Source organism: Triplophysa dalaica, chromosome 20 (genome assembly GCF_015846415.1).
Source record: "Triplophysa dalaica isolate WHDGS20190420 chromosome 20, ASM1584641v1, whole genome shotgun sequence".
In the NCBI taxonomy this organism is placed as follows: domain Eukaryota; kingdom Metazoa; phylum Chordata; class Actinopteri; order Cypriniformes; family Nemacheilidae; genus Triplophysa; species Triplophysa dalaica.
The window spans coordinates 9,414,660-9,558,252 of record NC_079561.1 but is presented as its reverse complement, the minus strand read 5'-3'; the positions used below and the strand labels follow the sequence as shown (position 1 = coordinate 9,558,252).

The window sequence follows — 143,593 nt, the reverse complement described above, 5'->3', positions numbered from 1 at the left end:
GTTGAATTCCTTTTATAAAAATGTGAGGAGCAAGCACAGAAAGACAAAATCGAGTTTTCGAAAACAAAAGGACTGTGCTTTGGATGTCAAAAGAAATGTGACAAGGTAATAAAGGCATATGCAAATTTTTGCGTTGAGGCAATAAAGAGAGATTTGAACTTGAAAGGCAGAAAGTGTCTTCTTTGTACTATGGAACAAGAAATACCTGTGCATAGTAACATTCTCTCAGACTTGGAAATATGTGGTTTAGAATGTAAAGGCTACATAGAACTTCGAGTGATCACCCAGAAAGAGATTCCAGTAAAACACGATGAACCCTTCCCTAGAAGGATCTGGAAAATTGGCCTTATGTGAATCTGGTAAAACTACCTCATCTCAATGCAGAGATAGGTGTGTTGAGCGGTACCAATATGCACAAAGCTATAGAACCCTGGCATGTGACAAATAGTGACAGAAACAGACTTTATGCTATCAGGACAGCATTGGGATGCATAGTTAATGGGCCTTTATGAACAGATGTGAGCACAGAATCAGACCAGGTGAGAACTTCAAGTTTCACTGTGAAGACGATTGCTGTTGCAGACCTTGAGACGTTGTTGGTAGAGCAATTCAATGCAGATTTCCCTTAGTGCACTATAGCGCTTGTGCAAATTCTTGCACTCCGTTGAGCAGTCAGTCCAGTATAAAGACGGACATTACTGTATTGGATTACCCTACACGAATGATCCTGCCAAATTTTTCCAACAAAAGATGCATAGCAGAGCAAAGAGCTTTTGTTCTTAAAAGAAAGCTCAGCAAGAACCCATCGCTGAGTACAGGATGATGGTGCACCTGTTCAGAGCAACTCATGGACGTTTGCTTGAAATCTGTAGCCTCCAAGGATGCAGCAATAATATGATCACAAAGTCTAATGTCAGTGTGTTTCATAGGCAGATTTCATTTGACAAAATGGGTCAGCAACAGCAGGGAAATCCTGTCATCATTGCCATAAGTGGAATGAACAAAGGAAGTCAAGGACTTAAATTTCAATAAAAGCAGTCTCCCAATCGAATGAGGTTTTGGAAAACGCTGGTGCACAAAAAAGGATGCATTCAGATTTGGCATAAATGTACAAGAGAGACCAACAAGAAGAGGAATTCTTTCAGTGGCAAGATCTATATACAATCTTCTTGGTCTTGTAGCACCCTGTATCATTCTAGCGAAGCTCCTTTTTAGACAGCTGTGCAAAGACAAGTTGGGCTGGGACCAGTATATACCTGAAAGACAAGTAAAAAAATGGCTCATGTGGCAAAAAGACAGAACAATTGTCCAGTTTCGGTGTAAGTAGATGCTTTAAGTCAGGCAACTTTGGACCTACCATGTCTGCTCAGTAGCATCATTTCACAGACGCAAGTAATTACGGCTATGGAATAGTCTCCTTCCTATTACTTATAAATGATCATGGAGATAAACACTATTCATTCGTAATGAGTAAATCCAGAATTGCATCACCGAAACAAATAATGATTCCTAGAATGGAGTTGACTGCAGAAAGCATTGCTGCAAAAATGGACAGAATGTTGATACAAGAGCTTTAGCTGCAACTTGAAGACTGTTCTGCACTGACAGCCTCACAGTACTGCAGTGCATTGAGAATAAAGCCTTTCGGTTTAAAACGTTTGTTGACAACATGGTTTCTTTTATCAGAGAAGCTTCTGAGCCCTCACAGTGGAAGTTTGTTGGCACTTCATTCACCCAGTGGATATGGCCTCCAGAGGCATTAAAGTGGAAACCTTCTTACAAAAGGAAAGTTGGTTAAAAGGTCCAGAATTCCTCCTCAAACACAAGAGTGCATCCAGGCCAGGCAGGTGAGGTGAAGGTTGAATTGAAGAAATTAGTTGTAGTAAATTGTGTCAACGCTACAGAAAAGTAGAAACCTCTGGATAAACTGATTAAGTTCTACTTCGATTGGTACAGACTAAAGAAACAATCGCTTGGATGTTCCCGCTCAAGGAAATAGTCTGGCACCTGTCAAACAAGAGACGAGAAATTCAAGCTACCGTAAGTCGAACGGAACACAACTCAAACCAACAGCAAGCTCAATTGCAAACTCAAATGATCAAGCTGAAACAGACACTGACAAAGAAACCTCATTCAGTTGAAGACATTAAAAGGGCTGAATTGAGTCCACTCCGCTAAAGCCAGAGACAAGCATTTCCTGTTGAGTTCAAGTCATTGCAAGAAAGAAATGTCAAAACCTCTGTAGAAACTAGACCCAGTAATCCAAGATGGCATACCATGAATAGGTGGTCCTTTAAATCCTTCTGCAATGCCAGGAACTACTAAACATCCTGCTATGCTTGATAAAAGCCAGCACATAACCGCTTTGATTCTGAAAGATAAACATGAAAACACAGGCCAAAGTGGAATAATCAAATTCTTGCAAAACTGTGATACATGTTCTGGGTTACAGCTGCCAATACAGTCATACAAAAGCTGATTTCTTAATGCACACTGTGTAGAATGTAACATACCAAAGTCACTAAACAGAAAATGGCTGAGCAACCAAGGGATCATCTTTTGCCTGATAGTCCCCACTCTACATATGCAGGTGTGGATTTCTTTGGTCCCTTCTTAATAAAATGAGGCATGGTGAAGAGGAATGACGTGTTGTTTCCATGCCTAACTATAAGAGCAGTCCAAATTGAAGTGGCTGACAGCCTTGACACCTTATCATGCAAAAATGTAATATGACGTTTCATCTGCAGAAGATGCCTGGTGTCTACGATTCGATCGGACAATGGCATGAACTACATTGGGGCTGAAAGAGCTAAGTGAAGCTATCCAATGCTAAGATCACTCTTAAAGTAGCTGGAGTTCTTGTCCAAAACAGAATTTAGTCCAGCAGCATCAAATCAATGTGGAATATGGAAACGATAAATTCGCACAGTACGAAGGGTTTTGAACTCACTGTTGAACCAACAAGTATTGGACGATGAAGGGCTTCGCACCATTTTCTGTGAAGTTGAAGCCATTATCAACGACAGACCGATTACAAAAGCATCTGATGACCCAAAACGACTTTGAGCCCTTGACGCCAAACCATCTCCTGCTCATGAAAAAACAACCAATCATACCACCAGGAGTTTTGTGAAAGAGGACTGTTATTCACGTAGAAGATGGAGACAAATTCAGTATATGGCAGACCTCTTCTGGTTTAGATGGACTAAGGAGTATCTGCCGCTACAGCAGGAACGATAAAAGAAGAAGAAGAGTAAGACTGAAGAGTTTATTTCCAAAATGAGAATTTTTTAAGTTTTTAAAAAATCATGTTTTTTATTGTGCATTCCAATTAATATCAATCAAACTGCAGTTGCTTTGTTTTTTTTAAGCCAAAATAACAAAAAAAAGCAAACAATAAAACACAATAAAAACATGATGATAACATAATAAAAAACATGATTCAAGAAGAAAAACTGAGTTTTAAGCAACAAACTCTTCAAATATAAATATAAATTGGGGACTTTCCGACTGTTAAAAGAAAGGAAAGTATTTGATTGCTCTATTCAACTATTTGAATAAGATAACTGTTACGCTTTAAGCATATACAATTACTGTTAGAGCCATAAATAACATCAAGAAATGTTTCATATTTTTCTACATTATTATATTCTTTATATTAAGATTGATTGTTATTTGATATGCAGTTTGTACAGTTTGTGATACTTGTATTGCATATCTGACTTTTCATAGGTCAATGTTCATTGCATACGAAATTTGTATGCATAAGTAGAAGAAGAAGGAAAGGGCTCGGTGTTAGACAATCTTTTGACCATTCTTTGAATCCATATTTACTTTTAAACTTGAATAAGCGTCAATAGTTCTTAAGTTTGAAATAGTTGTATCCTGACAAGCGAAAAGTAAACTGTTTCACTACAAGTTTATGGTTTTACGGATCAAATGAAGTATAGATTGCCATTACACATTGTGTATGCATATTTATTATAATTCAAGTATCACAGTTTATGATTTACAGAATTATGTCAGAGCTTGTATGTTTTTAAAAGTGGTAGTGTGGCATTTTTCAGATGTAACCGCAGTTGTATTTGGAACAGAGATTGTGGCACACTGCAGCTTTATGAGCAAAAAACACAAGCTTTGTCATGACTGATACCCTCAGTGTCACCAGGTGTTCTTCTCAGCAATGGTTCAATAATAAATGATATCTCTGCAGGATAAGTCAAACTTGTTGGAATTTTTCTTTACCACTCATCTTTAAATCATGGCACTCAATGACCTCTTGTCACCTCCAGTCTACTATTTCTACACCTGACTTGATACTTGCACATCCATGTGACATAATCTCATCCTGCTCATCGTGTTTTGCTGCCTTACTTTTGCTAAGGCTCCTCTGTTGAAATTGTGTGTAACTCCAATGGAGCATAAAGTCCTGACTAAATTATGCCTGCCCGCCCTGACCCACCTTAGAGTGGCATTAAAATTCTTTTCTAGATCTCATGGTTATTCCTGTCTATTAAGCAACGGTCTTGAAAATAAAGGTGCTTCACAATACCATAGAATAAACTTTTTTGTCTAAATCGTTCCTCAAAGAACCTTAAACATCTGAAGTACATTTCTGTTTCACAAACCGATATTTACCATTATTTGTGGGAAAAAGATTCTTCTGTTTATGAAAGAAAGAAATGGTTCTTTAAAAAAACTTTGACTGAATGATTCACTGTGTGGAAAAAAATGTGGTTCTTCTATGACTTTGCAGGTGGTGCAGTGTGTATTTTTACTGTATGCTGTTATTGATGAAACAAGGACATTACAATGTCATAATCATTTCAATGTTTTTTCTCTTAGCTATATTTGTAAATGGTCATTGACAAATTGTTCTTAACCTTCCTTAGTGTATTGGTTCCTTCTTCTTCCAAGAAGTCATTGGACTTTATTATTTCTATGTTTTCTAATCCTTGTCTGCGTGATTGGCGCATGGCGTTGATGTTCTACAGAGATGGCTGTTTATAGCTTTAATAAATAGCTGCTCTTCTCTGGTGGGAGATAAATGAAAAGGGGTTATTTCAGCAGCTATTCAGCAGCGCGAAGGAAAACAAATAAAGTCTGGCGTAAAAAATGTTACTTACAAGTGTCAAAACACCGGTGTGGACAAAAAGAGACTCATGTCTGCTTGTTCCTCCAGCCTGCATTAGTGGCATCTACATTTTCATTTCCTTTTTCTGTTTTATCAGTTAAACACACAGAGGCTTCTCTTTCTTATATCTGTTTGAGATGACATTGGAAGTCAGGCTTGGGTTACTAATGGGTTTTCTCTCTGTTCTTGCTTTGCTGTCGAATTTGTTGTCGATTTAGTTTGCGGTGAATATTTTTGTCTCTTCCAAACATCTGTCAAAACATCTGGGCAATTCCATGCAAATGTCAACCTGTAAGTTTAGATGTAAATATTTGGTTGTTTATTTGTTTGTGTTTGAAGTCAGGTAAGTAAATTGTCGTAACAGTCTATATTCCTCATAAATAGGCAAACGAAAAGAAAATAAATGGTTTCTGAAGAGGCATTCCTTCAACATTTGTCAGGTGTTATTGCTTCTGGTTTGTACATTTTAAGTAACAGAAATCCTATACAAAGAATATTGTGTCTTAAAAACGTGCGTCCTATTGTCACATACAGTACATAACGCATGGATTTTCTCTGTTTTAAAATAGAAAACACTTAAGGGATTGATTTTTTTCATATGTCTGGATTGTAACGCTGCAAAGTGTTTTGCCACAAACTCACAGTAATTGCACAAAAATTATAAACAGTGTAAATAAAAAAATAAATATCACAAACACCAGTAGTGCTATATTAAAACACAAAGGGCAAAGAAACGCTGAACATTTTTTCTTAAAGCATGAAAAAGAGCTTAAAGATGAACTACACCGTACGGCCTGAGATACGGTCATGTTCTTTTTTAATATTAGCGTGTCATATTCTGGCAGCAATTGTGAACTCTGGGCAGTAACTATGTCCCCTGCAGTTGAAAAGACATGCTCACTTGGAACAGATGTTGCTGGGATGGAAAGATATTGTTTGACAAGTGGGGACAGCAAAGGTTATTTGAAGCTGGTTTTTCTTCACCGCTTCAGGGCGCAGCAACTGAGTGGGATAGATGCCTCTCTTTTGTAAAGTTCAATTTCCCTCTCAATCCCTTTGCTGGACCGTTCTGTCTTCGAGAAAGAATCCCCTAGCAGATCCTCAAGCGTGGTCTTTTCGGAAGCAGGTTCTGTCTTTTCTGACTCAGCTCCAGGCAACCCATGCTTTATCCCTCCACTGGTTCCAGTGAGTGGATGAGTCACCAAAATCCCAGATTTTCCATATTCCTCATATCAGCGACAATGAAAACACAGACGTCTCTTGTTATTGCCGTGCCTCTTGCACTTGACGTTGGAAGTTTAGCTGCAATGGCATTTGTTATTGTTGTTTGCCCTTTCATGATAACTGAATTACTGTCCGCTTTCCGTAAAGAGCTTTGGTTATTTTCTATGTGCGTCTTCATTGTGCTCGTGTTAGCAGAGGTGTATGGCATTATTTTCTCACAATGTTTACATATTGTCTTATCTGTCATTCTTTTGCAATTTCTTATTTTCACCGGAAATCTCAAATGTTGCCACACAAAACTATTTAAATGTGGCGGGGGCATCTTTGAACGTCACTCCCCCCTTCACGGTGCATGGAGCAATCGGATCTCGTGAGATGTTGTGTCAAGAGATCTCATCACACCCCTAATAAACAGATGCCTAATCATTTTGGTAATAAAATCAGAGAATTTATGTTTCAAGTTTTGACTGAAAGTGTGACATCCATAACGTTGGAATGAATGACTGAAGTGCCTCACGTGATCCATGTAAGCAGTTACGCTTTCTCCGATTGTTAGTATTACAGACCCTGTAATAACGCAGTCTCTGGCGTTGCAATCATTTCCTATCTTGTTTTGCGCATTCGTTATAGAGCACAATTATTCTTTACCGTTTGCAGCTGGTTCTGTCATCATAGACGACGTATGGACCCAAATCCCCCAGGAAGAGTTTGTGACAAGAGAGATAAAACTAAGATCAATATCGGTGTGGCATTTCCCAAAGAGAGCTTCACAAAAATGTTTTACTAAACAGAGACGTCAATCTTGCATATGTTTTACTAGACAGGTGAGCAAAGGTTTAGATTCCTTTACTGACAGACCCTTATAATTATTACATCGATCAACAAGTCTTATTGTTTAAATGTCTTGTTCTTAAATGTACAGTATATGTTTATTAAACAAGCAGTAATCGCTTTCAGATCGTCTGACTGAATAGTAATAAGTTCATTTTATGAATAACGTCTAATGCGTCTAATTCATTATAATGAAATAAACTCATGTCATCAAACACAACATTTATACAACTTTATTACTTTATTTAAGGTTTCTCATTCAAAACGACTTTCTACTTCACAGCGTCATCGAGCTACGCTGTCGTTGTTGTTTTGAACATATCTGTGCGCCCTCTATTCTGTGCGCCCCTTAAATACTGTGCCTTTAAGCGGTATTTTCTAAATGTCGATTCAAAAATATTGTGGAATGACAGCGTTTCAATAACACGATGTTGTGTGACTGAAGTGTAATTCTTTTCCTCTTGGGATAAGTCATTCTGGCCATACTTCTTCTTTTTTAAGGTTGTATGACAGATTGTAAACCAACTTTATAAATTTCCTTACATATTTTCATATTACCTCACTTTTCCTAATAAATGTACATAATACGCTCATTCGTTTTCCTGCATTTGGGCAATCATATAAGAAATTACTTAATGTTCATCGATGTGTCAAAACTCTCTATTTTCTGAAAACATATTCAAGTAATAAACATTCTTCTTGCCAGCTGAGTAAGTTTCTCACAATCTGTGTTTTGCAGCAGTCGGGCATTCCGAAGGTGTTGGATGAATTACACGGATATCAAACCGGAGCAGTAGGCAGATGTCTTCATGGGAATGCAGCATTTTCCCTGTTTTTTTACACAGTTGCCTTGTGCTTCTTGAACAACAGCAATGTTCTTATAGCGGTTCTTGTATAAGTAACTACCACCTTCTCACACCCTCAGGAGACATTTCCTGGAGTTTCAGTCAAATTTGACTGTACCTCACTTCCTCTGACGTCTGTAGATTATAGGGACCTTCTTTCAGATGGTCTGTGATTTATGGATGTTAACATCACAGAGTACTTTAAAGGTCACATAATCCTTGCTTAGAAAAAACGCTGTTGTTTTTTTCTCTGCAAATCAAGGATGACTACTAGGTCATCTCATGTCTTCGCCAAATTCAACAAGTGGTTTTATCAAGCGATGCTTTAACATGGAATGCGAATGTTTGCTGCTAAATTTTGCAACGATTCCAGGCTCCCAAACACCGGGATGTCTTCTCATTCAGATGCGTTAAAAAGGCTAGTTCAATCCTTATGGACCCCAGTTATCCCCATCACAGACTCCTTTAATTTATACCATCTGGCAAACATTATTTAAACATCCAATCAAAAACCAACAGACGGCAAAACATCTTCTAAAGCAAGCGAGGCCAGGCAGTAGTCATCTGTTCATCTTTGTAACAGTCAAGTTGTATTTATTTGACTTTTATTCAACGTCTGCTTGTCTGTACACAAAGCTACAGCGAATTTATGGTTAGAAATAAACTTAATTGTAATATAATATTTGTCACATTGCTTGTATTCAATAGCTGACAATTATAATTGTAAAGAATTGTGTAACAGAGGCACGTTTTTGGAAGAGAAAGCCAAAACTCAGTTGGCCTTGTTCCAGAGTTCTCAGTGAAGAATAAATGTACCTTCCTTTTGCAAGATAATGACTCCATTAGAGTGTTTACAGATTAGCCGTGATGTTGTCTTTTGGTTGAGAACTCTTAACACACATCACATTTGCCTTAATAATGCATTCTTCAGCTTTGAGTTGGAAAATACTTTAGAAGAGACTTTAGCTCCATGCAGGGAAATGAAAAGTGTAAGTTTGGATTGGGTTGTGGATTGTTGTATTTCTATGCAATGTATTTACATTGCACGTGCAGGATTTGTCAAACGCAGTTGATCGAATGCCCTCTTCGGTGTTCCACAAAGGGAACAACTGCATTATTTGAGTACATGACAGGATTGTTATTTTTGGGTGAATTGTTCTCTAAGGAGCTGCTTAGAGCGGAAGTCTAGATGGTCGAGCTGATATTTGAGTGGCCACCATGGAGCCCCGACCTCCAGATCACTCAAGCTGTGTGAGATTACTTTGACAGAAGAAAAAAACATGTAAAAAAAAATGTAACCCAGTGTGGACTTAAATGCCTCTATTTTGAGACTTTGAACAGTGTGTCCTCCAAACCTTTTTGTGTTGAAGTACCTTCCATTCAGGACAACTGCAAAGAAATCCAAAGCCGATCATCAAAGTAAGTTGCTATTGTGTTACATGTAATACTGACTGGAACAATACTGAAATAAAAATGAATTATTGATTAGTAAACATTTTTTTTATATAGTCTAGTGCGTTCGTTCACCACTCAACAGAACAACCTGAATGAAAGCAACTTAAAAATGTCAATACAGCACAAAGATCGTTAAGATACATTCTGAAAAACCAAAAGTTTTCACTTATAGGTAAGATGTGAATATTTGATGGTATAAATACCCATGGCAAGTCTCACTTTTGACTACCATTGTATTTTTTCCTTCGATGATAGTCAATGGGGCTTATGTTTGGTTATACGTTTTCTTCCAAATATCTTTCTCTTCGTTCATCAGAAAAAATAAATTGAAACAGATTTGGAACAACTCGAGGATGAGTAATTATGACGGAATCTCCATATTTGGGTGAACTATCCCTTTAAGAGTCAGTGAAAAGGAAGAAATAGTTGATTTGTGAGAAGAGAAATCGCATCCAACTGACCATCTCAAAATTGCAACAAATCAAGGTTGACACCAAAGGCTGCATCTATTACAAACACCCAAGTCTCAGTAAGCTCAAGTGCTCGTAAGGAAACCAATATCCTTCAAAAACCTCTCTTCAGTAAAACGGATAAATAAAATAGCGTTAAGTAAAATGAGAAAAGTCTAAGCCTTTTTGCACTGGACATGCTGTTTTTTGCCTTATCTCCGGCCGAATTCATGTTCTCTTCCCACATAAAACACAAGCAAAAACTACCGGATATTGCACCCGCATTCATATTAAGAAGTTACGTTGACAAGTTTTAGTTAGTAAGGGCAAAATGCACAAGACATCGCACATTCAATGCCCTGTAAATGGCAATATTGCTTCTTCTGTAACAGAAATAAACTGCTGAAGAAAAAGTAAGTTGCCATTCAAAATGAAATGTGTAATTGCATAATTCATTACAATTTTAGTGAAATAAAGAGTACATATACTTATTAAAAAATGTCTTAAATATTCAGTAAACTACAAAGTTGCCAAAAAGATACTTAAGTACAGTAACTCATTACATTTACTCCAATACTCCATACATATGCTCTTCAGAAATCAGTTAAATGTACTTATTGGGCTCTATTTCAAGTATGTAAGTGCATGGTCTAAAGCACAAGGCACAAGTGCACTAAGGGCGTGTCCGAATCCACTTCTGCTAGTATAAGGTTGGGAAAAACGGTGAACGCCAGGCGTATGGTCTAAAAGGGTTGTCCCTTTTATCTTCACAGGTGTATTTTGGGCAAAACGTGCTGTAAACCAATCCGAGTCTCATCTCCCATTCCATGTAGGAGCCAGTTCCTTTCGCGCCATTGCGGATTCCCTATTACTCGGCGGAATTTCCAAGAGCTTTTTATCTTCATGTACACAATGATAATCTCTTATATTGTTATCCATATATATTTCATATTTGGCATGTTAATGTGCTGCTGCATGTGCCTCTGTGTGTAATAAGCAGAATGTACATACGCTGTGCACCCGCCTATTGGTGCATATTACTAACACACTCTTTAAATAACCACAAACATATTTAGACCAGGTTTCAGTTGGTCAGTGGCGCAGTCATTTCAGTTGCTTCAAAATAGCAACACGCCAACAATGCGCCTGAACACACCTCGTTTTCAGACCAATGGGCGCAAAAATGGGCGCAAAAATGGGCGCAAAAATGGGCACAAATGCATTTGTTATTTAAACAGCGTGGTGCAGGACGAGCAACTGCGTCGGCTGAAATTAGCAACAAAAAAACGTATTGCATGGCGCATTGCACCGAATGTACAATAAATCCCATTGTCCATATAAATATTCAGGACTGCCTATCATCAAATCAGATATGGTATTTAGGCCGAGGGCAGAGCTCAGTGGAGACAGGATTATTTAATTATGACATTTGGTATTCTGATCAGTACCATTTTTTCATGTTTCTCGCAAGCAGATTTTGACTTTATTGTGATGAGAGATTGAATTTGATTGGATGGAATAACACACAAATCATTGTGAAAGAAAAAGTACTGTGAGAGGTTGCTTTACCCTCTTAACACACACACCAGTTTTATTTCCCATCTGAACACCAACATTAGTTTCCATTTGAGACTGTGTGTATTGATTTTAGCTTACTCGGGCATTTGGTAAAACAAGGATTTTCAGATCCAATTAGAGGACTGACCTCAACATGATACTCTTTTCAATAGTAGAACACTATTTATTATGGTCTGGCATTGTTGAGGATTGAATATGTTACAGATGGACACTTTCTGATTGGTTTACCAATAAAAAGAAGTATAGATTTTTGTTATGTGCTTGAATCAGAAAGAACAGTCTTAAGTTGGCAATTTCTGCAACGATTGGTGCACCTCTAAAAACCTAGCTTACTCTCAACCCAGTGCTGGGTCACAAAGGGACAAACCCAGCCGTTGGGTTATACATTTCTTATCTTGCTGTGTTTTAACCCATTGTTGGATAAAAGATAAACCGTTTTTTGGGTTAGTTGGATCAGTTGGGTTTGTCTCTTTTTGACCCAACGCTGACCCAGGAAAAGACTTAAAATATCTTTTCTAAAAAGTATTGCTTCCTAAATGCATTTTTTCAGTTTCTTTATGCACACATAAATCAACATATCAACAAATCAACATCTGTAAAAACAAAAATAACCATATTTCCATCTACGCCCACAAAAGCACAGCTTGCACTAGAACGTTATGATGAAAAGATTGTGCTGTAGTTTCCTAATCTTTGTTTCGAATAGAAAATGCTTGCTAGAAAAATAATAAATGGATAAACACACACACACAAATGTCTGGTTTGTTATCTCCGTGAGGACCGTACTAGGCTTAATTATTTTTGTGCAGTATTTTATCCCCAACCCTAAAACCTAAAGATCATAGAAACTCATCAGCTTTTTTGCACATGGGGACCTCAATTTTGGTTCCCATGGTGATACGAGGTCCCGTGAGTTGGTGTGCATTCAGGTTTGTATATCCCCACCAGGAAATAAAAACAAGGCAGCACACACACACACGAATGAACACAATGGACATAATAAGAGCGAGTGAGTAAAGCATTGTGAGAGGCTCATTCATGTGTGTAATATCCCAACCCTGGCAGCTCTTTCTATATGACCTCACTATAAACCCCCGTAATGAGCCAAATATCACAGACAAACTGTTAATCATTGTCATGTTGAGCACACATGTTCAAGTCTATTCAATTAAAAGATATCTTTGTCCATATTGCTTTAATGGCTTTCACAAACATCATTCACCATTTTTTTCGTTCTGAAACAAAATGAAGTTATCTCTTTAGTGGACCACATACACAAAAGAATACATGTAATTTATAGAACCTTTACATACATTTTCCATCCATCCATCCATCCATCCATACAAACATTTTCTTCCGCTTATCCGGGGCCGGGTCGCGGGGGCAGCAGTCTAAGCAGGGATGCTCAGACTTCCCTCTCCCTAGACACTTCCTCCAGCTCTTCCGGGGGGACACCGAGGCGTTCCCAGGCCAGCCAGGAGACATCGTCCCTCCAGCGTGTCCTAGGTCTTCCCCGGGGTCTTCTCCCGGTAGGGCATGCCCGGAACACCTTCCCGGGAAGGCGTCCAGGGGGCATCAGGAAAAGATGCCCGAGCCACCTCAGCTGGCCCCTCTCGATGTGGAGGAGCAGCGGATCTACTCTGAGCTCCTCCCGAGTGACCGAGCTTCTCACCCTATCTCTAAGGGATCGCCCGGCCACCCTGCGGAGAAAGTTCATTTCGGCCGCCTGTATCCGGGATCTTGTCCTTTCGGTCATGACCCACAGCTCATGACCATAGGTGAGAGTAGGAACGTACATTGACCGGTAAACCGAGAGCTTCGCCTTAGCTGCTTCTTCACCACGACAGACCGGTACAGCGACCGCATTACTGCAGAAGCTGCACCGACCCGTCTGTCAATCTCCCGTTCCATCCTTCCCTCACTCGTGAACAAGACCCCCAGATACTTGAAGTCCTCCACTTGAGGCAGGAACTCTCCACCTACCTGAAGTGAGCAAGCCACCCTTTTCCGACTGAGAACCTTTACATACATTTTCCATACAAGGTAAATTTAGAACAACAACTCAAGGATGATGTAAACAACGCTGGTTCAACGCTGGTCCAGAAGAACTTCCTGTTTCATTTTTTTTAAAGAGATACTCCAAATGAATATTCACCCTCAAGTTCTTCCAAAACTGTATAAATCTCTTCGTTCTGATGAACACGAAGAAAAATATTTAGAAAAAGGTTAGCAACTGACATTTCGGGGAATGTCATTGACCACCATCGTTGAACTGTCAATTGCAAACATTTTTGCAAATATCTTTCCATGTGTTAGAATAAAATAGAATCCTTTATTTGTCACTGTACATATTGCAATGAAATTGGATGCAAAACCTTCGGTGAAAAACAGAACATTATAGATAAGTTGTAACGGGGTGTATTCAGTTAGACACTTTTTCACAAAATTGCACGATCCCCTAGAGGTTTTACATAAATAAGAACAAAGATTGCATCTGAAAGCTCATTTTATATGGCAGCATTCAAACCGATGGTAGCCTTGGGATAGAAACTGTTTATAAACCTATTTGTTCTTGTCATAATTGTTCTGTACCTCCTGCCCGAGGGCAATATCTCAAATAAAGAATGTTCTCCTGTAGTCCAGGATTAGCTTCTTGGTCTTTGTGATGTTGAGGAAAAGGTTTTTGTGTCTGCACCACACAGAGAGCCGCTCCATCTCTTTCCAATAGGACGATTCATTTCCCCCGGAGATGAGCTCCACCACCGTAGTGTCATCAGCTAATTTAATGATGGTGTTGCTGCAGTATATCGGTGTGCAATCATGAGTGTAAAGGGTGTAGAGGAGCGGACTCAGTACACATCCATGTGGGGAACCAGTGTTCAGGCTGAGGGATGAGGAGATATGGGAGCCCACTCTAACCTTATGGCACCGGTCAGTCAGGAAGTTCAGAATCGATAGGCAGATGGAGTTGGAAAGTCCAAGGCCCTCGAGTTTGTGCATCAGTCTGTGAGAAAGAATAGTATTGAAAGCAGAGCTGAAGTCTTTATCAGAACAAAGACATTAATACAGTTTGAAACAACTTGTTCAACAAAATAAATAACTTTAAGATTTTGTTATATATGTAAAAAAAAAAATGAGTAAAAGCTGAAACCGGAAATGCTTCTGGACCAGTTTTTACATCTTGTAAAGTGGTCTATAAAATAATTAGGCCTACAACCAACTTCTGAAGATATACAGACAAATGGAAATATAACTGTTCTGTTGGGGTTAATGTATTTTTCTGAGGTTATTCTTCTCAGTCCCTTCATGCTAAATCTAGTGTTTCTAAATTTGATGTCCATTTTGAGTAGTGGGAATGTGTAAATGTCACTTTAAATGTGTCAGTGACGTCCTGAATTCTGAAGAAATTTGAAGTATGGTGTCGAGAGCCCACGGACCAATGGTCTGTTATTATCTCACTTATTTTAGTCATGGAGTTGTTTGGATGGATTGAAACAGACACATGGCTGATTATTGCATTATGATACAGATGACTGTCAGGATTACTAAACCGTTCTAGTGTCAGATGTCAAGACAAACTATATTAATATAACATATAGCTCAGTGCTTCGAAAAATAGGAATTTGTATTATTTGCATAACATTGCCTGATCAAGAGAGAATGAAATGAGACCATATTAGATTGTAGGTTCAGTCATGAGATCATTGTTAAACACATCATTCAATAAACACATTTAGCACAAAGCTCTGTTAATGCTTTATCTTGTTTGTAAAAGACCCAGTGGCACTAGACTCAAGTGAGACTTAGATGGGCTTAAAATAACCTTTTTTTTGCTAGTTTGTGATGGAAAATATAAAGGATGCGAGTTGACACCTGCTATTGATAGATGCATTGTAATGCAGGTGAGAACATATATCGATCTGAGCTGACAGATTGCGTCCTTGCATCTGATGTGCATTCTGCCTACCTTAGAGAAAAATGTGTAAATTCATGCACACACGCACACACATACACAAACACAAGACACAGTAAAGATCATTCTTATGTCCCTTCAGATTGTTTTTATCACGTCTGTTACTTCATTTTGATGTTTTTAATACATTTTCCCATGTCCTTTTACATTTAATGTTTCATGCATGCCAGCTGGGGAGAGGTCGCTGTCAGGATTTACTTTCCCAATGCACATTTGTGTTCAGGATAATCTGTGTACACAGATTTGACTAATCCATTCCCAAAATGCCAAGGTTTATTTTGTGAACTTCAGCTCAAAGTGAGGTAAATAAAAGCTGTTAAACATTTACACTGCTATTGCCCAAGGGTGCGTTTCCCAAAAGCGTAGTTAGCTTACTTTGATCGTAGCTCCATTGGTGACAATACGATCAACCTAAGGTTACGATGCTTTTAGAAAACGCAGCCCTGTACACAAATATACAGCTGCAGAAAAAATAAAGAGACCGTTTCAAAGAAAAATGTACTATATAAAAAATAAAAAGGTAGTGTTTAGGTAAAATTATACATTTTATTTCATTCTGTGAGCTTCTAACACTATTTTTGGCAAAATAGAAACAACAATATTGTTTCTATCAGCATTTATTTGCAGAAAATGAAAACTGGAGAAACAGGTGAAAATAACATGATAAGATGCTCTGTATTTTTTCAGACCTCAAATTAATACTGCAAAAACATTTCATATTAACTTTTAAGCAATAAATCATTTATATTTTATTCAGGAAAAGTTCCCAAATAATATCAAGTTATTACCTATATTTTTATCACCGTTTTAATGTGTCTTGTCATTCTGTCAGTCTTTCACATTGCCGTTGGATGACTTTGATACTCCTGAGGTTTGATTTTGTTGAAATTCAAAAGACAATGGAACTAAAATTACCACAATACATCTAGAAATGCTGATTACAAATGAAAATTTGGAATGGTCTTTAAATGTTTTTCCACGGCTGTCTATACGGTTCATTAAACAAACACTGATCTTGCATAGCTAGCCTATGATGTGTCATACACATTTGAGAAGAATACAAGTTTGTTGAAATTTCTATGTCAAGGACTATTTAGTCAACCTTCATTATAGTTAATTCTTCTTTAAACGTGTGTTGTTTTATTGTGTTCACTTGTTGCCAAACAGCTACGGCAAAAACGTCATATTGGAATTTTGGTTTGGAGGACATAAAGCTACAATAACCTCTGCTTGAGAAAGCCTTACAGAGATCAATAAGCCCTTATGAAAGCTTCTCTTAGTGACAACCTGCCCCGGTCTCCCTTTAATGTGTTTGCAGACATTGCATAAAACTAAATTTGTATTTGCACATTTGCCTTCTGAAAACTCATTAGAGGATTTGCAATTTGCATGGTTATTGCAAATCTCAGCCTCCGTCTATAGAGCAGCTCATTGCCACCTTGCCGTCATGAAGCTGGAAGAGTCACGAGCTCATTGGCCTTACAGAATGAGTAATTAAGCACAAGTGCAAGAGTAAAGAAATGATGATAATGTTCTGTCGGAATGTGAACGCAGAAGGGAATTACTGTGGGCTGTGAATTATTGGCTGCTTACTCTCCTGAAACTACTCGGGAGATTAAAGAATCACAGCAGTCTTCTCAGATGTACATGTACTTGGTATTTATGCAGAGTGAAGCTTTGTGCTGTTATTCTTTCTATTCAGAGTTATATTTTGCAATTAAAGTATGTGGTTGTAGGTGGGCCATTACAGTGATCAACATGATTCGTGAATGTGCCAGTGTAAACTTTAAATTATGATAAGATGTCTTAAGAACACAAAGAGGGAAAGATGTGTAAGGACGAGTGGGTGTGCTGCATGGAATTTAAAAACAGGCCTCTGAAAGTGATGATCTGTGGAGTCCAGAGTTTTTTCTATATAATCATCTACTTCGAAACAAACCTATAACTATAGTAACTATAGTTTATTTATATTGTTCATTCACAAATGTCTATTAAATATGTATGCAACACAACAGATATCTGCCATTTCCACCTCATGGGAAATTGGAAAATATACAGGCTTGAAATTACATTAGATTTTTTTTTATTTAAGAAGAGAAGCAGGTTCTTTTGTTTTGCTTCTTTAAACATTTTTATCCTTAATTCATTTTTGTTTCCTAAAAACATATCTTTACACAGACTATATAATTTTTTTTAGATTATCAGTTATAAAAATCTTTTTGGACTGATTTCGGATTTAAAGTCTATGACTAGGGCTGTCACAATATCAGATTTTCATGTTTATCGCGGGCAAAATAATAAAAAAGTACACAACAAACAATACTGTTGGTCAAATTTTATTTTCATTTTGTGCTAATGAATTACAAGTACAAGTTTAGTGAGGCAGAGAGAGAGAAAGAGAGCTTGTAAACATATTTAAAATATTATTATGTGTGTAAAGTATCAATAATCAACAATGGTGGTTTCAAATATTGTGATATTGTGACCACTGCCTGGGTCAGCGATATAAATACATAGGGCTTATGAAAATTATTAACAAAACAAATACTCAGATAAAATGATTCTCAAATGACATAATGTAACCTGTAATGATTTCAGCTTCCTCCACATGCATGTAAAGTGTTAAAATTATGAAGAAGTTATTGTTATAAGTTATTGATCTGGGCTCATCCTTGAATCCTTTTGTCATTGTAAACACGATTTGAACACTTTAGCGGAATAGGCGTTTAGGTTATCATTAAAGGTTATAAAGGTGCCCCGAGCTTTCAGAACAGGCTCTCAGTGGAGATTGAACAGACCAATTATATTTGACTTCTTCTCAATGCTGCTATAAGGTTCTTGGATTCAGGAACCTTAGGAATCACATCCATCACAGACAACCTCAGAACAGAGCACAACCTGAGGAGAATCTGATAAGGTCAATCTCATCAGCCATTAAAGTGTGTGTATGTGCTGTGATTTGCAATACATTCAAGGTGAATTCAACGGTTCAATACTTTAGTTAAAGCGATTTCACACTGAACTATCAAAACGGCAACAGACATTCTTATTTACAAGGAGATGTTAGTGTATGTTTTTAGCCTTACTGCCTCTCTCGTGTGAGAACAAAACACAGTGGGAAGATCTGTTAGTTAATGACATATATAAAATAACCTTTTTTTTTCATTTTTATTTTGTACATTACAAAACATATACTCATTATATACAGTGGGTTTTCCATTAAACATCGCACGTGAAAAAAACAGGCAAACTTTTAAACAATCAATTAATTACTTTGAGTTATTTCCCATTAAAATTAATAATTAAATTAGTCGATAATAACAAAACAACATCAGCACTATTCAAATCCATCTTTAGTGTCAACATATACAACCTTTTTATAATTACATCTTTTAAACAAACAGCACAACAGAGACAACACCAACTGTGGGATTTCAATGAAAACGATTCAATCAACATTGATTCAGGAGGATTCATGACACTACATGTACGGATGCTATAGAACTGTAAGGGCATATTAACTGTTAATCTGATTACCAATGATCTAAAACAAGTCACATCCCGTTGAAATGACTTGCAGTGTATCCTTTCATACATTCATGAAAATTATTGATTTGGAGCAGCAACAATAACATAACAATAAAAGGTCAGAAGTGATGATCTAGAATCATCGAACAAAAACTGCGGTGCTACATTTCTGTTACTGAAAGGGGGAGCGGTGATGGTCCAAAATCTTAATGCACAGTGCACATATTAGTCATATCAAATCTGTGCAAACACAATTCACTTTCCAGTGTTTCAGGTTTCAGTAACGGTATCTGATTCAAGCAAGTAAACATTTGATGTCACTTGCTTTAATTGGGTTGTAAATTAAATTACAGGTAAATCGAATCATACATCATTTTAAACTGTTATCTTCCCATTAGGAATGATCTTTCCTGATTTGATTGTATTACTCCTGTAGATAATATTTCGCAATGACTCTGTAAGAACATTACATCTTGCTTTAGTCGAGTGAAGATGTGGATTTAGTTCAGATCATGCACAGAAGCAAACCCATAATAGGCCAGAACTATTAATATTGAAGTTTTGATAAAGGGTCAACTTCAAACTGCTTTTTGACTCTTAAAACTTTATTACATTAACTCTTCGTCCACCATTGACGAGATTTTCCATCATATTTACACAATGGATCCTTGCATGTGTTAACACATATCACATATAGTATCAAAGTACTTAATTTTTTTTTTACATAATCTTAAAATGGTTCTTGTGTTCAGAAGATGCATGACCTGTAGTATGTTCACAAAATATATATCATAATTGTCATCATTTTCTCTTGCATTTCCCATATAGCCATTGAATTAACATTATGAGATAAAATTTAATTAACATGCGTAATGACCTTTGCCATGCTAGAAATGTTTGAGGTTTAGGCAAAACATTTTCTAAAAAACAGAAAAATCTTGTAATTATCTTGCTGTCCCTTTGGAGAACCATCAAATGAACATCATAACCTTTCTAACTGTGTCTGTCGTGTCTACAACCTCTGGTCCACAAACTCAGCAGGTGATCTTTTATACTGCTCTCTCTCTCTCTCTCTTTCTTGCTCTCTCTCAGCATGTTCTCTTTAACATTCTGTGTACTTCAACACACTGCTCTTTAAACTCCCTAGCATCCTCCCGCATGTTCTCTATAGTTCCACACTCAGTGTTGTATACACTCACCTAAAGGATTATTATTAACACCATACTAATACTGTGTTTGACCCCCTTTCGCCTTCAGAACTGCCTTAATTCTACGTGGCATTGATTCAACAAGGTGCTGAAAGCATTCTTTAGAAATGTTGGCCCATATTGATAGGATAGCATCTTGCAGTTGATGGAGATTTGTGGGATGCACGAAGCTCCCGTTCCACCACATCCCAAAGATGCTCTATTGGGTTGAGATCTGGTGACTGTGGGGGCCATTTTAGTACAGTGAACTCATTGTCATGTTCAAGAAACCAATTTGAAATGATTCGAGCTTTGTGACACGGTGCATTATCCTGCTGGAAGAACCCATCAGAGGATGGGTACATGGTGGTCATAAAGGGATGGACATGGTCAGAAACAATGCTCAGGTAGGCCGTGGCATTTAAACGATGCCCAGTTGGCACCAAGGTGCCTAAAGTGTGCCAAGCAAACATCCCCCACACCATTACACCACCACCATAATTGCATTAATGAGAAATTGAACTGGTGTTTCTAATAATCCTTAAAGTGAGTGTATTTTAATATACTATCATTTATTTATCTATACTGTATATTCTGTACTGTGAAATAAATGTACTCATATTTTGAAAAGAATATTTGGCCATCCCAATTTCCTACTTTGTTGTCATACTTTATTTACCTACAGCGGAACAATGTTATCAACATTTTACCATAAACAAGGTAGATTCCTCATCTTCATCATCCTCACCAAGAAAGGCACCAGAAAAACAGTGCAAACTATCTTGAACTTTCCATTTTTTCTTTGGCTTTCCATCTGTATTACCAAAATCCATTACCCACATCATTGTCACGGATCCTCAATCTTGTGTTCTAGCCCTCTCATCCTTCTCGAAACGCTTCCCTAGTGGAAGTTTTAATGTAAAATTCAGCATTCCTTTGGCCAGTCGTTCTCAGAGATAAGTGCTCTTAACACAAAATGAATTGTGCGCTGGTTTACACATTTCCTTCAGCCAAATGTCTAAATGTGTATAATGTTATTTGTTAAACGTGTACTGTAAACGTGTATTTTTTAAATATGTCAATTGTATTCTGCACTGTGCGGGGCACGCTCCCAAGCTTTTCACTCACCACGGCACGGTTGGTGATGTGACAATAAAAGTGATTAGACTATATTCTAAAGACTCTCTCTCTCTTTCTGCAATCTGAAGAGCAAGGCTGTGTTTAAGAGAAGCTTTTTTTACATTCAATTATGCCCGTCTTCTCATCAAGCTTTCTTCTTTGTTGAATGTAGACTGTTGCTATGGCGACAGAATGGTTACAGAAATTGTGATGTGTTGCAAGCCTGAATCGCTTGTTTCACGATGTAGCGATCTCTGCTGTGGCAGTAATAAAAACCAAATGCATGCTCTCATCTTCACAGTTGGTAAATTACATCAGTTGGATATAAAGACTCTATATACATAACAGCAGCTGTTTATTCACAGGAATAAATCAACTTTTCGCAGTCTGCTTCTTTAGATTAGTTTAGAAATGATGTATTATTTCATTACATCCTATTCAACCCTAAACTCTTTTTAACCAACTAATGTTGTTGACAAAACATTAAAACTTCCCCCTACTACCCCTCAAACTGATCTTAAATCAGCTGAGCATGTAAAATGTGTTACTGCAAATCTTAATATTTCTACATTTGGTGATTTTTACAGTGTTTGAGCACCCTGTTCAGTTTTCATTTTGTGTATTTTGTGGTACCACAACACACTCTTTCACACACAAACATAGTCTCTCGTAGCTATTCAGCGATACTGGAAAGCTCAATGTGGTGATGTATGAGCAAAACCATAACATTTCTTGTAATAACAAGTCCATCTGGACACAATCTTCACTTCAATGGTTTCCCCTTTGGTTTGCTGAATGAAATGGAGGAACTGAATAGGCGGTCAGTAAATGGTCTCCTTGATAACGTTGGTGGACAAAGTGTGGTTGCTGCAGATGCTGATGGAGTGTCGGTTCAGGACGCGTTGTTGTTTCTTATGACGGCACGGCAGCAGGAAGTAGCGGAGCGTGGAAAAAAAAATTTGTCGGTAGTTGGACGAGACAAGGTTGTAGAGAACGGGGTTTATAGCTGAGCTGACGTAAAAGAGCACGTTGGTGACCATATAGAAGTAGTGGTAGAAATCAAACAGAGCACTGTAGGAGAAAAGCAAACAGAATAGATTAAGGGACGGAAAGAGAAAATATTTGTACCAGCACAGAAAGTACATCAGGGGTTTTCAAACTTTATGAGACAAAGGACTGGCAAATACAATGTCAAAATTATACTTTATGTTTATAAAGCAGTGGAAAAAAAGAAAACGCTACAATTTTTGCATTTATTGTGTACCAATTCCAGACAAGTTGTATTTTTTACTAAGGACAAACCTTATCACTAAACCAATAAAAATTATTAAAATGTTTATACTGTGTTGTGTAGAAAAAATAGATTTAAATGCAAATAAAGCAATATTTTCATTTGGAATTTGGGAGAAATGTTGTTTACAGATTGTTTTTTTATCGATGATCGAATGATAAAATTGAAAAAAATATTCTGAAATTAAATAATTGGCTAAAGAGTTATGGTGGATATAAAACTGAGGAGAAACATTTTCAATAAAATTGTATTTGTGCTATAGAAACGTTCACAATAAACCTTGTTTCATGACAGCTGTTTTACGTTTTATGTCATTTGCACGTACAAATAACTTTTGGTTCCCTTTAAATTAACATTTTATGATCTTCGTATACCATATACCTATAAACTTGATCTCTTTAACGCTTTTTCAATCTCCACTCTGTTTCTGAAATCAACAGAAATCCTCTTTTACGATACAGTGAAATTATACTCCTAAAATGCATTGACGTTGTTATTTTATGTCAGGCTGTGTTTTGAAAAATATCTTTAGCTTTCTCAATGTAATGTAAATCTGGGATTTTGTTCAGTGATTTGATTAGTTTGAATTGATTAGAATAAAGATAATCTCATGAACAATCATGTGTCTCTTTAGATAACATCTCTACATCAAACTCAAAATCGAAAATTGGGTTTTGACTACACTTTGTGAAGGTCATATTCATAATTCTTTCTCTGTGATCTTTGATCACATCAGAGTTATGATGCCAGACACATGTACAGTATCACTGTGAACCTGTCTGTCTCTATCACTTCAGCCCTGTAACCCAGATTCACCAAAACTGTAAAGAAGACTTAACCCTGCCACAGCAGACTGGATCATCTCACCAATTCAAGGAAGCCATTTACAGACACAATTTTTAAGTCAAAGCTGCACATGCATGTTTGGTCAGAGACAATTCTTTCCTTGGAAGTTGTAAGTGGAACTATAAAAAAACATTTTCCAAAGCTAAATGTTGTGTGCAATCTGCATCAGATGGTCCATGAACAGACCATGATCATGCTATCCGGTACATGCCTTTACATTCATCTTCTAAGAATAAGTGAGATCATTTTTTACAGAATCCAGCGATGTAGAAAGAGAGAAATATAAATATCACACACTACAGATCTGCTAAGGAGGCAAATGGAATTAAGCATCAACAGACTTAGCTCAGATGATTAATGAGTCACTTAAAGTGATTGATTAAACACTCACTTTATATCTCTCTACACCTCGGCTTCTAAACATTTTCAAAGGTTTTTTATTATTTCAAAGAATTTGGATTCATTTCCAGTCTATCATGGCAGGGGGTGTCAAAATATTGTAATCTTTCTGACCTCATAAGAAACTTAACTTCGTGTTCTGCTGTGGCCTAAGAGACCACAAAGCTCTTTCATCATCTCATACAGTAATTACCATCAAAGCATCAGGTTGATACTCACATGAGATCTCACTATAAACAGCTTGAAATTCTATTAAAACTGTTACATGAATTATGTTTGGGGTCTTTGAGACTAATGTGACTTAATGCAATGAATTAGGTGGTACAAACAGACCCCCTATCAACTGTCCATATGAATTTTATATACTGCTGTTTTCCTTCTGAAACCTTGTATTTCTATATTTAATGATTTTTGCAACAATATATATTTTTCTTTACAAAAAGCTAATAAAAACAATGGTACATTACAGATCAAATGTCAGAAAAACATACTAAACAAATAAAAAATATTAAATATGTCATATGGCGTGAATACGTGTATTTTTGTGTCTTTGGTGTGTTAGAAACGTAAACTTGCAAATATTAAAGCGAATGCTCACTCAGACCTGCCTGAAACGCCTCGTGTGACCACACCCCCACAGATCTATGTCAGTTCGTGGCATAATTTGACTAAGACCGGCCAAATGTATAAGCAAGTAAGATGGGCATATAATTGCTTTGGATTCTGATGCTTCAAATATGGTAAAATGCGTTAAATTTCCGTCTCACAATTGCATTATTCGACCAATCACTACGGACTGGTTAACTGGCCAATCATAGCACACCTCGCTTTTCAGAGTGATGAGCTTTGTAAAAAATCTGCACGTTTCAGAGAGGCAGGCAAAGAGGAGATACAAACACGCAAGGTATGTGGTAAATACAGCCTTTTTGAACCTGAAATCGTGTATACACATTGGATTACATCTAAAACGAACCATAATATTTGTTTTAGCAGTGTCATATGACCCCTTTAAATAATTATTATCATTTTAACACATGAATCAAAGGCGGCTCTGGTACCCCAAAATAGTAAATCTCCACAGAACATAAGGTATAAATATGTTTAATTAAATCTGAAGAGCTCTTTAGCTTGAAGTGTGAATAACAAGGGTCGTCATTCACTTGCATTTGTTTGTCTGGGTGAAGATTTGAATGTTCTCCCTACGGCAACTTTGATGATGAGCCCTGCATGAGGAGGAACTAAACAGCACGTATTCCGACACAAATCATCAATCTGTCTGACATATTCTCACTCGTTTCTGTAACTGAGATTCACAGCTGAATGACTGAATGAATCAGTAAATGCATCAGTGCCTGTATCTACTGTATTTCTATAGACGTATATGTGTACAAATCCTCCGCCGCAGTTCACAAACCCCACAACACAAACACCTGTTATTTACACATAAAAGGTTTTTGGCAGTATTGAAGCTAAATGGTGGTCTTTTGGTCCTTCTGGTTCTGTAATTTTGTGTTATCTGTACAGTCGGATTTCATAATAAATGAAATGATAAAATTGCTTGTAAAACGTCACAAGACTGTTGCGAAGCAGTAATTTTCCACTATTTAGTTGGTATAATAACACCTGCTCAATGTGTTTCTGGTTAGACAGAATTAAAATGAGCAATTGAACTCTATACGGATTTCTAGACAGAGTTTGAAATAGCATCTAAAAGCAATATGATTTTATTTCTAAATAAACATTTTATTATATCATCACAATCATATTCAGGTTTATAGCTCTGAAAATAAAAATAATTGAATAGATGTGCATTTCTTTAATGCACAGTAAACTGTCTGATCTGTAAATTACAAATTAAAGATTCCCAGCCCAAAGAATGAGCAATAGCATTAGTGATGTTTCCTTTACTAATAATAAAGAACATTATTAATTGCAAATGTGATATGCCTTTTTTTGAGATCATAACTTATCCTGCACTGTTTGTTTGTTGATAAAAGGTATGCCATTGCTTTTCAAAGCAGCCGCATTTACGTTTTATACCTGCTGGTGGATAAAGAAAATCTCTTGGGATTTAATTTGAGTGAAGATTTGAGGTACGAGAATATCACAGAGACTCGTGGTTGGCTATGTTTATGTTTAATAAACCATCATCTAAAATACCCAAAAACATACAGAACCCCAAAGGAACATTCTAGCATCGTGGCAGAGAGTTTTGGACAAGGAACCCTCAATATTTGTGGCTATGAAAGCTAGTGCATTTTGAGCAAGGGTTCGAATTCCACCTTTCCTTGACATTCATTGAGGTAATCTGTGTAATAAATTTGTCTATAAAAATGTCTCATCGCTCTTTAGCACATGCTTTAGAAACCCAACCAACTGCAGAATAAATCAGTGTGTGGTCCACCATTCCTGTACATTTCCTCCACATTTCAAACAGACATGTACTGTGTGTTGTGCTGCTATGTATGAATGATAAACTGAGGGTTGGAGGATACGGTGCAGATTTATCGACCTGCCCCAAAATCATAGAGGAAAACTCCTAGAAATTACAGCCAGCACCAGGTACATCATGATTCATGTGCTGTGGTGATGTGTCTGTGAACATCTGAACAATGTCAGCCCAGAACTAAGTATTGATTTGTAGAGCTGTATTGTGTGATGAACTGGCTAAAGGCTATGACTTAGTCATCTTTTTCTAGTCTGTGTGTTATTAAAATGAATCTTCTTGACCTTAGAGAATGATAGTCTGAAATGGGAGGAATGTGATGTAATCAAAGAGAACTTTAGTTATGTACTTAGATGCCTGCATATTCTCTAGTGAGAGAATGTTAATCATGTAAACATGTAAATCAAAGCTACTTTAAAATTGTAGCTTCACAAGTTATTCATAATTTAAAACCGTAACGCAACTGTTTTATAGAAAACTAGAAAGATGTACAGTAAGCTTTATGGTACAGTAGTTAAACACATTGAGTCGTTTGCAAAGTTGAAAACAAGCAAAACATTTTATAGTTAAATGTTATCATGTTTCTACATGGTACTCAAAAACGTGAAGGTACAAAAAGCACGAAAAAGTGTTGCACCTCTCATGCAATTTACTTAATTTTAACAAGTTAATACAACTTGTTTTTTTAATAATAATAAAATCCTTTGTCCTGCTTGCTTGTTGGAACAGGGGACCAGGCATCAACGATACGGTGTACATCGTCAATGTTTATCTTTGGCAGAACTTTCAGACATCTTGTAAACACTGAAATTTTGTATTTTTGTATAAATTTGTTGTTGCATTTGCTCACGTAGTCTATTGAAGTGATCTAATCTCATTCGCCTAAAATACGTAATTTATGAGATCTTGAATTATCAGTGCACAGTTCTTTATTTGAATTACATTACTTAAATTATGAGGGGGTTTCCCCATTTTGGGAATAGTATAAAATATCCTGTAAACTATAAACCTAAAATGTAAAAAGTCACTAAACCTCCAACCAAAACCAACATTTTTGTAATGTTACAAAGTTGCCTGTTGACAAATGAAGCCTCCTAAAGGAAAGGAAAATCATCTCAGATCGTTCTCAATTGAGACATTTGGTTAACGCTCCTGCTTCTCACATGTTTCTCCAGAGAAAAATTGCATTTTCTCATGTTTGTCTCCACTGAAATTGAAGAAGAGATCTCCATTACATCTCACACTGTGCTCAGATTACTCTCCTTCAATAAAGTCTCTTACATTCTCAGATTCATCTCCTCTCAAGTTTCATAAGAGATATTCATAAGATCTCACTTTGTGCTCAGAATATTCCCCTTCGCTAAAACTCTGAAAATTCTCACATTTATCTCCTCTATAGTTTCATAAGAGATATCAATAACATCTCACACTGTGCTCAGACTTTTCCCTTTGGCTAGAGACATTTGTATTTGGTCACTCTTGCAGCTTGGACGGTAATTATTCAGTTTGACTAAATCATATTGAATTCCTTGTTTGTAATAAGCACTGCATATGCTGCTGGGCTTTAAAGATACACCCGAACGAGTCAGCCTAGATTTTCAGAAATGTATCTCAAAGTATTTGAATTGATACTTTCTATATTTACAATATTAATAAAAAAAATTAATGTAACACATTTCTCCTAAAATGATATTGAAGATACCGGGGGCTGATTGCAAAAGTCATTATTAGTCATCATTTTTCAAATTCATTTATTTCATGCTCAGTATACTGCAAATCCATTTACATCTTACTGAGATTGTATTTGTGGTATACTAAATTTTTACACTTAAAGTCTGTTTAATTGAATCAACTAATTTGCATTGTGTATAAATAGTTCTCCAAATAACATTTATTATAATTTTTACATCAGTAAGTCATAACAGTAAATATGTTAATACATTTAAACTATACATAGCACAAAATAAATGTATTTAAAATTAAATGTTTTTTACTAGGGCAACTACTTCTTGTTCTATTAACTATTCAACTAATTATGCAGCTGGCACCAGAAGACAAAGCTAATATATAAATGAGACATATTAGAGAATAATCAGCCCTTAGTAGAACTAAAATCAATCCCTTTCATAAACAGCCTTGTGGGCAGCACATCAACATCGATAAATGAATTTGACTCCCAGTTAAAGGCTCTTACCTTCTTTCTCTCTCAGCCTACGGTCATGTCCAATGAATACGAAAAACAATATCATCAACATCATCATCATAAAAAAAGGACAACAATAAAAAGTTCTCCTGTTTTTCTTCTTTTTGTGACTTTCTCACATCTCACTATAGTCTACTTTAATAGACACTGTTGATACTACAATGAGAGATGAATAAGAATCTCAACAAGTCTGAGATATTTTCAGTGTCTCAGTTGGGTCTACTTTTATTTCTCCTAATGGAATTTAGGAGAAACATGGGATGACAAAGCTGATACCGAAATTAGACAATAAATAGATTTCTCAAGCTTCTCTCACCACAATCTCAGTTTTCACTCTCTTAGACATCTCTCAATTGTGTCTATTTTTGTCTCTCCTAAGGAATTTTAGGAGAAATATCTTATGAACTGCTGACATTTAATCAAGATAATAGGAGAACCACAACTGTCTCCTGAGCTTAGAAAAAGCAACCAATGAGCAAAAACAATCCTCTGGGTTGTCACTGCAAAATATATTAAACAAGTGACTTTTTGCAAATTTTACGAGCCAAATTGCTACTTTAATTTGTGTCATGGGCACTGTAGCTAGTTATGTCCTAAAGTGAAATTCTGTCATCATGTACCCTCTTGTCATTTCAAACCTGTATGATTTTCTTTATTCAGCAGAACACAAGAGAAGATATTTAGAAGAATGTTGGGAACGAACAACAGCTTTACCCATTGACTTATATTATGCTTCCTCACAGGGAGACTGCTTTTATTAGATATTATTTATTGTACATTTTCAGTGTTTTCTGTTTTTCTCCTGTAAAGCGGCTTTGGAACCATGAACATGAAAAGTGCTTAATAAACACAATGTAATTGTATTGATTTAAAATATCTTCTCGGCAGAAGAAAGAAAGTCATACAGGTTTGAAATGACAAGAGGGTGGAATAAACAACACTACTGGAATAAAATAAGAGAATTTTCCAGCCTCTTTTCTGTTAAAATTTTGTAATGAAAGCTTTCCTGTGGCTCAGTGGTTAGAGCATGGTACTAACAATGCCAAGGTCATGGGTTCGATTCCAGGGATTGCACATTATAAGAAACAAAAGTATATTGCAATGTAAGTCGCTTTGGATAAAAGCATCTGCCAAATGCAAAAATGTTAAATGTAGTATAATATTTAAAGCGTCACTCACTGAGTCCATTCATTAACATAGCAGTACATCAGTCTTCTTGCGTGGTACGGTAACCAGCACACCACAAATGCAATGACAACAGCACCTGCGGAGAATAAAGCGAAAGAAAACAGACAACATAAGGGTAAGTAACATTCCCACCCGTGTGCAGTGATATATGTAAATGAAAAGGGTTTCAAAAGCTCTGCAGGTGCCTTCACATGAAATAATCACATTTGGGAACAACAGATGACTCATAATTTGTTTTCTCACAGTAACACATTCGCTTCAGCTAGTTTTCCATTTTTTTATGATCTCATCTCACTCCCCTTTGTTATTTTTCCATTACTTCAGGTTTGATTTGAGTCAAACTGGGATTACTTTACTAATCTCTGTTATTCTCTCTATATGAGGCTCTTGACTGGTGGCACATTGCTCAATAATATGGTCGGAGGCTTTGGCAATAGACATTAAGTCTGTGCTTTAAAATTGGTTTGCTTTCTATAGCTTCATCACACATTGACTTAATTTTGTTTTGTTCAGAAATGTTCAAAGCCATTAGGTAGTCAAAATAGCTAGTGTAAAGATGCCAGGAAAACATTAGAGGGTTTTGTTATCCTCTGTTTGGTTACATGATTCAATTACATTTCAAGCATTCCTTGAATGTAATTCAAAAATTATGAATGTTTTTAACTTTAAGGCTTTGATACAATTTTTGGTTATTTTCCCTGAACATTGGATAAAAATGACTATGTTCAGAATATAATCCAATAATTGAATCATTTCTGTTGTACACACTATGCGTATTGTACACAGTATGTACATTTTCTGAAATAACCAGATTACTCTTTTCAAAATATGCAGCATATGTTTTATTAATATAGCATAATCTGTGATATATCACTGTAAAAACTTTGAGAAACACTGGCACGGATAACAGTGACAGTTTATCATTTTTTCTTCTGTTTTATTTAACTCTCAGAGACGTTCAGAGAAATTCCCAGAGGCAGTTAATTTGTCTCTGAATCTAACTAGTCAGCCATTTATTAGAGATGAGGCGATATAAATGGCTGTGCGCTTGTGTGTGTTTCTGCAATAGAAAGGAATTCCCCCTTCTGAGTCATGTCGAGTTATAAATCTTTATGAATGAAAATAACACTGACAATCCTTCTTTTTGATGTGCTTGTCTTAAATGATCAAATTTAACCCTAAGGGTTTGAGCTAAAATTAATTCTTATTCTGGATGAGGAAAGAAGCAATTAAAAGCTAAAGACAGAAGGATGCTGGAGCCAGAGAAATATAGCTTTTTGTCATGATTCTGCCTTATCATGACATGTCTTTCTTGGTCTTGGGGTAGATTCATAGAAGGATCCCTTGTTTCATGTGGGGAGAGGCTTTTTGGCGCTATTGGCTTGCCATACTCTCTCTCCGGTCCTCGTCTCTGTTCCTGCCCTTTTGTCTCGTTATTGATTGCTAATTAGTTCATCCCCAGAACCTGTTCCTGTTTGATTTCTTCCCCTTTTAATAGTCCTCATGTTTCATTGTGTTGTGTTTGGTCATTATGTGTATTCATTGTACTCTTGTGCTTCATGCTCTTGTTCTCTATGGATATTCCCTCAGGCAAGCCAAGCCTAGTCAAGTAGTGTAAGTGTTAGTTTAGTTTATGTATAGTGTACTGTTAGTCTAGTGTTTAGTTTGTCTTCGTTCCCTTCTTGCCTGTGATTATTGTTTTACCCCCTTGTGGGTCCTTGTTTTGTGTATTTTTGTATAATAAATCTTTTGTTTGGCCCCCTTCATCCCCGCCACCTACGATTGGGTTCTTCCCCCATGTATTTCATGACAGAATCACCGAACCTCCTCTGATCCCAGTAGGTAGCATGACCTCTATGTGATCCCTCTGCGGTATCCGCCAGGGAAACGATGCCTTCCGTCTCGCCCCCCACAGCCTCGCCACCACCAACCAGCCTCCATGGCAAGAGAGGGAGGAGAGAATCCTGGGGGTCATGAACCAGCCGGAGCCGGAACCAGCTGTGCCCTTCGTCTCCTTCTTACAGGCGACCACCAGTCGCGTAGGCCGGCTTAAGAAGAAGAGACAACGGAGAGGGGCGCGGGGTCTGGTTCACCCGGTGATTCAGCCGGCAGTGTCCAGCTGGGTGCAGCCGGAGAACCAACCGGCATCCCAGCAGGGACATCCAGTGTCAAGTCCGGTGTCGAGTCCGGTGGTCCCAAGTCTGGTGGTCCCAAGTCCTGTAGTCCCGAGTCCGGTGGTCCATCCGGTGATGCAGCCGGCATCCAATCCAGCACCCTGAAGTCTTTGAACGAGTGACAGCAAGGGGCCTAGGCGTCCCAGATTGCCATGCCCCAGTCAAGGGCGGGGCCAGTTAAGAGTGTGAGTACATATGCCACCCTTGCTTCCTCAGTAGCGTAACGGCATGGTTGAAGTAGAAAAAATGCCAAAGGCACTGGAGCACGACTAAAGGGTTTCAAGAGACTAAGACTGTTGCATAAGAGATACTAGAATACTAGAACTTGACTGAAGATCTAAACTAGAGACAATAAGACTAGAGCTACAAAAGTAACACTATGACAAGAATAAAGACGTGGTTTGTCAGGGAAGGCTGCACTACACAACGGTCTGACACAAGACGAGAGTACAACAGGGACTAAATAGAAAACTGTAATTAAAGATGGGCAACTGTTGTGAGTAATAAGCTAAACAGGGGAGAGAACTAATGTGGGAAGTGGTTACAGGTGCGAGTGATTAGAAGTGGTGAATGAGGAAAGACTAACGGGAAAATAATTGAAATTAATGGTCTCTTCATTTTTTTCCGTGGCTGTATCAACACAAAAGCGTAATAATACAAAACAGGAAAATAACAAGTATTAGTTATAACAGCATAAATTTTTCAAAGTTCAAAATGTACCCTATTTATTTTGATGTACTTGGTCTCATTGAAGAAAGCGAAATGGGTTCTGTCCTTAATATTTCCAGAGAGTATAAACACTAACAAATGTTCATCATGTAACATTACGGATCAGTACAATAATGATGGCGAACTGCTTATAATGCCAATGGCATTTCGGCAGTTACCATTCTTTCGCTGTCACTCCAAATGATCCGGCTCTGATGAGTATCGTTTTCATCTCATTCCACCTGTCTACATCTCTATCTTATCACTAATGGAGCAACAAACCATATCTGAATGTTAATGTGTAAGGGCAGGATTGCACTACAGCCTTGGCTGAATCTTTCTGAAATTCAATCAAGGATCAACATTCGTCCGATTACCTTCCAAATGAGAGTCTGAATCCCCCTTCAGCCTTCCATTTGAAAGCAAATCAGACAAATGTGGATTCTAGATATCTGGCTTGTGTATGGGTATGCCGTGTCCCTATAGATAAGAATAGTCTCAAAGCCTGGCTGATTGCACTGTTTCCTATAAAGAAATCCAAATACAGATCAGTGATTAATCACACTGGAAGTGAATTATGCCTCTTTAGAGCAATAGATTAAGACAGCACAGACTGAATCAACACTGTCAACATCACAAAAAGGAGCCGTGTACACACACATGCACACATTGGATATCTAGGGTGTATTGAGAGCTGGATAAAGCAAATAATAAGCTTGTCCGTTACATCTCTTTGTTCCACTCTGTGTTGATTTCATTTTAAATTCAGGAGTTGCATAAACCCATTAAAACGCGACAAAACTCTTGCCTCAGATAAGACGTGATTACTTGTATTATTTTATTTGGTAAATATGTTAATTACAGACTGCTATTCAATATAAAGTCCATTAAATGTTGCCCCCACTCCAGCGTGATTCATTTGAGGGTCACTCTTACTAACAGTAGATAAAGACTCATTATAAAACTAATATACTTTGAATAATTTATGGCCACTTGTATAAGCATATTTTTCAGGTGTTTGTGATATCGTGCTTGTTTAAAGCAATTATTAGCATGTGAAAGGGACCAGGAGTTGCAACGATCGTTTTCTCACTTCCTTCTCTATGACAGAGTGACACTTGCTGTTCTAGTTACTGCACCGGGTTCAGATGAGCAGCCAGTCGCACTGCAAGCCAATGAGAAGAGATCGTCCTCTCTTTATTTCTCAAATGTGAAGCCATGTCTTTTGCTAGCTTTCTGACTTCATCAAACAAGAATAAGCACACAGGATTATTTGAAATGTCTAAGGAATTTATTTGATTTATTGACCCTATGCTTGCACTGCATTTCAGCAAATTTGAATGAAGTTATACCATAAATGTCCACATTCGGGTTCCTATTATGTTCATTTAATGTATGTTTATTAATTTCAATTATAAAAATGCAGTTTTGCAGGTTTATAAATATATTACATTTGCCTAAATGCAGATGTGTGAAAACATACAGTTGTGTTCAAAATTATTCAACCCCCACTGAAATTGATTGTTTTGGTCGGTTTGACATTGATTATGATCATTCAGTCATCCTGCTTACAATTAAATCAAAGAGGCACGTGTAGGTCAGACAAATATGTTTTATTCAACCCCCAAGTGACATTCAATCTTAGTACTTAGTACAACATCCTTTTACAGTTATAACAGCTTTTAAACGTGAAGCATAGCTTGACACAAGTGTCTTGCAGCGATCTACGGGTATCTTCGCCCATTCATCGCCTGAAGCTTCCCAGTACCTGCAGAAGCAAAACAGCCCCAAAGCATGCTTGACCCCCCGCCATGCTTCACAGTAGGCAAGGTGTTCTTTTATCATAGGCCTTGTTCAAACATAGCGTTGATCCATGGGCCCAAACAGTTCTAATTTTGTTTCATCAGTCCACAGAACACTATCCCAAAACTTCTGTGGTTTGTCCACATGACTTTTGGCATACTGCAGTCGACTCTTCTTATTCTTTGGGGACAGCAAGGGGGTGCGTCTGGGAGTTCTGGCATGGAGGCCTTCATTACGCAGGTTGCGCCGTATTGTCTGAGCAGAAACTTCAGTACCCACATGTGACAAATCTTTTCTCAGTTCCTCAGCAGTCACACGAGGACTTTTCTCCACTCTACACTTCAGGTAGCGCACAGCAGTCGAAGTCAGCATCTTCTTTCTGCCACAACCAGGTAGCGTTTCAACAGTGCCCTTTGCCTTGAATTTGCGAATGATGCTTCCTATAGTGTCTCTTGGTATGTTTAACATCTTTGCAATCTTCTTATAAGCCATTGCCCTTCCTGTGAAGAGTAATCACCTGTTCTCTTGTCTTCCTGGACCATTCTCTTGACCTCACCATGTTTGTAACCACACCAGTAAATGTCTAGAAGGAGCTGAGTATCACAGTCATTTTAAAGCTGCCTAATTGGTGCTTATTAGGCTTTTTTGCTGCTCCCTGATATCCAGAGGTGTTTTCAATACCTGATTGAAAACACTTCATTGAACCTCTGTTCTTCAGAGTGGTAGTCTTTAAGGGGTTGAATAATTATGTCAATGAAGAATTCACAAAAGAAACATTTACTACTGTATTACAAAACTAATTGATGTCATTTTAGTTGCATATGGTTCTTTAAGAAGTCCTTGTAGGATTTCATTCTGAATACAATTACAAATGTACACTAAATTCCCTAAAACCATTTACAGCATTGGGGGTTGAATAATTTTGAACACAACTGTACCCTACAACTACTCTTGTTTTTTTTCTCTTTCTAAATAAAACAGACTTTTGTCTACACGCCCATAGAGCTGTCACAATAATTAAATAATCGTCTCATCGCAATTATTTAAGATAAATGCAATTCTTGTAAATTCTTGTAAGCAATGGTAATCTGCAGTATATACAGCATTCTACAGTACATGCACCCTCCTTAAACTGCACTGACTGGTAAATTCATACTGCTTGTCCATCGTTTGAGTTGTATCAGATTTGTATTTTTTTGTGTTGCGTTTTATTAGAGTGCTTCCAGACTCCTGGTAGTTTTAGTTTGAGTGCTCTCTTCTGTTATGGTCACTAAGTGTGAATGTCAGTTATTTAAAGAATTTTTTACATTTCTAAAGGAGTTAATTTCTTCATTGAATAAATGAATTGTATGAATGGTTATAATTGTCAAAGCTTTAAAACAGAATTAATCGCCATAATAACAATTATTTAATAGACAATTAATTGTTGGCCAAATTTTTTAACCGTGACAACCCTACTCGCCTATGTACCAGAAGTTCAATAATGACTTGCTGATATGAACTCTCATTAAGTGTCTGTCTCCTCTGGATCCAGTTCAGGAATAAAAGCAGCTTCTGAACTTTCACAGCGCACCATATGAATTCAAATTCAGTTGAGGTCGAAGTAAGTGGAGCCAATATTAGATAGATTGGGAAGAATGGATGAAAGCCCTGCCATCATCTCTGACCCTGTCCAAACCAGCTGGGCAAAAGAAAGTGTCTTCTGCAGATTTGCCATAATTAGAGTCTGTTAGTCTGCGATTTGCTGGCTCTTACATCACCTATAGATCACCTCACTCCCTCTCAGAAAGTGCCGTCACACTGACAGATGAAATGTTTTTGTTGCAGATTGCTTTCTCTCAGCAAACTCACATTAAGCTCACACAATGCTGACAGGTCTATAGACAGACGTATCAACATGGGACGGGTGTGAAAGGATATGCATTTTAATTCATGTTTTTAAACATTAGCAAAGAGGCATTGACAAAAGCAGAAGCGGCGTTGCATGCTGGGAAAAATATCCAGATGATCACAGCAGATGAAGCTAAATAAATACATTACGTTTTTCTGATACTCACACAAATGCATAAATGCAAAAAGCTGTTATTGGAGTATATATATGATTCTTAAAGCTGGTGTGAGCTTAAAGCGCTACAATGCACTATATGACCCGTCACCTCTGTGTTTACGCTAAGGGTACGAGAAAACATAACTTGGATTCTATTGCTATTAACATCTAGCACGTAACGTTAAGGCTGCATAACACTGAATAACATTATCTTACACCGAGTTTATCAATGATTTTCAGCAATTAAATACCTTTACCTTTAAGCAACAAATTTGTATGAATCTGATCAGATATCAATAACACCGTTCCCTGAAAGACATGCCTGTTAACATCTGTCAAATGGCTTTGATAAAATGTTGACATTTTGTAGTTTTCTTTATAAAAAATCAGAATGAGAAACAATGCACATTTATTTTTTACAGCCGCCTTTGCTAATATTTGCCAAGGGTGCAAATAATAGTGAAGGGTAGGCAACTGTATTTTCTCAGCTGCCAATCAGAATCAGATGACAGAGGAGATCAGTGAGAGGATGACATGTTTCAGAATTATGATGAAGTCAGAGATGCCACAAAGTTTGCCTCAAAGCAAAAAAACTTGACCTTAAGCTTCAATTTATTGTTTAAATTTTGTATAGTTTCCCAAGGATCACAGACAAAGTCGTATTGAAATATGAGAAATAGTTAACGTACAGGTAAAGAGAATTCTGAGAATTGTTTCTAAAACACATATAGATGTAGAAATGTATTGCTGAAACACATTACAAAGACTCAGAAGTATGTACTACTGAATTGTGGCATTATACAACAGTTTTTCACTGATTCTCTGTTCAGGATTTTTGGGCGTGGATAAAATGGGGGATCGATGACGCAATGGATTGTCCGAGAATGCATGGTCCCTCCCCTATCACTAGAGCGCCTAGCATCAGGTGTCTGCTCAATCACGAGCTCAGGGTTGTAAGCTTTTAGAACACGTTTTCAGGCTCTCACTCTGCCCAACTAAACAAATCTCACGCCAAATAAAAAGCAAATGGTAACGCATACATGAACGGAAGGAGGATAAGTGCGCGTTATCGCGAAGTGCTTCAGTGAATGATGTTTAATAAACACATTTTGAGACGAGCACAATCAGATAATCCAGCCGGCTGGTTTGCTATCAATAATCTCAGCATCTACTTAATCAGCTGAAGAGAGAACCACTACAAATAGAAAAAGCTGTCTGTGTTCACACTCGTTTTAAATTACAATCCTATGGAGTAAACTGTGTTTTTCAAAAATGTCCTGATCTCTTTTTTAAAACGCCAGTATCTTTTTCTGCAGCTCAGAGCATCTTTTGAGGTTGAAAGAGGTTCTACTTTTATGAAAAAACATCCTTTTCAAGCACCTTTTCACAGCTGACCAATGACAGAGACCTTTAGTTTCTATAACAACATGCGAGGAACGGGATTGGTCGAGATGGCTCAATCTCAAAAAAATAAAACTTTAAAAGTTTAATTTTCACTTTCAATAACTTGTGATTGCATTGCTAGAGAGAAATTAGTTTTGTAGTTTTTAAATATGTGATTGGTTATAGCATGAGTGTAATGAGGAAGGCGGGCCGAGAGCCATGAGGCAACGTGGCGGGGCCGGTGGCGTGAGTGATAATGGGAATGAGCTGTGCGCACACAGCCTCACAGCTCTCGTCCCGCCTTCCTCGTTACAATGAGGCTCTCTGTTTATAAGTTAAATAGACTTCCATTAGGCTGCCTATGTATCCTTAGCTGCCTCTGTGCACAAATACTATCTTTGAAAATTGCCAGCTGCTATTTCTGACAACAAAGCGCTGTAGGTACGGGCTAATACCATGTCCGGGGTGAGTACTCCTAGTTCTGAAGAAACTGCCGAACAGCTCGTACGCATACCTTTTAACCTGCTTGTGAATTACCTATTGATAAAGATCGTGCTTGTTTGAATTCAAATCCTCCCATTGAGGAGCGCTGATCACATATGATGTCTGTGTGAACAAGGTGCGCAGTGGTATGCAAAATACGTTGGCTGAAAATGTACAAATGACCAGTCACAGCGTTCGGCCAGAACATTTTGATTGGGCGAACCTTTTTTGTTCTACTCCTTTCACAGACGATATACAATTATAAAAATATTATTTGACACTATACTTGATTGCTATCATGATGTAAATAGATTTCCATCCAACATCTGGACAGGATAACCTGCCCTGCCTTTAATGGATCACATTTTAATACATAATAGAATATCTTTATTTACATTTCGCAGCTGCATACAACAAAATTTTAGCTCTCTCTTCCAAAGTAACGTTACACACTAAGACATTGATGAGTGCACATATAATACATATTATGTACATAAACAAATATGTACAGTACAGAAATGTCTAAGTATATATTTAAATAATTACGCTATTTTTATTTACATTACAAAACGTACAAATAAAACCAAATTAATGCATCCACAGTGTTATTCTTTAGCATTAGCTAATGCTAACGCTTTCATTTGATCATCAGTAGCTGACGTGCTACGGCTCCATCATCTGCAGTCTTAAAGTGATGACAACAAACTGTGGTACCAGTTGATGTTAAAATCCTTACGTATAACAAAATAAATCCATGCTCGGAACATGATTCTGTGAAACTTCAGAAAACGGGGGACCACTGAAGGATCATAACTTAACTGAAGTTTTGTATCATAGCACCCGTGACATGTTTCATATAAAATATTTTAACAACATGATGTATTTCATTAACATATATTACTCGTTAATTGACCAAAAAATTAGTGCTGGTAAAACACATTTGCTACGGATGAATACAACCCTGGAATAGTTTTAGCACCCTGAGATTTAACATAAAATACATAGGATGTGCTCCATGCATAGAGTGTATGGCCCTTTAAATGGAGTATTCAGTCAACTGGCAAAACAAACTAGCCTTCCCTGAACTGCATATCTCAACTGCATCTCTAATAGAAAAGATACAATATTCCTTTTATTATTAGTCCAGTCAGTGTGAGCAAAATTGCTTCACAAATGAGGATTAAATTAAAAAACCCTGTCAGTACAGTCTTAAAGTGCGCTCTGCTTTGAAGACCTCTAAAGAACAAATAACAAGAGAAAAACATCATGAAGATGGATTCTCAGAAAAGACTGAGGGGAGGGCTGTACTTGCATACGTTGAACATATTATGATGTGTTATATGTTGTTATTTACCCATTTTAAGAAAACATCTCCAGTGCTGAGTAGGATAACTAAAAGACAGCTTATGGGATAAACATGTTTGTCATACATTGTCAGTGTACTGCCTATCCGACTATGTGTCAATGGTCATATTCATCTTCTGACAAACTTTATTGGGTTAAGTGTGCTAATCTTATTAACCTTCTTTACATTGATCAAGTTCCTGAGTGGAGATTTGAAGAATGGTCACTCACACGTGCCTGCACAAAAACACATGCATTGTTCACTTTAAATGACTAAACTTGAGATATCTGGGGCTTCGTTTATTGGGGACTTGCGGTAATGACATCTAAAAGACTTTTGTTTTAAAAATGTGATGGAAATAAGACCCATTCAATATTAACATTCAATTTAAAAAGGAAATCCAAATACATCTTCAAAATAATTTAATATGAAAAATGATCTTAGATCCAAAATTAAGATTACATTAAGTGTTTTCCATTTTCTTTTTTTCCTTCTCCTTAATGCAGAGGTTGACATTATTTCATAAATAGATTTTCACACATTTAATATTTGAATACATTAGAAAGCTAGGACTTTCTTAGTACATTTTTTTATAAAAAAAGTACATTTTTTTTTTTATATATTAAAGGTAAACAATTGACATGTAATAATGAAATGTAGTGGAGTAAAACGTATGACAGTTTATAATGTACTAAGTATTATTTTCCATAGTAAGAACACAATGATGAAGTAAAGATACTTAATTTTTAGAGTGGAGTAAAAATACTGAGTATTATCTACCTCTACCGAGGTATATCCTATGGCTCTTGTTAGATAGCGAATGCTGGCTATCTGGGGTGTATGATTCTACTGTGTTGATCTAATGTAGATATTATTTTAGTCATGATGCAATCAAACTTGATTTCAATTATTCGACTGTTGGATTCTTGTATACTATTCAATTGTATGCACCCATACTTATTTCAAGCACTAAACATTACAATATTGTTAAACCATATGCTTGGGGAAAAGAGAAAGGCACTCACGTAACACCATGACTCCGTGCCGCAGTGATTGGGCACGGTTAGGTTCCACTGTGACACTGAGAATTGTAGCATTTCCTCCGATGATAGAGGTGCGATTCTCCTGCGCAGTCTCCCGAAACATGCGCAGCAGCTGACTGGCTATGACTCCGTTTAATGATGAGATTAAAGCCATGGGGACCACAAAAGACAGGAAAGCATTTACCTTGAGGAGAGGAGATCAGAGGAAGAAAGGGATTAGGCCATATCATTTTAAGAAGCATGATTTGTGGTTAGAATTAAAGTTTGTCTAAAACAACATGGCATACAGTACAGTATGTCTACATTTGGTTGCTTGTCCTATTATATCTCGCTTATGGTAGAAAGTTAGCCATGACCTTCACAATATTACACATGATTTTGTTGTTTGTGGTTAGTTTGAAACATGCCGGTAAAATGGATCTTCTAGTTCTCGAAAAATTCTCTTTATTTGTGATTAGTTTTATTATTATTAGTTTTATTTAAGAGATGTGTAGAGTAAAAAATAGCATAGTGTAATTTTTATTTGGCAGGACGTGTAAAGGGAAATGTGTAGTGTGACAGAAATGTCAGTTGGATTGTATTTAAGGGCAATGCGTTGAGCAACTAAAGGATTTGTTTTGTGTGTACAGTATGTGAACAGCAGAAATAATTGTTTCATGCGGTTGTGCTTTGAATCAGTTTTTTATAAGGAAAGGAGCAGATAATTGTGGATATTTAGTGGATAATTATCAGAAAGCTGACAGGGTACCCTCAGAGGGGGGTAGGGTATCCAAAATCTTTACTCAAGTAAAAGTAACGTGTATGCAGTGAATAAATGTAGCTAGTTACTAGTTACTTTGTATCTGATTATACTATTCATAAAATGTATATTAATGCCAATATTTTAATATTATTGTAATACAGTTCAAAGTTGGGATGGAAGGAGGCGCGAACCAGTCGTGTTACAAACAATAACATTGAAGTAAAAGGCCAGCAGCCACCTCACGGTCGACTGCCGGCTCCAAGAACAAACACAAACTTAACATATGTCCGGGCCTGGTCCTCTCTCGTCGTGAGAGATACGGAGCCGGTGCGATGCACAGCTGACACTCATTATCACTCGCGTCACTGCCCCGCGTCATTCCCTCACGGCTCTTGTCCCGCCTTGCTCGTCACAATTATATTTTAATCAATATTTACTCAATATTTTTAATTATTACTATGATCATAAGCAGATATCTTATCAATATACACACAGAGACTAAAGAATAAACACACAAGGAAGAGACAAGGATTTCTGTCAATTTCATCTAGTCCCAATGTCAATGTACCCTACACAACTTATTTAGAATAATAGACTGTGTCAAACTTAAGAGAACCTGCAGAGTTTTCATAAAAATGATGATCTAGAACATTTGCAGTGCGCTCTCTTATATGAAAAATAATCTGATTTTAGACAAAACTCATGTTTTCTCATGTTGTGTCATATTTGTGTTTTGTGAAAAGCTCTTACTACCCACCTCTGGGTACACTGTCAAATGCTCCCAGAAATAAGAAATAATTAGATGTAATTTTTCCAGCCACTGATCTTTCAGACTGTAAATGCTATTAGTTTTGCGAACCTCCACAACTATAATTTACTTAAACAATAGAACTACTAATTCCGGGGATAAAATTAATTGTACAAAGAGACATAGAGAATCCCTAAATGCCATCTGAAAGTTTAACGTAAACTGTAAGTCATTATCCTTTGAAAGAACTGCAGAAATCACCTTAAATGTTGATCACCAAATGATGCAAAAATTCTTTGGGTAAAAAACTTTGAATTTTGTGTCTGCTAAAAATCTTTACTTTTTACTAGATTGTTCTTTCAAATACACTGAAACCTCCCAGTGGGTGATTGCAATTTTATATTAATTGCATCCATACTATGAACAGATCGCATTAAAAGTTTTAAAAATCATATTTATGCATATAAAAATCATAACATGCCAGATACTTTTCCTCACCAAAATTGAACTCTGCTACCCCAAAATACACTAGTTATAACAGTCATTTACATTTATCTCTTTATAGTTAAAGTTAATTATAGCTATGGCTACTAACTATCGCTACTAACTATAATCATACTAAAACCCTTTTAACCCCCTATGCCCTTTTTAAAGCTATATTTATTTTATTTACAGCTGCAAATAACTTAACAAGTCAGTACATCAAAAAATAAAACTGTCTCTATCTCATCCATTCTGACATTTGCACCATGTGAAAAACAAAGACTTAGCCGAGAATATTGAAATGTCTCGACACTGATTTTGAAGTACATGTTGTTAGTTAAAGCAGTCATGTTCAATTGGCTTCCAGCAGATGTCTGGAGTTTATGTGTCCATCACCTTTTTTCTTCGGGTAAGATGAACATTAAAAAAGATATTCAAGAAATGTCCAACACATCAAAATGCACTGGAGAGAAGGAGGGAGATAATGATACAGATCTTTAATTTATGTGGTTGAGACAAGACAGATCTGCATGTCAGGAAGGAAATGTCCTCTTTTGTTAATACAAAGTGTTTAATCCAGAACTGCTGATGAAAACCATCAACAGTAAATTAGTTAGAACTGACCATCCCTGTGCCTTAAAGGGGTCATATGACACGGCTTAAACAAATATTATGGTTTGTTTTTGATGTAATGCAATGTGTATACACAATTTAACGTTTAAAAATGCAGTATTTTCCACATACCGTGCATGTTTGTATCTCCTCTTTGCCCCACGTGGATTTTTTACAAAGCTCATCGCTCTGAAAACTGAGGTGTGCTATGATTGACCAGTTAGACAGTGCGTAGTGATTGGTCGAAAATGGCAAGTATGTGACGGAAATTTAACGCTTCATGCCATATTTGGAACATCAGGTTCCAAAGCAATTGTACTGACAGGTACAGCCACCTTACTTGCGTATACATTTGGGCGGACTTAGTCGAATCATACCACGAACTGACATAGATTTGTGGGGATGTGGTTACAGAAGGCATTTCGGGCAGGTGTGGGTGAGCGTTAGCTTTTAGATAGTTTTGTCACCTTTATTTTTGCAATTTTCCATGTCTAATACATGCATGAGCAACTTATAACACACCAAAGACACAGAAAAACACTTTGTAATTGTTTGTAGCAAACTGACAGTTGGTTTGTTAAATGGCGCAACTTCTATGTTTCTTTAGTGCTCATTTTTTCCTCACATTATCAAGTTAAACTTAATTCAATATTTCAGGTCCATTGGTTTACTAAAAGAGTAAATATTTTGTGATTTTTAAGGTCCTACTTTTGTTTATGGAGTGTCCAACAACAAGTTTAAGTACATGACAGGGTTTAAAAACCCTTTATTTTCTAATAATAGGCAGTTATTATTACCTTACTTCTTGACTGACTCTCAAATGATTTGTTCTGAGATTCATCCGTCTAATCTCCACCTTTATGTCAGCCAACTCTGATCTGATCGGTCAGATTGTCTAGTCTGATGATGGTCTAAAGCGAAGCAGTGTCGCAAATGGAACGTAGGTGGGAATAACATAAAGTGACGCAAATCTGACACCGGAACTGAAATTAAAACAAAATCATCCGCGGGATGTTACAGTGTAAAAAAACTGAAATTTTTGTTATAATTAAAGATTTACGGTCACAAAACATCAAATTACAACAAAGTGTTATGGTCTGTACAGACGAACACGAGGGAGATGAGGTTAGTCCAACAAATATACTTTAATCCAAGATATAAAGGTTTCAGGGAAAAGCACAACACCGTATACATAAACAATACCGGACAAAGGAATTGCGCAAAACACAGAGCTTAAATAACAAGGGAACAACTAATAAAGAACAGAAGACAAAACCAAACAGTGTCTCGCTCTTTGATTTTAAATGAAGCACTAATGGAATGTTATGCCTTTGAATAGCACACACTACCTACAAAGACCCTATCTCCATGGGAACCATGGAGGCCATTTAAAATAGGCTTCCAGTGATTGGTCCAGCCATCTGACCCAAACTCGACTTAAATCTGCTTATTTAAAAAATCCCCTTTATCGATTTGCGATGTCTTTCCTCCATCTATATTATTAGAGCCAGTGGCTGACATTGTCCTGAAAAATGACATTCCTGTATCATTTCTCCATCAAAGCTCTTCCAGCAGGTGCATTCACTAGGACAGCAGAGCGCACGCACACTCAAATAACCAAACAAATCATGTGGCAAATCAAATTCTGTTCAAGTGTCTGCTGGTCGAGAATCCTGTTCTCTGGGTCTTCGAGTCCATCGTGGATTATTCTCACATTGAATGACGATGTTGAACAGTGTTTCAATGAACAATGTTTTATAAGTCAACAAACTTATTTACATTTCTGTATGTTGAAACCTTTATCACATCCAGGAAAACAGCTCTGAAAGGACTTTTGAATGGAGGTCTGTATTATGACAGTGTCAGAAAGGGTTTGTTTCTCAACCAAAAACGAATTAAACCACCGTTATTTTCTATCTCTCTCTTTTCGATAATATTTCAGTTGTTTAATATTAAAACCACCGCAGCAGAACTCATAATGAAGGTTTCTTTAAGCACAGCACTTTGAACTCTGTACCAAGTGCGTTTTGATTTAATAAGACAAGAGGTGCTGTTCATTTTTATTTTTGACACGAGTGGACCTCTGAGAAACACAACCTCGCTCAATACAGCTGCTGCGCCTGCCTTGGGGAACACCATGAAACATAGGCAGATAGAAAGAGAGAGAAAGAGAGAGCGAGAAAGTGAACCTTATAAAATGAATAATAATCGGATAAATTAAGCCACAGCAGTAGATGATCTTAAACACCTGTACGACTGTCATAGTTCGGTGTCATTTAATTGAGTTCTATGAGGCTTGAACACATATGTTCAGGTCTTGCACTGTTTGATTTGATCAAGTAATGATTCTTCAAAGCTCTGAGGAAGAAATTATGCTGGATCCTGGACTGTGGTGGGGTGTGTGGCTGGATATTCCCATATTCATTCACATCTGTTAATTTCTAATAGCAGCACATAATGATCAGAATCAGAAAGAGCTTTATTGCCAAGTATGTTTGCACATACAAGGAATTTGTTGTGGTGACAGGAGCATCCAGTACACAGAATCAGCAACAACAGTGCACAGAGATCATAACTGTCAGGGTCCTGTCCTTCCTGTCCTGAGTTTTCTTGTTTTGGGGACAGGGCCGTGACAACACATGTCTTGTGTGTGTGTTTCGTCTTGTGTGGAGACATGTGGCGGTTTGTTTTGACATTTCGTCGCGTGTCCATCTGTCTTCCGTGTAGCTCCGCCCCCTTGTTTCTCCGTCAGCGTCCCATCAGTGTTTCATCTCCCTCACCTGTCTATTCTTCTTCCCGCCAGTCTCCCTTAATGTTAAGCCTTGTGACCTGTCCTTCACCGTCCCTGTATTATTATCCCTCATCAGTTATTCCCTTTATGTAGTCCTGTTCTTTCTCCTATCCTTGTCGGTTCATTTCACATGTTATACTCTTCCTGTTTCCCATATCCAGTGTGTTCCCTTCCCTCGAGTCGAACTGAGGATTTCGCCTTCTGGATTACCCTTGTTCCCTTCGTGTTTGGACTAATATTAATTATTATTACCTCGCACCTTGTTTGTTTTCCCTTTGTGGAAGTTTTTATGAGTACCGTTTTCCCCCATCGAGTTTGTTTGTTTTCTTGTTCATATTAAAGTCTCTTTTGTTTAACCCTTCATCTGTCTGCACTTGGGTTTTGTCCACCGACCCTGACAATAACACAATAGAATACAATATGATACAGATGATTTAAATAAGGGACTATGGATATACAACATTATGAAATAGAATACAATAAACACAAGATAAAGAGAGTAAAGCTATGTCTGCATGTAAATATGTACTAGTAAAACATAAGAATAGAATAGACAATTGAAGTAGAAGGTACGTGCTTTATATATCAGAATGAATGATGTTTCCTATATGAGAACAGGTTTTAATGGATGCTTAGAAGAGTGTTTTAACGTGAAACAAAATTGCACGCATCAGCTCTTTAAGAGTCAAATGACATATTATTTAACATACATTTTCACTGTATCTATTGGCTAAATTCTAGCACACTGTATGTTTTATGTACAAAGCGAAGATTCGCCTCTTTCCTCTCCTCTCAGATCTCTTGACTGAGGGTTCTTTTCTTTCAGACATTTCTCGGTAGGGCCGTCAATATCTGCTATCCTGATGTCTTCTGGGTATCTGAAGACCCTGTGAACCAGTCATTCCTTTGAAGCGCTCTGACTGTGAAAATTACACTTTGGACAGAGTGTCGGAAAAAGTAAAGCAATCCTGTCACTCAATGTCACCTAGTTCAGTCAATTTTAAATAGAAAACACAAGTCACAGACAAACGTTGCCTGTATAGACAAATACATCTGTTAAGACCGGAATTCTTCAATTGTAAGAAGATTTATAGGATGCGTGGGTCATCTCAATTTTCAGAACAGTAAATGAACTTGAATGTATTCGCTAGTCAAAGTCCATAGACATCATTAATAAATAGACGACCTATTGGTTTCTGGTGACATTTAACTCCTGAATAGAATTCCAAACACTTAAAAGGGATAGTTCACCCAAAAATGGAAACTCTATCATCATCTACTCACCCTCAGGTTTTTTTAAACCTGTATCAAATTCTTTGTTATGATCAACATAGAGAAAGATATTTGGAAGAATGTTAGCAATTTTCACTTCTTGGACATAACTCACTACAATAGTAGTAAAAAAAATATATTATGTTTTTGGACCGTTTTATTCTTTCCATTAATCTGATCATTTATACAGGTTTAACATGACATGAGGGTGAGTAAGTGGTGACAGAATTCAAATTATTGGGTGAAGTATCCCTTTAACATCACAGCAATGGACGAAAGAGCTAAATGCACTGTCTTTGTTTGTCAATGGTCAAAGCGTTGTCTCTGTAATGAAATAGATCTGTTTTCCAGATTGTGTAGGGCACCTTATGTGTTCACTCCTCTCATACAAACCCTTTGGTTGTGTTTTCCTGGCTAACCATTGCAGGTAATGGACAATACATTTATATCTCTGACATATCTAATAGCACAACCCATTTAATGAAAATGATACAAAAAAAATCCACTATGGTGGTCTATTTATATGGTGGCCCAGAAGTCTCAGTTGCTAACATTCATCCAAATATCTTTCTTTGTGTTCAACCGAACAAAGAAATGTATACAAGTTTGGAACAACTTGAGTGTTCCTTTAATTATAGCTCCATCCATTCCATAAAGTAAATTGGTTGGATGTAATAACATGTACAATACCAAAAACTCATGTGGTAACTTTTAAACAAAACAGACAAATACAGTATTACAGACACCAAGGCTGTGTCCAAAATAGCCTCTTTTTCTAGGGGCCTCATATGCATGCATTTCTCGTGTTCCTGTGTTGTGTCGTGTATGGATTAACCTGTTCCTGTTTGCCATTCCCTAGTCATGTTTGGACTTATTATTTTGAATTTGAGGATTGTTGGGAAGTTTTGTTTTTCTTTCTTGTTTTGTTATTCATGTTTTCCCCATCTTGGGTTTTTATTTTTAGGTTTAATAAAAGTTTTTCTGTTACCCTTCGTCTGCCTGCGCCTGGGTTCTGCCTTACCTTTTTCTGACATGAATCATGAATGATTGAATCTTCCCATTTAAAAAGAAAATCTGTACATTTTTAAGGTAAATGCATCAGTCTGGTGTACTTTGAGAACAAATATCTTGTACACAATTTTGTGCTATAGTAGTAAAAGAGTCATTGTTTGCATACAATGAACATAGAGCACACAAGTAAAACCAAATAAAAATGTAGCAAAGTGGTTTACCTTTGATAAAGTGCCTTTAATACGGATTTATTATATTTACAAAACTCCTTTCATTATGAAACAAAAATATATTATGGTGTCAATTCTTTATGTATTATTTTATATATTGTATATATTATTTAAAAAATATACCACTTTATGTATTTCAAAATCATTATTAAATGATTGAATATATTATTTATACTTAATTTAGAGGAAAATATTTTCTTTGAGAGTATTGTCAGTATCGAACCATAAAATTGAATCACATAAATGTGATTCACTTTGAAAGATGCTTCCGGTATGCCAACTGGCATGAGGTGTGATTGACTGCGCAGACTACACCAACGTATCGCAATAGGCATTTGAAAGCATATGGAGCAGTCTGTTCTCACAGTAGTTTGTGACATAAAGGGAGCGTTCTTGGCAGCGCCTCTTTAAAAGTCAAAAATCCAGTTCATGGGTACAGTTCCCGCATTTGGTCGCGGGTCTAAATAAAAGTTTACGTCATAAGCCAGCGCTGTTGCTTCTGTTGCCCGATTGATAAATGTTAAGCTCCTGTACATGATCAAAATGGCAAAAAAACAGGATTCTTTGAAGTCACGTCAGCACCGCGTTGGGAGCACAAATGTAGCTCTTGTAAATTGGAATTACAGTCATTTGAAATATATTCATGTGAAACTTCTTAAAAAATTGTGCTCCCCTCAAATTCGTGCAATGTAGGCATATACAGCAACATAATGTGTACGATTAAAAAATGTGATTAGGAAATCATGAAGGCATTATGACTCTGTAAAATAAAGCAGGCATCTTTAAATGGTAAATTGTTTATATTTTGTGGGTTTTCAGACAGAGCATTTATTTTTACGTGGGTGCTCCTAAATTTGTGCTGGTGCTCCTATACTCTTTTAAGTTTGGAGCACCCGTGGTACCAGGTAAAAAAGTCAATTTCAAGCCCTGTTTAGGTTCCAATAGTTAAAGCCTGTTTTGGCAAAGCTGTAATACATTTACATTTTACATTTGACAGACGCTTTTATCCAAAGCAATTACATTGCTTTATCCTATACATTTTACATAGGTATTTAAAAACCCTGGGATCGAACCCACAACGCAATGCTCTTACCACTGAGCTACAGGAAAGCTGTCAATACAAATGTCCTGCAGTGAAATCCATTTATAACTCTATCCAGTTGTCTCTTTTAGGTGCCCTATTCTATCAAATCCAGAATGAACTATTGAACAAAGTGGTGGGATGGAGAAGCTGGAGATTTGGACAGTTTCTCGCTCACTTTATAGTTGAGGTGCACCTGCTAGAATGCTTCTTAGTTTCAGACTGTCGGCCATCACCCATCTCCATGGCAGAACCACTGCCTGCTGCTATAAATATCTGACTTCTCATTTCATTTGCGTATTTATGTGCAGTATACTGTGTATTAATTTCAGACATGGACAGTACAACACAAGATCAGAGAAGAAAACACATTTAGAACCATTAGCAACACCATTAGGAGAACACAACAACATATAATCTAATAACTGAGAGATGTTTTGTGACTACTGTAAAGGGACATTATGGAAGCTATTAAGAAGGCATTCAGAAAACTGGCCTGGAATTTAAAAGGTTATATAATCACAACAGGGAAAAGTTTTCTACAAGAGCACCGATTGAGTTATTGTTGAGATGTCTTCTGAGACTGAGAATTCTTAAAAAAATAATTCAACACGTGTCTTCTAAAGTTTACTGAATAAAGAGATAAATAAAGATCTCATTTACGGCTTTGCTATGGGTAAGATTGTAACACGTATTTATGTAAGTTCACAGTTCCCATGCTATAGAAGATGTTTGTCATACGGTATGTCATTTCTGCTGAGAATCAAATCACTAGTGGCCAAAAAGGCAATTGAGTTTCAGGTCTAACATTTTATATCAATATATGATAGACCGTTTTCAAATTGTGAAACCATTTGCATATTAAAGACAACATTTTAGGATTTTCAGTGCTAGCCAATTTGCAGAGATTGAAGAGTGATAAACCAGGTTCTCATATAGAATTGCTGTCATTCTAAGAAAGATGCCTCAATCCATCCCTGATGTCTCTTAACGCTCTGTTTCCCTTTATTTTATCTCCCAGCTTATCTTTTTTCTTCCATCTCTGTTGACTTAAAGAGATAGTTCACCCAAAAATAAAAATTCTGTCATCATTTACTAACCTTACAAAAAAGAAGATATTTGGAAGAATGTGAGAAACCAAACAGTTCTGGGGCACTATTGACTACTACAGCAGGATAAAAAATAATATGGTAGTTAATAGTGCCCCAGAACTCACATTCTTTAAGATATCTTCTCTAGTTTTTGGCAGAACAAAGAAAGGTATACAGATCTGGAATCACTTAAGTGTGAGTAAACAATGACATAATTTTTATTTTTAGTTTAACTTTCCTTTTAAAATGCCCATATTTTTATCTTGCACAGGAGAACTCCACAGGTGTCCATTTTTCCTGGTCTCACGCTGTGTTTTCTTGACTGTGCAAAGAAAGTTTATGAAACTGAGCGATAGGAGCTCTTGTTAATAGATCTACAAGAAACTAAATCTGATTCACTGGTGTTATATACACGAATAAAGGCAGACATGCTGTTTACAGCTGTGGGCACAATTCCAAGAATCAAAGCCTTATGTGTACATTTTCACCTAGTAAGTGTCTACTTCAGGGCATGTGAAAATGGTAGTATATTGCCATTTTGGTATATATTGGGCTCTCCTGTTTTTGCCAAGTGGTTGATATCCTTAGGACAACATCATCTTTCCCCTATGACAATATTTAAATCAACCAAACAGATTTTAGAAATAAATGTACAGTTTATTCTTTAAGTTTAATCTTCCAACCAGGATTAGGTACTTCTAGACCATTGTTTTTCCCCAAAGTTTCCTCTGATTTTCACAGCCGAGCGTATATTTTGGTTGGTACATTTATTTACAAATGCATTAGAATCACTGATATGTATTTTGACTTTCATGGCGTTTGGTGCATAAATAACAAACAGCTGTGCTTGAAAACAATGAGCATCATTTAAATGTTTATGAATATTCAGGTCATTGAAATTTTATTTTGAATTTCAAAAGAAGCAAAGGGGTAGCCTATAAAGAACCTCTAGACTAGAGGATACTGCAGTACTAATAAAAATTCACCACGATTTGATTATAAATACCTTTGATTTTTATTTGTAGAAACTAGGACTTTACACTATTAACCGAAATATATTTCACTGATTTATGCACAGCTTGTGAGTGAAATAAGGTAAAATGCTGCTGCACCCGTAAGCCAGAGGGCGCTCTCGTGCAGAAACTTCAAATACGCACTGCAGAAGAATACCACAACACACCTAGTTCTAGAAAATGCCTATGGGCATGTTTTTTTTCCACAGTTCCTCAAGCCTCCTCTATTTTCATGATAATAAAGTATATTTATAATGATCGTATTTGAAGGGTGTTGCTTTTTTAAATGCACGTTATAAGCGACTCAAACTCGCACTGCTTTTAGATCGAGCAGCACTTCCATCTGACCACAGAGCCAGGCTTCATGGACAAGCTTTGGATAAAAAATTGCGAAGTTTTGCATAATCGCAGCCAGCTGCGATTTCAAAATGATATTCTGGTAATCGCGATTAATCGCGCACAGCTCTGGTAGAAACCACAAATTAACCGTGCTTTTGCTACAATAACCATATGTTATTTGTATTTAAAGTAATATTAATCAAACATTGCGATCGTTTTCACTTCCTTATTCGGACACATTTCCGAGTGAAAAGGAATTTAGGCTACATTTTCTGTAGCCATCTTTAAGAAACGTCTGAAAACGCATCTCTTCCGTCAACATCTGACTGATCTGTTCTGACTCTATTTTCTTCTATACTCTTAAAAAAAATGAATGAATGGTTCTGTTTACTGTGTTAGGTTATATGAGACCAGTCTTCTTCTTTTTTTTTTTTTTGATTGCACTTATGCTGTCCCAATTGCTTCCATTGCCTACCCCACATCTAAGTCGCTTTGGATAAAAGCGTCTGCTAAATGACTAAATGTAACTGTAGAAAATAAGTGGGCGTGGCTAGCGTTTTCACTGCGAATTGATTGGATGTGTAAAAACAGCTGGTGCGTTGATTTAGAAATGAAACTGGCTGATGGCAGCAAACCAAAAGTTTCAGGGCGGAAGTGCATTTTCTGATTGTAACTGATGATCACGAGGGTAAATGCATTTTAAATAGAAAATGAGCCAGATTGATAAACTATTTTCTATAAATGCTGCAATTTTTCATGCACAAATAAAGTTTTCATTTTTAATTTCACTGGGACTTTACACAAAGGTTATACAAATGGAAGAATTATATATAATTTTTAAAGGGAGAGCGAGGGATTACAATTTTTTGCATTATAGCCGATCAAAAATTGAAAAAAGTAAATAATCAAATCAAAAATAAATGTCTTACATGACATTTAAATTGAGAAATTGTTAATGAAAGCTGATAGTGACGATAGATGCAACAGGTGGTTTTACTTTGATGACAGCACCATGATCTACTCTAATGTGGATATACAGATACCGCTCAATGCAAGGATGTTTTGCGCACTCACCTGCAGAACGGTTTTGGCAGTGATCGAGGACACGATCGTGGTGCATATGAATTCGTTTTCAACCACACGCTGTCCCATAGTGAAGAGCATCGGGGTGGCCAGGAGAAAAGATGCGAGCCACATGGCGCTGATCAGTTTCTTCGTGCGGCTCCTCGACATAATGCTCTTCGCTTTGAACGGGTGACAGATGGCCATGAAGCGCTCGACGCTCAGACTGGCGATGTTGAACGCCGTCGCATACGAGCACCCGTCCCGCAGAAAGTAGTAACCTTTACACACAGCCTCTCCAAAAGCCCACGGATGATGCACCCAGATGAAGTTGTACAACTCAATGGGCATGCAGAGGATCAGGATGAGAAGGTCAGATATGGCCAGACTCGCCAGGTGATAATGCACCGTGCTCTGGAGATTCTGGAGAGATTTCTTCGTGAGAAGTGTGTACAGGGTGATGGAATTCCCTAAACACCCGACTACGAAAAGCAGCACATAAATCACGGTGACCAAAACTTTAGAGTAGATGTCTGTGTTCACGTCCAGATCATCCTCGGCGACGCGGTTCGTTTCATTGTCCAGAAATCGCAGAGACCTGTTTGCCGACAATAAAAGATTTTCTGTAAAGATGCGCAAGTCTATGAAGTTGCGTCCTGGGAGTGTACCGTTGACCTCCATGTTACTCATTTAGGACACAAAACTAACATATAACATTTGTTTAATTTATCGTAATAAATGACTTTTTTCCTCGCAGAGTTTTGGTAAGCATCTACATGCTGCGTGTCAACTCAAAACAGGCGGCTGTGCGCAAAATCTCTGGTGAGCCAGTAGTCACTGCGCTGAACTTACTGAGATCTGTGAGGGGAGCCGTTCAGACGCTTTTATATGAAGAGGAGGCGTGTTGAGCGCAACCGATGAGCAATGACGCAACGCCATTCAAAGATTGGTGTATTTTTGCTTCATGGATGCGCTATAACCTTGACCATATGAAAGAGTGTGCCATCTCACTTCTGAGAGCTTTTGTTGAAATATCAAAAGAAGACTAATAATGCTGTGATAATATCTGAAATAATATCAAATGTATAATATCAAATGATTGATTGTAAGAGATGACAAACTGCTAATTCATATTTGTCTCAAATAAAATCATCTTCCTGTAATTTAGAACACTGGAGCCATTCTGGCGTTTTCATTTGACACATGTGCAACGAAAATCAATCTCCCACATATTGTAAGTGAAAATGTTCATAGGTTAATGGCAATTTATTCTATATAATACAGTAATTAAATGGTATGTCCATAATTAGACAACCTTTCACCCGGAGTAATGAACAGTATGGGTGAGGCTATCAGGAAACAAATGAAAAAATGATGATAGATGAGTATGAACGGGCATTTCTTTTCTCTGTAATAGTCTCTGATCTCTTTACCTCTACAGCTGTCATGTCCAAGTTGAAGATCAGCCCTGTGCTAATGAGTTCTTTCCTATTTGTATTAACAATATGTAAATCAAGCCAAAGGCTTAATTTTTGGTTGTAAATTGGCAATATGTTTTGTGTCTGGTATATTTCATGTTATAACACATTTCCATAGCTCCCTATTTCAGGAATATTCCAGAATCTTTCAGTTAGAACAATGGGGTAAACTGATCTGACAATGTGTCCCATTCAAATGTAATTGCCAGACACAGTTTCTTAGAACTTACTCATTCGTTGTGTCATTTTATGGGTTTTAACAGACTACAATGACGTTTCCCATTTCTCTGTTATTTGGCCTGCCATTTTGTCTTATTTGAAAGAAATGTAACAAGCATTAAATGTCACATGTGCCCCATAATTGAAAAGGTAAATACAAAAAAAAACATATTTATGTGAGCCATTCATTCATGGCTTTCAAATTAATTTGCATTAGATAAGAAATATTTAGAGCAGGTATTTGTAGTTATAAATACCTCATTCCCTTTTAGGTAGCGGAAATTAACAGGATGTTTTTTTATCAGTGAAGGTCGAATTATCTGGCTTTTGTGATTGACGTATTTCTACATGACTGCAAGTGTGTCGTTGATTTTTGTTGATCTGTTGTTATTCTTACATTCATTTTAACTGTCCGTGGCTGAAATTTCTTTCTAAAAAGACAGAATACACCAAACACATCGCAGATGTCTACCTGAAACCTATTTTTTGCCATAAATAATAATTATTAGTCACACTTTATTTTTTCACCGGGCCTTGCAAAAATATAAGCACTAAAATGTATTAAACAGATTTTCTGCAACAAGTCCAGACTGAAAATCTGGCAAAAACTAAGCAAAAGTCTTGTGGTGTATTTTAGCCTCAAGGTGCAGAGAGTAATCTTAAACTAAGACAGTTGCTATGGATGATGTCAGCAAGCTTATACTGACTATGATCACAGTGTTTGGCTGATAAAGGATGAGTCTCTATCAGTCATTAATTCATAGAAATATAATGAGGTACATGCTAACATATTTAAATTAAGATCTTAAAATATATATATTTTTTTAAATATAGTTGTGAAACATTTTTCCGAACTCAGTCCGGTCAACCACGTCTCTCACAACATTCAAAAATCTCTTCTGTGAATACTAGACAGACAAATGAGAAAAAATGAAGAATAAAAACACAATACCTTTCTCTTGACAGGTATTGGTGTAGTATTATTGCTCCTGTATGACATATCGCTTATTGCTCTCTGAACTCTTTGGATAGAAGCGTCTGCTAAATGACTTAATGTAAATGTAAATGACTAAATGTTGTGTCATATTACCTTACTTTCGAATGCATTGTGTGCAACGCATTTCTTTTCCCTCTTCGCGTTTCACTGCTGCTAAAGCCTCCAAAAAGTCCTTCTCGCTACTCCTAACTATTTGGAACTTTTTAAGGACTTTTTGTAATTTGAAGGGGATAAGCTCACATTTCTAAGAATTTTCTTAGAATTTCATCACTAGGACCAACTCTTAAAAACTGGTGATGAAAGATAATAATAATTATAATAAGCTGCTGTAATAGCTTCATTTATTGGCTGTGAAGATCAAGGAGTCCTTTAAATTTGTAAGTAAAATGAACTCTCTAACCTGCTGTTAGTGTTAGTTAGGAGTTGAGTCACCCCTTTAATCCGGTTCATTTACGGTGACTATTTTGCGGTTGTTTTCACAGTCACGCATGTTAAATGTCACAACATAAAGGGCTATATAAATATATTAACACATTTTTCTTGCCCGGTCTCTCTGAACGAGTGAATAAATCTCTCTCATGGAGACATTAACTGAGGTCGACTTTACCCTTTGACTCTCTTTGTCTGAATGCTTTCACAACAGCTTTTGTCTAAAGGTTTCCAACCAGTATGAATAATTAATAGTGCCTACTTTTTCTGAATTTGTACCTGCTCTAATATTTGCCAAACTAGAGGTGTCAGAATACAGTATATGGACAATAACCATGATATACTATGACTGTGTAAAACAGTCGCTGCTGTGTAACCTGGTTACATTTTTCAATGTACACGGCACAGTTTGTACCACTTAAGATCACAAGGCAGAGAACAGAGAACAGTTTGAATGCAAACTAGCCTCAACCATGGGATATATTGGGGTGTTAAAGTTGGAAGTAACTTTGTAGTGTCTTTGTTATTGACATACAGTATACTGTATACAGTGGTTGATATTCTTCACCTTTATCAGGCATTTTTTAGCTGATCAAATCTTCAGATTGCATGCACCATCTTCATCATCATTTCTGACATTTAAAGGGCACCTCCCACCTGGAAGCAGGTCTTCACTTACTCCGAAGCAAACAGAAGAAACGAGAAAATGCTGCAGGTTTTGGTCTATTACAACCTCTATCTATTACAAAGTCTATGAAGTTTTTATTATCATTTCGCAAAGAAAGGAAGATAATTGTATTGTCTCCTTGAAGGGAAATACCTTTTTTAGAATGAAAACACTGAAATAAAATAAGATAAATTCCTCATCATGTAACCTTTTTTATGATGTCACAGGAAGCAAAGGAAGCATGCTGTTAGAGGAGCCAAATGTATTCACGTGAAAACTTATTTGGCAAAGAAGGCAAACTACTTATAAAGAATATGGTATTTTATTGTAACATAACAACACATAGAAAATCAATTCACAGCATTGACTAAAATAGTATATTTGTTCATATTTGTGGAAGCTCTCTTAGTAGTAATAAGTAGTGGTCATTCTCCTAGGCCTTGATTTAAAGGGATAATTCACCCAAAACTGAAAATACTGTTATAATTTTCTAACCCTCAACTTGTTCCAAAGCTGAATACATTTCTTGGTTCTGCTTAACACAAAGGAAGATATTTGGAAAAATGTCAGTAACCAAACTTATCCCCCATTGACTCCCTTAGAAATTATTTTCCCTTTAGCATTAAATTAACAATTGATATTAGCCATTACGCCACCCGTAGCTGGAATCTGCTTCCAGAAGACATCAGATACTTAAGCTACTTTTAAATCCAAATTAAAAGCACACTTGTTTAGCTGTGCATTTACAACCTGAGCACTGTGATGGTCTACATAAACTGCACATTTATTTCTAGTTTTTCTTTTGTTCTTATTCTTTTTATACACTCACATGTTTAATCAATTTTATTGCTGTTTATTGTTTGTTAAAATCTAAATTTATATTTGTAATCTTAAATCATTTGCATTTTAAAGATACGTCCTTTTTCTCTTTGCAAATCCTTTTATGTAAAGCACTTTGAATTGCCCTTGTGTGTGAAATATGCTATAAATAAACTTGCCTTGCCTAAATGGGAGAAGAGATCTGTTCAAACATTTTCCAAGTATCTTTGTGTTCAGCAGAACAAGAAGTTCATAAGGCTTTGGTGAGCAAATTTTGTGCAAGTTGTGCCATTGATACAACAAACATTTTTTTAGTAGTTTTTATGTATGTTCCATTTGTTGTAATTGGGAAAATGATGTGGTTCCACGTGACCATGAGACCCACACTTTGTTTTCTTTTTGATGATCAAATGTTTTGTCATTTCTATAACAATGGACCAACAATTCGTTTTATACACCTGTTAGTGATTGCTGGTATCTGCTAGTGTGCTAGATTGCACCTGTTCACACAACATGATGAATCAGAAACAAACAGCCTCTTGTCACCAATCTCCCTCCTATCTACAGCTTCATAACACTGACTGTCATTATGCTAATATCAGATCTGTGACTGGTTGTGTACAAACCCACACCATAAAATTGATAAAACGCCCTGGCCATGAATCACTTGATTTAATTAAAAAAAAAAACTCATTTGCACAGGCTGAAACAGAATGCTTGCCATTGGGGTGCTGCTGGGGAGATTTCAAAGGAGTCTCAAAGATTTCATTTAGACACACCAGGCATTTCCACCACCCTTTACTTTATTTTAAATATTGTACAGTTTGTGCCCTACAGAAAAATGCATCAATTGTCTACAACTGTGTGGAACAAAGAAATCCTTGTTTATAAATGGAGGTTTGTGAAGGTTTCATGGCTAAACGTGTTTCTTCCAATCCATGTTTTTTCATATATTGTATTGTCTTTAATGAAGACTAGAATAAAATAATGTTTAGATATTAAAAGTGGCATTGGGTACAACAACGGCATTTAACAATGAAACAGTGTGTTGACTTATCAGTCAGTGCATGTTTTCATCCTTTAAAACAACATCTTTTTGTCTGTATAGCATCTGTTTGGTCTTCAGGTTGGGTTAAGATTGTCCGTAATAAACCTTATTGAGTAATGTATACAAACAAAGAAGGAAACGACAAAAATGACGATGGCTCTTTTTCAGTGTTCATCTGCAAACACACCAAAATGTAATTCAACTCATTTACTGTATACGTAGTATTTAGTGAGTTAACACTTTGATCAATAAAAACATGGTGACATAAACCAGACCCTCCAGGACCCAGACCAAGACTAGAACCCCTAGGACTCGTAACATAAAATCTGTACAGTATATGACTCTTTCTTCTGCGAATCACTTTTATTTTATTAAGAAGAATGTTGGTAACCGAACAACGGTGATAACCATTCACTTCAATGTTGTGCGGACACAAGCCAATGGGTACCACGGTTGTTCGGTCACCGACATTCTTCAAAATATCTTCTTAAAGTCATTTAAAAGTAAATGAGGACGGAACTTTAATTCTAAGGTGATGTATCCCTGAGCTATTAGAAGACCTTGATATTTAGTAGTTTAATTATTGTTTTCTTTTCTTTGTGTATTTTTTTTCTGTATTTCACTCTGTACTTTTTTTTTAATGAATTAAGTAGTCCTCTATTTTGAATGTGCTCTGTTTTTTCTCAGAATTAATTTTAAAGTTCCTTATTGTATTTGCATTTCTGATGCCTTAGAAAAAAAAGAACAGAACACATGCATAGATCAGTATTCAAATTCATGACCATAGTAATATGAAGGCTATGAATAATAAAGGTGAGGGTTAACTGAGAGGGTTTAGCTTTTAAGGGCCAATTGTGTGACTTTTATAAGAGGATCCTTACACCTGTGTGAAGGAGTGGAGAGCTGTTTAAAAATGCTTCGAAGAAACGAATAGATTCCCGATACTGAGCCTCTTATTGGGAGTGAAGCACAGATAATGTCGCCCTCGTCCAATGAGAAGGACCCTTGTAAACATGAGTGCAGATAAAAAGAGGCAGAAAATGAGAAAGAATAGCTCATTTTGATCTATGGTCAACTTCACTTCCTCAAGCTGTTGTTCACTTTCATCATACACTATCATCTTACTTTCAAATCTTATCTTTGTAAGTATTACGGTCTCTTTCCATTTATGGATTGAAAACTAAATCGGAAGTATACGGTGAATGAAAAAGACTAATTTTAGGCTGCTTACAAAACAACATCTGTGAGGAGATGAATGATGTCCCTGTCTGTCAGCACTGCATCTGTATGTATGTCAGAAGGTCTTAATAGACCCAGTGAATGGTCCTGACACGTGCAGTATTGTTTCATGAGTTGACGTAATTTCAACTGAAAAGTGTAGACAGCGTGAGACATATCAGGCCCCGCCTCCTTTTGAAATAACTAATAGCGTTTTTGTCAGCCTGGCAAAGTTGCATTTTAAGCCATCATGCAATTGAATTCTCTTTATTTTAATGTCATGATGTATTTTCTAGTGAAACAGCTCCTAAAAAATGTGATTCACAATTGAAGAGACAATGAAGTCCCGAAATAACTTTCCCTTAGTTACTAAACCTTGTATATGTAAAATACAGGAATCACAGTAAATTCTATTACATTCCCCCCCCCCTTTGTCATTCAGGGTTCATTTAACTTATGCAAATATGATGTGACTGAGGATGAATCTATTCTTTAAGAGTCAAAGAACAATTATTGGATTTTCCACACGGCTTGTCTTGTCAGAGAGACAGTGATACTGACCTCTTAGTTCAGAATCAGTGAAGGATTTCAGGATACCTTCTATAGATCTCCAACTCTATTGTACTGTATAGTAATCATTTATTTATTCTTTTATTTTATTAAAAGAGTTGCATTTATGGACCACATACCTCACATTCCTACTAATATGATGCATGGCTAGCTTCAGGTTACAAGAATCTTCTGTGTTTATGTTTCCTTCTTTAAAATCAGACGCAGAGGGGATTGATCCCTATTCTTGATCCAATTACAAGACTCTCTGCTCTTTAGCCTCAGAGCAACAATCTGACACAAGTGTTTCAGAAGCAGCATCTTTGATACTCAGAGGTCATTGAAAACATGATGTGCCTTCAATGTGATTCGTCATGCTTCCCTTTCCTTTGAGATGGCATGTTATTAATTGAGGGTGGCGGGTTTGAAGAATGGCCGGAATCACAAACAGCATGTGTTGGATTGTTTGCTGGTATGGGAAAATAAATCTTGCATTGGATATGGGAAAGTTTGTAACTTAGAGGCAGGAAAATATGAAATGGAAAAACAAATGAATTACCTGATTTCTATTGGCCTCCATACATGAATACATTGAAAGATTATTAATACACACACAAATTAATTTCTCTGTCTATCTTATAATGGTTACAGCTCGTCTTGACCTCTGTCTGCATGACATTCACAGTTCACACTGCTATAGTGTCATTTGAAGCGAGGAATATCTATACGGCTCTGCAGGTGTTCATTGATTTGTAAAACAAACCGAGGTGCTTTTGTGTGTTTGGAGTCCTGCTCAGAAGACACATTAAGATCAGTGAGAAATGTTATTGACAGACTCTCTCTCTCTTTCACTCAATCTTTTGTTCGCTCTATTCTGATTTCTCTCTTTTTTAATGTACACTACAAAAATGTCGGGTCGGTTTTAAGCCGTTAAGAACAGTGAGGTATATTGGGTTAAGTATAGACAAAATCACTTGTAATCATTGACTTCCATAGCAGGAAAAAAATTTATGTCACTTTATTCCTCTGTTGAACACAAAATTAGATATTTTGAATAATTTAGAAAAGCAAACAGTTCTAGGGCACATTTGACTACCACTTTAATTTTTCCTACTATGGTAGTCAGTGATGTCCCAAAATGTCAGTTGCTAACATTCTTCCAAATATCTGTCTTTGTATTCAACAGAACAAATACATTTATACAGGTTTGGAACAACTTGAGGGTGAGTAATTGATGACAGAATCTTCATTTTTGGGTGAACTATCCCTTTAACATCTTTCAGCAGCTCTAAATCTTACAATTAATTTTAAATACTTTGAGTAGTCTTGATGTTCGTGTACAGAGCTTCACAGCAATACTGGTATTTAGTCAAAAACTTTGATCACAGAAAAGATAAGGAAGTTATGTGTTTTAAACAAAAAGCTTTCCTGTAGCTCAGTGGTAATAGCATGGTGCTTACATCGACAAGTTGTGGGTTCGATCCCATTGGATTGCACATACTTAGAAACAAATGCATAGGATAATGGAATGTAAGTCGCTTTGGATAAAAGTATCATCCAAATGCAAAAATATCTGCATTAGTAAAACCAGGCTATCAACAAGCCTACATTTTACAGAAAGGTGATCCTTGTGGAACCTCAGGCAGGATTAAGGTTCCACTCCACTTAGCTAATACAACGCTTTTTGTTGTTTAATATAGTCGGTGTAAAACTGAAACGTCAGGATCCCTCTGTAAGTCTTTGCTAAAGAAAAATTCAATTTAATAAAAGACAGACAATTCCAAATGTTAAAAAGGGTCATATGGCGAGAAAGCATGGTTTTTTTGGTGTGTTATAAGTTGCCTATGCATGTATCAGACACGTAAAATTGCAAGAATGAAAGTGTCGTAACAAAAGATGCATTCTATCTAAGTGCAAAACCTGCCTGAAACGCCTTGCGTAACCACACCCCCACAAATCCACGTCAGTTCGTCGTATGATTTGACTAAGACCGCCCAAATGTATACGCAAGTAAGTTGAGTACCTGTCAGCTGTCATGGTTCCACTATCATGTCATGTTTTATTCCTGTCTCGAGTGGAGCCATGGCATTGCCTGATGGTTTTTTGTGGGAAAGACATAGTTCTTTCTCGTGTCTTGTCATTGTTCCCTACATCTCGTTCCTCGTCAGCCTCTCCTGCTAATCCCCAGCACCTGTTCCTCGTTATGATCCTTTGTTTGTTCCCTTTAAAACACCCTCGTGTTCATTGTCCTGTGCTCGTTCATGTAGCTGTTTGCTGTAAGCTTAAGCTGTCGTATACTGTTTGTATGAAGTTCTTGTTACCGTGTTACCGTGTTACCGTGTTACCGTGTTACCGTGTTACCGTGTTACCGTGTTACCGTGTTACCGTGTTACCGTGTTACCGTGTTACCGTGTTACCGTGTTACTGTTCCTGTTCCCTCGTCTTAGTAAGTGTTCATATCAAGTGTTTGTTTTTTCATAGTCTAGTCAGTCTGTGTTCTTGTTGTCTATTTAAGTTATCCTGTATTGTTTTCCCCCTCGTGGGTTTTGTTTTACCTTTTGTATAGTCTTGTTCTGTTTAATAAACCCCTGTTAACCCCTTCACGTCTGAGTCCTGCCTGCACTTGGGTTCTCCTGCCATGTCTTCCCTGAAGAACCATGACAGTCAGCACAATTGCTTTGGAACCTGATGTTCCAAATATGGTACGAGGCGATACATTCCCATCACACGCTTGCAGTATTCGACCAATCACTACGCACTGGTCAACATCGCTTTTCAGGGCAATGAGCTTTGTAGAAAATCTGTGCCTTTCAGAGAGGTGGGGCAAAGAGGAGATACAAACATGCACTTTATGTGGAAAATACAGAGTTTTTGAACCTTAAATCATGTATACACATTGCATTACATCTAAAACAAACAATAATATTGGTTTAAACCGTGTCATATCACCCCTTTAAGATATCACCATTGCGAAAAATCAATACCATAATGTCACTGAGTTTGCAGAGATATACCTAAATATTTGTTAAGACTGTTAATTGATTTTTTTTAAATCAAGTAATTCAATCGATTACATGAAATTAAAACTTATATCGATATTTGTTGAAGAAAGCTGACCAATGAAGATAAAATCTTGTTGTGCCAGAAGTCATTGAATAGAAATTACATAAAGGAAAAATATCACAACATTTTCTTAGTTTTAGGGGACAAATTCAGTGTATGGGAACATCACTTCTAGTGGTGCTTTGTTCTTCCTGCACAAACCGATGACCATTCCACAATAAGCGCTATATTCAGGACATTATAAGTTAAAAAATACATTTTAAAACAGATCAACATCAAAAACATAAAAACACAATCTATGCGAATGGTTCTTACTCATGCTGCCTTCTCTCTGTAACTGTATTTAAAGTTTATATTTTCATCACATAATAGTTCCTGAAAATTATCTGTTTTTCTGTCCAAACATGTTTGAATTGAGCTTTCAGTGACTCATTTGAACACGCGGCTTGATGTCAACATCCACTTTTGATCTGGTTTTGTTGTTTTGCCTCTGTGGTCATTTTAGTCACACTCAAGAGGTTTTTTTCCCTCTGTCTCTAATGCGTTGGTCACATCTTCGCTGTTAGCATTTCAGGCATGTTTCATGTTCGTTACATCCAATCATGTTTCTAGCACTTTCCATTTAAAAAACAAACCAAGAAAGACAAATTGAGACCGAATGCATACCGTATAGGACTAATTTTGTCGTATGTTGTGCTATGAAACAGTATAAATTGGCCAATTATTTCTGATTTAGATTCTGTGACGTTTTGGTGTTTAATCATCATCTAAATGTCATTTCTTACTTGCAGAAAAGTGGCTAACATACTGTAAACATGCTAAAATGTAAAAGGCATACACACTACATGTGACACGTGACAGGTTACTATTTCAGGGGGGGGGGTAATGTTGGGGCAGGATCTGTTTTGCGCACCTGCCTGCATTTACCCCCCCTCAAACGTGTGCATGGATGCACAGTCAAAAATAATAAGTTTGATGCATGTACACAACCAACACCGTATGTCTCATGAAGCAGGAACCATAATAGAATAATTTTAAGGCTACACACACTACATGTTAAATAGGATAGGATAATATTTCAAGGGTGGTAATTTTGGGGCAGGATCTGTTTTGTCCACCTGCCTGCATTCTACTCCCTTCAAACTTATGCATGGATGGACATTTAGTTATAAACAATTAGTCTAATGCATGCACACAAGCAACACTATATGACTTATGAAGCAGTAACTCATGGCATAAAGTCATGAACAGTCTAATATTTAAAGGCCACACAAAAACAAGCAACACTGTATTTCTTATTTCTCCAAATGAAAACAGACATGCTAATTTGAACTGATGACAGAATATTTTTTTAAAGGTGGTCATATTGGGGCAGGATCTGTATTACCCAACTGGCAGGATTCTCCCATCAATCTTATGCATGGATGCACAGACAGTAGATAAAGATTAATGTTCAGGTTTGGTTTATGTTTCCTGCAAAATCTGTACACAGCGTAAAACAATGGTCAAGTTTTGGTAAACTTTCCTGCTTGTGTTCATATATTTCTTATTCTATATCTATTGGTTCAGTTAATATGTTCACGGCCTTGAAGGTGTGAAAATGTGTGCGTGTGTTTTTTAGAGAGGGTGTCGGGGGGAATTGGCTGTTTTCTTGATGCTCTCTAATCTTAATCACACACTGACATATGGAGTGGCTGTTGTGTGTGAGATTGACACGAAAGAGCTGACCTTTACAGCCAGCTTCACAACCACCATTGATGTCTAATACCGTTAACAAAACTGCATTGACAGTGACCATAAGAAATGGACGTTTGTGTTCGGCTGTATTCGATTTCAATATCTGTCTGCCTGGGGCGAGTTCAGTCCGGTCTGATTGAATCTCAGAGACAAATTGCAAGAGGACAAGCCATGGAATATCCTTAGGACTGAATAATCTTTATAATGTCTTTCCTAAATGCAGTATCAGACATCGTCTGTCTTAACATATGGGCATTAAAGATAAATAAAATAATAATGCACTACAAGTGAAGCTAAAGAAATAGAATGACTTTCTTGTCAGGATATAACACTTAAACGACCTCATATTTCAAGCTCAGATCATTTTACACCCCAGGTTTCAATTTGCAAGGCAGCACTTACAGGTTGATGATTTCATCTGCTACATGCCAACTACAAAATAATGAACATTTTCCAGCTCAGGAAGGAGACCATTCAGTGCATTTCTTTGATGTTTACTGTATGTTTCAAGCTTTAAGTGTTGTTTGAAAAGACTTACTGTGCTGGAAGTGAAGTGAAGATCTCAGCTCCCTGCTGGCAATAGTGCTGCTTACACAGTGGTTAAAACAGATGATCTTGTTCCATGTTCACCTCAAGCACACATGTTCACGCGTAGGTTTCACCTGATTATTTGCCGAGTGTCTTTCTGTGTCAATGTTTAAATATATCATTTTCACATCATCTGAAAGTTTTATTTACTGTATCAAGTTATCTAAGGCGTCTCTCTTGTACATTTCTTTAGGAGGTTTTAAAAGAGAAACAAATGAGACAATTGTTGATACAGATCTTTAAGATAAATAGCATTGCTCAGATAAATTTGACAAATCGTAATTCATGCTGAATTTTCATTGAAGTAATAATGACACATTGTGCGGAGTTTCCAAAGACATAATGGCTTTTATTCTGTACAAACTGTACATTATATTCCATAAGCCTACTCCCAAACTTATCCTTTTACACTTTCAAATAAACATGGTTTAGTTTCTCTATTAATCAATTTCCATTTTAATCCACTCTAAAAAATGCTGGATTATTTTTAACCAAAATTGGTTCAAAATGGAGGAATCAAATCGTTGTGTTATAGATGAACCTACTGTTTGCTGGGTTGTTTCAAACCGTGGTTACTTGGGTCCAATATGAACATTTTCTCTGTTAATTTAACCCAACGGTAGGGTTTGCAACTTTTTGACACAACCAGGCACACTTTTATCATCACTGTGGATCTCCCCAATGATAGATAATCCTGTTCACACACACATACACTTGTAAACAAAAATGTTAATACTCTTAGGTGAAGATGAATGACTGAATTATGTGTAAGACGCCTGTATCATTAGTGATGAGTATTAAACTGACTGTGTATTAAGATAATAGACTTTCATTCAATGTCTGTCTGTAGCAATGATGCAAAACATGTGCTGTAAATGAAACGGTATACAGTAGTTCTGTATCTGTACCTCTCGTGCATCCTTTTCTGTAAGAATAGAAAAACATTTGCTGAAATTGGAGAGATGCTGTTGTTTCGGAAAGACTTTGATGGAAAAATGGAAACGTTTATCAGCAGAGTGTGTATATGTAGGCTACCTATATTAAAGCGTTATATTCACATGCTGTGCAAGTACTTGAACAAAATTTACAGCACTGCGTCACCAGCGACATCTAGTGGTACTTTCGAATTATATCGGACTTGTCGGACAAGTAGGCATACTGTAAAGATGTGGATCTTAACCTTTTTGACTCAACCCCTATTCTTAGTTTGTACCCATTTTTTTACAGCTTTGCATAACTAGAAAGGTTTATGGAAAGAAAAAGTTTTTTTACCATAAGAAGATTGTTGAGGCACTAATGTGCTCCAGTCACTAAGCATATGGCGAATGGCTTGTGACAACATTGAGCAATTGCAATTCAAAATCCATTTTAAACCTGATAATAAACCAACATGGCAGATCTGAAAATGTCACGGTTTTAAATGAATAGAACATCCTTAAAATGTTGCACACTGTCTAGGACACTAGCTTTCCTGTAGCATAGTGGTAAGAGCATTGCAAGGTTGTGGGTTCGATCCCAGGGGTTTGCACACACCTATGTATAAATGTACAGCAATGCAAGTTGCTTTCGATAAAAGCGTCTGCCAAACTGCATAAAGAATGTAAAACAAAATGTATTCAAATGTCACCTACTTTCTAAGTCAGATTTTCAGGACTTAACTATATAGGCTATATATAGCAATAAAGAAAATGTTCTTCGTATTTGGGTTTTTTGCTTTTATTGAAACTTTTGCATATTAAAGTACTTGACAAAAAAGTACAAAAAACGAATTATATTGTGATTAGACACAGTGCCAAAAAATCTGAACAAATATCAATAAAGACAATAACGGCTCACTCACTATTCTTTCTGAGACAAAACAGTCACTTTTCTTTCACTTCTTTCAGTCATTAGAATAATACAGCACACAAATACAATTACATGTCACATCAGTCTTGCATGTTCATTGTGCAAAATCAATTTTAAGTGCGTTGTTATAAATTCATAGTTTGTCATGAGAGTCAATAGATTTTTTTCAGAGATCTCTCACATTAGGGAAGGTCAAACAGCAATAAATTACAACTGATAAATACACTGATAAATACACAATCGCAAATTTAAATGATTGGATTTAATAAATAAAAAACTTAAAAGTAAAATACCATTGTGGAACTAGCTAATTACATCTTAAGTAAATATTAGTTCTGTTTTCTATATATTTGGACTTTGGCAGCTTGATAATTCAAACCCCTGCTACATATAAAATAAAAAGCCATGTGCTCTGTTATTTTAATAATAATTGAATGGTCTTACCGTTTCCTTTTTTCAAAATGCAGTTGAAAATCTCCAAGACACAATGAATATTTTTCTATGTAATCTTAGGGTGTAGTGCTTTACAGAAATATATCATCCTGGATAGTAAATATTTGCATTTTTAAATCAAAAATAGGTCTTGACATGCTATAGTTTTACAGATGTTTTCGAAACTCTCCATATCTCATTTGCTTTTCTGTGTGATCTGACATTATAAAGACTCTCTGTCCCGCTCTGTACTGAGCTGCAGTAATTTGGCACATTTTAGTGATAAATCAACATTTATTCAAATACGACGAACACAAAATAATGACTAAATGCTTTTATGTGGTGGTGGAATGTGAATCAGAACTGTGTGCCATGATATTGAGTACAAAACTGTTTGTAATGGCACCTTGTTTACTACACGGTTAAAATGTACATATCCATCAGTAAAGTGCAATTTAAAGAGTTTAATGTAGAACACATGTAAATTGTGTAATTTGTAATTGTGCCAAATGATGCAAAACTATGATGCTAAAAGGCACAGTTTGTAACTCTTGTATCATCTCTCTGTGTCACCGACTGGCATTCGAGTCCTGTTTTGTCATTTTTGTGTTTTTATATATTACTATATATACCGTTTTATATACTGTAGTAAGTGCTCTTTTCTGTGTCATCTATGGCTTTTTTCTAAAAAACACAAGATAGTCTGCCACTTTCCATTTAGGTTATTTTCAAAAAGAATTAACTCGCACATTGCTCTCAAATTAGAACCATGTGCTTCAAAATATCAATTTATGTAGTGTTTCAATCGGTTCCTTTTGGTTTTGGTCTAGTGTACAACACAACTGAATGTCCTACAAATGTAAAGACAGCCAGAGTGAAAGTGAACAATAAGCAGATATGGTGTTGACACACACAGAGGTCATAACTTGGCGTGTGGGTTTGCGATGATCTCAGTGGGGCGGTGTTTGATTGGCAGTTCTTTGGTCCCTCCCCTGCTGTCATGCCCACCTGCGTCTGTGCTCTCGCAGCTGCTCTGAGGAGACTCAGGAGGAGGTTGATAAAGAACGCTGGCCAGCAGAAAGAACAGAGTGCCTAAGACCTGCATCACACACACAGAGAAACCAACAAGTGAAATAAACAAAAAAGGTGGAAAATGGCATGTTGTTTAATGTTGTGTGCACAAACATTTACCCACAGAGTAAATATTAATTTCTAGTTAATGTTTCATTGTTTATAATATATCTGCTGAAATTTAAATATTTTGTTTGCCAATATCGTAATGCTTTTAATATGAGTGTGCATTTCGAGACATCGTAATCCTTCTTCTTGAATGTTTGAGCGGTTAATGATGAAAAAACATGAAGACAACGCTTAAAAACAAGATTAGGAAATAAAATCATCATTTCTGTTGTGTATTAGGAGTGTTTTTATCTACCTTGTAGATGATGCCTGCGATGAGCGAGTATTGACTCATGGCTGAATTATGGTACAAATAACATGACCCGTATTCCCCGCACTTCTCCTCCCACAGAAGGCAAGAGTTGTCGATGACTGAACCAAACGCTATGGGGCCCGGGATCCCACCTAGTGTCCTTACAACTATCCACTGGATTCCAAGTCCAAATGATTTCTGACGGTCAGGAACACACCTACAAAGAAGAACATGTTGTAACATTCGGTTATAATGGGATTTTTCAAGTAAACAAATGCTCATACATACCTGAGTGTGGCAGTGAGTGCAGGGACACTGCAAAGAAATGTGAAGAAGATGGTGACGAAGAGGAAGACGAGGAATGTGGGCATGTGACTGCAGGACGACACACACTTTCCTTCTTCAGCGAAACCCTCCTCACCCCATGAAACGTTCCCTACTACACAGCTACAGCCAGAGAACACCTGCGGATGCAGAAACACATCAAAACTCAACCATCTAATAAGACATTCATGTATTTAAATTGATCATATCTTAGACCTCCACATATATAATATTTTAACCCTGTTGTACTTTTAATCAGTATAAGGTTAAAGGAACAGCTCACCCAAAAATAAAATTCGATTATTGCTTTATTGGAAAATTGCTTTATAAATGTCTTTGTTCTGTTGAACACAAAAGAAGATATTGTCATGGTAGTCAATGGTGGCTAAGAACTGTTTGGTTACAAGCATTCTTCCAAATATCTTTCTCTGTATTCATCAGAACAAGGGTTACTAAATGAAGACAGATTTTTATTTTGGGATGATTTGGGGCACTTTAAGATCATAAAAAACTCCTTTTATTCAGCGTTTCAGGGGCAATTAAAATTCATTGACGTTTCTTCTCAAGAATACAAAAGAAGACATAAAAAAAATACCGGTAACCAAACAATTTGGTTCGGCATTGATTTCCATCGTACGGACATAAAACCACATTTCTCAAAATATTTTTTGTTGTGTGTTTCAAAGAAGGAAGAGTCACATACAGGTTTTGAATGACACGAAGGTGCAGAAATGATGACACTTTGTTTTGTGGCAACACTTAAAAGAAGTGATTTTGTAGCTGATTGTTAGTGAGGTGCAGGAGGTGTGTGTTTAGTACCTGTCGATCTCCGGGGCGGTACGTGTGGTTGATGGAGCTGCAGCCAGCGTGACACGGAGAGAAATACATTACTCCATCTGCACCACACACAGGGTTAAAGAGCTCCTTAGCACACTGACAGCCCATGTTACAGCCCCCGGTCAGGTTCCCCTGCGCTGAGAGACTGCGGGAGAGAAAATATTGCATAAAAAATCACCCCAGTATAAAAAAAAATTATACTCTTGCTCCTGCTATTATTGTAAATCAATACCTGTGTACATATAATGTAAACACAGGTGATGTACTTAAAATCATAGTAGGAAGAAATAAATTCAAATTCATCCATCCATCCATCCATTTTCTACCGCTTATCCGAACTACCTCGGGTCACGGGGAGCCTGCGCCTATCTCAGGAGTCATCGGGCATCAAGGCAGGATACACCCTGGATGGAGTGCCAACCCATCGCAGGGCACACACACTCACTCATTCACTCACAACCTACGGACAATTTTTCCAGAGATGCCAATCAACCTACCATGCATGTCTTTGGACCAGGGGAGGAAACCGGAGTACCCGGAGGAAACCCCCGAGGCACGGGGAGAAAATGCAAACTCCACACACACACAAGTCGGAAGCGGGAATCGAACCCCCAACCCTGGAGGTGTGAGGCGAACGTGCTAACCACTAAGCCACCGTGCCCCATTCAAATTCATTTAGGTTATAATTAAAAATGCTGAATGAAATGCTGAAAGAGGCTGCCTTTGGGCTTTTCATTCTTGATGAAAATGGAAGAAAAATCAGATAATTCCTCCCAGTGCTTTTGTTGTAAAAATAACCTGACATTTTTAGACTCAGAAAATCAATAATATATTATTACCAAAAACCCCTTTGTCTGTATTGATAAAATCTTGTTTGGGTGAGCAGCGCTCTGCTCTGTCTGGCCTGAGCCGCCTCACTCATCTCAGAAGATCATGAACCAAAGGGCTCTGTTTATTCAGTCTTTCCATTGCTGTAAATAATATTGTTTTGCAGCGCTTTAATGAGTTTAGTACCTGTTGTTGTGGCTTTCTGTCTGCAGGTAGGGGGCGCTGTAATGGTTCTGTGGTGAGTTGCTGTTATATGGCGCCGTCACACCAGCCATGGGCACATTAGGACAGTGCAAGAGAAAGGCGAAGATGGCCATCAGACTGACCAGCGCACACAGCATGCAGTAACGGATGATTCCTCTGCAACGGAGGTTTAGCTTCTTTACAATGTAGCCACCCAATAAGGTGCCACCTCCACCAGCTGGCACCACCATGTAGCCTAAAAAATAAAACAGAAGTTCTGGATGCATGTATTTGTTTCTTTAGAAAGAACACAGAAACGGTATACGGTGTATATTTGATTGACATGACATGTCATTTTTACCGAACCAGGTAGCTGCTTCTGATGCACTGAGACTAAACTGAGACTCTAGAAATTTGGGGCCAAACGTGGACATCCCGGCTATGAGTGTGGCCTCTGTGGCTCCGGCCAGACACAGAAAGATGAAAGTGGGGTTCTTAAAAAGAAACAGCATAGACCTACAATCCAAATAGAACGGAAAGAAAATGTTAAATAGTGTGCAAGAGTTCTCAAAATCATATGTTTTAATATTTAGAGTGAGGATTGCATTGTTAGTATGTGTTAGTAATCTTCAACACCATGAGCGCTGCAAGGGGGGATGATCCTCAGTTCTTTTGGTGCCCCTCCGCACCACCGTTGGTGCCGCAAACAAAACCGGAACGCAAACTGACCAAGGAAGACACCTGGAACGCGATCGCAGACAGACCCTAGCACACATGGCACCACTGACACACACAATCCCCTTTGTTTACTATAATGACCAAACAATGTGCGTAGATGCCCACAGTGCACATACCGTCACGGGAAATGACGCGTTCTGTTCTTTCCAAACTGAACACGGAAAAGTGAAGCGAATGTAATTTCTTCAATTCAACAAGCACCAAACAAAAAGATAGTCCCGCCCCAAATTTACACCATAGATTGTAGTGTATAATCCAGTAAGACTTGTTTAAATATTTTACGTTTTTATGGACAAAATTATCATTTAAAAGGCCATCGGTAGTATGGCAACATTTTGATGGTTTAAATACCCAGAGGGGCAAGCAGGGCAGCAACTCTCCTCGAAAACTCAAAATCTAAATATTGAAGAAGGTTTTGTTGATGTCTGAGGCAGAAAATAGTAGCCAACTAAAAACAAGTTAATATAATTTTTTATAATAATTTGAACGTTGCAGTTTGTCAACTGTTGTTTATTCACAAGTGCTAATAATCTCTATCTTTCCAAACTCATCTAGGGACCCATCACACTTCTGAATTCGCTGAACTAGATAAACCACCACATTACATTCTCTGTTTCTTTCTCTCAAGAGTGTATAAATATAAACGCGACAGTTCGAAACACTTTCGAACAGTGTGATGTTGTTTATCTCAAACAAATATTGCCTTTTAATTCATTTAAAAACCACAGAGGAATGCCACCCACTGCACAGTTACACAAGTGTCAAACGTCCAAAGCTATTCACATTGCCTTCAGCATCTTATACAATCGATGAATTCACTTTCAAACTAAGCGTGTTTTTACCTGGGCAGGTCCTTCACTGTTTTTCCAAACTGAGGATCAGACGCTGTGACCTGGCTGCCATCTTTTAGCTGGTGAGCCTCTGAGACGCGCATGGCCACATATTTTTGAGAGCCTGTATCATACCAAACATACAAAAAATCCTACTTAGTCACACCTTTACAATAAGTGCTTTTCTTGAAAACGTAGTTTTTCTTGAACAGGGATTGTGGGAAGTACCTGGTAGCTGGCTTGGGTATCCAAGTATAGGCAGGGCAATAAGCAGAGCTGCTGCCCCTCCTGCTAGGAAACCTATCCACCAGGCCCCCACCCACAGTGGGTTCTCAGGGGTCAGTTCTGTCCTGATAGAGAAAGACATACTGGTTACCATCAAAACGCTCAGAGAAGTTAAGAGAAGTTGTGTTAAATAAAACATTATATCAAAATATCACATTTTGGTTAAATAAAATCTGTTGCCGTATCTTTAGTGATAGTTCACCCAAAAATTCTGTCATTATTTACTCGCCCTCTTGTCAAAATTTGTGCAGAACACAAAAGAAGACATTTTGGCGAACAATGGTGAATGGACCCATTGACTTCTATTGTATGGACACAAAACCAATGCATGTCAATGGGTACCACCGTTGTTTGGCTACCAACTTTTGTCAAAAGATTTTCTATTGTATTCTGCAGAAGAAAGAAAGTCATACAGGTTTGAAATGAAAAGAGGGTAACAGATGAGAGAATTTTCATTTGTCGGTTAACTATCCCTTTAAGATTTGCGCATTGGGCACTTGCTGTTATCCAAAGTACCTAAAGGACATATTCCTTTACATTATTTGTGTTTTTTCAATTACAGCTACAAGAAAGCTTGTCATCATATACACTCTTCCATCTCAGCCAACCACTTACGTTTGGTCAATCTCTGTGTAAATGTTGAGAAAGATTCCACCAAGCAGGTATCCGGCTGCGGGTCCCACAATAGCGGCTGTGTAAAAGATCCCTGGGGAAGAGAACATAGCACATGTAAAGTGTCCGTGCATCCTGATTCATATTCAAGCTGGTCTGGGTTCACACTAATTCATGTTTTCTTAGTTTTCATCAAAAGCCCATTGATCATGGGTGAGATTGCATGTGTGGAAAGAGGGCAAGCAGGGCAGCAATTGTCTTGGATGGCCTTTGAAATTGGATGGTGGAGAGAGAAACAATTGAAGGAGGTTTTATTGATGTCTGAGGTGGAAGCCTGTGGCGCTCGCTGATAAAGACAAAAGAAACATGACTAGGTGTGTCGATAGATGGTTAGGACACGGTTACGGGGTTCAGTGAGGTCAGGTATTAATCTCTGTGTGTTGGTCTATGTAACAAAGTGAATTACACAAGAAGCATTTAGGTTGAGTGCTAAAGTGGCCGTAGGACCGCCTACACAAACAAACGCACCCTCTGATAAAATCATGTTTGATTCAACTTAGTCATTATGTGAACTTATGAATACCGTTGTTGTATAAATGCAACAGTGTTGACCTCCATCATCACAAAACCACCACAGTCTATAATAAACAACCTGAGTTACTTCGCTGAACTCACACAAACACTTTTTAAGCTCAAGCAAATAAAAGCTCTTTAAAGCCAAACAAAAACAGAGGAAGACCGTCAAAGTAATCAGTATCAGTAAGTAATCAGTCCAATGGACCATTATGTACCTGAAACACATTTAAGATTTGTATCTGACTAATCTGATGTAAATGTTGGTTTTAACAGAGTTGCCACACTCACCTATATACACAGGTGCATAGTTAGACTTGACATTCTCGTCGAGGTAGGTCACCCCAAGCGTGTATAAAGGGGTAGCGCCCATCCCGTGAAGAAACTGTCCCAACATAAAGACAAAGCGGTACGCTGAGAGTCCTCCTTCCTCGCCGACACAAGTCTCTGTGTGATTGGCTGAGCAAAGTCCCATGTGCTCTGAAACTCTCACCTGATAGGCTGGTGTGGTGAAATGGGGCAAGGCAAAAACCAAAGACCCCAGTGCCAGGATCAGCACACCCCAGCCCAGCCATCTTGGCTTATGGCCTGTACCGCCGAAGTAGCTTACGAACGTCAGGCACAAACAAGCAGCGATGTCGTAGGAGCTTGCGATGAGTCCGGCCTGGAATGGCGATACAAATGCATTGGTAAAGCTGAAAAATATACATGGCTGAATTCTGTTTTTCATAAACTGACCTGGTAGCTGCGCAGGTCGAAGCGTCTTTCGATAGAAGTGATGACAGTGTTGATAAAGCCATTGATGATCATGCCCTGAAGGAAGGACGCTACGCAGAGGAAGAACAGAACCCAGCGGGGGGTGTTGAATGTCTGCATACACTGTGGGGTCAGCGCTCCCCATCCACACAGATTCTCCGACTCCGTTGGGACGAACTGCACCCCGAGGGGCGACTCTGCGAGATCAAGCCCGAGCTTGTTCGTCTTGTTGATCACGACGTTGACATCTCCACATGGGAAATCTGGACCAGAGCCCTGGGACCCCATGGGGCTGTCTGGATTGGGTCCCAGGGGGCTGTCTTGTAGGACCAAAAGCTCTTGCTTGGAACTAAAGGAAGTTTCATTGTTCAACAGGTGGGGCATGGCCACAATGGGGGCACAGTGGGGGACTTTATAAAAACAAATCTGAAAAAATGAACCAGGAAATCCTTTCAAAAATAAAGTCTGATTTTATTTTCTGCATCTGACTGTGCACAGTGAATTTAAATGAAGATCTTTGTAAAAAGATTTTTGTAACTAAAGTTAACCAAGGTGGTCTATTTCTTGGAAAACGTAATTCTGTAAATAAGAGCAAGAAAAAGGGGTTTTAAGGTTACAGATTAGGTTTATTAGAATAAGTGAATCAAATTATTCAGGCCACTTCAATTAAAGGGATAGACAGTTCACCAAAAACTAAACGAAATTTTTCATTTTTGAATGAACTATCCCTTTATTTAAAGAAATAAGGCACTTCTGTTCTGCATTGACTTCACATTTATCAACAGACTTAAGCATTTGATTAATGTAGTTCTACATGCCACATGGTGAACAAAATACTTGATGAAATGAACACAATATTATACTGGGCTTGCCAGAGTAAGACTGCATTTCTGTTTTAATTCAAAGCGTAACGGTTTCCGAATGACCACAGAAACTCAATGAACGTCAGGAGATTCTGCATACTCCCTTTTCACATTTGAGTTGAGTACACACTATGCAAATTGTTGTTATATGGAAATAAGGGTAATGAAAAACATGATCTGTGGGACACAGGGTTGTGCTATGACGGACAGGCTCGTAAAAATCTGTCAATCTATTTTTACCCGTCACTATGGGGTGATGTTACGTGCTAATTAGCATGTTTGTGACATCATTGCTATGTACATGCGTTTACTCTCTACTGTGTAGTAATACAACTGAATACTCATTAAAGTTGAAGTTGTTTACATATTTAATGTTTCTGTCAGGTTTACTACCGTCAAATATGATGGACAACTATCATACAGTTTAGATTGGTTGTATGGTTCTGTTCTGGGCAAAACACCCTGCCCATCCATGCAGCCAGCTTGAATAAAGTCTTTGCACATACATTCCGAAAATTTCGTATGCGTTTTTTTGTATTTGCCGCTCGTTTGTACTGTATCTCTGCTCAGAGAACGCCTCTCAAAATGCTTGCTACAGATGCAAAAAAACGCAGAAAATCGAACCCAGTCCGTTTTTTTTATGACGGACGAAAACATCGGAGGCAATGTGCAAATGTGATTTACACAACGTGAGGTCATATATATGTTTTAACGTGCGGAAATTTCGGACACAAAGTTCAATGGCCTTAACAGCGTATCAATAACCCCCTTAGGGTAAACAGAACAGTGTAACACATCATTAAAGTGTAGTTGAGACTTATGAAAAGGAATAATAGAAGTTAAGCTCTGATTGTAAATGTGATGTGGAGCTGGGGATGGAGGAGGGTAAATTGCTCCTGAACAATGCAATAAACTGGTATTAAGCTAAATTAATTGAAAACGGAAGCTGTGATTGTGTCATATTTCTGGGTAAAGGAGGATCAGCTGATGCAAGCTTGACTCACGTGACTGGCCAGAACTAACGCTATACGCTTGATTTCTGTTGTCAGACATAAAATAATAATTACAGACCAATTATTCTTATCATATGTGTAGTCAGTAACTATTTCAGGTGCTTGTAAAATGTTTTGTATTTATTCATTTATTCACTTATAAGTAACTTTAATCTGCTGTTTGGTTATGAATATGCCGCTTCTGTTGCTCATTAATTGAAAAAATAATCGTTTTACCCTGATTTTGTTTATAATAGAATACAATACATATCAAATTTGTAGGTAAAAGAGCTGTAAAAACTCAATTAGGAAAATCTTACATATGAATATACAATAGAACAATGGGTCTCTTTCACTAAGCATGCATCAACACAAATTTGTGCGTGAAACCTGCGTATAAACGCTTTCTTGATTCAAAAATCTTTTTGTACTAAAATGTATTCTAAATATAAGAGAAAGCATACAAACAGTCGAAATCACAGGTCTCTTTCTTTTCTTCTCTCTCTCCCTCCAAGAAAAAAAATGACAAAATGCATGTTTAGCAAGGATAATAGTTAGATATTTTAAATATATATATAAATAAATATATATTTAATTACGCGTAGATGTATATATAATTTTAACATTGTTTAATCATATACAGTGAAACAATAATAAAAGCTGCACTAGACTATAGCTCGAGCTCCAAGGTTTCTCTGAATACCTTCGCTTTTACAGCCGGCTAACAAGAACTCTCTAAATTGTGTCTGTAAAAAAGGTGTTTAATTGTGTATGAACTGACTTGAGGACTGTGCACTTGGAATTACTTGCGAGCGCGTGTCTGTTGATAGTGTCACATGGGGTTGCCTGGAGTAACTTTGACTTAAATGACGACAGGTGGTAAAGGAAAATTTAGGCGGAAAGCCCTAATATGGGGATGGACTGGGTGTGTTTTATGGAAATGACTAAATTTCTGCATGCTGTCGCTCATTTAAAATACTCCAAATTCACTATCATTAGGATGAGATTTTTACAGTGTATAGATCCATTTACCAGTATGTCTGGAAATCAAAGCCATGACCTTAAAATCCTATCCGTACTGGGACACCTATAATACCCTCGAAATAAAACAATATTCCTTGCATATCCCTAAAACACACCCTTTATAAAAACATCCCACTTTGTAAATGAATGTATCGCATATCACAGCTAATAACTTCATAACAATAGTCACACTGGATTGAAAAAAAATCACTTTGCCTACCTCAGCTACACATGATACCTCATCGCTCTGAGAGAGTCTGAGTCTTATTGTGTAGGAAAGCAGAAGTAGGAGTAACCGAGACAAGGAATATAAGATACAGCCCTAAAACAGGGCGTTACTTCCAGTCTCTCTTTGTTTCACATCGATAAAAGAGTGACACTGAACCCTTATCTACACTGTATTTCAACTGAGAGACCGCTTTACTGTATCCACCTCACATATGATTCCTCAAATGTCACACCTGTGTCATCTTATCCCACCACGGTTGTAACTGTATGGATTTATTTACCTTTTTAATGTATTGCCCTACCAGCAACACCTTATTATAGTCCCGTGGCCCTTTAAATCTGTGATACATCAAGAAAGCAAGAAAAAATGAACTACAAAGAGTCATATGAAAGCAATTACTCTAGCTACTTTAGCTACACACAACAGCACAACTGACATCCCAGAAGTTATTTATTACGAAACCTTATAAACTACATAACACTTTCTCGGGACACTGAAGGACGGAAGAAAACACTTTTTTCAGGATGCACACACAGATAGATGAATACTAAAATATGTAATCAATGGCCACTTTTCCTTACAGCCGACTTTAGATTTTTAAATAAAACATTCAGACATGATCAAGAGGTTTGGTTCTGGTATATTATTTAATAATTGCTAAATAGCTAGGGCTCTAGAGAGCGACCAATTTGGTCGCAAATGCGACCTTATTTCTCAATGGTGCGACAAAAAAATCGCGCCGGTGCAACCAGACGTTCGAGGGAGAAAAAAAGTCTCTGCAACTCTGAAAGTCTCCCTGTGATTCAACCACAGACACACATTAGGCCAATGTCGTGATCTAAACCAAGAGATAGTGAAGGTTGGACTCTAATTGGCCGTGGTTCAGATATTCCAGTACGTGTGTGTACCAGAGGCCGCGTTAACCGAAAATTCTTTGTAATTGACAGATTTTTTTACCAGTGACGGAAAAATCTGAAGGCCGACCTTCATAACATGAAGAATGAAGGAGTATCAATGCACATTTCCCGCCAGTCCTGTGTAAACTATGGCATGTAAAGTTTTTTTATACAATGTTTTCGTGAGATGACAGAGCTCCCAGTCTACAGCACCGGCAGTTATCCCCGCTCCACTGCTCATGCGAGCCAGACCGCGATCGCGAAACATACAAGGGATGATCAAAAGTCCAGACACAATGCACATGATGAACAACGCCCTTCACTGCTTATTAGTTGTTGTCCGAAATCTTTGTTAGTTTCCTTGTTCAGTGATAATGGCAGAGCTCTCGTTCTTTAAGTGTGCCCTGCACCATTGTCCTTACTTTCGTTTTATTCAAAAGGTTTTGTACAGTATTTTTATAGACTTCAACACTAGGAAATGTTTTTTTATTGTTATTAGAGTAAGTCTCTCACCAGTGTAAAGTGACTTTTACTTGTGATACTGGACTGTTGTTGTTGAGCTTCAGCCGACCTCAGCCATAACTTTAGTTACATACACAAGGTATGAGTAAAATAAAAACTGATTTGGAAAGGGCTTGAATATGGTATCAAAAACTGTAGTAGGGCTATATAAATTTGCACCACGTGTTGGGTTTTCTCAGATCTAACCACATATGAACATAAACATTAAAAGATGAAATATATAAATTAATATAAACAACAACAGGTTTATTGGGCATTCAGTTGTATTAAAATACAACAAGTTCCGAAAACGCAAGTACAGCGTGATTACTTCACGAACATACTAACTACCACCTAACGCCAACTTGTACCACAGTGACAGGTGATAATAGATTATGACGGATTTTTTACGAGCCTGTCAGTCAAAATGACGGACAATAAAAAGGTCTGGTGTGTACGATTGAAAATGGGTGTGCTACAGTCAGACAGAGAGGTGAGCAGCCGTCAGTTAAACCGAGTGGATGTAGCCGCGGATGATGAGAGAAGATGAGCGATTGAGAACTTTTTCGTGAATATTGTTAAATTAAGCCCTGATCCGTCCGAAAATCAAAAGCAATGCTCTGACACGGAGCCATCAACCTCCCAGGTTATGTCAAGCCCTGGTCCATTTATCTTTAGATATTTTAAGTTTAAATTTCAGTTCAGTGAAGCACTTTAAGCACCAACACTTTTTCAGTAAGCAACCTTTCTTGTATATTTGTGCTTCAAATAAAGAACTTTATGTTGACCAGATTGTTGTACCTATTAATATGTCATAATCATTCTTACAAAATTCTGATACCAAATGTTGTTGGGAATGACAACAGAGAATGTAATTCATGCTATTACACAAACTGAAAAATATGGTGTAAAGCAGGGGAGTTTCCATTGCTGATTGAAAAACAGTTATGACATGACAACTCTGTGGTAACACTACAGAGTTAAAGAAATAGTTCAGTAAAAAAATAAGAGTTCTGTCTCATGTTGTTTCAAGCGTGTATACTAGACTTAATAAGCAAGTTCATAAAGAGCAGGGGCTGTCAAGCTAAATAAATAAATAAATGAACACAATAATAACACATGAAGCATGAATTAAATAAATCCCAAAGAGCTGCACGATTAATCGTTAAAAGATCGCAATCTCAAACAGTCTTTCAACCACACTCTATCATTATTTCTGTGTAAATTGATTACAGAAGTAATGGGATTAAAGCAGAGTTACCGACGCGCACGCATGAGACACGCGTTTTCAAGTCTTCAGTCTGCCCAAATTAATCTCACACCAAATAACAAACAAACATAAAATAAATACAGCCTACAAAACTGCTCTTATGATTGCCCTTGTTGTATTATATTCCTTGTTCTGATTATGCTTCACATTTTAACTGGACAGGTTTTAAACTAAGAAAACTCTAATGCTGGGTTCACACCAAACGCGAAAAATCACGTTGCACGCTCTTATTTACTTACGAAAAAAGTTCATTATTTTCACGTGAGTGATGCAATGCAAATATTTTCAACCTTTGAGGAAGACGAGATCGATGCACGTCTGTGTCAATACGAGTCTTTGCATGGACTTAGTATGTAAAATACTTGGTCAAAACACTTAATTTGCGTGTCGTATGGACCCACCATAACGTAAAAATTAACAAAATAATAACTACAACAAAAAAACAACAACTATAGTTTACCCTAGATTTTCCATGAAATATGTAATAATTTTGCAGCAATGTCCTCTAAATATTACCGTACCTAAATAAACTTTTTTTGTCAGAACCTCTAGTAAATGTAGTCGTCATTCAGAATCGTAAGAGATTTGCAATCTCGATTTGAAACAAAAGAACCGTGATTCTCAATTTATCCAGAATCGTGCTGCTCTAGAAACAGACCAAAATGTAAGTCTACATTCACAACTATTCTTTAACCCTGAAGCTTGGATCAGTTGTTAAGGTTACTGTCCATTTAAGAGTCAGTGTCAGCGGTGAAGCGATACTATATTCTCACCTTATGTCTTCTCACGACGAGATTATGAAAGTGCTGTAACTATTTTCTATTGAATTCTTTGAACTCTTATTTCTAATTATAATGTGTCGTCAAAAGGAGGGGAGGATAGGTTCTGCAAGCTCACAGTTCTCATGGTGGGACCATGTGTTTGTTTTGGACTGCAGGTTCCTTCCCTTTTCTTTGAACTACAGTACATGGTTGTAGGATGTGGTATGAATTACAGGGAGAAGAAACAAGGAAACAAAGCAAAACCAACACTTTCGCTAAGAATTTGTTGAAAGGAAACATTGACACAAACATCTATTTTTACAGTAATAGATGACTTCAGGTACAGTACAAAGAATGAGTCATTCTGGCAAGAGAGTCACAAAATATCTGTCCCCCGACCTCAAGCCATAAACTATTCTAAGCATTCGTATCTCACGTTTTAAAAATATATACACACACTGTATTGGTGCTGCTTCTGGTGTGTTCTTATAACAGAAACACATAACTTAAGCTCAACTAAGCACCCAAAAATATGACCTCTTTGCATATTATCTTGTTTTTTTTATATGGTTTTGCATAGCATATAATATATTTTACTTCTAGCATTACAACAAAGTGTATGAATTTATTGAAGAATAAACAAGGATACCTTTAAGCAGTGGTTCTCAACCTTTTCATGGTCGCGCCCCCCTGTAAACCCAGTTTAAGAACTGGCGAGCCCCCCCCATACTGTACATTGAGGATAGATGAGATAATTAATTAAATATGTTGGATATATAAACTATATATAAAGAAGCCAAAAATACCTGTTTATGACAGATTGATTTAAAGTGTATTAAAAATGTAACAACCCTGCTGATAAAAACAAAAGAAAGCTTTAGCAGTAGCTTTTTGCCTTAAAACCATTACAAAATTGTAGTGTTTTGGACATTATTCCAAAAGGATTAATCTGCCAGATAACAAGAACGGTGTGTGTTTCCTGATTTTGACACGAGCAAGAGTTTATTCGCAGATTATAATACAGACGCGGTGTGGTGTCATTTGCCTGTCGAAAATAGCGTTATACATATTTAATAATTGTCAACAGCTTTAAACAGCCGTCCAAGTTCAGAAATACATGAAAAGGCACTTTATTTACAGGCCACTCCCTTCATGCACACTGTGATCTCATCGGGAGAAAGAGAGACTTGCGCTGATTCTAAAATAACAGTCTGAAATACAAACATACTTATATGATAAACCTGTTTCTTAAAATGATGTAGAGGTAATTGCTGCTTCCTGAAGTGACGTTTGACTGGATTGCAAACCTGAAAACTGAAAGCACATGTAAGTTTCCAGTAACGACTAGATCATGGCAAAGCAGGTCAGCCAATCAGCTCGGTGCTTTGCTGTTCTCGTGAACAATCACTGGCTGAAATCAAGCGTACATTGACGTCTAATTCACTCACAATCCAATATCATTAGCAAATAAGCAAATAATTACGCTTTGGATAAAAGCGTCTGCTAAATGTCTTAATGTAATGTAAATTATAGCCTACTTTGTAGGTGTAGGCTGTCCATTTATCTTCCGTGGATTGTGGAAGCAATCTGAACATTGACATTTAAATGTCATTGTGTGTCTGTTTGTTAATCTGCTAATAATGCATAATTTTTTTTATTTTTCACTGGAAACTGTTAAATGGTTTACTCAACAGAATTCTCTAGGAAGCCCTAGGAAATCCCTGATTATTGTTTGATCGCAAACTATTTTATCTGAAAAGAAATGTTGTACTCCAAAACACAAAGTTAGAAATTAAAAAACATAAACCATAGAAAAATATGTAAACTTTAACTAAAGTTAAGCTTTAGCGTCCCTCTCTCTTTAGTCTAAATGTTCTATGTCAATGTAATTTGCAAGTATATGACTCCCCTGTTATTATCTATAATGATTATTTCATGACTCAATCTTTCTGTTCCTAAAGGATCGTTGGCCTTAAAAACATTGAAGAACCCTGAGGGAAACAGTAATGTGATGACATCAATTTTCTTGGGTGTTGTGGTGGCCTTGTCAGCATCTACTCTGTCAATGTTGTCTTCCGACAGTGACAAGTTTAACACAAGGCAAAGCAAATTATTTACCAGGAAATAAAGCAAGGGGTTTTCTTATTTAAGCCCATTCAGGATAAACAATATTACCTGATCTTATTACTGTTCTTATAGCTCTTTGGTTATCACTCATTGTAAAAATTATGCTTCTGCAATCATGTTTCTGTATGTTTGATTGTGAAAGATTACCATCCAATAATGCATGAAAAGCAAGACGTCATAGACAGTTTGCTGCATGGAATGAGGATGAAGTGATCTGATGAGACCAGACAGGGAAAGTCTCTGTCCTAGTAATAGCTTCATAATAATGACACTGTTTATTTCACGCACTGACCACTCAGGAAACAGCCTACTACATGCAAATAAGCATGCACATATGCATAAAGCCACATATGCAAAGCGAGAAAACATATCAGCTACAACATTGTGCTTCAGTATGTCCTTATGAAGTGGATGTGGGAATTATAGGGATGTAGTACATTGAATTTTGTAATGATGCGTTTAAACCAAATATCGCATTTCTTCAGGGGCTGGTCTCATCATTTAGCTGTTCATTTGTCTGGCCTACTGTAGGTGTAACCAAATGGAATGAATGACCCAGAGAAGCAGCCAATCAGCTTCTCTGTACTCCAGGTTTTGCCTGTGGCACTGACAAATGTGAGTCAACACAGACAGTCATGATATGAGATGACAGTGATTAATTCCATGTCTCAACCATACAAAAAAAAAAAATTAACATTTATGACAAAGAACGAAAAGCCCTTTTAAAACTGTTTAAAGTGTAAAAGTTGAATAAGAGCAGGGTGGATATTCTAAGGAGATTCCTCCTAGCTCTACATTTTTTTCCACCCAGCGTTGGGTCAAAAAAAGAACAAAACCAACCTGACAATGTTCGTATTTGACCCAACAATGGGAAAAAACAACACAGCATGTTAATGTATAACCCAGCAGTTAGATTTGTCCCTTATTGACACAATGCTGCACTGTAAATATATTATATATTACATTATAGTATATTATAATATAGTAAGCATGTGCAGTTATTGCTTTAAATTGCTGTTTCTACATGATTTAAACAATAAAACATGTTTAAAATAAATTACATTTGGAGATCAAAACTGCTTTGTATGTTTACAGTGTATATCCAAATGCTCTAAATAATTAAATTAAGTAGTAAACCAAATTTTGCTCCTTGTCTAATGTACTTAATGCAAACAAGTTAATACAACATGATTGTATGAGGATCTACACTAGTTCCCCCAGCACGCTTTGTGTGAGACTACATTAGCAATAGTAAATTGAAAGATAAGAATTCCCAAAACATGTAAACTTCCACGAAGAAAACGTTCATTAGGGTTTCGAGCACGAAGTGCTGAAAACCTATTGTTTTTGTAAGGATTTTTATTCTTCTTATTATTATTTTTCCGCCTTAAAACCGGTCGCCCAGCCCAAACCGTAAATCGTAGAAACTTGAGGCTTGGTCAGTTGGTTGTATCTGTGCAGGTTACTCAGATACAGTGACCCAGCCAAATCGGCCCATAGGTGGCGCTACAGCGATGCGTAACGCGTTTGTGCTCGTTACTCCTAAACCGTTTGTCTCACACCCAAGTGTCTTATATCAGTGTAATCACTGGCTCAAAACATAAAAAACGTATATCTCCGATTTCATTTCCGGTATGCAAATTTTCCCGCTAATTTGCATTTTATGAAATAAAAAAAAAATGAACTAGTCCCTGGATTTTTGCCCGATCGGAACCAAACCAACGCTAATAAATTCTGTGGAGTGTGAATGTAAATATTCATTGAAAAAAAGTTGAAATTTCCATTCAGGGTCGCTAGGGGGCATCAAAACGTCAAACCCGGAAGTAGCCTATTTCATTAAAATGGCTATACCTAGAGAACGGTTTGAGATATCTTCACGGGGCTTAGACCATATGTGTAGACCCTCAGTCCGGGGTCACAATAAAAAAAACTCAGTGTTTGACCACTAGATGGCGCTATAATAGCAAAGAACTCGAAAAGGGCTATAACTACGCAACCGTTTGCCCGATCAACATATTATTTGGCGTGGTGTGTCTTTGTGTCATGAACCTTGACTATATAAAAGGACTTTGGCGTATCTCAAAAAACAAGTCTGCCATCGGCCAATGAAGTTTGAGCACTCATTAGACCGGGTAAACGGAGGCCGATCAAAACGACGCTCGCTGGGCTTATTCGTCTCATGGTCTTTAAGGTCTGTAAGAAATGTGAACTCATTCGGCCACCGGGGGGCGAAATAACGTTTTAGGAGTGCTTAAACAATTGTGTATCACGTGACATTTGACATATACAGAAACTATTGGTATCATAAGATTGCTCTTCTCATTCTGAACAACTTTGCCTCTGGACACGCTTCTGTCAATCAAACGGTTTGTGAGTTATCGCTGATGATGTCAAAACCTACTTTCGCGAACTAGTCCTTGGTTTTTCAACCAATCGGAACCAAACCAATGCAGATGACTTCTGTGGAGTGTGAATGTAAATAATCATTGTCAAAAAGTTGAAATTTCTTTTCACCGTTGCTTAGGGACGCCAAAACTTAAAATGGGCAGATCCTATCACATTAAAATGGCCATAAATCCAGAAGGGCTTAACATATCATCATGGGGCTCAGTTGATATGTGTAGACCATCACTCCGAGGTCACGTACAAAAGAAGGTGGCGTTTTGACACTAGGTGGCGCTAAAACAGTAAAAATGGCAAAATTGACGTGTATCTCATATCTTAAACAATTGTGTATCACATGACATTTGACACTTACACAAACTAATGATATCATTCAATAGTCCTCCTCTTCATTCTGAACAACTTTGCCTCTTGATCCATTGATGTCACACAAACGGTTCACGAGTTATCGGTGATGGTGTTTAAAACTGACTTTTGCTAACTAGTTCTTTGATTTTTTTAAGCAATTTCTAAATTCTCTATTGCAGGTACATTATAATTGATCATAAAGATTATGAAATGACCATGCCAGTAAACATTCATAACATTTAGTTTGATAATTATTCAAGGGAATGTATTCAATTATACAACACATCTCTTAGATGGTGTGTGACTATGTTCCACATTATAAATCTGGTGGCGAAATGGCGGGCTCTGTTCACGACTCAAGTATCGGAGAGTTATGCACATTATTTGGACGTGGCAAGTCAAATAGTCTTTACAAACTAACTGGATTACTAATTTTGGGCCTAACAGAACTGCATTTTTCTATTATATAGGTGACTATGATGGAATCCTGCTAGGGGATAAAGGCTATGCCTGCAGGCAGTATTTTATGATACCATTACCTGACACCAACCAACTTTGAATTAGTTTATTTGTTGTTTTATTGAGAGAAAACAGCTAGTCATGAGTGTGTAAGCATGCAACGCTTCTTTGAGCTGATACTGATAATTTCTATAATTTTTCTGTGTTGGTGGGAGTTTGATCCGTCGTGGGTTCGTTGGGGTCTGACCCCTTACACTGTTCGTGGATGCACTGCTCCATTGAATGGCATAAATACTCGAAACCCGCTTAAAGGCTGCTTGCAGCTTTAATTTAATTTATTATCATAAAATATAATCATTTTCCATTTACAATTTTTCTAAATTTAAAGAAACTAGGAGAGTATGCATGAGCTTGTGTCCAGTATAAAAATCACACCTGGAGAAATTCCCACAGAAAATCAAACTTTTTTATATTAGCTTGGAAAGATGATACTGAAGCATTTAGTAATATCATGGCATGTGAATATGAATTACAAGTGTCAGAATAGAAATAAGTCATGAAGAATCACTTATCACTAAAAGGCTAAAAGTTTAAAATCAAATTTAGTTATGCATATACAGTACTAGTGATGCAAACTATCATACAGATTTCCAAAGTCCCAACTGATTTCATCATGTCGGGTGATTTATATTTCATGCAATCATTAATGCGAATAATGGAAAGAAACCCACATACTGTTATTTATTTGTACTTGATCATGCTTCGGACACTAAATTTTTTACCTATTCAGTTTATCAGTAATAGGGTCAACTAAACACTCGAGGTGAGTGAACACTCAAATAAATGGCTAACGAACCAGTGATACACTCAAAAAATTGCTGGGTTATTTCTGTAAACACATTTTGGGGTTAAAGATCCCACTCCCCCCATTTTTAAATGTTTAGTTAGTGTGTAATGTTGCTGTTAGAGCATAAACAATACCTGCTGATACCGATATCCTGATCCGATACTAGCACTGTTTTTCTTGATCAAAGTAGAGTTGCATATTTTATCTTTTATTGCCAGTGGTGGATAGTTCTTAACTCATTCGCCGCCAGCCTCTTTAAAAAAAGTTGCCAGCCTACACCAGCGTTTTTTTACATTTTCAACCAACTTTAATGGCTCACAGTTAATTTTCTGTAAAGAATATATGTACAAACAATATGTCACATGAACGAACAGAGTCTCAGCTTTCAAACAAAAGAAACCATATTCTTCTTTCTTCATTTGTTCGTTTTTTATAACTCCGTAGATGTGGGTAGGTTTCTTCAAAAATGCATCATTTTGATTAAACAGCTGAGATAATTCATGTTTTTTGTCCAAGATACCGCCCAGATTCGAATCCAAACAATCATTAAAAACCGCTAAAACATATATGTTCTAGGTTCTGGGATTCTGTACTTTTTCCCAAAGGTGTGTAATAGCGCCACCTGCTGTAAAACAGTACTAACACTGATTGCCGTAAAAACTCGTCTTTGGCGGGGAAGCGTTTTTTTTTTATGACGAGATAACTCGTCAATGGCGGTGAAAGAGTTAAGCATGTTTACTTTCAAGTACATTTTAAAATATCTTTACTATCATAAAGCACAGATACTTACAAAATGTTTAACAAATAAATCTCTGTTTATTACACAAAACTATCACAGTATAAAGTCTCCAAACCCGCTCATGCACATCCTGGACACAAAATGATGCGCTTAATACATTCGCTTCTACGTTATGTAAAGAGTAACTAGCATAAGATCATGAAAATTACATTTCATGCAGTGCATTATGTTGCCATGTTTGAAAGTAAGCAGTCTCCCAAGTTGTAAGTCCTAAGGTGAATAAATAACAAAGATATTGGCTTGTAAAAAAGGGAGTCGACTCTGAATCACACAAACGAGATGTGTCTCTAACCGCCACGTATCTACGTTTTGCTGGGACTGCCGCAAAAACATCACTATCTTCCCCCAAAACACTGACGCTCGTTGGTGATGCGTGTGCCATCTGAAACCTGTGTGACTATTTATTTTTGTCTGAACTTAAATAAATATTTGTGTACCATATGTCTGTGTTTAGCTAATGCATATAATGCTAACGTTAAACTGTATCGTTATTTCTGGGGTTTATTGGTTTGTTTGTCTATCTAGGAACCCGGCTAATTTAAGTGTTCAATCTATTATCTTCTATCTATTATCTAATATCATCTTTGGATGTTTCTTCGTCAGACTCGGGGCTCAAACTGGTAAGGTGAAAGCCCCGCCATCTCTAAATATACAATGTATATAATATATAAACCGTAATCAAGCAATGATGGTAGGCGTTCCATTTGCGACACATTATGAACGCTGTAACAAATTCAAGGAATTGGAAGAATGAGGCCGGAACTGGCGAACGTTCAACAACTTTTAATAAAAAATAAACAAACCCCAAAACGAAAGTAAAATATTGACAGCTCCCACACGGTCGACTGCTAGATGCGATACCCGTGCAACGCGCAGCTGACACTCATTATCATCACTCGCTCTCGTCCCGCCTTTATCATTACAAACGTGTTTGACCAATCACAGCAGACTACACCATCTGACCAATCACATGACACTAGGCTAACAGATAGGAGGGGATTAGACGGATGAATCGCGGAACGAATCATTTAAGAGTCAGTCAAGAAGAAGGGTAAGAATATATACCTATTATTACGACATAATAGTGTTTTCACAACTTCTATGTACATAAACTTGTTGTTGGACAATTCATAAACCACAGAAGGACCTTAAAAATCATATGCTAGTTACTCTTTAAACTCATGCGAATTGGACGCATAATGATGCGCTCATCACTCACGTCACGGGGATCTTTGCTTCCCAAGTTCAAAACGGTTAAAACACAAAGAGAAGAGATATGTTATGTGTTTAAATCATAGTACATTGCATCCATCCTAAAGTTAAAAAAAAGAGTTGTTGTGTATGAATGACGCTTGAATCTAATAATGTTACACTCAGCGAGTACAGTCTCCGGCAAAATGCATTTTAAACAAAACCACAGTCTATTATCTAGTGATTATGAAGAATATTGAAAACATTGGAACGAGTAACGTCCTGACTGTTCCCGGACACACGCATGCTGCATGGAGATTGACAGATAACAGCACCGGAGGAGGTCAGAGTTTTTTAATTATGCTATATTGGTTTATTCCTCGCATAAAGCCATCGAAATACATTACATCGAATACTGTGCATGACAACTTTCATGGTAATTTCCTGATAGTTAGTTCTTATGAAAGCTTTAGAGTAACATCCACGGGTATCGCGATGAGATCTGATATGAAGGAAACCCGTCAGTCCGATACCCGATCCAGCAAAAAAGACCCGTATCGGCCCGATCCCGATCCATAGTATCGGATCAGTGCATCCCACTTCTTTCACCACTAAACAGCTAGGTTGGGTTATTTTGATTATACATTTTTGCTCTTCATTGAACTTTCTGGATTCTTCACTCGTCTCATTGTCAATGGTCATGCACATCGCAGCAAGCAGATTTTATAAGGTAAATTAATATGATAATATAATTATTTTCCCCTATTTTAAATAAGATTTGTGGTAAGAGTACACTGATTTAACTGTTTAATGCATTATTTGATCTGTCGTTGTGCAGAGTTTGTTTTTATTCAGTGAATAAAGCATCTTAGCAAGCTAAACATTTTTTTTTACAAAAAAGGCCCTAATAATCACTTTATCATTAAATAAATGTAATATGTATCTGTGTGAGTGCGCACATTTTTAATTAATATCTGTTCTTTGGAGTCTTTGTTTTGCTAAGTTTTAATGGCACAATGTTTGGACTGATTCGCATGTGGCAATAATACATTTTCGAGTCTTCGAATGCTGTAATGTTAACATATAGAATAGGAATCTACAGTGCCAAATTCACAATCTTTTTGTTTTTAAAGAAACTTATCTACAAAAACTTGTTTTATCTGTGTCTGTAGATGTTGGAAGAAGTGCATGATAATTGCACAAATTTTTTTGTTTTAAAGAAATGATAAGACAACATATAACCCAATGTTTAGGTAATGATTAACCAAGAAGCACTGTTAACCTGACCCACTGAAAGTGACCTATTAGTCAGATTTGGTGACCCATACCCCAAATGTGACCTCTGCTTTTAACCCATCCAGAGTAGTGAGCACACGTACAGCAAGTCGTGAACACACATAAACCCGGAACAGTGGGCAGCTATCACTGCAGCACCCGGGGAGCAAGTAGGGGTTAGGTGCCTTGTCACCTCAGTTATTACCCACCGGCCCTGGGAATCGAACCAGCAACCTTCTGGTCACGAGTCCGACTCTCTAACTCTAACTATTAGGCCACCACTGCCCTATTCCTGGTTCGGTCAAATAAACAACTCAGCATTCTGAGTGAAATGGGTAAACAAAGCACTTTGGGTCAAAATATCACAGCGCGTGATCTCTGTCACATAGTTGGGATAAGGTTGGGTTGTTTTTTAACCCAGCAATTCTTAGAGTGTACTGCCAATGTAGCAGTGTTGTTCAGGTCTCTGTTATTAAACCAGGTCTGTATACACTAGTCTCATCACTGATACAAAAGTGCATTGATGTTTCCTGCTATATTCTTTTCGAGCATTTACACGCAACTTTGTATCACTCCTAATTGGGGAGAATAGCCATAATGTACAATCGTGGCCAAAAGTATTGGCACTAACATAAACTTTGTGTTTCGCAAAGATTGCTGCTCCTGTATTTGTTAATTATTTTTCCACATGTTTCTTTGGTATAACAATGATAAGCATTTCTTAAGTTTTAAAGGCGTATATGGTCAATACATAATATATGCAAATAGTCAATATTTACAGTGTTGAACCTTGTTTTTCAACAACCTCTGTAATTCGCTCTGGTATGCTGGATTTTAGTTTCCGGGCCAAATCCTGACTGACATTCCTTTCTTGCCTATTAGTGCCCCCAGTTGAGCACGATTTGTGGGCTTGGTTATCCACTCACTTTTTGAGGATTGACCAAAGGTTCTCTATATGGGACTGACATCTGGGGAATTGCTTTTTTTGCCATTATTCGAAATGCATCTGATCACTCTGAATAATAATCTAGAAATAGCTAACGTGAATGAACACCACAACAGTTTAGGCAGACTCTTTGCAATACCAAACATTTATGTCACAGCCAATATTATTGGCCACGACTGGAGACAGGTGCTTGTTTTTAGCACCTTGCGATTCCACAGTTGCGCATCGATTTAAGGATATTTACGGTATAATCCCGATTACTAGTCATGTTGCACTGCGCAAGACTGCGTATTATGTCATGTAGATATAATAGCAGAACAAATTAAACGTATAAGGCAGTCAGATGACCATGCGTCTTATCGAGACGCGTCACAAGAGCGCGTGAGCATCTTGCTATTCGGTTCCATGCGCTAGCCTACCTGGACGCAGAAGAACAAACTAATCTGTCGTTAAATGGCACGCCCTTATTCACACTTGTTGATGACTAAATATCACGCAATTTACTGGACAGTCTGTCAGGTGCATAACACAACATATCCCAATTGATAAAAATGTAATAATGAACTTAAAACATGATACATACAGAATGCCCATGCTTTTCCAACTGTAGTGTAGAATGAGCACGCGTTTCAAGCCCGCGCATGCTGGAAACAGGTGAAGGAAACGCGAATCAAGGGTTGTTTATGCGTGTTTACCGCCTAATGCAGTGCGCCACACATCTGAGTCTGTTTTAGCAGTAATACACAATATCCGATGATGTTATATTATATGAGACATAAGTGAGCATCAGTCGGGCCGCTCTGTTGACAAAACCACATGGCTTGCTGCATTTTAACATGCTGTCTGGCATCTTCACTGTACCATTTGCTACATTCCGTTATCATACTCACACAGGATGAACATGAACTGTACTAACAACATAAAGATGTCCATAAAGTTACTCACGCTTTATTGAAAGGAATGGTCCATTCCCGACGGATTCATTAAGAGCATTTCAAGTTCGTGAACATGGTTTTTCCCTCCACAGATGCATGAATAAACGCATAGGCTGTCGATGATATAAAAAGGCTCAACGCTCGGATTAATCCATCCAATGAGAGCCCGCCTCCCATGGCGTTATGCTGCTGGACCAATAGGTTTCATCCGCACAAACGGCTATGTGACAACTGTCTTGACGCTGACAGTCAGCATCCACCAGCAGGGTTTGGTTTGTGGTGCACATAATTTTGGCATTTTGAAATATATAAAACGTTCATCTATTATTTTGCATCTGTATTGAATAAATGGTTATTATTTTATAATTATTTTTTGCTATTTTTCATGACCTTCTTGCTGTGGTAATGTAGGAAGACTTTTCTGTTTTAATGCTTCTGTATTTAAACACGTGTGAACTTATATCAGGAAGTGAGCTATACTGATATGGTATCTGTGTGCGTATGTGTGTTTGTGTGGTTGGAACAAGTGGTCTGGGTTTTCTAGTTCTTCTGTAAAGGGGAAAAGATGCGTGGGCAGAGTGAGTGGATCATTTGATCAAAGATATTTACATTTTACATTTAGTCATTTAGCACATGCTTTTATCCAAAGCAACTTACAAAGAGTTTAGGGTGCAATAAGAGTGAGCAATAATACAGTAGGTGCCAATACAAAGTTACTGGTTTCAACAAAAGATTGACCACTACCTGTTGAGAGAGTTTTTTTTGTCTGTCAAGTATTCACAGAAGAAATGGGATTTAAATAGTTTTTTGAAGGTTGTGAGAGATGTGGTTGACCGGACAGAGTTAGGGGAATGTTCCACCAAGAAGGAGTTGTGAATGAGAATGAAGGCGCCGCTGGTTTGCTGAACGCAGGGGTCGCGATGGGGTGTCGGAGTTAAGGAGGGTGAAAGTAAGCTTGTGCAGATCCAGTGATAGTCCTGTAGGCAAGTATTAGTGACTTGAATCTGATACGGGCTTCGACTGGTAGCCAGTGGAGGGCGAGGAAAAGGGGTGTCACATGAGCCCTTATAGGCTGTTGGAAGACGAGGCGTGCTGCTGCGTTTTGAGCCAGCTGTACTGGTTTAATAGCCTTTGCAAGAAGACCAGCATTGAGAGCATTGCAGTAGTCCAACCTTGAGATCACCAGGGTCTGGACAAGGAGTTGTGCCTTATGCTCAGTTAGAAAGGGTCTAACCTTTCTAATGTTGAATAAGGCATATCGGCATGACCGTGTTGTCTTTGCAATGTGATCATTGAAGGACAGCCGTTCATCAAATATGAAGACCTCACAGCTGGTAGTATAAAAACGCTCTCTTTGAGACAGTTTCTTGTTTTTCAACATTAGAGAGCTAACATGAGCAAAAATAGATAAAAATATTGCTTTTTGATAACTTATTTATTAATAATTACATAATCTACGGTTTTTATATCTAAAACTAAAATAAAAAAAGAAATTAAAAGAAAGGTAGGCATTCAATATCAAACATTGAGACTAGTCTCCCTCCAGTGATCGCAAGCAAAATACGTCTGGAATACTTAATCAAAATTGTCTGTGAATCATGGAACTATTTTGAACAGGTTAAATATACACACTACAGTGTTGCCATCTATAGGGCAGTTCGTGTATCAGCAACATTTCCAGGTCGTTCCCTCAGTAGTCAGTAGGCTACAGCACAGTGAATAAACACATGAATAATCATCACAGGCTTTAAGGTCTTCCTTTAGAAATGTTTCTTTTTTGTTATAAACACAATAATTGTATCAATCTCGAAAAATATTTGTTCTGAACCCCACGTTATTTAATAAAATAATATCTCTCTCTTATTGTTCATTTATTTACTACCATAGTTTTAAGTGTAGTAACGTGTATGATGTGCTAGTAACTTTTATGATGACGTTATGAAGTTATGTATTTACAATTTATTTGTTGTAGGGCGTCTTCATTGGACTTCCCACCGGATCGACGTCAACAAACTGAGACGGAGCAGCTCACCTGCACGCAACAACAACAGTAACATTTAATAAAAAACACATGTGAAACACAGAGATACTGCCGATGAACAGGTACCCCTATTAATTTATTTTGTATTGTTTGTTAATCTAATTTAGCAAATAATGTTGACATTGTCCGTCGATTCATTACATTTGCACGGCATTTTAAACAACGCGTTTGTAATTTAGAGTTAAATCATTTGACTTCCTTCTCGCAAAATGCGTCATTTAAACCTTATGACTATCCATTTATTAATATACTGTAAAATTCAGAGTGAGATTGTGATTTACCTCTTGGACCGCTAGAGTGTGTTATTAGCAAGAATTACAACATCTAAACGTTTTGCATGTGTAGGCATATGTAAAAATGTTAGAGATGTGCGGTGCACCTGAATATGTGTGCTTTGGATCAAAGGTGTAAAAAGTACTCAAAGATGTTACTCAAGTGAAAGTAAATGTACTGAGTGAAAATTTGACTCAAGTAAAAGTACAAGTATCTGGCAAGAAACATACTTGAGTAAAAGTAAAAATGTACCACTTTAAAATTGTACTTAAATAAACGTAACTTTAGAAGTATAGAGATTCTTGTTCAAGCATTTAATCTTTCACAATATGAAGTGGATGAACCACATGCAATGTTTTATCCTGCTTCTATTTAATTTTATTTAACTCTTACAGTTTTATCAAACTACAAGACATGCCTTTTCTAATATGCGACATCCTACTCAAGGTTGTAAAACCTCTGGTTTAACTTCAGCAGAAGTCAAGATGGACAGTTGTTTCCTTGGTGAGTGGGAGGCAAAGAACACACATCATACGAATCCTTATTCATTCCACTACAAGAAGGCCATGGGTGTTCTTGATCCTGTGGCAGATTTTGAGCTGATAGCAGCTGAATCGTGTTCCTGCATTTTCTTCCACAGATTATTTCTCTCAGGTCCAGGTCAAGCAATGTGCTGTGTATTGTGGTTATTGATGTGACATGACTTCACTTCAAAAGGGCCAATGACATGTCTGGCCAATTTCATTGACTGTTAAAACGAATCACAATGGCTGAATAAATAACATTTATATAAAACTGGGTAACAGCGCAATTCAGTTGGTCATTTGTAGTAAGGGAAGATAGATAGTACTTTTTGAGTATAAAGAAAATTCTACTCAAGTAAAGTACAAATCCCCCAAAATACTTAAGTAAAGTTATCAAGTAAAATGATCTTTACACCTTTGGATCAATTTTATGAATAATTGACATGACTTGAAAAGAGAAATAAATTGTTCCAATGACCGTAAGTACAGTCACCCATATGTACAGTACAGTTTAAATGGCAGTAAGCGATACTTTTTACCAAACCAAATTTTTATTTATGCTTTGACACAAAAGCTTTTTAGTAATTCACTAGTATTATGAGATACGTCACCGTTGTCCTGATACACAAGCCTCACTGGTCAATCCAATGAGGTTAGTTTAATTGATGAGAACAATAAAACGTGGTCAGTTTTGTCACGTAATATTTTCTTGTTTTGTATGAATCATGGCATCATGAAGCACTGTGTATTGCATGTACAGTAATGCGACCTTGTGGTGTTGTTATATCAGTCATCACTAGAGGGCATTCTCCATTGACCGTACATGCTGAAGTATTGGCATACTGTAAGAGTATCACATAGAGATCGCTAATGACTTCGTTGTTTAATCAGTTCTCTACAGGGACTCAGAAAACGACACATTGAATATTTAGAATGCTGTCTTTAAAGTGCAGCAGCAATGTTAAGTCATTGAGACTTTGTTGCAGGCTTGCAGATATTGATCTGGGCTGCGTTTTTCCGAGAAGCATCGTAAGCCTACGATGAGCTGCATTGGTGACAATGGTTTTAAGATCATTTAAGAAAAGGATTGGGAAAAGCAGCCCTGTTTGAAAGAAAGTGGCTGTTGTGCATTACCAAACAAACAGAAATGTCAGGTCATTAAGTTAATATAACAGAAGTTTGAAGGTCAACACTAAAAAAGTTCCACTCTATTATTTATTTAAACAAAATTAGCATGTTTTAATGGTCCATCTTCTTCATAAATGAGCACATGAAAATTTAAATATAGTCACTATATTATGTTTTATGAAGAGCCAGCAGTTTCTTCATTTTGTGGATATTATTGCTTATTTCTTGTTTGTGCATTTTAATTCACAACAATCCAAGTGTGTTATCTCTCAAAAACTGTGTTTTTGTCACATCCATAACATATGTTTATTCCCCTCGTCCTAAATAGAAAACACGTATAGACTGATATATTTCTGATGTCTGATAGTTTCAATTTCAAGTTTTGACTGAGGATGTCACATGTTTATGTGCTGTATACTGCTGGTTTAGCGCTTTGTTATCATATTTGGGGTCAAGGATTTAATGATCTTTGGGACATTACAATGTCTAGGGTGGATATGAACCTGATAAGATATGACAAATCCATCACTGGGTTCAAATTATATTACATCCAGATTGCATTGGTATGCTCAAGTCAGGTATTTTAATTGCCTTTTTGTCTCTTTCTACCGAAAACTCTCATTTACAGATTAGGGTATACGAGAACAATACATTCGACTCTCCCAGGCTAGATAGAACGCAGACAGGCTGTTAAAGGCAGACATTGATCTTGAGCTCTGCTACAGTCTTTTAAACGGATAGGCCCTCAATACCGTATATTTAGATAGAGAGAGCTACAGGATGCCTTAGTGGAGTGGTTTTACTTCTACTTCAGGACCAAGATTTTATATTGGACAACGTTGTAAAAATGCAAGAATGGTATTAGTGGACAAAAGTAAACAAACATGTTCTTGAAATCAAACATTACATTTATAGCTTTATAAACTGTGTTATATATATGGCCCAACAGTAAAGAAAATTTGTTACACGACATGGACTGAATAGAAAATGTCACTTTTAAAATGTATACACACAGTAGATAATAAAATAAAAAAACAGTTTCATATAAACATTCAAGGCATATCACAATTTAGTCATCACAAACCATATTCTATACATTGCATAGCTTTATTAACTGTTGTGGAGGAAGATACGGTGTGTCACACAGCCTTTCTGCCAAGTCACAATTATTTGTGATGAATTTTGAGCATTGCTTTATGTATTTCTTCATTTAAAAAGCGAGTGTGTGTTTGTATGTGAACCCTGCACGGATGAATTTGACAACATTCTGCCACTGTTATCCTTGTTTATGTGAAGGGTGTTTGTAAAATGTGAGCTAAAATGTCCTTTCCCTTCATCTTTTTTTTTTCAATCTCTTTGTCTCTTCACTGAAAGAAGGAGGTTATCCTTTAACTTATTAGTGCATGTGCAGTTCATTGAAAATCCATTCTGTGCTGCTGTCACAGCATTTCTCTTCCATTGAATTAAGTGGGGTCAATCCAGCAAATCAAAAGATTACACCCAGCTCTATAAGGAGTGAGATCACACAAACATACTCTCTCAGACATGCAAACACTCAACACACACACACACACATCCATAGCATAATGCCTCATTTGTTATATCATCACTAATTCAGTTATCAACAGTTTCTCATAATGGTGAATTTGTATAAAATAACTGAAACCTTTTGCTGACCAAAATAATTCTGGTCAGGTTTGAAAACACTAAACACTCTTCTCCCAATAGACAGGAGAGAGTATAGCTGATATTGAGCTTTTAACAGCATGTTGATCAGTTTGAGAGTGTATGAATACACACTGACCTTTAGGACCGCACCATCAGCAGAAACATCCACCTGTCTGATTACTGCCTTATCTGTTCACAAAACGAACATGTTACACTACATGAGCTATTTAAAGGACACAGCATGTGGGTATTTTCATCTTGTAATTCTGGATCTGTCTTTGCGTCTAGTTTTAAATCAGAAGGCTAGCATTACTGTACTGTATGTGTGTATGGGAATGTTGGCACTCCTGCTATGTGGCTGAGCTGGTTTAATTAGTTTAGTGTCCTGGCTCATTGATCCTATGCTAATTCTAGTCTGTTCTCACATATTTATCTCCCAGCCGATAGAACAAATGAAACAATTATTACCTCGGGATTTTACAGCATTCTCACTGTGTGCGCGTGTTGGTGTCTATGTGAAGTGAAAAGTGAGATGTGTAATCGTCATAATATTTCTCAGTAATGTTCTCTGGGTTTAGAATATTGCAGGGTTGTCTGGCTTTGAGCCCAATAACATCACATTTACAAACGATGCCTTTCTTGCTAAATTCTTCATGATCCATTTACTTTTTCTCTCGCACGTTTGGTTTGCCTTTGCCTATAAAAATCCTGGCTCTCTTTTTACTCTTCCAAGTAATTCACAGACCAAAGGAGTGGTCACATTATTTGGTAATATGTACTGAAATGAGATGGTGATGGCAGTACATGTACAGTATATGTTTTATTTTTTCAGTGGGTGTGATGTGGGAACAATTTTCGTAAACTCTCACACTTCACTCTCACTTGTATATTTAATTTGTCCAATACATTCTAATAATAGGTAAAAGGATGTGCACATACAACAACAGTAGATCATCATAACCATCAAGAATTCTTTATTTTTGTTATTAAATAAGACAAAACTGTTGAATTGCTTAATATAGATGCAACTTTAGATTTATTGGTAACACTTTACAATGTTTGTATTAGGTAACATAAGTGAAATGCATTAACCTTCTGGGGTCTGAGGGTGTTTCGGGGTCCTTTATGACTCACTAGTTTTGAAATGCCCTGACATTTGTGCTTTTTTCAGTAGTTTATAAACACATTATGTCTAAAGTCTTATTTTACTGTAATCAGCACATTCTGTGCTCTGTAAGCAACATGTATGCACATCCTTTCATTTCTTTCATGCAAGGTTAGTAAAACTATTTTTGGTCACTGAAATAAGGTCAGAAAACATATACTAAACATATTCTAAATAATCAATATTGAATCTTGTAAACTACACTAGAAAATTTGCTGAAAACATTCTGCTCACTCGTTCACAAAAACTATAGTGATTAACTTTAGACACCGTTTGTTGTGAAAATAATCTTACAATGAGCAATATAATATTTTTCATCTTTATAGTTAATGTCACTTATTCATGTAAATTCATGGTACCTTGACTAATGTTAACAGTTTATAAAAATTCCCTATAAGCATAGTTCATTTTTAGTTAACATAACTTATTGTTAACAGATACAACCTTGCATTTGCACAAACTTTTGGAAAATATATATACTAGAAGAAAGGTGTTTTGTTTCAATGAAAAATAAATGATGTAGCTTAAATGATGCTTTAACTCCAAAGGCCAGAGATAAATAAGGTTGGGGTCGCTCTTTCACATCTTTGGAGTCTAAGGTCCCGGATCGTTTCCCCTCCCTGAAGATGGCCCTGACTCAGTCCTCTCCGATGGATGCGAGTGAGTGGCTTCCTTCAGATTCTTTTAGAACCGCAGAGGGCCTGGCTGGAGCGATAACGGCAACCTCATCAATTCAAGCAGCGATTTCTTCTTCTCTTTTAACTGTTTATGTTGTGAATTTGAGAATAATGCGTCAGTATTATAAGCTCTGTGTTAATGTGGTGCTGGATCGTCTGTGTTATCGAGCGATGCATAATGTATTAAATTTGAGGATGTGAGCGTTCCAGATTAAAATTGATGAGCTTCAGAATTGTTCTGGCTGACTGAGAAACTCGGGCCGCTGTGGGTGAGTGTGCGGACGGGCTAAAGTCATAACCCTTCTTGGTCCAATGTGGACACAACAATTTTTAAGGTTCAAGATAACATACAGTACATTAGATGGTGAAAATAAATGATCATGTTTCAGTTCAGACAGATACAAACCTACATTTTATTGCAGTATAGATAAAGAAACATGCAAAGTGCCAGAATGTGGGGTCCTTTATGACTCACTAGTTTTGAAATGCCCTGACATTTGTGCTTTTTTCAGTAGTTTATAAACACATTATGTCTAAAGTCTTATTTTACTGTAATCAGCACATTCTGTGCTCTGTAAGCAACATGTATGCACATCCTTTCATTTCTTTCATGCAAGGTTAGTAAAACTATTTTTGGTCACTGAAATAAGGTCAGAAAACATATACTAAACATATTCTAAATAATCAATATTGAATCTTGTAAACTACACTAGAAAATTTGCTGAAAACATTCTGCTCACTCGTTCACAAAAACTATAGTGATTAACTTTAGACACCGTTTGTTGTGAAAATAATCTTACAATGAGCAATATAATATTTTTCATCTTTATAGTTAATGTCACTTATTCATGTAAATTCATGGTACCTTGACTAATGTTAACAGTTTATAAAAATTCCCTATAAGCATAGTTCATTTTTAGTTAACATAACTTATTGTTAACAGATACAACCTTGCATTTGCACAAACTTTTGGAAAATATATATACTAGAAGAAAGGTGTTTTGTTTCAATGAAAAATAAATGATGTAGCTTAAATGATGCTTTAACTCCAAAGGCCAGAGATAAATAAGGTTGGGGTCGCTCTTTCACATCTTTGGAGTCTAAGGTCCCGGATCGTTTCCCCTCCCTGAAGATGGCCCTGACTCAGTCCTCTCCGATGGATGCGAGTGAGTGGCTTCCTTCAGATTCTTTTAGAACCGCAGAGGGCCTGGCTGGAGCGATAACGGCAACCTCATCAATTCAAGCAGCGATTTCTTCTTCTCTTTTAACTGTTTATGTTGTGAATTTGAGAATAATGCGTCAGTATTATAAGCTCTGTGTTAATGTGGTGCTGGATCGTCTGTGTTATCGAGCGATGCATAATGTATTAAATTTGAGGATGTGAGCGTTCCAGATTAAAATTGATGAGCTTCAGAATTGTTCTGGCTGACTGAGAAACTCGGGCCGCTGTGGGTGAGTGTGCGGACGGGCTAAAGTCATAACCCTTCTTGGTCCAATGTGGACACAACAATTTTTAAGGTTCAAGATAACATACAGTACATTAGATGGTGAAAATAAATGATCATGTTTCAGTTCAGACAGATACAAACCTACATTTTATTGCAGTATAGATAAAGAAACATGCAAAGTGCCAGAATGTGGGTTGATTGTGTGCCAACTGTCAGTTTTTTTTTTTTTTGAAGAGAACCAGAGTAAAAACAGCCGTTGTATCAATATTGCAGTATGTGGATTGGGAATCTGAGAAAATAATGGGAAGAATGTCTAACGTAGGTCTGTATTGATTTCTCCTCTTTCATTCCCCTGTCCTTTCACAATCGTATGACCACGAACATACCAGACATCATCTGGTTGTACGTGTCGGTGTGTGTGTGAATGGAAAAGACAATGAGCCTGCTGGGGGGGGGGTTGTAAAACCGCCTGACTCGAGCATCAAGTTAATTTATTGCATTAATTGTCTTGCAAGGTAAAGGTTTAATCATATTGTCTCACAAAACAGCGGTGAGGTAAATAAGGCCGTTTCCTCACAGAGGACATAAAATCCCAGCGTCAGCAGTCTTGCGAACCGCCTTAAAAAACACTCAAATAGCTGGTTACTTCCAAAACTTGATTCATTTACCATAATGTTAGCGAACGTGACGCACTTGGGTGACAAAGTTTAAACGCACATCGTGACCCATTGCAGGTTTGAATCCCTTCCCATCCCAAGAAACTCGATCGGTAATTTTCAGAGTGGGTGAGCCAATCTTAAAAGCCAGATTTTAAAGCCATTACACAGAGGAATCTGAAGGAAATTGATGTGTGTGTTTCCAGAAACGTGCTGATCAATATTAAGGGAGAAAAGGTGTGTGGCTGCCTTCAGCAGCTTTTTTAAGTTTGCTTTAAGTCTGTCATCACGGGTGCGTGTTATCAGTTTAAGGGTTATTAGCAGATTCTCAAGTAAATTGAAAGAAAGGACGTGTTGTCGGTTTAAATTAATTTTATAGTCCCAGGTTACGATATATGAGGCCATTAAATAGGTCTGTCCTACCTGGCTTAAATTGAATTCCATACAATGTGATCCTTATTTCGGGCTAGTCTTGTTTTAGAATTAAAGACAAAAAACACCTGAAAACATCACTAATAAACTTTAGATTAATAGCATGAAAAAGTGTTATTTTAGCTCAATCGGTTAAGTATGGTGCTAGCAACACGAAAGTCATAGCTTTAATGTGCCTTAAACAATTTAATTATAAATTAGAAATGTCTTTCAAATAAATCAAAATAAATACGTTCCGAATACTTTGTAAAAGCAATATTGAAAGATTAGTGGTGCATACACGCGAGATAAGGAGAAGTAATGTGTGCATAGCATCATTGTGGCATGTTTAATGTGTGGATGAGGTTCAAATGTAACAATGGTTTAAACTCCTACACTCAAGATTATGATAAGTCATATACTGGCTGTTTGATTGACAGCATTTATTAATGACTATCCCACTGATGTTTCAGATACACGATCTGCTAAAGTACATACTGTTCACAGTGTGAACAAGCAAATGTTTTTTTCTTGCATAGAGATCAGTATCGTTCAGTCTACTTGGATATACAACTATGCATGATAAACCCAAACCTTTCAAATGAATTACCCTCCCAGTCTCAAGGCAGTTTGTGGCTTCTTTCAGCTTGTTAAAAATATACTTGAATCAGTAAAATCAGTGAATGTCAGTGAACCTAACAGATAAATTGGTATTGTCAAAAATCAGTGTGTTTTGTCACCTTATCCACAGTACACTATGCACTGATTAATCAGTTGGGTTTTGCAACACAAATTTTGTTGCCGTTTCAATGTCCCACACCTTTGCGACGTAATGTAAAGTGTCTCGAGACACCTGCATTCTGTTGTGCCTGTCTAGATGTTCTCAACACAAAAACACGTCCTGTGTGAAGGGCTGCTTATTCATTCTGTGCTGCCGCTCTCAGTAAGTGCATTTTGACAAGGCACATTACCTGAAGTAGCATCTGGGCTATGCCTAAAAACAGTCACGAAGGTGTTACTTAAAAGAAAACATGAAGGTGGTTGGTCAGGTTATGAAAACGTCATATTACAGAATTTTAAGTATGATTAAATAATACATAAGGAATATAAGGAAAGATTATTATTTAAATTAAATTAATCTTAAGGAAAGGGTTTGTGAGGTTTTTATTCTTGTCAAATGACTTCTACATGCAGATTTGTGTTTGTTGTTGGTCATCTCTATCTAGTCTCAGTCTGTCACTCTATCACAATCTTATTCTCAGTATCATAGCTTGATTGCTGCAGAGTTCACCCTATGTTCTTGCCAATGTCATTATTCAGTTCTCTCTCTCGCTCTCTCTTTCCATCTCTCTCTCTGTCCTAGTTGGTCTCGGGGGATGCTTTGTCGGTGGCGGTCGGCTGAAGGACGCAGCGTGGTGCTCTGCTCTCTCTCTCTTCCTTGAGTGTGAGGGTGCTGTGTGAGTGAGAGAGAGAGACAGAGTGAGAGAGATAGATTGAGATAGAGAGAGAGAAAGAGAGAGATCGAGAGAGAGACATCATTCCATGCTTTTTTAGTAACAGCTGTCCAACATGTTAGTTCCATGATTGCTTTAGACATAGTTGAGAGGTTCATCTTCAACTCTGTATGTTGTAGCCATGTAAAAGCAGTAGACACAGGTGGCACAAGCGACTTTGCTTGTGTGTGCATTTTAGAAATATCTCTTTGAAGATCTTTGTGCTGTCAGGTGCTGTTTGTCGTCTTTACATATCCATGGAGGTTTGGTGGTAGCCTGGGAATGATGAACAAATTTATTTTATTTCAACATTGGGACAGAGAGATGAAAGGTGGTAAAAGGTGTGAAAAATGTATTTTTACTGTTGTTTGTTTTTGTGTGTCTGCGTTTCTGCGTTTATATGGCTGTGTTATGAAGAAACCCTTGTACTACTCACATTCATTTCAACATATTAACATGTAAAGTCCGTATGTACAAAAGAAGATTATAGAAGCTGATTGTAGAAGCGTTTGCTGATTGCAGGAGATTTGTCATTCTTCACACAGCTTTCATTTTTCTTTGCAAAAACATTAGTGCTTTTAGGGTGGAGATATTATTGCTGTTAAATGTTGTTCCTATTCCCAAAGTCCTCGCATAAATATTTGATTTAGAGTAAAACGAAGTTTGTCCTACTTGAAGTGAGAACTTCTTTTCTGCTCGTGACACTTTGTGACATTATTCTAAGTTATGGAAACTGTATCCAGCTGTTTCCCCCCTCAATCTCAATTTATTTTCACATTAAGCTAATGCCTAATTAATTAATATAGACTCCAATTACCATTCAATTACTCCATCATGCAAAAAAGCTTATGTGTCGTACTGAATTACACCGCAGCACATGAAGGCCAAACTCCAGGGCTATCTGAGGTTAATCACAGTAATACAATTGGCGATAATTGAAGGAAACATTAACGATAGTTATTAAAGAAAGACAGTTCTGTGGCACTTTTGACCGTTGTAATTTTTCATGGGGGTTGAAGAACTGTTTCGATACAAGCATTCTTCAAAATTTCTTTCTTTGTGTTTATCAGAACAAAGAAATGTATAGAGATTTAGAACAACTCGAGGGTGAGTAAATGATGACAAAAGTTTTATATTTGGAGAACTGTCTCTTCAAACAATGCAAAAGGAAGTACTAACCCTAACCCTAACCCTTAATCTATATGTACACTAACTCAAAATTTTGTAGTGACTTACATCTATATTTTTCAATTTGCATAACTTAAAAAGATCCCTTGTGGCAGTTCCTTAAACACTTGTACTGAGACAATTGAAACATTTTAGATGTGTAAATACACACCAGTAGTCCAAAGTGTGAGAACACAATGAAAGATTTTCACTTGAAAAAGTTTTAGGATGAATATAGAAAATGAGAAAAAAATGATGACAAAGGTTTCTCTTTTTTTAATTGAACATTCTGAGTTATGCTGGGAAATCATGAAATATCAGGTTTTGTCCAAACTTGTGGTGTCCATGGCTGCAAAAGGGGCCATGCATAATTACAGTACAAAAAAATCAAGTTTATACTTAAATTACATCATTTTTTAAGAAAAAAACTCTGAAATTAAGCAAAATAGAACTCTTTTTTTACCCTTGTGTTTTAATATACCGGACCTGATGTATTATTTCAATTAAACTCCTCTGTGTCTCTCCTCGTATAGCCTATCTGCAATAACATTGGACATCTTTCTGCTGAATAGCTGTGACGTAGAGTTATAAAAGTGATATGTTTCCACCTTCAAATACCAGAGGATTTCAATGCAATCAAACTGCCCAGACTATTGTGATGATGACGGAAATGATTGACCGTTGCCACATCAGCAACTTCCTTTTCATTGGCAGAGGTCTAGAAGTTCTTTTCTCCTCATGTTTCCCAATAGACCCAATGATTTGTGGTTAGTTTGAGAAATGGTTCAGATTGAGTTGGACTTCGCCGTTTAAGGGGCGATTCACATTTCACGTCTGAAACTGTGTGGAGTCGCGCCACTTCTCTCGTCAAATGACCCTGGGGCCCTCTGAAAAGTTAAACTATTTCCATCTTGATGAGGCGCCGACGCGACCTTGAAAAATGTGCGCGCCGCATTCCCTATTTGCACTCGCCTGCTGCGTCTCTACATTTCAAATAACGAATTTGTACGTGAAATGTGAATCACCCCTAATGATATCTTTACTGTGCCTTCACCCTGCCAGCGACACCTTGCGACAAAGCGACATAATGTCATTCATTTCAATGGAGTGCTGGCGACTTCAGGTGACATGAGTTACAGTGACCATTGGCGAATGGAAGTGGGCGCAGCCGCGCAGTGTTGCCAACTTGCGACTTTGCTAGATTTAGCTACTTTTTAGACCCCTTTAGCGACTTTTTTTTCAAAAAGCGACTAACGAAAAATCTAACTACTTACAGCACAGCCTCTCTCGGTCTACTCTGTTCAGTGAGCGGCAGGGAGAAGCAGGATATTCAGTTCAGACCACAATGACGAGTGAATGTGATACGCATGTAAGTGTTTCCAAGAATTGATCACTTATTGACCTTGTTTGAGCATTTATGATTTGAAATGTGGTGACTGTATGGATGCATAAACATGAACACAGACAGATTTGAGCTATTCAACGAAAATGACTGCTGGTGTGTTTTTTTAAGTGGTCGAGTTCACTCACTATTAGATCGTTTTTGTTCTCTACCAACAGAAATTGAAAATAAGTAATTAAGAACCTATTTATTGTGCATTTGTATTCTTTTAATATAATACTGTATACGACCACTCAGAGAGTAGAGATATGAAGCAGACCTGAAGCGCTGAGCTTGTTAGATACTACACGATGACGTTACTGATTTGCATATCAGCGCGTCATCTGGCGACATTTTGGGATTATTCGGGTGGGCTCAGGCTTCTTTTTATTGAAAATAGTTCCCAACACTGAATGGGTGTGTCTAGCGACTCAAAAAAGTTGAGAGTTGCTCAACTTTATGCAAATGATGAGCAACTTTCAGGAGCTACTACCAATAGGAGTAAAGCAGCGGAGCTCACTTCATCCGTGTCCTTTCAGTTATTGTAATTTAGAAAGTAATCTTGATTTTCCCTTATTAAGTTCTTTTTGTTTGTTTTTTATTTTTATTTGGATGTCTTGTTATAAGTGTTTATGTTATGTCTGTTATAGTGTCAATAAAAAAATATATTTTGTTTAGTTTATAACTGTTACTAGAGCAACCAAATCTATGAACACCTAACGACATCGTAGCAAGAGACTAGCAACACCCAGCGGCAGAGTTGCTGGCGGTGGGTACGCACAGTTTGCCCCAAACATAAATCCTCATTTAAATTGGATAAGCATTTTTGTGTTTGTTTTATCGTTTAAGACTATTTTCTGCACTGTCAGCACTGTGTAAACATTTATTTATAAAGAAATAGTTTGCCTATGATGGGCTCATATCTTCATAGATTAGATTTTGAAAGTGATTTGTGCTTAAGGCTCTAGCAGATGGTTAAGAAGAAATGTCCCCATTTTCCTTCTGTGGAGTTTTGTTTACTGAGCATTGAGGTTGTTGTCTCCCTAATGTTCGTCAGTTCATCGGGAAACACTTTGCTAATTGCTTATTGTCTAATGACTTAAATTTAAGGAGTAATTATGTGATTCTGTTTTTCTTCGCAAGGCTTCGTCTTTGCCAAACTGCGTCGTTTCTTCAACACAGTGTGCAGTTTCGCTTAAAGAGATAATTACCAAAAATGATTATATTTTCTGCTATGGTAATTGTGCCCCAGAACTGAAAACTACTAACATTCTTCTAAATATCTGAGACATCATAGGATAAGTGTGTTTTCGTGTATCACCATAGTTCAATGGTCTGTGCTGGAACGCATTTGATAAATGCGTTCACCCATCAATACAGTGTGAGTTAAGTGGTCGGACTCTCCAGTCTGTTGATGTTTTGGTTATTTCTCTGCCATGTCCTGTTCCAACCTACAGTGCCTTCCTTCTCCATCTCAATATTAAAATGTCTGCTATTGTTTTATGTGGCTTGGCACCCGCTCTCCGCCATTCCAATGTCAACCTCTACATAAATCTAAATTTTGCTAGGAGCGGCCTTGTCATACATTATATTATGGTTTGTGAGAGTGAGCTTGGTGTCAGGTTGCGTGTTGAGGTTTAAGACATCTATTTGATTTTTATGACTACAAGCTTGATTATGCGTACAGCATGTAACATTTGTGGTGAATAATACAAATATGAGATGTCACTTTTTCTCGTTTACATATAAAAAGCATGGATGTATGTTGTAATGAACCCTCACTTGTTGCAGGCAGAGAGGAGAATTTGCTAAGAATGACTTGTTGCATAATATGGTTTGTTAGAAGGGTTTAGCATGGTTCGCCAAGTGAACTATGCAAATGTGACTCTACAATTCTGCAATCCAAGACAAAAGAATAGAAAATGTCCACAAATATGTGTTTTTATTAAAGTTTTGTTTAACACATGCTTTCTGCAAGCACTAATAGTTCTTTGTTAATTGCACCGGCAAAAAGTGCTTTAAGAGTTTAACAATAAGGTGCAATGTATAATAAGCTTTATTAACATAGAAATTAGCTGTGTTTGCAGTAAAGTATAACACTGAATGGATAGTGGTGGGTTCTAGTAATAGATAATTTGTAAATAAAAAAGGGGTTTATGTAAATGTTAGTTATTTCCTCTAAAATGTTAGTTTGTTCTCTTAGAACTGTAGTTTAATGTCAGATCATTCTTATGGTTGTGTGTATTGATGTGACGTGTGAGTAACTATAATCTAACTAAAGTATACAGGCTGCAGTCATTTCATAGCTTCGAGCATGTACTAAAAAGTGAAGTGAGTAAATTTCTCTTTGATTGCCTTCACACAGTTATTCTGTTATGGCTTATTTTTACTGTGCTATAAAAGAGAAATATAAGAATTGAATATTTTAAATCGCTAAGAGCAAATCTCTCTTGCTGTTTTTGGCAACTGTACAGATAATGGCCCTAAAACATAGGATTTGAAAGAGAACACGGTCAAATTTAGACAATCACAATATCAAAAGTTATGTTTGTGACTTTTTAATAGTGAAATATCTGCTTAACATTATACAGAAACATAAGCAGTTTTTGATTTCTCAAAGTGTAAACACTCTGTTGCACTTAAGAAAACATACTGGGTGAGTGTTCGAAAAACCTGTTCAAAAAAATCGTACAGCTACTGTCTTTTTGGTGTCACAAGTGGCACATACAGTAAATTGTACGCAAGTAGTTTTAAAGCCTACAAAATGGAAAAATTACTTTGTGACAGTTTTTTTTAATGCCCCTCTCAAGTTGATCACCTGACCGAAACTGACTTGTCTATTTAAATTTATGCATGTTGTGGACGCTTTTATCCAAAGGGACTTGCATTGCATTAGACTACATTTGTTTCTAAGTATGTTGTGACAGTGCTGTTGGTTGGGTTGCTCAAATAAACCAAAGCAAAGTTTTTCACAGCGTCACAATGTTTACACTTTAACATATACAGTATACAAATAAACTTAAAATGTCTACATCTATTAAGCTGGGTCAGTATATTTAATACTGAAAACTTCACATGTACTAAGGGGTTCTGCGGCTAGGTGACGTTTTCGACCTTGTATGAATCACATGACTTTCACATTTTTTCTGAGAAAACAAATCCCATCTCTCTTTTCTTATTTTTCTTGTAATAAATTAAGCCAAATATAATATATTTGCATTTGATAGAATGCAGACAATGAACGGACACTGAACGGGCATCTTTAAAACACACCCATGCTGCAAAATGCATTTAAACAGTAACCATAATTTATACAGATGCCGTATAAGAACATTCTGTGTTTAAATGCCCTAAGATGGTCTGAGTTTGTGTATAATAAGTTTGTTTATAAAAAGTTTGTATGTATAATTAAGAATTCCCCAAATACCACTGTGAGACCCCTAAAAGTCACACAGCGGCAGAGAGAAGATATAAGTCGGTCATAACTGTACCATTTGTGAGATCTCAAGCAGTGGAAATATACAAGTGTACGTGTCTCACCCGAGAATCTCATCTCAACTACACACAACAAGCCCTCCAGCTGGTCATAGAACGCTGATGCCGCAGGGCGTGTGACGAATCATTAACATAACCAACACGAATCATTGCTGAGTGTTAAACATATTTGTCTACACCCAAAAAGGTACGGTAATACCATTCTCCAGCTCTGAAATCTGTTTCTGCTGATGTTCCTGAGGCTAGACGAGCAGGACAAAAATAATATAAGTCAATAACATCGTACCGTAATGCTTTCAATCCAAGCAAATCCCGAGGGATAAAAATCAAGTCCCCACCCTGCGTTATTTCCCGCTGAATAATCTGTTTCACTCCAAAAGCAAAAACCACTTCAGCAGTTTATGAACTTCACAATGAGCTTTTATTGATCAGGTATGTGCTTTAGGAATCAAGACAAGTGTAGAAAAAAAGGATATGAAAAAAGATGAACAACTGTTTTACTTATTCAACAGCTTGACATGCACCCTCCTCTCATTCCCTAGATCCATCCAGCTTGACTCATCCCCCCTCGTTCTTTCAGTTTAGAGACAAGAAATCAATTGACGGCCATAAAGAGCCCGGAGCCCACTTTCCAATGATAGTGATTTGGGCTGAATACATAATCAACAATTATAGCTCATCAATAATAAATGCCATGACATGTATAATACTCACCTGGGTTTTAAAAGCACAACGTTTAATCAAGACATTAGTGCTTAAAGGAACATGCATTCGCATCCTGGGGTTGATCCAAGGGCACGGCCGGTGTGCGTCGTAAACTTAGATCCACATAAAGGGTGAATATTAGGGGAGCGGAAAGATGAGCACGTGCGATGCGGGTGTGTATCCGTCTGCCGAAACTCTACGGGGTGATCAATGCACAGCTACAGCTGGTTGAAGGGGACCAAATCCATAAAACAGTTGATTTGGTTCCATTTTACCAGCTTTAGCAAAGCATTTTAGGATGAGACCTCAACGTTCATGTTTGCCAGAAGCCCAGAATTAAGGCCAGGAGATCGGAACCTGCGAAAGAAGAAGAGGAAAAGTTGAGTGGGAGTTTTTTAGTTTTTTTTAAGATGAAAAAATGTTAAGGGAGGTACGACGGCGTTTTAGTGCCACGAGTGCCAAGAAAATCCAAGATTTCGAGAATAAAGTCGAAATGTTACGAGAATGTTTCGTAAAATTTCGACTTTAATCTCGTAACATTTTGACTTTATTCTCGTAACATTTCAACTTTATTCTCGTAAGATTTCAACTTTACGTGTCACTAAATCGGCGTTGTAGGGAGGTTCACCTACAAGAGCATTTTTTGGGGATAAAAAGATAACATAATGAGTCATCAATGAGTTTGATAGTATTTTTTTATATCATTTTATTTTAATTTGACAAACTGAAATAATGATAACATTTAAGAGTAAAGTACACTAGAATATAGATGATGTTTAGGCTTATAGACATAAACTTTGATTTCATGGACTTATTGAAGGGATAGTTCACCGAAAATGGAAATTCTTTCATCATTTGCGAACCGTAATGTAATTCAAAATGTGTAATACTTTTTCTTCTTCTGCAGAACAAAAAATTAAAATTTAAGGATGTTGGAAACAACACAACATGAACCCCCATTGACTTTCATTGTATGGACACAAAACATTAATCAAAATATCTAATTTTGTGCTCAATTTCAAAACGCTGTTTCATAGAAGTTTAGGGGAAACTAGTGGCACAAAAAATGACACACTCCAGTGTTAAACATGGCAGTCAAGCACAACCTCTTGATGTTTACAAAAAGCGGCAACATAGATTTTCACTCAGCAGTGCAAGAATAAAGACTTGAGACAAACAGATTACAGCCGGTACCAGTTCAGACAACACGCAAACACGAATTAAGAAGTCAAGGCAAAGGTTGCTTACGAATCCAGAATGAAAACTGATGCTTTGTTGTATAGAGCAAAGGGAAGGAGAGCAACAGAGGATAATTTAAAGGAAAACGACAGTGACCGCTGTGATACGTGTAAATGATGGCTGCAGTTGAACTGGAAAACGAAAATGAATTTATCACAGGACTGCCAATACAGCTAATGAAGCCAGAAGAAGGCACGCTGCTGGAATGAACTCCCATTTGCCCCAATGACTTTTCTTTCCACTCTTTATTTTGTACCGCTTTGTCTATTTTTATGTCTCAATCACTCCTTTGTTGCCTTTTAAACTGTGTCTTTTTCTTTCTGTCTTCTTCTCTATTCGATCTAAAGTCTTTGCTTTCACTAGGCAGGTCTTTGCGGCTTAAGACAACTCATTGTATTTGGGTCTTTATGTTTGTCCTTCGGGCTCCTCTCAGGGATCCCTCTTAAATTAGCATGAGCTAATCATTTTGCCATTAGGGAAGTTGGCTACCATTATTCCTGGATTGCCTGAAGAGAAAAAGCTTGTATTTATAGTATAAGTGTGTGTGTGTGTTTGATTTGGCTCAAGGAAAAAGCATTATATGATGATGGGCTGTTTGCTAAATCTTTCCTTCACTTTATATTCAGAATGGTCCATAGCCGCTTTTTTCTACACGTATAGTTGAAAGTCACTTTGCAACTATTAAATATAGGAGTACCTTAGATATCTTGGATGATGTCGTTCATTGCGGCAATGCAGCTCATTTAAAATAAATGGTGGAAACGAGATAGAATCATGTCTTGATACGGATGCTCCATTCGTGTGTTTGTTAAACAACTGCAGGAATCTTAGACGGTGGAATATACAGTAACTCATGATGTATTATGTCACAGACCATTTAAGTCATAAAAGATACAAAGATACAGAAAGAATGAGTTGGCATGTCTCTAGAGTTTAATAAAGCTAAAAGAGGAATTGCTTCTGCATTCTGCAGTTTGAGAAGAGAGGAGGAAGTACATTAGAAGACAGTTGCATCGGAGAACACAAGGCCTGCGGGAACTTTGTAGAATAAATATTGAGAGCAGTGTGTTCACATTGAAGATTCCCAAAATTGACTGAAAACTGAAAATATGAAGTGTGTTACACACTTCACGAACTTCGTAGCCGCAGTTTCGCTTGCGTAGCGGAGGTGGGGTGGGCGGGGCGGCGCTAATAGGCACTGAACGAGCAAAGTTCTGCTTCAGAATGGTTACTCTTCAATCTGATGCTAACTGAGGTAATTTTGGGCAAAAAGTAAAAAAAATGACACGAACAGTTCAACATACAAATTGAGTTTTATTGACACGCATTTTGTTACGCAATTGACCTCATCTGCCCTTGTCTGGGAAACCGCTTGTACTTCCAGTTAGTATACGTAAAACTGTTTACGGTCCAGTGTGTAATTTTAGGAGAATCTATTGACCAAAATGCAATATAATATACACAACTATGTCTTCAGGGTGTATTAAGACCTTGCATAATGAAGCTTTATTACCTTAGAATGAGCTATTTTTATCTACATACACCGCGGGACCCCTTACATGGAATTCACCATGTTGTTCCTACAAGTTGACTTAAACGGACAAACTACTCTACAGTGGGTGTTCCGTAAATACATCGTCAAGGAAGCAAAAACTTGATGATATCTTAGTTCTGTGTCAGCCACCTTAGTGCTTCGCAACGGGTGGGGGGGAGTGAGCCGTTGGTTGCAATTCACAAGCTCAGCTAAATTTGATACACTGGACTTTTAGGTATTCCTTTTGGGACGACACAACCCTTCTGAAATTCATGCATTAAATTAAATGGCAGAGTGCATACAGTATAGTGCAAGTGCACTTAAGTGTTTATTATGTAATTATGGCACAACGTTACATTTTTGTGTAAATAGTATAAATTTACATCATAAATGATGTGTATAAGTGTAAATGGAATTACAAACCATGAATATATCTCACTGGCTAATGATATATAGTAGAACTCAGCTCTATGGATGTTCTCTGTGTGTATTTCCGATGTAAGTGCCAGCTGTGTTTTGGGGTCTGGGGATCAAGTCCACCCTATTATTCATATTTTATTCTGTATTATATATATTTTATTTTCTATTTCCCTCCTAACCCATTTTCTTTGAGAGGCTCTTTCTGTGTCCATAAGAACTCAGAGGGTTTTTCTCATTTGAGTCTGATTCACACTCTTACAGTCACAGACGAGAATTGCATTACTTCCTGTATTGGCCCCCCAGGTTGCTTTTAGCCACACCTCTTTTAACAACACAATTGTCATTGTTGATAACAATGGAAGAGATTTTAACAATACTAAGAAGAGATGTATTTATGAGCATTACAAAGAAACTGTACAATGTACAGAAGCAGAGATGGCAGCAAAAGATGCAATGCCGTACAAACTGAATCCTTAACAAAGCTTTACATTGAAGAATGCCGTTTAGGCCAGCGGCTGAGAACTTTGTGGTAATGAAGATGTTTAGCAGACCCGACCCCATCAGATACACACACCGTGGATGCCACAACACGCAGCCTCTGCGGACACTTTAATTAGCAGAGCGGCTAATTGAGTTCATTCTCTCTGCTGTAGTGCATTAAACTCAGCCTTTAACAATTGTTATTTAATTATTTCCTCCTTATCTGTACAGTACATCCAGTCGTAAAACTTAAAAAAGAGTCTCCGCAAAAAGAGCTGAATCACGCTTGCAGACCTAGCAACCCTGAACTGGCGACGCGGGCCTGGCTTTGCGCAGAAGCCTGGGGCTAGAGTTTCGGAGGTGCCCTCAGATAAGACAGAAGATGAGGTGCCGAGCATGCTGCAGTGTGTTTGCAGTGCTGGCTTCTCTCCTCATCTCTGCATTCGGACGTGAGCGCTGGCCCAGGCCCTTACTCAGCACTATTTCTGCCCCTGATTGGCTGTTCAAGGCAGCAGACCGCTACATTATCGGTAGACTTTATGTTCAGCTATTTGACTCCATACTTTATTGGGACAAAGTGTCAGAATTAAAGTTGTTTCACCTTCCGCTGAACTTTGTCTAGCGTCGCATATTGTGGGTGGATGGTAACACACAACCCATGCCCGACTTGAACTCGGACCTTCCAAACACCTCTGCGGGTGTGCGTGCCGGAGTGTGCAACGTATCAAACCATTCTTTTTTATTTTATTAATATAAAAAAATTAAGGGAGTCGATTTTAATATCTCACAATCAATTTAATTGAACAAAACATTGTTTTATCTAGTCTTATTTAGTTTGCTGGGATTACCAGCATCTTTGTTTTGCAAAACTTTGATCTAATTTCAGAACGGTGTAATCCCCAAAGCGGTTTTATTTCTTAACCTTTTAATCTAACGCTAACACCTTTTAAGAAAATCTATAGCAATTTAGATTTATTTATTTATTTCTATCCTTTCTGGTCTTCTCGCTCCCTCTCGTTCCCCTGATTTCGGAACAGTGGGAATTGTGAACATCATTTGCTCGTCTGGTACCGTAGGTGGTGTAAAGTTTTTATTACCTGTGGGTCACTGTAATATTGTTTAATAGAGGTTTTTACTTAGGGCTGTGTCATTTTTCTTTCAAAGTGCAATGTCTAAATTGTGATGGCGTTGAAGTTCTCATCCACTCTAGTTTGTAGCACTCTCACACATTTTATATTTTTATCACACTGTCGGCCCATTTTTTCAAGAGGATGAGCTGTGAATGTGAAATAGAGTGGTTAAATCTTTACAGCTGTAGAAGGGAGACGGGGGCCGCTGAAGCAAGCTTACGTTCTGTTACTGACCTTACTGAGGGGATGTATATGCAAACATATCTTAATGACCTTGATTGTTGTTTAGAGGTCCGGCTCTAATTCTGTAAAAATGTTGACTAGAAAATCAATTGACAACAATCTTTTAGTTAAAGGTCCAATGTTCCCAATTTTTCTGAGGATCTATTGTCAGAAATGCAGTATAAAATACATAACTATGTCTTCAGAGGTTTATAAAACCTTCACACAATGAAGCCTTGTTTTTATTACCTTAGAATACATACACCGCCGGTCCTCTTGCACGAAATTCGCCATGTTGTTACTACGGTAGGCCTAAAGGGACATACTGCTCTACAGAGTATGCTTTGTAAATATGTTATCTCCTAAATCAAAAAAGTGAAAACGTGATGACTTTGTTCTGTGTCAGCCTCCGTAGTGCTTCGAAAGGGAGGGTGAGGGGTGAAGTGAGCCATTGGTTGCAATTTGTAACCTCACCGCTAGATGTCGCTAAATTTCATACACATGACCGACCTAAATTATACACTTTATAGTCCTAAATCCTTTCAGTCATGGGCGTAGGTAATTTTTTTGTCCAGTTAAATGATTTATATAATATGTCTTTTAGATTAAGTAGGATTTCACAAGTTATAGCAAGTAGGAAGTCATGATTTATAGGTGTAACTTCTTTAGTTAAAAAAGACAAGCCCTTCATGATGTCTCACCATAACACATGCAAACTTTTAATTTCTTTGTGAAAGACATCTTCACATCTCTACCTTCATCCCTTTATTAGAATGCATTCACACATTCAGAACGGAGTGTTATTTCACATATAAAAAAAAAACGCATATGACAATTTCGGACTTTATGTGCAAAACCTCAAGGCACAACTTTGTGTTTTATATTTATGTAAAAAGAAAGTTGTGTGGATTTAAAATATACTGTTTATTCTACTGTGTGTAGTAATTTGAAAGGGACTTTTATTATGGATCTTCTATTTTCTGGTCTATAGAGCGCAAAAGTAGGGTTCCAGGAAGAATCCTCGTTGGTCTTTCTATATAGAGAGATTGATTTTTTAAGAATAATGTCTAAGCCTTTCGAATCAAATGTGAACATAAATGTACAGATCAGTGTAGAGGATACTTTTGAAATCTGTCCATAGGATCATAATACCGCATCTCTCTTTTTCTCCCTTATTCTCCTGCTGCCCCATTCGTTTCCTGAACGTCTTTCCTTTTTGGCCTGTGTTCTATCACTCAATCTGCCCATTTCTCTCTCTCTCTCTCTCTCTCTCTCTCTCTCTCTCTCTTTCTCACGGTAATGTTCTCACCACTTGGCTAACACCCTGTGTGGCAGTGTTGGAATGTTAACTAGGCTGTCCTGACTCTATACTCCTGAAATATATGCGCTCTTAAGGGCCGCTGCAATCAGGCCAGTCACTGTGGGTAATTCACGTGTGTGTATATATGTGTAACTATGCCATTGCTAACCTGTCCAGTTGTTCTTGAAATCTTACCCTTTGGTTGCTCCCACTTCATGGAAATGTAAGTAAAGTGGATATTTTGGGATAAATTGTCATGTTTGAGTTTGATCTAAATGGCTCATCCAATAGGAATCCTAGTCCTGTCCATTGTCCTGTTTTTTTAATTCATTTATCATCATCATTTATGCATTTGACAAATACTTTTATCCAAAGCGACTTACATTGCACTATACTACACATTTGTTTCTAAGTACGTGCAATCCCTGGGATCGAACCAATGACCTTGGTGTTGTTAACAGTGCTCTAACCACTGAGGCACAGGAAGCTGAAAAAATATAAAGATTATGATTACATAATCATACTTTTCTTAATAATATTAATACTATATTAAGACTAAATTTAAGAATATAGTACAAGTTTAGCCTCATCTTTACAGTTGCAAGGAAATCGAAGCAGATTTTGACATGTCGGTGTTGACATATCAAAGAAAATGTGTATGATGGGCACAGATATTGTTTTTTTTACTTTAGTTGATCTATTTAGAGGATATCAAACTTTAAGTAATCAGAATTTATCTATCCTCCCACCCTATACTCTTCTAATGTTATGCACTTCTGCTGTACATTTTTCTCACACCTGCACATACACTCTATTTTTACGCATTCCTCCCATCCTCCCGTTTATTTTTACACCCCATGTTTACCTTTAATTCAGTCTGTAAATATTTCTTTTGTCCCTGCTGGTAGTACTAACAATATAGAATGTGTTTTTTATGGTGGCCAATATTGCTGAATGTGCGCTGGGCTCTCAGGTAGTGAATTTGACTCTGCAGGCACGGGTGCCCTGGGAGAGAGAGGATAGACCACTGCAGGGGCTTTTTATCATCCTTTCACACCCACATCTCTCAATTCCTACCCTGTCTGAAAGTCTTTATATTAATATTCCACTCGAGTAGTTATTAATATGTTATAACAATGTAGTTACACTTTGGTGGGGAATATGCAAAATTTGCAGCAGCTGTGTAATATGAGCTTATTTCAATTAAGAAGATGCCCAAGGCTGAGCTACACTGCAGCATGCAGTCTGCAGGGAATGATTCCCTGTTACCTATAAGAATTAAGAGAGAGAGAGTTAAAAAAGAGGGAATTAATGTTTTTGACAGAGGGAACACTGCATCGGAGCGCCCTTGTTCTTTTAATTACTTCCTCCTGCTTTACAGCTTCGGTGAATTTTAATTATCCTTGATGTTCATTTTTAAGAAGAATATGGTGTTGGGAAGTTTGGGAGAGTTGGACTTTACCGCACTTTTTGTGAGGACGCATCCGAGCGCTTGTACCATAAGGCGCGCCCGGTTTTTAGCGTGGGTACGCACATGTCGCAGGGCAATTTTGCTGCCAATGCAAGTGTTGGAAAATGTTAAGCCCTTCCAACAACTCCGGTCTGATGGGAAAATACAATTACAATGTCACACGGCGAACTTTTCACTGAAAAAATGCCCTCAGCTCAGCTAAAAGAGAAATTACAGCCCATAATAATACGCCCATCTGTGATACTCCGCTATACTCTGATCCTCCATAATTGTATTCACGGGACATCAGAGCATGTCTCTGTCGTTCTCTGGGTTTTTCTGCAGTGAGAGAGCATGTTCTAGATAAGGCTGACTGTTATTGGAGTTTAAATGCTAGCAGATGTCGCTTTAATTGATTGAAACAAATTACCGACGCGTTGATCCTCGGTTCGAGTGTTCCGTGCGAGCGCCACAGGAGCGAGGCGTGTGTGTGCGTAGCAAAAGAATTGTTCTGGTTCATTGAGACTCAACTCTGTTAAAGGACAGTCAGGCATTGCCTCATAATTACAACTGAATCATGTTTTATTTCTCTCTTCTTGAAATGTGACAGATTCACAATCACGGCCAGTTCTTTAAGTTTAGTTGAAGGACGTTTGCATTTTTACATCCTTGAAGGGTCATTCCAAATGATCAAGATGATAACAACATGATACCACGATGACTTTAATATTGTTTGTGTGATATTGTGATATTGATGACTTTGTGATTAAGTCATGTGATTTGTCTGTAAAAAAAAGAGAAAGAGTATGCAAGTTGAAATAATGCAATTAAATACAAAGTTATAATAATGCATTTCATTACACAATGATGCAGTTATATATGTTTTGTGCTGTAGGTGTGCTGTAAGCCACATTAGCAACGCACACTTTAGAGGACTTTTTTCTGATTTTGGAGTCACCCGCATGACCTTCATTATTATTTTAAATTAGAGTTGTTAACCAATGAATCGCATTCGGAATAAATGTTTGTGTTTACATAATATGGTATATTTCTGTGTTATGTGCAAACACACACACACATTAAATATAATAATATATAAACGTTTATATATAATAAGTAAGCATTCTATAGTATAATATATACATTTCCTACGTGCATGTAAAGACAACATAAATATGCACAGTGCATGAAAACAAAAACTTTTATTCTGGATGCGATTAATTGTCGAACAGCCCTGGTTCAAATGTATTGCCACCCTGTGAAAATGTTTGAAGAGACCCTTTCTTTGCTCAAGTAGAGGGCGTTTACACATGCACGCACACACACCTTTTGACTGACACTCGGACAGGCTTTCGGCAGTTGCATTGGACAAGAAGGTTGTCTAAACGGTCGCAGGATTTGGATCAAATGCCAACTGCACCATCACGCTCTCTCGAGACAAGACCTTTGACCCTAACTCCACCTATGAAAAGATCGAATGCTACTCATTTACACACATTAAAAAAGCATGCATTTAAAAAAAAGTGTGCAAGTTTCAAGTTTTTTTTTTAAGGGGAAAATACATTTATCGCAAACACAAGCCTTTGAATTACAAAGCCTCACCGCGACACAAAAGCCTCAAACCGCGTGCTATATTTTCTTTGGTAAAGTGTCAGCGCTGAGCCCAGCCCTTCAGTACAGTTATGTTAGGAAGACTAATAATGTTATGCTCTGTAACCTGCCTCCTTATTGCCTCCTTGATAAACTGTCCTTGATTTATCTGCCTCCTCTCAGTCACCACCACATCACTCCTGGACCGCATTGCACTCAATCATTCCTCTAAACCCGACACCATCAGCCGGCGTATTTTTCATAATCTCACAAATCAGACAACAATTTATGATTGAACAAATCCCCAAACCTCCCCGGAAATATTTCTTTTTTCCCGCCATCGTTTCTCTCTACTGTGCTGCCTGACACATGTGACAAGTGAATCACTCTTGGAGATTATTTTGTCGTATGGAACGATTACCAGCGTACAGGATTCACATTATGATTTACCACACGCTACACTGGGGTCGGCGTGTGTTTGCTGTTTTACTGTGGGATATTGGATCAATTGTAATGTCATTAGCCTGTACACTATTTATTCAATGACTTGATTTCAATTATTTGAGGTTTAGTTTGCTGATGTGGCTTTAGTGGCTGACCCGCATACCCTGTAGGGCATTTCCTCAGGGAATTTTATCCTCTTTTAACCAATTTAATTACCATTTTTGCTTCTTTGCATTTTATTTCTTATGCTTTTACTTCATATTTTATTTATAGTTTTGCTCATGTTTTCTTTGTGTATGCATCTCTTCGTTTTGCACTTAGATCTCTTTAAAAAGTGGTTTCATTCGACTTCAAAAGTTTGCAATAATTCCACGTAATTTTCCCCATCCGCTCTCATTTGGTTGGCCCCGCCCACCGTGATTCCCACTACTCATGTACTTTTAATATAAAGCAAACATGAAAAATGTGTTCGTACAGGAGTTTCACATTCAGTGTGGACAGACAAATGGCTTGTCACTGTAAACCTAGCATAGACAAAGTGTTTTCGGTGGGTTTGTCCTGTTTTTAGACTGGGTTTACGCCAGAGCCAGTAAGTGTTCGGGGATTCTGATGGGCCCCTTGGCCCCTATGGTCCCCTCAGTGCTGGGCTTAGGCTGTCTCAGCTCGCTGGCTCTGTCAGCATTGTTGCATATTTAATGTCCTGATGAACGCTTCCACCTGCTGACACAGGAAAAGTGACAGAACAATACACCTCCCAACCCCCTCCATCTCTCCGTCCAGGCAGCTTCACAGTCTGTCTGCCCGGAACGCCATCATCAATCCAGTCTCGCTCTCTCCATTTATCTCTTGCTCTCAAATACGTGCTATTTCACATTCTCACACTTGACCTATCTTTTGTCTATTCCAGTCGTGATTCAGTCATTTATGTGTATATCATTTTTTACCCTGTCGCTGGTCCATCTTTCCCATGGGATGTTCGTCCCACTTTTTTTTATTTCCCTGAATTGTGAACCTGAACTGCGATCTCTTGTTTCACTTAGTCTTACAAGCATGACCCATCAAAGGCCTCAGAAGAACACGAGGCCCAGACGTGAAGCAACAATTTCTACAATTCCTGTACCTTTGTCTTGATGTCCCCCTCTCCCATTATTTTATATTTTGTACTTACACACACACTCTTTCACTCCAGGGCGTGAGTCAGGCTCTGTGCAGCTTGGTGTTTGGTGTAGCCAGTTTGTTCTCTGATGTGATTGTTAGTCTCAGAGGACGTGCTTTACCGGGTTCTGACCACTACTGACCATCACACAGCTTCCCGTAACACAGTCCAAAGACTGTGTGTGTGTGTGTGTGTGTTTGAACCCAGACATCCAGACTCTGTCTTTCTGTTCAAGACTAAGTGAACATACACTCGCACTCAAAATCAGGACAGCTGGGCCTGTCCATCCAAAAGTTCAACCATGTACTTAATCCCTCTGTGGACGCAGATAGAAATAAAATCTATACATTTTCTAACCAAAGGTCAAGCAGGACACAGCCAGAGGCTCAGTAATGGAGCAAGGCTGCAGCCTTAAGTATTGCGTTTAGGTAAAGTGACCCTCACAATGGATGTTAGATGTTGGTAGTTACAAAAAAATGTCACAATTTGGCTTTAAGTTAGTTGGTAACATTTTATAATAAGGTTGTATGTTAAAACTTGTTCAAATCATTAGCTAACATGAGAGGCATTTTTAATGCATTTATTATTCTTTGTTAATGTTAATTAATTTCAATACAATTGTTCATGTTAGTTCAATATGACTTAACAAATGTTAACATTTAAAACTTTTGATTTGGATTTTTTTCAGAAAATTCACATGAACTAAGATTAATAAATGCTGTAGAATCATTTTTTTTTATTATAATTATTATTATCCCATAATGCATTAACTAAGGTTAAATGCGATGAAGAAAAATTAATACAAGCTCATCGTAAATTGTTACCATTCTTATTTTTCTGTAGGATTCAGAAAGTGATGAAAAAAAATCGCATCATCCTTATGCATGCAGCAGTCTAAAAACTATGCGCATGGAAAATGCATTTTATTTTTATTTTACACATCCTGACATTTATCAAATAAGTTTTAATTCTTTGCATGGACCAAATTGATATGTTTATTAATTTATTTTTAAACGTCTGTAAGAAAATGTCCGAAACTACCACAATATCGCCCATGTAGAGTTAGGCTTTACTGTGGGTGTAATGCAGATACTTATTACAGGAATGAATACACTTTGTTCCAATGTGAGTAAAATGTTTGTTTCGTTGTTTTTGGTTATCATACACATTCTTTATAAAAATCAGCAATGTATTTATAGCTTGAACCAGCTAAGCTGAATCCACAGTACACGGCATATGCCTCTTTATATATACAATCAAGCATCAGGATTTAAATAGGAAAGACTAACAAAATCTGGACATATGGAGCATAGGTCATCATTATCAAAAATGGGATGTTAACATTGATCCTGGGCAGCAGGAAACCATGGATGTCTGGCAGTCAAAGCAAGTCAAACAACTGGACTTTGTTATAAATTATTCCGAGCACATTTCACTGAGTGGCTTCAACAGTATCTCTCTGATGCTATGTGAAAGCTCTCTCTTCCTCTCTCTCTTCCTCCCTGATTTTATTCATTAGTAAGCATTTGTTCACTGCACCATCTGAACTGCTGTCTGTGTGCTTTTCGACATGAGGCGACCACAGTTTGATTACTCCATAGAAACACAAGCGCTTCTGCAGTTTCCGGATCACCTCATTACATCATCCATTAATACCTAATTTAAAAGTAACATACAAAGCATTGACTCCAAAACATTTAAGCTGTTTTTAATAACCACGATCGAGTTATAATGACATGGCGCTAAAAACAAAAGCAGAAATGTATTTCAATGTACACCTGACACGGCTGCATATACATTATATTACAGAAATTTCTATAGACCTACTACAGATGCTTTTTAAAGTGTGTGTGTGTGCACTTGTTCCTCTGCCCCGGTCTTTCCCTCACCTGGTATACATACTTCTTTACATTCCATAGCTGCTCTTTTTCATATGGGCATATAAAGAAGTATGTCCACCAAGCAGGGTATGTGGGCATATGGACAAATTCACATCTTTCATCCCCTCGCAATATAAATAAAACGTTAAAAGGCCAAGACCTACTTAATTCAGCGGTCATTGCTTACACTCTCTTATACTCAATACATGCAGTCTCACGACACACACAGATGTGTTCCCGGTAGTGTTTTATGCACTCTTAAAACTTTACGGCACATTAATGTCGCTCTTGTCTACATGTCACAGGACATCAGAGTTTGTGTCAGTGGCATAGCTATGGAAGTGTAAAAAGTGTTTAATGAAGCACAATGATATCTCATTAATCGCCGTCCGCACGTTCATATGACATTACAGGTCAGGTCAAAGCTTTTTTTAAATACATATAAATATGTTCACATATCGTGTCACTTCAGAAACCCAGCTCAACCATCACACCTCAAGGAAATGGTAAAGAAAATCAGGTGAATCTTACACCCTACATATTCCGAAAAACGCCTCAAAATAATCCATTTATATTCTCGCTGTACCTTTATAGGTTTGTACAGTTTTCTTTCTTCTGGTCACCCTGAAAAACTGCATTGCTGCACACGCACCCACCCGCCCCCAAACACACACACATATCAGGCAGTATGTGCTAGTTTTACTGGAAGAGCAGTTTTTCACTTAGTCTACGCAGAGCACAGCCACACACGATTCACCTTGACTGTCAGCCAGAGAGGTACAGCTGCAGCAAGAGGAGAGGGAGAGAGAGAAAGATAGAGTGAGATTTGGTTCTTACCTAGCGGGTAGCTGTCAGGTACAGTTCCCCAGCTTCAGATGGGCCAATGCACCACGAGGAGGAATAAAACAATAAAGAGCAACCAGAAAGAAGTAGCTTCCAATCTCACTGTCCCAGGTGCTGCCTCTGCAGTCTCTCTCTGTTCTGGTATATGAATCTTTCTTTCCCTCCACCTCACATTCTCTCTATCTTACATTCTCGTTTGGTTCCCTCCTCCCCCATCTCTGCCTCACTCACTGTCACACCTCATGCACAGACACACGTGTAGTGAGAAAGTTTAGGTCTAGCGGAAGGATGCTCTCCACCTGGTCCTGTGAAGTCTGGAAATGAATGGAATAAATGTGCCTGGTGCTGACCTGCCCTCTCTAGTCTCTACACCTTCTGTCCAGCTTTCTCTCTCTCTCTCTCTCTCTCTCTCTCTCTTTCTCTATGATCATATATAATGCACAGCCTATAGAGGCGGTACACTCCTCCTTCTAATTCACTTTATACCTTAACCCCTCCTTCTCTTCCTCTCTCGCTCTCTGACCCTTGACACGGTTTCTCTTATAGCCTTTAACTCCCAATCTCTCTCTCTCTCTCTCTCGCTTTTAGTTTCAATTTTAAGTACTTTATTGGCATGGCAAAAAATTGTTTGTTTGTATTGGCAGCTTGGCTGTATGTGCAAATGCAATAGAGTAAAACAGTCAAAAGAGAATATACAGAGTAATTCAAAACCATCCTCTCTAATCTCTCGAACAATATGTAGTGGTTGCGATAGATCATGAGTGACACCATGTATGTCGGGCGTGTACTTGAGGGACAAATTTGAACTTCGTACTGTAAATAAGCATCCTTCACAAATAATGTAACTTTTCAATTTTAAAAGAAAAAATCAGTTCACCCAAAAATAAATAATTATTATTTTGCTCACTCAAATTCAAAAGCTTGTTTAACTTTTGCATGACAATCATGAATGAGATTAATTTCTCCACAACGCTTTTCTTTTGTCCCTACAATTAAAATCAGTAGCGAGTCGTGACTGAAGTTGTCTGTCTCTAACATTATCTTTCTGTGCTCCAGGAAAGAAGTCAGACGGGTTTAGAACAACATGGGGTGTGTACAGAATTTTTGTTTCTGTGTGAACTACCCATTTAAGGTTAGTCTAAAGTCATTTAAATAAGCTTTATAAATTTATTATTTTAATCTACAATATGACCTTACTTGGCTAAATGTGTGTGTTTTTTTTCTTATCTACTGTTTAGAGACACATTTGTCCCCAGAAGTGATCTAAATCTGCCAAACTTCCCTTCCCTGGAGGACACTTTAGACAAAGTGATGTGGTTCATATTAAGATGAGCGAGATGTAGTGTGTGCGTGTGTGTGATTTTGGGAGAGCTTCTTTCACCCCAAAATCCTGCATGCTCTTCTTCCTGTTGAGATCAATACCAATTTATAAGCAAATGCCACTCAGCTGACTTGTCCCTTTAATGAATTAGACCATCGGTGATGAGTTTTAAGCAAATCTGCAACGGGTGACTTTACATACGTTTGTGTGTGAGTGTGTGAAAGGAACGTTTAGAGAGAAATTAAACTGAAAAAGGGTTTTAACAATGCATGAAAGCTAGTACATGCATATGATCATACGCTTGTGTGTGTGCGCTGTGAATGATATGTGACTGATAATTACAGCAGAGGGCAGTCAGAGGAGGAACACGCCGCTGTGTCAGATCCGCTACCGCCGTGTTTTTTATAACAACATACTGCTTTCCATTAATTACTTTTGAGTCAATTTAGACCAAAATAAAAGATTTAATAGTTACTATGGAAAGAGAGAAAGATTAGAGGAGAGTGATCTGATACTGTTACATTAGACTATACGTGCATGCGCTGTGGATAAGAATACAGAGGCGTGTGACGTGAGCCGTAGCGTGCATACATAGCAGGACATATTTATGCATGTGATCAAACCAGCTTCCCCATCACACTCCACATGTCCCACAATCCACCACTGTCTTATGCCCACTCGAGGACATCTCAATGTGAACACAATGTGCTACTTAAAGCGAAAGTGTGTCATGTCAAGTTAAAAATCAACAAGCCAAACATAGGAACAGATTGTTCAGGTGGCTTGAGTTTAAGACAGGGCCATTTGTCTTTGCCATGGAAAATGTTAAAAACAAGTATACATGAGAAATACCATTTAAATGTCGAACTTTAAGATGAAAAAATCAAGTTTTTACTAAAGGTTTTCACTTTACTGATTGTTCAGATTGGTGATTTGGTGATTTAAATTTCAATGTGAAGTCTCTCTTAAAGATTTAAAGCACTTTTTTTAAAGGCATCATATGCTTATTGTCACATCCATAACGGTACATATTCCTCATAAATGGGAACCTGAAAATTAAAGTAAAATGAATAATTTATGTTCTATAAAAAGCCATCACTTCTCCATTTGTTGGGTATTATTGCTTCTGATTTGTGCATATTTTAATTCACAGAAATCCTACAAAGTATGTCGTCTCTCAAAAACGTCTTTTCTTTTTGTCACATCCATAACGCATACACGTTCCCGCCTTTTAAAACCGAAACCTTGTGTTTAGTCTGATATTTTTCTGATGTCTGGACTATCATCAGGGATTGTGTAAAATCTAAACAGACGAGTCAATATATTGCTAAATAAAAACATTCTCTAAGAATTTACATTTTAAGTAATGTATTTCAATTATCCTATTCCACACTTTGGTATTGGTAGAACATTAATTCTGTCATTGGATTTTGATGAAGTTGGATTAAAATAATAGTTATTTGGCAAGCAACGGCTATGACAGTCACATTAGGACAGTACAGCAACCGTGCATTTGTTCTTTTCCATTAGGTACATAATTCAATTAAATTCAATTTCGACTCTTTCAAAACGCCAGCAACGTTAACAGCTGCTACACAAAATAAGTAACAATAATGCACTAAAAGACAATCACAATTGAATCGAACGAAATCCAAATTTGATAAGAAATGTATTTTCTGTCTGGCTGCGTTTTCTGTCTGCTAAGCTCATTGCCAGAGGCGGCCATTGGTTGCTATCATCTAACAGTTCTTAAGTTCTTCTCTCTGATTCGGCACTGCCTTGTTAGTAATTAAACTAAAAGTCCTCATCATGAATCAAACTCGCTCTCTCTCACCCACCTCTTCTTTATCTGGATCAGACGGTGGTTTGTGTGAATCGACCCGGTCACGGCCAGCTCTTCATACGACCCACCCTCCCGTCCCCATCAGCTCAACGCCATAGATAGCAGCATTACCAGGAAATTGACTCGTACGCCCATCAACGCACATACGCTTTAGAGCAGGTGTACCATTCCTGTCTAAATGGACGTCCAGAGTTTCACAAAGCTCCGACAACCAGCGACAGCTGCCGTTCTAATGTCACCTGATCTATCCCAGCTTCTGCCTACTCCACATTTAAACATGACTGACAGCCCCGGGGCTAACGCCTGTCCTGAAGCCATCAAAGTAAAATTAGAAAAAGAGGAGCAAGCAGCTTTGTGGCCCACACTGCACAGTTAAATATCAGTGTCAGGGGGCACCGGTGGTGGACACTCATTTACTTTAACTATTCAAAAAAAAAATCTGTCAGGCATATAGAAAGAAAGATGATATCAGTCGAATGAGAATGTTTCTGTCAGGCATATAGAAAGAAAAATGATATCAGCCGAATGAGAATGTTTCAGTTCAAGTCATCCTGAGGATATTTTTGGATATTTACGCAAGAACCCTGCACTGCCCCGGGTCGTAGCGTTGCTCTCGCTCACTGTGATGCATTGTGGAGTTACTAGCCATCCATGCTAACACACCGCTGCTAAAACTACTTTGACAGGAGCTGGATGGTTGAACACGCAGACTACGATTGTCCTTTAATCCACACACACACATGCTGATACATCACTTGAAGCAGAGACACTGACTGGAGGAAACGTGGTGAAACACACACACACACTTACGCGCAAACAGTCTATACTGTATATGTATTTACTCACAAACACACACATACTCACCAGGGAGAGGCAGCTCGTGCGAGGCTCCAAGAGGCAGGGGGAGCGTCCGATCCTAAGCAGCTGATTCAGCGTTTGAGAATTTAAAGATGAGAGGAGAGTGAGCGTGAGAGAGAGAGCGAGTGAAATGGACAGATCAGAGAGAGAGAGAGAGAGAGAGAGAGGTGAGGATATAGGAATGCAGAGGATTGCCATCATTAAGTCTTCTTGCATCTTCACACGGTGCAAAAAATTAACTCAAGCGAACAAAAATATCAGACGAAAGTGACCAAGAGACCCTCCAGAGTAGAACCCACAACTCCCCACCTGTCCTGAGAGAGGGAAACAGGGATATAGCTACGCCCGGCTGAAACAAGAGTAGGAGAAAGTATGGACAGTGTGCTGACAGTACTAAATGAGAGACGGCCGGAGAGGGATGGAAGAAGAGAAAAAGCCATAAAGCGAAGAACACACTCGAGGGAGAACAGGAAAGGTTTGGAGACAATGAATGTGAGGAAGATAGAGACATAAAAGAACAGCAGGTCACCAAAGTGAGCGTCAGACAGAAGTGTAGAAGGAAGCCGGTGTGCCTCAGACAGGTTTTTTTTTCTTTCCTTTCCCACATGCTGTATATTCCATTCTGTCAAGCAATTCTGTCCATACTTTCTCCACAAAAAAGCCAATTGGAAAAAAGCGACGTCACGAATTCAACGTCGAAACCCCACATAAAATATAAACAGTTGAACTTCATACTAATTGTTTGATATCGAACGTGTCTACGGTTCACACGGGAAGTGTCCAAAGGGGCTGGTCAGAGGAGCCTCCAACTGTTCCAAAGCTTTTATACCCCTAAGGGGTCAATGCAAACACGCCCCCCCGGCCCTGCACCCACTACCCTACTCTGTGGCCTTATTTAGTGAAGCAGAGTAAAAAATAGCTCTTCAAGTGCTGCTGGCTTGCTCCGATCATCCATGGGTGGGGCCAGTGGAAGGAGGGGCTTGTGCCGAGGGGCGGGGCTTATGTTGATTGGCCTGTTGGGGATTGCGGATGTCAAGGATGGTTAACCTCGTAGTCACTCATTCTGATGTTAGTCAGACACCTGCATTCGTCTTTACTTTTAATCTTAATTTTATTTCTCAGCTAAGATAGAATCCGCCCCACCCTGTGCTACCGTCAGCTCACCTCACTGTAAATCCCTCACACTACCTGCCTGCACCTCTAGGCTTTCCAGTTGATCTCTGGAGGTATTTTTAGGCAGGCCAAATAAAGAGGTGTGTTTAGCTTGCAGACTGCTGCCCGGCCTCGCCCTGCCACGTACCACCAAGCAGTTTAGTCACTATGTGCACTCTATCTATAGTCAGAACCAGTGGGCTTAAAGAGAGACAAAAAGCTGAGGTGACCATTCAGTGACAAGGTCCAGACCCAAGATGGTTCCACCCGGACCATAAATCATTTATCATAAATTCATTTTTGCATAAACTCTTTTTTTACCCTTTATGGGTGAGCATCTGAAATGGAATATATGGGTGATTTTGTAATTTTATTGTCATCAATATAAAACACCAACACTTATTTTTCCAGTACAAAATTCCCCACTCACAGCACAACATGTGGGAAAAGCCATACATTTTGATAAGAGGCTTTCTATCACAAGAAAGTGGTTTTCTGCTGTCCGGATCTATGAAGTTGTTCAGTCTACTCGAATATAAATTCTGTTGGATTAACAATCAAAATGTTTTTCAGGCGTTCTTCCATAATGAAACGTTTTTATTGTGATATACCTTACTGCATGTGTGTCAGAGAAACCATTGTCAACTAAGTTCCCCACTAGGAAAACTCTCAAAAAGTAATGGTTTGACAATCTCACATAATTTGCGTGATACCATAGAAGCACATGATCTGTCTCCTTTCTCTAATATTGGGAACAACTATTAACTATTAATATTAGTAACAACAGCGAACCTGTGTCTCGAGAGGATTAACCAACTGTCAACAGTGTTATTGCAATTTCTGTTTGTCTAATCATAATGTGTCGTTCAACAGCCAATCAGAGCAGGTGTTTACACCCACATATAAGAAGACACTAGTAATGGTTAAACTACTGCTTTTCATGTTTTTCTGAAATACAAGGCTTGATTTTGGGGGAAACACAGGTGGGACGGAGTCCATGGAGGGAAATTCAAGGGGGACGGAGATCCACCTCTAAATGTAAAGGATTCCCATCTTTTATCCTTTTTGATATTTCACACCATTGAACACATGCGTGGTCTATTGTTAACTGCCCATCAATTTTTTTTATTTTTTTAAATCCTCATCTAGAGATCCACGAGTGAAACTTTCCAGCACTGCTTAAAACTTAAACAAATAGTGATTTGTTTTTACTGTTCTTTTATGGTCTCCGTAAAGCTCTTCACAATAGCGTTAAACAAATAACCAAGGATTTAATTATTTGCAATCTTTAATGGACAAAATTTGACGTTTTCATGTTTTATATTAGAAAACGGTTTCAAATTGAGTCACATAATCGAGCAAGAGTCATTTCCCCAGTAATGTTTGCAGGACAGAACATCTTGTTTGTGTATTTATTAATTTACTGATTGAATAATTGATCGCTCCTCGCTGCTGTAATCATTTGCTCAGTGATTTCTGCAGTTAAGCTATTTATACATGTGCTTGCCCTTTGCTGTAACCGAGCAGGGCATACTTGTACAGTATGTTTGCTTGTAGTCATTTCTTTAATGCCACCAGAAAGATGATGTCAGCTCCAACTGCGTCTTGGTTCGCCTTACAGTTTCTTTTTCATTTTACCTTAATCCCACCGTTATTTTTGTTTGCTTGGGGCATGTAAGGTACCGTACTATTCCCCATGCAACATTCTTTGGAACATTTTGTATTGTATCAAGTGCAGTAGAAATAGATTTGAATTGTTTCTACGGTGTTATTAAGAGAGGCAATTGACGTACAAGAGAGAGAGGGAGACAGTTGAAGTAAGGGAATCGGGACTGGTGAGGTAAGGAAGGGGGTGCAGCAGGCAGAGTTTAGACGAGAAAAGAAAGATATTGATTTCCACCTTAAAAAGGCAATCTCCGCAGCTCAAGGGCTCTTGGGGAAAACGACAGTATTTCAGGTACAATAAATGTGTGTGTGTAGATATTGTAATAATGTTGAAAGTGTTATGAACAAGTTTGTCTGTCTGTCTGTCAGGGTAGAAACAACAGGACATCCCAGCCTTACTTGGAGCATGACTCAAGCCCAGAGTACTGTCTACTGCTATACACAGTCAGTGAGAGGAGAGAGAGAAAGAAAGAGAGATGAAAGGTGCAATGCCAGGATCTATTCTTACTCTTATTATTACACAACATGCCTCTTCTGTTCCAGACCTCTCTCACCAAGTGTCAGTTTAAGGTATAAACCGGTTTCACTCAGACATGCTTGTATTTTCTAGTGTGTTTAGTGCATAAGTGCTTTTAAGTTCTCTTTTGCCTTTGTTAATGTTAAACCAGTGGTGAAAGCTCTGGGCTAATAATGCAAATGGCATAGGTTCGATCCCAGGTGTAAGTGACTCATGAATTGGAGAGTTACCAAACGGCCGTTGCCACAGTTGTGCCCTTGAGATAGACGTTCAATCCTGCTTTGCTCTGAGGTGACTGTCTATGTAATTAGTTTCCTTTAAATCACTTTGAATAAAAGGGTCTGCTTAATGACTAACCGAATCAGCAGTGCTGAAATTTGTATACTTTCCGTGTATGGCATTTTTCACATTGCGCATTTCCATAATTACACAGCTCACAAAATTTTGCGTATGGCTTTCAGTAATTTTTAAAGTTGTGTGGAAAGATTATAAAAAGCACTGCTTTACAGTTAAAATTCAAATGCTACCGTTATAAAGAGGTTTATTGTGAAAAACGTTGTAGAATCGTTTGCTGAGGTATTTTAGCTTGTTGTGACAGACTCGTCTTATGATACAATGACAGCTAAATAATCTTTTAGGCGAGTTGTATGAATATGTAGCTTCTTACAAAAATAATGAATAAATAATGTATTATATTTCAATAAATGTATTTTTTTACGTTAATATAAAGGTGTTCTAACACTAACCACAGGTGTAATTTGTTTAAATACCCCCCCTAAAATTTATTTAAGGGAAATATGTATAATTATCTCCTAGTAAAGAGTAAAAGTTCTATTTTCCTTAATGTAATATTATGAACAAAATAGTCATATTAATTGGAGTAACAGAATGGTGAGATACTGTATCAAAAGCATTGTCCTTGCTAGACAATAAGTTCAAGTTTTGTTTCAGCGGTTTTTTTCAGCATTTTCTGTGCCCCACCTCATCCAAGTAGGGTTTGATCCTATATTAAAACCCCTGCTTACAAAAAACCTTTTGAGACAGGGTCTTCGTTGGATGTTAAAGGTTAAAGGTTCTTTATAGAATCATGGTTTTATGGCGTCGTGAAGCACATAAGAGTGTGTTTATTCTTTCAACTCACCCAACATTGCCAGATGTGTCAAAATGTTAATTTTGGATACACTGAATGGACTACATTAAATGCAATGCATTTCCCAACATGTTATTGTGTGTGTGCATGTGTGCAAGTATGTGCGTGTGTGTGTGCGTATGTGCTTGTGTGTGTAGTGTGATTCCGTGTTTCTGCACAGGGTGCAGTTAACTTTCCCGGGGGAATGTCACTTAAGTGACTGTGTGTAATGGTCTAAGAGATGAATGCTCTCTCTGCATTATAGTGTGGCAGGAAGAAGCAATGGATACACACATTCATGCACACACACACACACTTACCACTGGGCTAATCTGAGAGAGAGGGTCTGTTTGAAATAAAATATTTCTGCAGCCAAGTGTTCATACAAAGGTGTCACTTTCATTAGTGGTTGGTGCCAAAAACTCCAAGTGCCAAAAAAATTAAAGTGTGTGGGACAGAGGGTTTCAGAGTAAATTCTACTCACTCATATCATAGTTCTGTAAGCACTATACAGTATGTGTGTTTGAGCAGCTGATTTACCAAAAAATATTTGTGCTGTGAGATAAAATTGTGCTGAATTGATCTGTGCTGAATTGTTTGGGTCAGTTTTGAGGTTGTGTATTGCAGAAGCCCACCACAATCTGGAACTGCATCACTTTACCAATATAAACCAGACACCTGAATCCGGGTTCTTGCTTTAAAACACTCTTCTGTGTCATTGCAGTGTTGGGCAAGTTACTCTGAAATGTAATTAAATTACTGATTACTGATTACTCATTTTAAAAGTAATCAAGTTACTGGTCTGATTACTTTATTTCAAAAGTAATTTGTTACATTGCTAGTTACATTACTAACCCCATCTCTCAAAAACAAAATAACCTCTTTAGCCTTCTCATGACTAAACGTTATTGGGAAGTACATACTGTATCTTGAAACAAACTCAATTAAGCCTTGATTTGATTATTTTAATAAATTATTTCTGCTTATTCCATAATAAAGAATGTCATAAGTAATAATAATAATAATAAAACTCTGTGACATTTGAACTTAAAACTTTTCATATGTTAACTGTAGTATTTCTATTCCTGCATGCTCCATAATGTAAATTCTTTTTTTAGTTGCTTAAAATTTGTGTATGTTAACTTGTGCTTCTGCTTATTTCTATGATGATTTCTTCGTCATATAAAAAAATATAACAGCGTTAGAGCAGCAAAAACTAGTCTGAAAAAACATAACAAGTTGCTAATAGCAGCCTGGCTTCAAGTTGACCAATTTCTGCTACCCTGTCAAATTTTGCTACCTTCATACAAAACAGGACTAACCCCAACCCTTACACCTAAGTTATCCCAACCCAATCACAACACTCTCATTCGGGTTGTTTTTCGCGGAAGAGCGGGTTTTGCTTACCACCACACGACCGACAACGCACAACAATGTTCTTGCCTTTGACAGAAATAAACTAAAAATAGTAATTGCATTTCCATTTACAGAACGCATACGTTTCTCTCTCCATGTTGAGTTTTTTTTGCTGGTAGTACCAAAGATTGTCTTATTATGCGGAGATGTATGGGTCTGTAATACTTACAATTGGAGCATATAAGCTAACATGAATCCCGAGAGGCACCTCAGCCAATCATATAACAGCGTCTAGTCTCCTTGCCTGTGTTCCGTCTCAGTGACGATAGCATAGGCCATTAAGAGTTTTTAGCTTAAGGTGGTAGGCTTTGAGAAAGCTATTTCGCTTTTACAATATAATTGATAAAACTATAAACCGGCAACAATGTAATGCAGCAGTAACGTATCAAACCACTTTTATTGACACACCGCCTCTTGTGGTGAGTGGAAGTCTTGGGTACTTTGTACTCGATACAAAGTAGAATGCAGTTGGACAGACAACCGTCTGACAAACAACTGTATGACTATACAAACTTAAGTGACAGTATGTAGTGCCCACGAACATAGACTGTACCAAAAGGAAAGATACATTATACACATATGGAAAGAATATACAGGATATACACATTAGACATTGAATATACAAATTAAACATACAGGTGTAGACATGTACATCTATGTATAATGGTTCAACCATACAGTGCACATATTACAGATATGGGTCTGTAAATTTGGTAATGGATTGTTATTGCATTAGGTGCAATGCATGATGCATTAGTCAATGAAACTGTAGTGCATGGTCAAAAGAAGTGTTAGCGTGTGGAGTGTATCAGTTTTTGATGTTGAGCAGTGTTGGATCTGTGGGATGACATGTAAAAAAAAATCTTGTAAGGATTAGGCTAGGTTAAAACCACTTGCTGCAGAGTAAATAGATTTCATCCTAATTGATTTAAGAATAAGTCAGGTTTGCTGTAAATAAGTAGATAAATAAAATGTCTCAAAAAACGATGCAGGAATCTGTTTAGTGCCTTCAGTGTCAGTTTTAAGCCTTTAACGAAACTGGTCCAAAATATTTTTGTAAGGGATAATGTACAGGCAGCCGGTTGTTACCTGATGCGAAGCGGAGGGTCTTGCACCATTATTTCGCCATAACAGCCGGCTGCTTTTACATTATTTTATTTGCTCATTTTAACCGAATGCAGACCTTCCAAGAGGAAAAGCCATTTACTTTCGGTTTTAAGGTATGAAACGACATTCAAATTTCACGAACAGGCAATTTGGTTTAATTGTTTGTAAATATAATATCATATATGTTATTAAAAGACATATTTAATTTGTCAAAAAATACTGTCGAAATGATTTGCGGCATCTGGGTTAGTTTGTGGTATTAGTTTTGAGAGTTTGTTATCTGGGAATAGCGAACCTGCAAATTTCGCGACTGGCCAATCAGAATCAAGCATTCCATAAATAGGATACATTTACATAACAAGAAAAGTGAACCAAGATATTCAGTCTTGTTTTATGAAAGAAAGTATAAGAACTAGGCAAGTTTATGATTGAAACATAATTGTAAATGAAACCGACAGTAAGTTACTGGTCAACCTGCTGTAAAATTACAGCAACGTTTTACAATGCTGTGTTAAGAACATTCTAAGAAAGTTTAATCCTGATATCTTTAATATTAATTAAGGACATTATTATTTTTGTACAAATTGATATCTCAATTACATATTTAATTTCAGTATTTATAAAAATGTAAGTACTCTGTCTCAAAATATGTAATCTATCTTTCACATAAAAAAATCACAAAATACCTGTTTGCATATTTTTTTGGCTATGCTCCCAATCTCAATATGTTTAGTTTAAAGAATTTAACTAAAGCCAATTTGTAGCATAAATGTAATTAGAGTATACGCTGAACTCCTGTCAGGCCGTGTACTTGTAAAGAAACAGCAGGTTTGTGTAGTAAGCGGCTGGTGAATACAGCAGAGGTTAAATGGCCCTAAGCAGAGGCCTGCTCTGTGAGATTTAGTACCCTTTAGTGAGATTTGGGCAGGTGCCTTTCTAAACTGGGCACGTTCCAGAAACAGAGGAGACAGCCGAGCAAGGAAACACTACTGAGAAAACAGCCCACGCATGACCGCCTGCAATTCGCTGATCCTGGATCAGGGCACGTGTGATTCAAAGGAACAAACTGTAAAAGACCTGAGCTGATCTCAGACCAGCAGTTTATGCTCTTGAACTTCAAGTAGTGTAATGAGTGGCACGCTGAGGACTGCGCTGTTAAGCCGTCATGTTTCGAGAAGGTGCGCTATGTTTGTTCGCTTGGTAATATTTACCGTTCCTCTGTTGATCAAGCAGTAAATTGCACAATTGCACAGCCGTAGATTCGCGAATTCATGTCACAAACTGCTTTCTGATCATCGCCATAAATCTCGGCTGCACCAGCACAGCTCGAAGCGTTTCAGCGTGCAAAAATGTCACCCTGATGCATGGAAGTGATAATCATGTGAAAAAGTGAAGGAGAGAGAGTAAGACCAATGAAAAAAAAGCATCTCTTAGCGCAATCTCATCGCGATTGCAAATCGAATCAATAATGCTACAGCGTGCTGTTTTGTATCCATTCTTCATTTTTCTCTCTCTTTCTTCCATGATTTAATGGCAGAGTGAAGGGGAGGGCGAGAGTGTCGGGACTCGTGGAGTGTATTTGAGATATGGAGAATAGCACAGTGTAATGTGACAGACCTAAATCAATAAAGACAGCTAAATATAGGCCTGGCTTCTGTAGCAAGAAAAAAGTATTTTCAATGAACGTCCAGTCATAGAACGCTAGAGGATTTCTGATGTACAGTAAGCGGCGTGTGTCAACTTGGTGTGGATTTAGGCATACCTGTCTCAGATGTGACAGATGATGGTTTGTGGGTGTATAAATCAAAGGGCAATAAATGACACAAACAGCAGCGTGTGTATGTGTGTGTGTGAAAACAGCTGCTATAATGCAGAAGGTTGTCCCAGGCTGCCAGTGGAGATCTTTGGTTTCTCAAAAGCGGCATGTTTGACCCTCCATAGACCTCCAGTTCACCGCAATTCCTCCATCCATCCATCTCGCTGTCTTGAAGCAAACAGGCCTCTTTTTAACCTGCATTTCAACCACTGGCCCTGATTCGTCTATTCTTGCTGCATGTTTCTATATCGAGCACCGACAATAATCTGTGGGTGGAAATAGGGCTTGTACACACATTTGCTGTGATGGGAAATGTACCAGCCATTTCACGATGATGTGCACACTTGTGTGTATGTGTTTGGGGGTGTTGGGTATATTTGTTTTGATCAGGCCATAATTCAGTATGACAGCACTGGCTGCTTCCTTCCCAGAGGTTTCAACAGACGTCTGTTCCCTGTGGTAACTAAACACACGGAGCACTTCTCTCATACCTTTATACTCAAGAAGGTTGTGTGTTCTTCTTCTGTACATTGTTCCCTTTATATATTTATCTCTCTCACGTACCTTCTCGAGATCGGTTCCACATTAATGGAATGATCTGCCTGCTGCTACAAGACCGCCAGATTCTGTGGCCATCTTTAAGAATCGTCTGAAAACACATCTCTTCAGTCAACACCTCACTGATCAGTTCAGACTTCTATCTCTTTTCTACTCAAAAAATAATAATAATAGTTAGCAATATATACTGTGGTAGGCTATATGAGACCAGTTTTCTTTTATTGCACTTATGCTTTTTGTTGTTCAAATTGCTTCCATTGTTTCCCTCATCTGTAAGTCGCTTTGGATAAAAGCGTCTGCTAAATAGCTAAATGTAAATGTAAATCTTGACTCATAGTTTCTATCTGGTTAAGTGTTTTCTCTTAATAAGAACAGATTGGCCTAGACATCACATTTTGTATAAAGGTTTGATACACAATGCAGAGGCTTGGTGGTGAATACCAAGGAGCTGTGGTGTTGTTGCTATATTATGTTATAGTATACAATATGCAGATATAAAGGTGTCCTATGTGGCTACTAGGGCGATTTAGGTTGTGTCTTATTGGACTTGTCAATACGGTCTGTATGATGTTCTGATCACTAATATGATCCTGGACTTTACATCAAAGTAGGAAAGCCACTGACGTTGACTAAACTGCGTAAATAACTAACTGTATCCGGTACAACACACAAAGCTTTCGAAACCTTGACCAGGGACGTCACTCCAATACAAGTAGAGTAATTGAGCAAATAAATATATAAATAAATAAACATTGTAGTAAATGCATACATAAATAAATGAGCCCATTATTAAAAACATTTAAAAATAAAAGGGATTAATAAATAAAAACAAACATTGAAAAGAATAACAATAAATTATATTTGTTTTTTATTGTATATTGAGTCATTTATGCCTCTTATTATTTTCATATTGTTACATTTATATATTCAGATATTTACACATTTATTAATTTGATTTTTATTTATTCCTCTTATTATTTTCATATGTTTACATTTATTCCTTTTTTCCTTTTTTTATAGGTCATGTCCTCCATAGTTACCAGGCAGGCTTAACTTGCATTAGGAATGTCACTAATGAAACCTGTCTGATTTTAGCTAATACCCCGTGTCATGGGTATTACTGTACCTCATTAGATGTGAAATGAATGTGAGTGTGTGGCAGTGATTTTGAGTGATAAACACCTGAAGACAGAGAGAGAAGAGTAAACAGGAGTCTTGCAGTTAATCACCTCTTTAAAATTCTGTTTGTGTCTAGTCTCAAATATAGACAAAAGAGTCAACCACAAATACAGAAATGGGAAATATAATAGTAATAGATATATGGTAAAAGGGGAACCAAGTGAAAGATAGTTATTTAATGTTTGTATGTGTGTGTGCGGGGGTGTGTGTCTGTCTGTTTGTGTGTGCGTGCCCACATGTTTTACTCACTCAAGTAGAAACATTAGCAGCTTTGACACTTGTTTGAAAATAACCCTTAAATTTTATTTACATTATCCGATTTGCTTTATCAGCAACAGACATCAGCTATACCGTAAATTCTGTTTCTTTATCTTAAATTGTGTAATATAACACCTTCCTCTTGCTTGTTCTAGCTACTGCGCAATATTTTTTTTATTGAACTAAAAAAGAAATATAATAAGACATGTTCACATACAGGTAAAACTTAATTAAACATCTTCATATGCAAAGTATAGAATGCATACAGGACGTATGTTCCTGTATGCATAGAGAAAGATTGAAATGTACAAAAGTGAAAGAGAAAGAGAAGAGAAAAAGTTAAATAAATAAATAAAACAAAACAAACATGAGGGTAAGAAATTAAATTATAAATCAGGTACAATATATCAATTAAAGTGTTTACAAACTGAAATCGTCTTAATGGCTATCTCATTTAAAGAAGGTGAAATAGAATCCAGATATAACTTAAAATCTTTTCAGAACACCAGAAATAATGGCTTATTATTGGCGACTAGCTACTGCGCATGATGAGCAAAGATCCGCTTGTACTTCACAACACAGAGCTCCTCCCCCTGAGAACCGTTAGCCTTTCACGATTGGCTCTTTTAAAAGAAGGCGGGTCATATTTTGCTAGCAACCTTAATGATTGTTTCACTTATATTCATGCAACATCTTGTTAATACCTAAAGTCATTGGCCCAGCTGTCTTAAAGGGTGTAAACACAATTTAAAGTGACACAATCACAGCCGGTGATGTTGATCTATCAAATCTGAGTGGAGGTCAAACATACGCAAAAACACAGCAAAGCAATTGACAGACAGGACAGGAACAGACAGGAACCACTAAAATGAGCAACCTCAAGCGATTTAATCCCAGTTACTATAATTGGCCTATAAAAATGTAACAACAGTGAGCGTCAGGCTGGTGAGTGAAGCGAATTGCGTCTATCTTGTGTGTTTGGAACAGAGAAATGTGGGCGTGGGCGGCGATAAAAGAAAAATGAATAAAAGTGGAACGCTAATCCTGTGATGAATCTGTGTGTGTTTTTACAGTGGCAGCTCTGATTTATCACCAACATTTTATTCAAGGTCCTGGAATTAGTGAGACACCACACCGGATAGAAACTACATACAAAATGGAAAACATAGCAAGAGAGAGAAAGAGGAAGCCATGGAATGAGAAAATTTCAGCAGGAGTTGCTGATATTGAGAAAATGGAATGTTGTGATTTCATTATTTTTTTTATGTATTTCCATTTTATTTCTGTTCTTTAATCTTGGGTGTCTTGATACACCAATGTGATTAATGACCCGGGCTGGTGAGGAGCGCTCTGCTAGTGAGAGGAAAGAGCATTGCCGGAATGATGCTCTCGTATGACATTTCCTGGAGTTCAGGGCCCCGGCTGGTCTGAAGAAATAAGCAGAAGTCATCAGAGATAAGAATACAGACAGGTTAAGAGAGATGGATAGATGAGAGTAAGCTTTATAATGTCCAATACCGTCAGTATCTGGAGAGTATAAAGTGTAGTCTAGGCATAGAGATGAATCAGAGAGCATGGCCGGATTCTGCTGGTGTTACATAGAGAGGAATGACTGGAGTGTGTGTGTGTGTTTGCCCGGTGACTTTTTCTTGAAGCTACAGAACAAAAAGAGGTTAGATTTCCCAAGTGTTGTGCTTTTGAAGGATCTTACAGACAATCTTTCTGTTTGTTTATGATTTATCTTCTTAAGATAGCTGTGAAACTTTGATTAGAAAAAATGGATCTTTGTGAATGTTCTTGAGAAAATGTCACAAGATGTTATCTTGTTATCAAGAAACTCTTACATTAAAATATGTATTTTTAGAATGAATACATTAAAAAAATGTCCAGTCATTTTTTTGTTAAAAATAATCTTATTAAAAAGGAGCATGATAAATATACAGTACCTAGCAGAAGTGAGAACACCCCTTTTTGTAAATATTTTATTATATCTTGTGATATATCCTGTGACAGCAATAACTAACACTTTGCTACAATGTAAAGTAGTGAGTGTACAGCTTGTATAACAGTGTAAATTTGCTTTTGCCTCAACGTAACTCCAGACACAGCCATTAATGTCTATAACCGCTGGCAACAAAAGTTAGTACACCCCTAAATAAAAATGTCTGAATCGGGCCCAAGGTGTCAATATTTTGTATGACCACCATTGTTTTCCAGCACTACCTTAACGCTCTTGGGCATGGAGGTTAACAGAGCTCCACAGGTTACCACTTTAGTCCTCTTCCACTCCTCCATGACAACATCACAGAGCTGGTGGATGTTAGAGACCTTGCGCTCCTCCGCCTCAGTTTGAGGATGCCCCACAGATGCTCAATAGGGTTTAGGTCTTCACCTTAACCCTAAGCTTCTTAAGCAAGGCAGTGGTCGTCTTAGAGGTGCGTTTGGTGTCGTTATCATGTCCTGCGGGCCAGTCTACGAAGGGAGGGGATCATTATCTGCAGCCCCAGACCATGACACTCCCTCCACCATGCTTGATTGTAGGAAAGACACACTTGTCTTTGTACTCCTCACCTGGCTGCCGCCACACACGCTTGACACCATCTGAACCAAATAAGTTTATCTTGCTCTCATCAGAACACTGGGCATGGTTCAAGTAATCCTTGTCCTCAGTCTGCTTGTCTTCAGCAAACTGTTTGCAGGCTTCCTTGTGCATCTTCTTTAGAAGAGGCTTCCTTCTGGGACGACAGCCATGCAGACCAATTTGATGCAGTGTGGGGCATATGGTCTGAGCACTGACAGGCTGACCCACCCCTTCAACCTCTGCAGCAATGCTGGCAGGACTCATACGTCTATTTCCCAAAGACAACCTCTGGATATGACACTGAGCATTAGCACTCAACTTCTTTGGTCGACCATGGCGAGGGCTGTTCTGCGTGGAACCCGTCCTGTTCAACCGCTGTATGGTCTTGGCCACCGTGCTGCAGCTCAGTTTCAGGGTCTTGCCAATCTTCTTATAGACTAGGCTATCTTTATATAGAGCAACAATTCTTTTTCAGATCCTCAGAGAGTTCTTCACCATGAGGTGCCATGTTGAACTTCGAGTAATCAGCTGAAGGGAGTGAGAGCGATAACACCAAATTTAACACACCTGCTCCCAATTCACACCTGAGACCTTGTAACACTAAAGAATCACATGACACCGCGTAGGGAAAATGGCTAATTGGGCCCAATTTGGACATTTTCAATTAGGGGTGTGCTTACTTTTGTTGCCAGCGGTTTAGACGATGCTGTGTGTTGAGTTGTTTTGAGGAGACAGCAAATTTACACTGTTATACAAGCTGT

The 143,593-nt window shown here is 37.6% G+C and overlaps 2 protein-coding genes across 4 annotated transcripts; both read right to left on the bottom strand.

Moving 5' to 3' along the window:
- Positions 1-22,144: 22,144 nt before the first annotated feature.
- On the bottom strand, positions 22,145-53,945 carry ntsr1 (neurotensin receptor 1 (high affinity)). The gene is made up of 4 exons (XM_056733813.1): positions 53,170-53,945; positions 40,665-40,866; positions 29,688-29,772; positions 22,145-22,394 (listed from the first exon to the last, which is right to left on the bottom strand). The coding sequence occupies exons 1-4, from the start codon at positions 53,845-53,847 to the stop codon at positions 22,145-22,147; spliced, it is 1,215 nt and encodes a 404-aa protein (XP_056589791.1). The 5' UTR covers positions 53,848-53,945.
- A 13,730-nt stretch (positions 53,946-67,675) lies between these two features.
- On the bottom strand, positions 67,676-93,618 carry slco4a1 (solute carrier organic anion transporter family, member 4A1). Of its 3 annotated transcripts, none has more exons than XM_056733592.1 (12): positions 93,523-93,618; positions 75,630-76,226; positions 75,183-75,555; positions 74,322-74,412; positions 73,650-73,771; positions 73,434-73,545; positions 72,215-72,369; positions 71,857-72,109; positions 70,825-70,987; positions 69,970-70,145; positions 69,685-69,898; positions 67,676-69,348 (listed from the first exon to the last, which is right to left on the bottom strand). In XM_056733592.1, the coding sequence occupies exons 2-12, from the start codon at positions 76,029-76,031 to the stop codon at positions 69,169-69,171; spliced, it is 2,241 nt and encodes a 746-aa protein (XP_056589570.1). In that variant the 5' UTR covers positions 76,032-76,226; positions 93,523-93,618; the 3' UTR covers positions 67,676-69,168. The 3 variants fall into 3 exon arrangements, with proteins under 3 accessions (XP_056589570.1, XP_056589571.1, XP_056589569.1); XM_056733593.1 differs by having other exon boundaries at positions 75,630-76,073; XM_056733591.1 differs by lacking the exon at positions 93,523-93,618 and having other exon boundaries at positions 75,630-83,324.
- Positions 93,619-143,593: the final 49,975 nt, after the last annotated feature.

Excerpts from the sequence above, each read along its gene's own strand:
- ntsr1 (XM_056733813.1), bottom strand. The coding sequence starts at position 53,847 with ATGAGTAACATGGAGGTCAACGGTACACTCCCAGGACGCAACTTCATA. Across the intron at positions 40,867-53,169 it reads CTGCCAAAACCGTTCTGCAG|GTAAATGCTTTCCTGTCTTT; the intron begins GTGAGTGCGCAA and ends CCTCTCCTCAAG. Across the intron at positions 22,395-29,687 it reads TATGTTAATGAATGGACTCA|TGCTCTGTTTGATTTCTACC; the intron begins GTGAGTGACGCT and ends TTTCTCCTACAG.
- slco4a1 (XM_056733592.1), bottom strand. The coding sequence starts at position 76,031 with ATGCCCCACCTGTTGAACAATGAAACTTCCTTTAGTTCCAAGCAAGAG. Across the intron at positions 75,556-75,629 it reads TCGACCTGCGCAGCTACCAG|GCCGGACTCATCGCAAGCTC; the intron begins GTCAGTTTATGA and ends TCGCCATTCCAG. Across the intron at positions 70,988-71,856 it reads ACAGAAAGCCACAACAACAG|TCTCTCAGCGCAGGGGAACC; the intron begins GTACTAAACTCA and ends TCTCTCCCGCAG.